This window comes from Euleptes europaea, chromosome 14, assembly GCF_029931775.1.
Source record: "Euleptes europaea isolate rEulEur1 chromosome 14, rEulEur1.hap1, whole genome shotgun sequence".
Taxonomy (NCBI): domain Eukaryota; kingdom Metazoa; phylum Chordata; class Lepidosauria; order Squamata; family Sphaerodactylidae; genus Euleptes; species Euleptes europaea.
Window position 1 is genome coordinate 55369064 of NC_079325.1, and position 121896 is coordinate 55490959.

The 121896-nt window shown below is 46.5% G+C and overlaps 1 protein-coding gene across 1 annotated transcript; it reads left to right on the top strand.

The window, feature by feature from the left end:
* Positions 1-20001: 20001 nt before the first annotated feature.
* NCS1 (neuronal calcium sensor 1) lies at positions 20002-120287 on the top strand. The gene is made up of 8 exons (XM_056860362.1): positions 20002-20104; positions 69777-69801; positions 108016-108154; positions 110388-110466; positions 112846-112934; positions 113772-113849; positions 117422-117540; positions 120168-120287. Exons 1-7 carry the CDS (start codon positions 20041-20043, stop codon positions 117518-117520), a joined length of 573 nt encoding a protein of 190 aa, XP_056716340.1. The 5' UTR covers positions 20002-20040; the 3' UTR covers positions 117521-117540; positions 120168-120287.
* The last annotated feature ends 1609 nt before the right edge of the window (positions 120288-121896 follow it).

Consider the following 121896-nt stretch of genomic DNA (forward strand, 5'->3'; position numbering starts at 1 on the left):
CACTCTGCGCATGTTCCTGCTCTTCATTTTGCCGTCCTCTAAAATGGTGTGGTACAGTTTCTAGCTAAGTAGCTAATGCTTAGAGAAGAAATTGGAAAAAAAATGGTTGAGTAGCACTTTCAAAACTACAGCAAACGAATTGCTGTAGGATTTGGAGATACTTTTGGTTGACAAATAATGATAATTTATTAGATTTTTAGGCTACTTTATCCTGACAAGATATTTTGTGACTTCTTCAAACCTGTGATTTTCCACATTTGCTGAAGTGGATGCTGTTCCAGTTCCTTTTTTAAATTAATTAACGGCCCCAGCAAGCCTGGTAAGCATTCTTTTAAAAATGTCCGCACTCTAAAGAGCTGGTCAAGTAGGTGTGTATTTACAGTTGTTCACCACCTCCTAGGCAACTACAGCTAACGTGAACTGGTTTCAGGCATATCATAGTATTATTGCGCTGTGGCTTACTTTGCATGGTGGTTGTTTGGATAAAAAGCTATAAAATACTTTGGCAAATTTGGAAGCTGCAGGGATGACACCCTACTGATGTGTCCCCTCAATCACAACACTACTTGAACAACCAGGCAAGCCTGTCCCGGCAGGTATTCACACATATTTGCCAAATATAACATCCAATGTGTACAGGCCCAAATATTCAGACTGTGTCCAAGGTTCTTTTTTATTTTATTTGTAGGTACGTTTGTGTTTGTATTATTTCAAACCTTTACCCCCTTCAGGTTCAGGTTAGAAATCTGTGTTTTCTGATGCTACAATTAACATGGCTACCCCTCTCCTATTTTTATACGTAATTTCTCCTTCAGAATCCTGATATTTTCCTTTGAATTTTTTTTCAGTCTACCATTCCATTCAATTTTCCATAGATAGATTTGTAGTTAGAAAGAGGAAAGTCCTTTCTGATGCTGAAGATTCCTCTTGTACATAAAATCTTAGGTGGCATAAGTGTGGGTTTTCTTTGGGGTCATGCCTATGGGCACAGTTCTGAATTGCCTCAAAATGTGCTTGTACTCACTTATAGGATATGAGTTGGAAGTGAGTAGAAGATTGCTGCTACTCTGAACTGTGCACGTTGCTCAGAAATTGAGTGCACAGCAACTGTTTTGTATCCTGCCCTGGCTCAGAGACTTGAACCATGCATTTACCAAATAAAGGCATCTGTGATGCCATAATCTAGAAATTTTCAGTACTAAGTCACCCTTATGAATAAGGCAGAAGCACGGCTCCTGTAAATGCATGTCCAGGAAAACTTTAAAAATGTTCCCCTATAGGATTTTCTGTGTTGCCTTTTTTAGTGTCAAATTTGTGGCTATTAGTTTTGTCCTATGCACATAGTATATATATTTGCAGATCTTCAAGTGCCTATCCTAAAAGTGAATTTCAAAAATGGGACACAGCAGGAAATCGCTGAGATACCACTGGCCAACCTCCACCTTTTCCTAGGTTTGGCCCAGCCCAAGGATATTGTTAGGGAAGTGCACAGCCATCCCCCCTCCAATCTCTGGGGAGACCCTCCCTAAATCCCCCACGGCCCTGCCTCCATAGATTGTGGCAATGGAGGTTCCTCCCTGTGATGGCACTGGCTTCTCCCTCTGATGTAGCAATGCCTTTGGCCCAGCCCCAGCCACCACCACCCCAGAAATTGGAAAGTCTACCTGCCTGCACACACTAACTAGAGAAATCCCAGATGCTTAGCAGTCCTCCTGCTCCTCCAGTGGAAAACCCTTTCCTTGGAAAGATGGCAGCCAATAACATGATGCCCTAACTGACAATTGGCACGCCCACTTTCTGAAAACCTTAGCGGGTGCAAAAGGAAGCACTGGTGGGCACAATGTTGGGGAACCCTGATGTACGTAAATCATAATGGGCAAGAGGAAGAGAGAAAACAATATAGCGGAACATGTTTCGAATCTCTTGAAGAGGGAATGTGGGCAGCCTGGCAAGGAAGGAATCACCTGAGTCCTTCCTTTCCTCTTTTATTGTTCCCAAATATTTCTCGAAGCATGATCAGTTATTTAGACTCTGGGTGAATTATTTATTATGATGGTTCTGGCTGTTATTAATAACTGTGTCTCTCTGTACATTAATGGGAGCGGATGCCATTTGCTTGTCTTGATTATTAACAACAACAAACCATATGTTCCCTGCCTGTGTGCCTTCAGAAATGTAGGCTGAGCCGTCCCCAGGAACCTGCATGTCTCTGGCTTGAGAAATGTTGTTTTATCCCTCACTACAAATGCCGCTACCTGTTTGCTTCTTGATGCGGAGAGTGAATAAATCTAATAATGAGGGAACGAGAAGCCCGTTCCTGGTGACTTTCATCCTACCGCCCATGATCTCGGAGGCAGGCCAGGTTTTAAATAGAAACAGATCCCGTTAGCATCGTGTTCTCCTGGAATCAGTTCTGTTCCTCTATGGGTTGCGAGGGAGGTCAGAAGCAGGTCTTTGTATAATCTTCTCTTTTGAAAAAGTCCAAATTCCGGGCAGGGAAATCTAGTTTCTGCAAGCTATATAAATGACACCAATTAATAGTATTCTCTTTACTGGCTTGTTTGCTCTTCATGAGTCTTTTGGGACCTGACAAACAGCCAAACAAATGCATGTACCAGTTCATTTCTGGTAGCCTCGTGGGGATTCTTGCATGCCATAGGCGACCAGATGAGTTGTTTGTTTAATGTGGTTGGCTTATTAGGGCCAAAATGTGGGAGTTCTATGTGTAGCACACCAGTTTTCCTGATGAAAAAGGCCCCTCCCAGAATGCTTTTCGCACCAGCAGGGAAAACAAACATAATATGGGGTTCTATCTCCCCCGCCCCCAATGGGATTTCAAGCAGCACAGAAATAGCACACCAGGAGGAAAAGTTAAACCCCCTTTCCCTGGGACCCTGATTCACATCTTGGGGCTCCTTTTTAGTGTCAAATTACACATCTGGAGTTCAACTCACCTGGTGTGCTTTTTTTGTGTGTGGTTGCCATACTCTACCATTACAGCTGCTACTTGAAGGGTTTTGAGTTCGTTTGAGTTCATTTTGTTCAGCTGCCCTGGAGTGCAGCTGAACAAAAATGCAGCTCCTTCTGCACTCCAGTGCAGCTGTACCAAACTTGTACAGACTGAGGGGAATGAGGAAGAATTGGCAGGTTGGGGGTAGACAGGCTCATTATGTCTGCTGTGCTGCTAATTATGTGGGGTCCATGTGGATACAGGTTGTTGGTTTTGGAAAAGGTCTCCAACATTTTTCTGTGGATTATACAGATGGAGTGGATCCAGATGGAATTCATAAGCAATGCAGCGCCTATGCAATGCTCTGTTCTGATCCTCTGATAAGCCATGTTACCATAGAATGGTAATGGCCATAAACATATGGGGGAATCACTGAATCAGCATGTTTCATGAAATCCACACGGACAGCTGGTGTGATGTAGTGGTTAGTGTGTTGGACTAGGTTCTGGGAGACCCAGGTTTGGATTCCCACTCTGCTATGGAATCTTGCTGGGTGACATTGGGCCAGTCACACAATCTAACCTCACAGGGTTGTTGTGAGGATAAAACAGAGGAGAGGAGAACAATGGGAACTACCTTGGGTCCCCACTGGGGAGAAAGGTGGGATATAAATGAAGTAAATGATTCTGTATTCTGTTAAGCCTTCTGTGTACTGCGTTACACAGGGTGATGTGCATTCCTCAGTATTACTGATCAAGTGTAGAATTTTCTGCATGGTTCAGAATATAGTATCCTGAGAGTCTCATTTTGAAAATAGTTGAGGCCAGATTTCTTCTTCTAATGGCTGTGAAAATATGCTTGCAAGTGTCAGTGTGTGTGCGTGTGCGCCTGCAATTCCTAGTGAAACATCAAAAGCTGGAAAAGAAGGGTAGGCAGGAATTTCCACATTGTTCTTTGGTCCTCTCTCGGTTAGCAAAGCCATAATAAACTCTGAAAGTTTTAAAGCAAATTTGTACACATTTGCCTAAATCACAGAATTTATACATGGCGCAGAGTGGTAAGCTGCAGTACTGCAGTGCAAGCTCTGCTCATGACGTGAGTTCGAGCCCGATGGAAGTCGGTTTCAGGTAGCCGACTCGAGGTTGGCTCAGCCTTCCATCCTTCCAAGGTTGGTAAAATGAGTACCCAGCTTGCTAGGGGTAAAGGGAAGACAAATGGGGAAGGCACTGGCAAACCACCCCGTAAACAAAGTCTGCCTTGGAAACGTTGGGATGTGACGTCACCCATGGGTCAGTAATGACCCGGTGCTTGCCTTTACCTTATTGTAAAAGTATTTGGAATATTTCAGTGAAAAAATTTAATTCCCCTCCCCCACGGAGAAGAAGACCCCACCTTCGTAACGCACTCTCAAAATGGTCCAGAGTAACCAGTTGCCAATAAAGAACCAAAATCTGGATCTGTTTTGAACAAGACTAAACCTTGGGCAGACGGAGACCTAATCTGAAATTGTTTCTTGAACCCAATCGTTTCTTGAACCCAAAAATCCAGGGTTCAAAAGCCATCTGATGTGGCTGAGAGATCCATCAGGGGCAAGTAGAGGTGATGGCTAAATGAACCCTCCGTGTTCAGAGGCAGTATATCTCAGAATGTCAGGTGCTGGATGGCAACAAAGGAGTGAGTCTTTGACTTCCATGCCCTCTTGCATGCCTGGTTAAAGTGTTGGACAAGGATCTGGGAAAGCCAGGTTTGAATCCTCACTCATGCCATGGAACGGTGCTGGGTGAACTTGGGCCAGTCACACACTCTCAGCCTAACCTATCTCACAGGGTTGTTGTGAGGAGAGAATGGTGTAAGCCGCTTTGGGGTGAGATGAAGGATATAAATAAAGTAAGTAAATAAAAAAATCTATTTGGCCACTGTGGGAAATAGGGTGCTGGTCTAGATCAGGGGTCCCCAACATGTTTTAGGCTGCAAGTCACCTTTAGAATTTTATTGGGGGGAGTGAGCGCCACCCCAAATTGGCTGCCTCAGGAGGTGGAGCCAGGTGGAATACCTCCCTTCTCACACCTCCTGGGAAGTAGGAAATCCCAGGTGCTTACCGGTCCTCATCCTCCAGGGGGAAACTCTTTCATTTGAATGAAGGGAGCCCATAACAAGCCCAGCCTTATTATGTTTCCACCCACTTTCTGAAAACTGAGTGGGTGCCAAGGGAAGTCCTTGCAGGCACCTTGGTGCCCGTGGGCGACATGTTGGAGAACCTCGGCCTGGATGGCTCATTGCTGTGCTCCACCAGGACTCCCCTTACTTTATGTTCTTATCCTGAGTCACAAGCTCAGCTGTCGCATCCTGTTGCAAGTCGCACAGCCTGCACTTATCAGTTAGCATGGAGATGCCACATAAAGGGCACGGCCGTCTCCCGTGGTGCGGGTGCTGCCTCCGCCACCCCAAGAGGAGATTCTTTCTCTCTCTCTCTCTCTCTCTCTCCTTCCCTTGCCTCGACCTATTAAAATCCGTCTTCCGTTTGGTGTTCGTGCTCGAGACGTGTTGACAAATAGAGCCGCTCTGTTTTTGCCGCTTTAATTATCTTGTTTGCAAAAGGCAGGCTAATGGAGGATTCTGTCTTTTTGAAATGGCTGCTTATGGGAATGTGTCCCTGGATGACGGATCGCAAAGCTGCCCTTCCCCAAACGTAAAGCGAGTGTCATCAATCCATACCTTGCCCTCGGTTTCTTTCTTTTCTTTACAAATAGTGTTGCAGAATTTATGGGCCTGTGGTTTCATCCTATCACGTTAAGAGACGACCAGCTCTCAGGAGGTTTCTTTAGTGACTCCACGCACGCCTGCCCTGAGACACCTGCATTTGGCCCTTGGCTGTCAGGCTAGATTTCAATTGAGGCCTATTTAAGAAAACACAACTGATTATTGACTTGTAAGGAAAAGAAACAAGGACAGTCTTTGGTTTTTCTTATCAAAATGCAACCAGAACGAGTGCTGGCATGGTGTAGTGGTTAGCGTGTCAGATTAGGATCTGGAAGACCTGGGTTCGAATCCCCAGTCTCACATGGAAGCTTGCTGGGTGACCTTGGGCCAATCACGCACTCTCAGCTTAACCAACCTCACAGGGCTGTTGTGAGGATAAAATGGAGACGGGGAGAATGTTGTAAACGGCTTTGGGTCCCCGCTGAGGACAAGAGCAGGGTATAAGTGAAGTAAATAAATAGCTTACTTGTTTTTAAATGTAACCCACTCTTGGTGGAACTAGATGTTCAAAAGCTTATGTTGTATTTCCAATCCTTTATTTGCCTCTGATGTGTCAAACAAGGGAGAGCGGGCATGTATGAGGCAGAAAGTTAAGAGGTGAGATATAAATGTTCTAAATGAATCAATAATCCTTTACCAGCTACTTCTCCCCACCTAACAGGGAAATCTGCTCTGGGTCCAATTGTTAGCAGAGGGGAGATGTTTGGGTGTAAATGAGGGGTTGGGTTTAAGCCTCGCCAATGGACTTGCCCTCCCCCTGCTTGGCATGTCAGAAGCGGGTGCTGGATGTCCAGGTCTGTTGTGGTCTGAGCTGGTGCTTCCTTGTTGGAGAAAGAGGATTCCTTGAAAGAGGGAGAGGCAGGGGAAGACTATGGTCATTTTACTTGAGGTTCATTGCTGGCAGGACCCACACTTTCCTGTTGGGAGTCTATGCAACAGCAGTCTCCAAGCTCAAATCAGGAAGTATTTGAATCCCTGCCCCTTGAAATGCTGCTTCGTAAATGGCTGTACTGAGAGCAAAGTTCCCTCCCCCCCAAACCCAATTGCCGCATAAAAAAGCATTTTAAGAACATAAAACGGTGCAATCTGAAAAGAAAGTGTGTGTGTGGGGGGGGCGGGGGCGGGGAAATCCAAGCCTCGGTTTTAAAACGCCTTTCTTCTGCTCAGAAAGAGCTCCCAGGAAGCACAAAGTATTTGAATCCCCTCATCTGGACATGCTGCTTTGTAATTGGCTGTGAGCGAAACTAAGCTTGCATATCCCGCATTTTGCTTTCTGCATGGGGATTTCAGCTGGGGTGAGCTCAGGGAAGTATCAGGTTAACAGAGGAATGGGCAGGTCCAGAATTTGTGAGGGCTGGCAGCAAGGTCATCTCTAATGGAGGGAAAACTCATGCACAACTCCAATGGAGACAGATGGGTGTGTGTGAATGTGAGTGGACTCTGATCTGGAGAACCGGGTTTGATTCCTCTCTCCTCCACATGAGTGGTGGAGGCTAATCTGGTGAACTGGATTTGTTTCCCCACTCCTACACATGAAGCCAGCTGGGTGACCTTGGGTTAGTCACAGCTCTCTCAGCCCCACCTACTTGACAGGGTTGTGGGGCGGGGAAGGGAAAGTGATTGTAAGCCAGTTTGAGTCTCCCTTAAGTGGTAGAGAAAGTCGGCATATAAAAAACTCGTTGTCGTCGTCTCCTCCTCCTCTTCCGTTCAAACAGCAAAAAAAGAGCAAGTTTCAAACCATTACGATGAATTTTCTAACAGAGCGGTTCCTCAGTGGAACAGGCTTCCTCAGGAGGTGGTAAGCTCTTCTTCCATGGAGGTTTTTAAGAAGAGGTTAGATGGCCATCTTTCAGCAATGCTGATTCTGTGACCTTAGGCAGATAATGAGAGGGAGGGCATCTTGGCCATCTTCTGGTCACTATGTGTGTGTGTGGGGGGTGGGGGTGGGGAGGTAGTTGTGAATTTCCTGCATTGTGCAGGGGGTTGGACTTGATGACCCTGGTGGTCCCTTCCAACTCTATGATTCTATGACCAAGGACAGAGATATATGTGTAGAGTTGCCTATCAGGGACCCCACAGTGTGGCTGTAACTGCTGATTCTCTTTGTGGCTGTAACTGCTGATTCTTTTGAGAGCATTAGTGATCTCCTGTTCTCATCGCCTCTCAGCAGTGGACACTTTCCCAATCTGAAGATAAACACAAGCCATTATGTAGCAATCTTTTAAAAATCGTAGTTTTTGATAGCCTATCGAAATGACTCAGCTAAAAATCCTAGACAGGAGCTGTTAGAGTCAAGCGCTGTCTTTTTTTAAAATGAAAAATGAATGATATTGCCTTTTAATATTACAGTGTGGGCGGGGTGGGGGTGGGGATAAGAAACATCCTTGATACCAGAAATTCCCAAACTGAGTGTCAGCACGCCTTATTCCGCTCTGAGAAATTAACATGCACAATAATGAAAAGGATGGTCTGTGAGCTTAAATCATCCAACTACAAAGGAGGCTGCCTGATGCATCTCTGGAAGAGTAACTGCTTTGGCTGCCCTGTGTCTCTTTCCAGCCGGACCCCAAAGTCCTTTCTTTGAGAACTTTTGTAGCTGAAAGTATGTTCGCAACACTGCAGTTGTATCATTGTCTATGTTTACAGCTGGATTGGATCAGGACCTTTGCCTCTGGTGTATCTTCCCTACTTGCAACACACAAATCCATTTGTCATATGTTTTTTTAAAAACTAAAAATGCCTGAAGGTGGGGGCTGCCATAATTTATAAAATTATGCATGGTGTGGAGAAAATGGAGAGAACTTCTTTTCCCTTTCCATGCCCATAATACCAAAACTTGGTGGCATCCAATGAAGTTGATGGGCACAAAGAAAAAAAGTACATCTTCATGCAACACTTAAGGAACATGTGGAACTCCCTGCCACAGGATGGAGCAATGGCCACTAGCTTCGATGGTTTTGAAAGGGGATTGGAGGGATCCACAGAAGGTGGGCCTAACCATGATTGCTTTAGGAGCCTCTAAACTCAGATTTCGTCTTCGGTCTTCTGTGCAGTCCCACATTGGGACTGCACATGTACAGGCCAACCATCGGAAAGATCTCTCATAGCTTCTATATGGTAGATAGGGGGCGCCGCGTCCTCTGCGCATGCGTCAACTTTCCCGCTCAATCGACGCGACGTCAGAGGGCGGCACCCCCTGTCCCTCAGTTCTTTTTATGCCGCCTGTGGAAAAGGTTCTTCTTAACTTCGCTCTTCGTCTACTTCGTGAGTTTTAAGAATAATTTCTCTGGCCGCTGCCGCGGCGATGGTGCAAACCGCCCAGACGGCATTGTTTAAAAAATGCGCGCAATGTGGATTTAAGATGTCCAAGACCGATGATCACAATCTGTGCATCTTGTGTTTGGGGTAGGCCCACAAGGTGGGCTCCTGTAAAATTTGTTTGCAGTTCACTCCTACTGCCCGTTCTAACAGGGCTGCACGATTGCAATCAGCGCTCTACAGGAAAGCCCTTTCATGTTCCGATTTGCCGACCCTGTCTCAATCGGTTGTGCGGGAACACGCCCCCCGATCCGAGTCAGTCGGTTCCATGCGGTCGGATCCGACGTCGAAAGAGGGCTTCCTCGGAGCCGGTCCATAAGAAGGCAAAGGCTAAGACCAAGCATATTGATAGCCACCGTGAAAAGAAAGCTAAGAATAAGCATTCGGTTCTGAAGCCTTCGGATTCGACCCCTATGGAATTGGTGACGGTTGAGAGGCTCTCTACCCCTCCTCCGCCTCGTACTCCATCGCCTATTATTGGCATCGAATCGGAGTCGGAGTTTGACCTTCTGGATCTGTCTCTGGGCGATTGTATCAGCATGAAACCGACCACTGCTCCTGATCCATCGGTTCCGATGCAGTTAACCGCTTCGATTCCGACACAGCAGTTGCAGGCGCCACAACAGTGGTGGGGGCCACAATGGCCATCTCAGTTTCAACAACCACAGTGGCCGAATTATCCCATGTACCCACAATGGTACCCACCTCCTCAGCAACCAACCTCGTGGCCAGCCATGCCTTCTCAGGCTGGGAACCGCTTAAAGAGGCTCATTTCTTGGCTCAGAATACAGATACTGAGTCTGAACGCTGTTCCCAAACATATTACTCTGAGCTGGGTTCGGCGGTCGCTTCGGATCCGTCCCCAGAGGATATGGTCGGGACTTCTGCCTCATCATCCCCATCGGATGATCTACGTTCCTCCTCTGATCAGATGGCTAGGATGGCGAAATCACTGGACATCTCTGTTCAACCTTCCATCCCTAAGCCTAAGGAGAAGATATTTCAGCCCTATATTCAGATTCTCCAACTACAGTGGCTTTACCTGTCTTGACAGATTTTATGGACATGGCAAAGAAGGTTTGGGAAAAGCCTTTGTCTATCCCCTGTACTGCCAGGAAAGTGGAGAATCTTTACAGAGTCCAGCCTACCGACTGTGAGTTCCTCTTTTCGCATCCAGCTCCATCCTCTCTCATCGCCACCAAGGTCCAATCCAAAAATCGCCAAGGTGGCCACTTGGCACCTGTTGACAAAGACAGCCGCAAAATTGATGCTCTGAGTAGGAAGGCCTACTCCGCAGATGCCTTAGGTTTTCGTATAGCAAACTATCAGGCTGTGATGGCTGCCTATCAGCTTTTCTTGTGGAACAGGATGTCTGACTTCATTGAGCTGTTACCCGAGGAGGAGAGGTCGCTAGCTAGGATTGTGGCATCTGAGGGCTCTAAGTTAGCAAAGCATCAGATGAATGCTGGACGCCATGCTGCTGATTGCTCTTCTAGGGGGATGGTGGCCGCCATCTCCTTACGTCGCTTTTCGTGATTGCGGTCAACAAATCTTTACGTGGATACTAAACACAAGATTGAAGACCTACCTTTCGATGGACAGTCGCATTTCTCCGCTTCCACAGATGAGACACTTGAACACCTTCGGAATTAAAAGCAGACCGCGAGAACATGGGTGTCACGCCCCCCCCCATCTGTGCCTTACTATAAGAATCGATTCCCTTACACGGATCGTTACCACCAGCCCCGTTTCCAGAAACAAGGCTCCTCTGCAACCTATGGGCAGCAACAGCAACAACGCCCTTACCAAGGCTTTCAGTCCTCTAATAGGCCTTATAGGAATCGCTCCAATCAGCAACGCTCCCAGTCGCCTCAGAAGCAGGGCACTAAACCGGCCTTCTGACTGGGGGACGGGAGCCTGCAAGGGGATGTTAAGTTTGGGGATAGATTGGTTCCCTTTTTAAAGGCTTGGGAGGAGATCACCACTGACATCTGGGTGCTCTCTGTTATCCAGTATGGCTATCATTTGAGTTCTTTTGTAAGCCCCCTACCGGTCCTCCCCCACCCTGTTCTTCTCCTCCCATCCCTAAGTTGACACAATCGTTAGTTGAATTAGTCCTCAAGGGTGCTGTTTAGAAACTCCCTGAAGGTTCGCCTGGGTCTGGGTTTTATTCTAGGTTGTTTGCAGTGCCCAAGAAAGATGGTGGGCTTACGCCCATACTCGATCTTTGTCAGTTAAACAAATTTTTGTACGTTCAGAAGTTTCAAATGGTTACTTTACAGAATGTTCTAAGTTTATTAAAGGTTGGTTGGTGATACATTGTTATTGATCTCAAGGATTCTTATTTTCATCTATTTACCAAGAGCATCAAAAATTCCTCCGCTTTGAGGCAGGAGGCAGCCTTTATCAGTACAGAGTCCTCCCATTTGGCTTGTCCACAGTCCCTAGGGTATTTACTAAATGCATGGCCGTGGTGGCCTCATACCTGCGGACTCAGGGGTGTACACTGTTCCCCTATCTAGACGATTGGTTGATTACCGCCCCCTCTCAGGATGAACCTTTGGTGCATAGGGACCTCGCCCTGGGGAAGTTGGGCTTGATGGTTAACTTTCAGAAATCGGTACTTATACCTTCACCATCAGTTCAGTTTGTGGGAATGTTATTGGATACCATACAAGGTAAGGCCTTTTTGCCTCCAGACCGCCTCACCCATATTACACAATTAGCTGCTGCCTCTCAAATGATGCACTTTCGATCAGCTTGTTTTATTCAGGTCCTTTTGGGTCAAATGTCCTCTACCACCGCTGTAGTCCCTTTTGCGAGGTTAAATATGAGACCCTTGCAAAATTGGTTTGTCAGAGCTTACAACCCTTTCACTGACCCTCAATCTAAGAAACTGTCCATACCTAAGTCTGTTTTGAAATCCCTCACCTGGTGGAGGACTGATCCTAATCTGACTCTAGGGGTTCCATTTGGAATTTTTTCGCATTCCATCATAGTAACCTCAGATGCTTCCACTCTGGGTTGGGGTGCACATTGTGAAGGTTCCTCTATGCAGGGACTTTGGTCATCCTCTGAGTCTTTTTTTCATATTAATTTGTTGGAGCTATGAGCAATTCGTTATGCTCTTATTTCATTTGCAGATGTGCTACGCAACAAGAAAGTTCTTATTCAAACAGACAGTACAACTGCTATGCACTACTTAAACAAGTAGGGAGGTACCGAGAATCGACCAGGATTTGAAAGTGGGCGATTGCCAACATGGTGTCCCTGTATGCTGTCCATATAGCCGGTGTGAGGAATATGTTGGCCGACAAATTGAGCAGAGTGTTCCTGCCAAGACACGAGTGGTCTCTCAATTGGGATTACCTACTCCCAGTGTTTCATGCTTGGGGTTTTCCTGTGCTGGACTTATTCGCTACATCGAACAACGCCAAAGCCTCCCTCTTTTGCTCCAGGGCAGGGCACGATCCCGCATCAATAGGGGATGCATTTCTAATCCCTTGGGAAGAGGGCCTTCACTATGCATTCCCACCACTACCCCTCATGGTGAAGGTCCTAGACAAAATCCTCAAGTCTCAGAACCATTGCATTTTGGTTGCCCCCTTTTGGCCGAGGCAGGTTTGGTTTTCCCTTCTTCAGAGGACGGCGGGGGACAGGGTCATCTGATTTCCTATGGCTCCAGATTTACTCAAGGTGGGCAAAGTCTACCATCTAGAACCTCACAAGCTACGCCTCTTGGCATGGCTTCTGAACCCTCGCAGTTAGGTTTTTCAGACAGAGTCCTTACTGTAATGCTTAACAGTAGGAAGTTATCTACTAGAACTTCTTATGCAGCTAAATGGCAACGTTTTTCTAAGTGGTCATTGGACAAAGGTCTCTGCCCGCAATCTTGCCCCTTGCCAACCCTTTTGGATTACCTTCTGACACTTCGTGATCAGGGTCTTAGTGTTTCATCTATTAAGGTTCATTTGGCCGCGTTATCGGCCTTTCATGTTTGGGTTGACGGGATTTCTGTCTTTTCACATCACATGTCCAAAATGTTTATAAAAGGTTTGTCTAAGATGTACCCTGCTGTAAGCAGGCCTATCTCCCAATGGTCGTTATCGTTGGTGTTGTCCCAATTAATGTTGCCTCCGTTTGAGCCTTTACATAGGGCTTCCATGGCTCACTTATCTTACAAGGTTTGTTTTTTAGTAGCTGTTACGTCAGCTAAACGGGTGGGGGAACTAGCTGCTTTATGTTCAGTACCCCCATTTTTGCAGTTTTTCCCAAATCGGGTTGTTCTTAAACCAAGTCTTAAATTTCTTCCTAAGGTTGTGTCCAGGTTTCATCTGGCTCAAGCGGTATCATTACCAGTTTTCTTTCCTGACCCCCAGACGGACGCAGAAAGATCCCTTCATTCTTTAGATTTGAAACGGGTTTTGCTTTATTATTTACAACATACTGCAAATATAAGGAAATGTACTGCTTTGTTTGTTTGCTTTGCTGGACCCAAATTGGGTCTAGCAGTGTCATCTCAGTCTATCTCTAGGTGGATTGTCCATACCATCGCACTCTGTTACAAGCAAGCCGGTGTCAGGTGTCCAGAATCGTTGAGGGCTCACTCGACCAGGGCTCATTCCACATCAGCAGCACTATGACATGGCGTTCCTCTGACCGACATCTGTAGAGCAGCTACGTGGTCTTCTCCAGATACCTTCACACATCATTACGCTGTGGATGCTGAGTCTAGACGGGACACAGAAGTTGGGAGAGTGGTCTTTCATTTGTTGTTTGACTAAGAGCTTTATACCCACCTCTGTGGTGAGTAGCTACTTAATCTCCCAAGGTGGGACTGCACAGAAGACCGCAGACGAAAACAGAGTTGCACTTACCAGTAACTGCTGTTCGTCGAGTTGTCTTCTGTGCAGGCACACATCCCTCCCTCCTGCCCCGCTATGAGCTCTTTAGTGTTTTATATTTTTCAGGAGTTCAGGCGGTTGGCAGATTAAAGAACTGAGGGACAGGAGGCACCGCCCTCTGATGTCGCGTCGATTGAGCAGGAAAGTTGATGCATGCGCAGAGGACGCAGCGCCCCCTATCTACCATATAGAAGCTATGAGAGATCTTTCCGATGGTTGGCCTGCGCGTGCGCAGTCCCAATGTGTGCCTGCACAGAAGACAACTCGATGAACAGCAGTTACTGGTAAGTGCAACTCTGTTGTACTTTAACTTTATTTACCAGGGAGAACAGTTGAGGGAAACTATTGGTTTTGTGCTTACGGGCTTCCAGGGAGATCTGGCTAGCACTGGGAAACCAGGATCTTGGAATTGATGGACCTGTGATCTCATTCAGCTGAACTCTTCTTGTGTTCTTATAAACAGTTAGCTAAATGAATTGTCTATCCTCAATTCTTAACCAAGAATGGAACCTCCATTTTCAGAGGCAGTCTACCTCTGAATACCAGTTGCTGAGGAACAAATGAGAAGGAGGGTGATTGGGTATATGGGCTTCCTTGAGGCACATGGTTACGAATTGAGGATCTGGGACTAGAGGGGCTTTTGCTCTGATCTTAAATTGTCTGATGGATTTCTATTTTGTTATTATTAGCTGGAGCTCTCTCACCCGTTTGTATTTGACTGGGAATGGAGAGGGGCCTGAAGAGGAGAGGGGTTATGATAAACCATCTTCAAGTACTTGAAGGGCTGTCATACAGAGGATGGTGCCGAGTTGTTTTCTGTTGCTCCAGAAGGTCAGACCAGAACCAACGGATTGAAATTAAATCAAAAGAGTTTTCATCTAGATGCTAGGAAGAATTTTCTAACAGAGCAGTTTCTCAGTGGAACAGGCTTCCTCGGGAGGTCGTGAGCTCTCTTTCCCTGGAGGTTTTTAAGGCTAGATGGTCATCTGTCAGCAATGCTGATTCTATGAACTTAGGCACATGATGAGAGGGAGGGAATCTTCTGGGCATGGAGTATGGATCACTGTGTGTGTGTGTGGGGAGGTAGTTGTGAATTTCCTGAATTGTGCAGGGAGTTGGACTAGATGACCCTGGTGGTCACTTCCAACTCTATGATTCTATAATTTTAAGAAAATAAAAGGGGGGTGGTAGTAGGAAACTACTGCTTACCTGGAATTCTTTTGCCAAGCCTGGTCTTAGTATTACCACTGGAACAATTTGCCTTCAAGGCACAATTCCCATGCCAAGACCTGGAAGCATTGTGAGCCAGGCTTTTGGTTAGCCCAGTGCAGCATAACAGTAGCCGGTGCCTTCCTCCCTACCTCTGTCATTTATAGAAAGTTAACTGAGGCCTAACAAGGTAGAATCCATCTGAACCAGGGAAACAAGGGGATCTGCTATCTTAGACTTGATTCTCACCAACAGGGAAGAACTGGTCAATAAGGTTAAAGTAGTAGGCACCCTGGGTAGTAGTGACCACGTACTCTTGGAATTTACAATCTTGGGGAAAGGGAAAACTGCACATATAGGTTGGACTTTAGGAGAGCAAATTTTAACAAACTTAAACTGTTGCCGGGTAGAATCCCATGGTCAGAAATACTGAAGGAGAAGGGAGTTCAAGAAGGGTGGGCATTTCTTAAAAATGAAATACTGAAGGCGCAATCACACACCATTCCTATGAGAAGGAAAAATGGGAGGAGCCTAAAGAGGCCAGGGTGGCTCCATAAGCAGCTTTTTAAAGAGTTGAGAAATAAAAAAGACTCTGTCCCGGGACGAGCCCCTCCCGGAGTCGCCCAGGCCGTACCCAGCCCCCACCAGACCCTGAGGGGAGGTCGCCACTCACCGCTGGAAGAGGGGAGGACGGTTGCGGGGTAGCCAACCCTGCCGACGACAAACATGGCGGCGGCCTCTCAGCCCTTTCTCCTTCCCCAGGGCCCCCAGGAGACGACGCCGGCGATCGCCAAACCGCAACGCCGGCCGTGGCAGAGACGGCGCGCGCACCTGCACCCCGCCCCGCTCAACAGCTGAGCTTCGGACAGGCGCGGGCGGGGCGAGAGAGAGTGGGCCGGCCGGCAGCCTCGTAGGCGTCCATGTGACCCGCCCTCTGCCCTTGTTTGGGGATTTCCGGGGCGGGCCTGGGGGAGGAAGGGGCAGGACCTCTCTGGCCTGGAGGGGATATAAGGCCAGAGAGGAGCCTCGGCCGGGGAGGAGTGGCAGCACTAGGTTGTAGAGGCTGAGCTGACTCATAGCAACCTGGCTGCATCCGAGGGGGAGGCAAGCTCCAATTCCCCCTCAGACTGGTCTGAGGCCGAGGAGGCTCTTCCGGTCAGACCTTCCTCCAGGGCAGAGACCCCGAGGGCGACGGCGACACCAGGGAGGCGTGACAGACTCCTTTAGGAAGTGGAAGGAAGGCCTTATAACCAAGGAGGAATATGAACAAATAACTAGTGCTTGTAGGAAGAGTATTAGGAAAGCTAAAGCTCAGTATGAGCTTAGGCTGGCGAGAGATGCTAAACACAACAAAAAAGGGTTCTTTTCCTATGTACAGAATAAGAACAAGGACAAGATAAGCCCATTGCGTGGACCGGAAAGTGAAATTGTAACAGGAGATGAAGAGAGGGCAGAACTGCTCAATTCCTGCTTTTCCTCAGTCTTTTCTTGTGAGGGAAGTGGTGCTCAACATGGCATAAACACATGATGAGGGAAGGGATTTGCATCCTAGGATTGGCACTGGGGTAGTGCACAAACACCTAGTTTCTTTAAATGAAACAAAGTCCTCTAGGCCAGATGAGCTGCATCAAAGGGTACTCTAGGTACCCGCCTCCAATCTTCTGGCACCTCACCTGTTCTCCAAGACTTTCCAAAAATAATGGACAGAGGCTCAGAAATTACATCTGCAAGTTCTTTAACTTGCAGATGTAATTTCTGAGCCTCTGTCCATTATTTTTGGAAAGTCTTGGAGAACAGGTGAGGTGCCAGAAGATTGGAGGCGGGCAAATGTCCCCATCTTCAAGAAGGGGAAAAGGGAAGATCGGGTAACTTCCGACCCATCAGCTTGACTTCTATACCGGGAAACATTTTTAAACAAATCATCAAACAGTCAGTCCTTGAACATTTAGAAAGGATGGATCTGATCACTAAGAGCCAGCACGGGTTTCTCAAGAATACGTCATGTCAGACTAATCTTATCTCCTTTTTTGAGAAAGTTACTACCTTGCTGGATCAGGGAAATGCTGTAGACATAGTTTATCTAGATTTCAGTAAGGCTTTTGATAAGGTTCCCCATAATATTCTTGTTGATAAATTGGGAAAATGTGATTTAGATCCTGTTACTGTTAGTGGATCTGTAACTGGTTGACAGATTGCACCCAAAGAGTGCTAGTTAATGGTTCCTCATCCACTTGAAGAGGAGTGACTAGTGGAGTTCCTCAGGGATCTGTCCTAAGCCCTGTGTTGTTCAACATCTTTACAAGTGATTTGGATGAAGGAATAGAGGGGATGCTTATTAAATTTGCAATGATACTAAATTGGGAGGGGTAGCAAATACGGTAGAAGACAGAGCCAAGATACAGGATGATCTTGACAGGCTGTAGAATTGGGCTAAAACTATTAAAATGCACTGCAACAAAGACAAATGTAAAGTTCTGCATTTAGGTAGGAAAAATCAAATTCATAATTATAGGATGGGGGAGACTTGTCTGAACAGTAGTGTGTGCGAAAAAGATCTTGGGATCTTAGTAGACCAAACACTGAACATGAGTCAGCAGTGTGATGCGGTAGCTAAAAAGGCAAATGCGGTCTTGGGCTGCATCAACAGAAGTATAGTGTCCAGATCACGCAAAGTGATTGTATTGCTTTACTCTGCTCTGGTTAGACCTCACCTAGAGTACTGTGTTCAGTTTTGGGCACTGTAATTTAAGAAAGATGTAGACAAGCTGGAACGTGTCCAGAGGAGGGCAACAAAGAAGGTGAGGGGTCTGGAGACCAAGTCCTATGAGGAAATGTTGAAGGAGCTGGGTATGTTTAGCCTGAAGAGGAGAAGACTGAGGGGAAATGATAACCATCTTCAAGTGTTTAAAGGGCTGTCATAGAGGACGGTGCCAAGATGTTTTCTGTTGCCCCAGAGGGTCGAACCAGAACCAACGGGTTGAAATTAAATCAAAAGAGTTTCCGTCTAGACATTAGAAAGGATTTTCTAACAGAGCTGTTCCTCAGTGGGACAGGCTCCCTCTGGAGGTGGTAAGCTCTCCTTCCCTGGAGGTTTTTAAGAGGAGGTTAGATAGCCATCTGTGAGCAATGCTGATTCTGTGACCTTAGGCAGATGATGAGAGGGAAGGCATCTTGGCCATCTTCTGTTTACTGGGTGTGTGTGGGGGTGAGGTAGTTGTGAGTTTCCTGCATTGTGCAGGGGGTTGGACTAGATGACCCTGGTGGTCTCTTCCAACTCTATGATTCTATGAATCTTTGCTCCATCCCAAACTAGCCTTGGATACTGGACTGAAAACTGAACATCTCTGTGCTCTGATAGCTTGGTTAGATGCTTACATGTGGGAATTCTAACTTTTTTGTCCTTCCTGTGCCAACTAGTACAGAAAATGTTGCTCTTAGCCCAGAGGGACTTCAAATCAGTGTCCAGTGGTAGAGTTGTCAACTCCAGGTTGGGAAATTCCTGGAAATTTTGGGAGTGGAGCCTGGGGAGGGCAGGTTTTGGGAAGGAGAGAAATTTCAGCAGGGAGTAATGCCATACAGTCCACTGTCCAAAGCAGCAATTTCCTCCAGGGGAACTGATCTTCTTAGTCTGGAGGTTGGTTATAATTCAGGGAGATCTTCAGGCTACATCAGACTAGTAATTTGATGTATCAAACTAATCAAACTAGTAGTTTGATGTATGGAGAACGTTCATTGAAAGCAATTATGAAAGTAAGGGTGAAGTTATATTGTTTGTTGAAGGAAGGCATTTGGAAAGTCTCAAGATTTGCCATGCAATATCAGGCTGCATTAGTTCTCAGTCAGCCACGTTTTGGTAAATGTCGACATTTACTAGAAAGTGATGGAAATAGCAAAATAAGCAGTGTAGCAATTCTCTAGTAAATTTCACAATTTGCTAACTTTCTCTCCACCCCACCCCAACTATTAAAAATTACTCTTAAATGTCAACATTTACTCTTAAATGTCAACATAAATGTCATAAATGTCAACATGTTTGACATTTTCTATACATGGTTACTGTTTTCTGTAAAAGGGTTGGTGGGGGGACCACAAATGGATTCGGCTTGAAATCCATACTGATTTGGGGATATCTTCCCTCCCTCTCTTTCCTTCTTTCTTAAAAGGATTGCACGAAAAACGCCAAGCCTAGAGGAGACAAAGGGAAGAGCTGCCGGCTGGCCCGCCCGCCCGTCTGAGTGGCAGGTTCCGGTTAACACCTTATCAGCGCAGTGGCAGAGATCCCTGCTTGCTTAAAGCAGCCAGAGCACAAGAGGCGGAGAGAGGAGGGCGTATTTGTAACCAGGGACGACAGCAGCAACACTCCACAGGGCTACGGGGAGGAGAGGCGGCGAGAACGGCAGCAGACGTCCTCCTCCTGAGCCACCTTCGTCTGTGAGTGGGTGCTGGCGGTGGCTTCTTCGGGGGTCTCTGTGACCCCGCTTCCTTTGGCCTCCCTGCAAGATCACCGAAGCCCTTTCCTCCTGGCAGAATGGCCAGCGCTCTCTTTGCCGTCTGCTGATGCTCAGTTGAAGACCTGGGCTCACGCACCCAGCAAGGACCTCCCCCCCTCCAGCGCCAAACACTGGATTGCAGCTCAGCGCACCAAACACATTTCTGCTCCCCCACCCCATTTTTCTCTCTCCTCCCTGCCCGTCCCCTGCCTTTCACCCTCTCTCCCCTGATCCTTTTGATTTTTTTCCCTTTTTTGCTGCAAGAAGGTGATTCGGTTTGGTTTCAAAACCTGGACGGCCTTTTCACACACCCCCAACTACATCTATATGACTCTTTATCGAGTGAAGAGAAGCCATCTATCATCATTTATGCGCTCTTAAGTCTGGAGGACAAATTTGCCCTGCTGCCATGGGGAAATCAAACAGCAAGTTGAAACCCGAAGTTGTAGAAGAGCTTACCAGAAAGACATACTGTAAGTCCTGTTCCCCCACCCCCGCCCCCGCCCCGTCGCCCTCCAAACGATAATCCTTTGGATTGAGTCATTTTCTCCTTCCCTTGGTGGTGGGGTGTGGGGAGGAGGGAAGCTTTGGACTGCTATGGCAGGAAGTGATCTTTGCTAGTTTTCTCTCTGGGGTGTGTGGGGGAGGGCAAGGGGGCTGCACATGCGCCACCTCAGCAGTAGGAAGGCGTGGGCGCTGGCGGGGATATGCATGCATGCCACAGATCTATCGGTGTGATCTGCTCGACTTATTTTAAAGGAAGAGGGTCCACGAGAACGGGGTGTGTGGGATGGGGAAGGGGGGTGGGATGGAGAAACTAATTGCCAAGAGGGAAAGCTGATTGGTGTGTAATTATTTCTACGGCTGCAAACCGGCAAGAAGGTATTTCTCTTCCTCAGGGAGCTTGCATGTTTGGCGGTGATTCATGCGCCCTGTCATGTTGAGATCGCAAGGAGCACCCGACACCCTCTTGAGCTTCTCCCAGGGTGGGGGTCTGAGGCGGAAGCGAGCGGGAGGCTGGGTGGGGAGAGAAATTGCGTGTCTCCTCATGGCTTATTAGCTGATTCCTTTCTGGGGTGTAGAGTCCCCTTCCCACCCGAAAGGCTAAGAGTGGTTTACGGCCCCAAGAGTCACTTCCCTTCCCACTCCTTCCCCAGAAGAGCCTTGCAATTGAAGAAATTAAGACCCGGAGAAATATTTTAACGATTAGTAGGAGGGAACAGAGAGGAGGTGACATAATTGGGGAACTTACAATGAGAAAAAAATATAGGCAGTGAAGCCCAGGTCCTCTTTCAACCCCCTTGTTTCCTCCACAGCAAGTTCAGCTGGAGAATTTGCCTTGCCTCTTCGAAATTAAGTGGCAGGATCTTGCTCATCCTTCCGGTTGGTCCTCTGTTGCTCCCTCCCTGCCTGGAATTCAGACGGTGTGTGGAGGAGTGTTATCGTGGGGAAACATTAGTTGTCTCTTGAGGGATGGTCTTACACCCTGCTGCATTTTCCTATGAGAAAAGATGGGGGTGGGGTGTGTGACTGTAGCTCATGCTGAAAAGGGGTTGGGAAGAGATTTTATCCCAGAACAAATAGACTCTGGTGGATATTTCGTCCCCCTCCCCTTTTTATGTAGTTTGGCTCACTTTCTTGAATCATCTGGAGAATTTTTTTCTCCACTGAACAATCTTAGGCCGCTCAGACAATCCTAAACTTACTCTGCACAGTTGTCATGAAGATAAAAAGGGAGAGGTGAGAACCATGTGCACCACCCTGAGCTGTCTTGAAGGAAGGAGGGATAGAAATGTGACAGCGTGGGGAGCTGGTCTCTTGTGGATGCTGCCTCAGGGGACAAGATTTGGTGTCAGTTTGGTCTGCTTTGGCACTCAGATGTCTGTCTGTTGCTGTTCGCAACCTGGCATGGGGGTGTTACTGCCATCCAAGCTTTTAGTATGAAGCGGGACCAAGAGAGATTTTTCTCCTGTTGTGCGTGTGCGTGTGTGTGTGTGTTTGTGTGTGTGTGTGTGAGAGATAGAGAGAGAGAGAGAGAGAGAGACCTGATGGAACTGATTGGCAGTAGGTTCAGGGCAAACAAACAATTCAATTGATGGAATTCACGGTCACAATAGGTGGCTGTGGCTACTGGCTTAGATGGTTTTCACATGGGATTCAACAAATTCCCAGAGGGGAAATGTTTATCAACAGTAGCTGGCTAAGATGCCTCAATGAAACCTCCATGTACAGAGGCACCATGCGTATAAATGCCAGGCTCTGGGGACAGATAGCCCTGCATGTGGGTTTCTCAGCACCTGGCAGGGCTGGCCTTCACGGACCACTGGATCTGATCCAATGGGGCTGTTCTTGTGTCGTACACCGCGTGAGGGACCTCTTTTAATGAAGCATTCCTGCTCTCTGCCACTTTTTCTGCCAGCTTGATCTGTTTTTCGAAAGGAGTTTCCTTCCCTCCCTCCTTCCTCCTCCCAGCTTAACATGCCCTGTGGTCTCATTCGATTAGCCCTGCTGAGCAGGTTGGCAGGAAGACCCGTTTTTGCTCTTTGGGGGTGACAGCAAAGAGAAAAGGCAGCTTTCGGAAGTGAGGCTTTGGTGTGTGCTGAGTTCTGTGTCCTTGGAAGCGTGCAGGGGGGCAGTTTCAGCACAGCAAAGCAATTGGAAATAGGACATGTATCCAGACAAAGGTGCGCGCACCCTTTCCATCACTCCCGCCCCTTTCTCTGCTGTCACTGCTGCAGTCCCACAGCCTCGCTTACCCAAAAAGGCAATCAACGAGGACGCTGCAGGTTCATGTGTTAACCACACACTGGTGCAATGCACAATCTGGGAAGCCAGCAGTGCTTTTTCAGGAGGCTGGCAGTGAATAGCATGTTGGAGTGCATTGCGAGTTATTGGCCCTGCATGCAGGCCTATGAGTGCGCAAGGCTGGCTTACAGTGAATCAAACCACTGACCCATTTAGCAACTGGTGGGCCCAGGGGCCTGATCCAACTCCCTTAGAAGGATGCCAGCAGCATGCCCCAGGTTGCAAACTTCACAGTGAAAAAGGGGTGTGGGGAGACTTCCATCTGGGATTCTTGGTGGTGCGTTGCATATATTCGGTTCTCCAGCTGTGGCCCTGGAGTCTCACTCAGCCGGCAGTGAACCAGGAATGTTTCCCTGAGCTCTTTGGAGAAGCGTGGAACAATACACACACACACACACACACACACACGTACACACATACTACTAGTAGTAGTTTATTGTATAAGACCATAGGCCTTTACAATCTAAAACAATATAACAGCAATTTTAAAATGTACGAATCAGTATCATTAAAATACATTAAAACGTGCCTGTTCAATTCTATCCAGCATCCCACTATTTATATTTGCTTCTCTGTGATTTTCTTGGCCAGATAATGATTGTAATACAGATAGAATGTTTGCCAAAAACTTATTTTGGGGTCCAATGTATAAAGGGCAGGCCAAGACGTAATGGGGAAGATCTTCTACAGCCCCACCACATAGGCAGAGATGTTGAGCCAGGTTTTTTTTTGAGAAATGACTGGCAAGGAGTTTCGTAAGCAGAGTTTGGAAGCGCAGCGATGTAAACGCTGCTCTAAGGCTATAGATTGTGATCTTCCAGATAGAAGGTTCTAATGTGGTCTTTTGTTATCATTTTAAACCATGGAGCAAATTTTGTCTGGGAAATTATATATATACTAGGTAGATAGATACATCAACATTTAGGGAGCAGGATATTTGAAGAGCAGCCTCCCCCCCATATGAGTCTGCTCATCAGTTCGGTTTGCTTTGGGGGGCCTGTTTTGTGTTCCCTTGCCAGCTGAAGCAAGGAGATGGGACCACTCTGGTTGTGGTACCCCGTCTGCGAAACACCTTCCCCTCAGCAAGTTTGTCTGGCATTGAGCTTTAGGCGCTGTGTGAGACCATTCTTGTTCTCCTGCTCTGCCTCCCCCAAGCTTTTTGCTAATTCTGATAACCATTTCCCTTTTTGTTTTCAAGTTGGGTTATGATGGATTCAAAAATGGAAGGCTGCTTCTTCACTCAATGAGTAATTAAATTACTTAACGAGTAATTAAATTTTGGGCTTCACTGCCAGTGGACGTAGGGATGCCCACAAGCATGGATGGCTTTAGAAGGAGGTTCATGGTGGAGAGGTCCATCAATATTAGCCATGATGACTAAAGGAAGACACTTCATCACCAGAGACACTGAACCTTTCAATATTAGGAGACACCATCAGGGGAAGACACCTTGGCCTCTGTGTCCTATTTGTTGACCCTTCAGGGAATCTGGTTTGCCACTGTGTGAAATAAGATGATGGACTAGATCAAAGCTTCTTAAACTGTGGGTTGCGACCCCATATGGGGTCACGTAACTGAATGTGGAGGGGTCATGAAAAATTTGGCAACAGTAGGTTTCTTTATGATTTATTATCAGTAAATGTTTGATTTGTATACCTATTTTATATACCTATATACCCTGGGTCGCGTAAAACTTTATTGGGCGAAAAGGGGTCGCGAGTGGAGAAAGTTTAAGAAGCCCTGGACTGATCCCACAGGGCACGTCCCATGTTCTTATTAGGACAGACTTGTGTTCTTGTCCTGAATTATCCAAAGTGCTTTTAACCGTTTTTTTAAAAAAATTATTATTATTCTGGTCCTTTAGTTGTACTCTTGATATTTCTCTTGTATTGCCTTTTGGAGGGTTTTCCCCCTTTTATATTGAGTTTTGGAAGCTATCTCAGGAGGAATGCTAAGAGCGCAAGCTGTGTTAAATAAATAGGATTTTGTGTAACTCCGTTTGCTCAAAGTTATCACTTGTTCTCTCCCGTTACTCTGTTGTGTTCCTCGGTGTGGAAAATAGTAAGTTCCACTGAATATGTTTGCTGCTGTTACTCTATAAAAGGTGTAAAAGTTCAGGTATTAAGTAAGGATAGCATATTAAGATCTTAAGTAAAATAAATCAATCTTTATTCCGCAAATACCTATATAATAAAATTGAAATCAGCACCAAAAGCTCATTCCGTAGTGTGTTTGGCTACATTATGTTGGAAATCAGATTTCACTTTGATTCTTGAGACCAACTGGAAAGCGTTGCACAGGTAATCTGGGGAGGGGATATGGATTTAAAATAGAGGAGTTAGTTGAAGATGAATGTTAAGCCTCAGTTCTAACTTTTTTAATGCTGTAATGTTTCTGCCCAGGAATTAAGATCACAGGGAGAGCCCTCTCATGAGTGTCCCATCAATCAAAGAAGCTCATTGGGTGTGGGGGAGAGAGGGCCTTTTCAGTGGCAGCCCCACAATTATTGAACAACCTCCCCAGGGATGTGCACCTGGTCCCCTCACTTTCGATCTTAGTAGGCAGTAGAAGAGGATTTTATTTAGGGCTGCATTTGGTTAAGTTTACTATCAGTCCTGAGTTGTCATTTTAATTTTTTTAAATGTTTTTAATGTGTTTTAAGTGTTTATCTGTGTTGTAAGCCACCTTGAGCTCCGTAAGGAAGAAAGGCTGCTAATAAATTGTTTAAATAAATATACAGTGAACAAGTATAATTTGGACAGTTAATGCATTAGTTGAACATATTTTTAAGTGTTGGGTTCTCAGTACGTACCATAGAGATGAACTCCATATAAAAATATCAGTTGCAAAGCAGACTGTGCATGTCAGACCCATTCTGTAGATCCTCCATTGGTTACCAATCAGTTACTGGGTTCAATTCAAGGGTCTGGTCATCACCTACAAAGGGCTTAATGGCCTTGGACCTACGTCCCTGCAGGACCACCTCTCCTGCTGTGCTCCACTGTGACAGCTTCACTCATCTGAGCAAAGCTTTTTGAAGGTGCCACCCTGCAAATGGGTAAGATTGGAAACTGCTCATTCACACACATTCTCTGTGGTTGCTCCCAACCTGTGGAGCAGCCTACCAGAGATGTTCAGGAGGGCCACCCCACTTCTGTCATGTTGCCGAATGTGCAAAAAAAGAGTTGCACTTACCTGTAACTGTTGTTCGTCAAGATGTCTTCTGTGCAGTCCCACATTGGGACTGCGCTTGCGCAGGCTTACCACGGAAAGGATTTCAACAGCTTCTTAATTTAGATAGGGGGCGTCGGCTCCCCCGTGCATGCGCCCCGCTCTCCACTCTGACAATGTGGTATCTGGCGCCGACCCCCCCTTCCCTCAGTTCTTTCCTTTTACCCCAACGAAGAACACTCCTGGAACAAGATAAAATAAAACAGCCATGAGAGCTCTCCGCGAGGAAGGAAGGGTGGGATGTGTGCCTGCACAGAAGAAATCTTGACGAACAACAGTTACAGGTAAGTGCAACTCTGGGGCCTAACGCACTCAGTATATACTACGTTTAAAAAAACGTGTTATCCAGGTTAGATCGCACCTCAGACCTCCCATTTCGGCTTGGAAATGCTTTGGAAGCGCCAGACATCTGTTTTTCCCCAAAACATCTATAACACGATGTATTTTGTTATGTTGTTTCAAAACCGGCAATCCAAGGGGTGCGTTCAGTTACATACGCTATTTAGTTCTCCTCCCCTCTTTTTGCAACACCCAATGTTGCAAAAACATCCTGCAAATTGAAGGCCGTGGCTTCCTTTATTGAGTCAATCCATCTCTTGTTGGGTCTTCCTCTTTTTCTGCTGCCCTCAACTTTTCCTAGCATGACTGTCTTTTCCAGTGACTCTTGTCATCTCATGACGTGACCAAAATACGACAGCCTCAGTTTAGTCATTTTAGCTTCTAGGGTCAGTTCAGGCTTGATTTGATCTAGAACCCACTGATTTGTTTTTTTGGCAGTCCACGGAATCCGTAACACTCTCCTCCAACACCACATTTCAAAGGACTCTATTTTCTTCCTATCAGCTTTCTTCACTGTCCAGCTTTCACACCCATACATAGTAATAGGGAATACGATGGCATGAATTAATCTAGTCTTAGTGGCCAGTGACACATCCTTACACTTCAAAATCTTTTCTAGCTCCTTCATGGCTGCCCTTCCCAGTCTCAATCTCCTTCTGATTTCTTGGCTGCAGTCTCCCTTTTGGAGACAGTCTCCCTTTTAGAGGTTTATTGCCTCTGAAATGTGGAAGTTACATTTAGTCGCCATGGTTAGTAACAACTGATAGACCTATACTCAGCTGATAGACGTATGCTCCATGTATGTAGGCAAGTCCACTGTCTCTTCAGTGCTGCTGTTAGGGCTGTCGATTCGGTTCGCCCCAACCGAAAAACAGCCTAATTTCCCCTGATTCGGCAATTTTTAGTTCGGGACGAACTGAACTCAAAAATGGCGGGAAAACAGGGGAGCCAAATTCAGCAAGTTAGGGAGTTCACGAATAAATTCGGCAAATTCGGGGCGCAGCAGCATAACCGTCAGTAAGCAGCATTCTCCTCCCCCGGCCAATTGGTGGCCAAGCTGGGTCTTCTGGCCAATCAGTCAGGATTGAGTACTGGAGGAATCAGCTGCTGCGCGGCCGGGCTGGGGAGAGAGAGAGAGAGAGAAATCCTCGTGTGGGGGGGTGCGTGTTCACATTCGCTCCTTTCTGTGGCTGCAGGGGGCGCATTTTTGGGGGTAGAGACCCCAAACTTTCAGCGGAGCTTCATACGAGCCTTCTTAAGAGCCCCCCCCCCCGAGTTTTGTAAAGATGGGTTCAGTGGGGGCAGAAATATGGGCTCCCCCCTTTTTTCTTTCCGTGGCTGCAGGGGGCGCATTTTTGGGGGTAGAGTCCCCAAACTTTCAGCGGAGCTTCAGACGAGCCTTCTTAAGAGACACCCCAAGTTTTGTAAACATTGGGTCAGGGGGTCCTGAGATATGGGCTCCACCCCTTTTCCCTCCCCCCCTTTCCATTTCCGTGGCTGCAGGGGGTGCTTTTTTTGGGGGTGCAGCCCCCAAACTTTCAGCATAGCTTCAGACAAGCCTTCTTAAGAGACCTCCCAAGTTTTGTAAAGATGGGTTCAGTGGAGGCAGAATTATGGGCTCCCCCCCTTTTCTCTTTCTGTGGCTGCCGGGGCGCATTTTTGGGGGTAGAGACCCCAAACTTTCAGCGGAGCTTCAGACAAGCCTTCTTAAGAGACCCCCCAAGCTTTTAAACATTGGGTCAGGGGGTCCCGAGATATGGGCTCCACCCCTTTTCCCTCCCCCCTTTTCCATTTTTGTGGCTGCAGGGGGTGCTTTTTTGGGGGTGCAGCCCCCGAACTTTCAGCATAGCTTCAGACAATCCTTCTTAAGAGACTCCCCAAGTTTTGTAAACATTGGGTCGGGGGGTCCCGAGATATGGGCTCCACCTCCTTTCCCTCCCCCCTTTCCATTTCCGTGGCTGCAGGGGGCGTATTTTTGGGGGTGCAGCCCCCGAACTTTCAGCATAGCTTCAGACAAGCCTTCTTAAGAGACCCCCCCCAAGTTTTGTAAAGATGGGTTCAGTGGGGGCAGAAATATGGGCTCCCCCCTTTTCTCTTTCCATGGCTGCAGGGGGCGCATTTTTGGGGGTGCAGCCCCCAAACATTCAGCATAGCTTCAGACGAGCCTTCTTAAGAGACCCCCCAAGTTTTGTAAACATTGGGTCAGGGGGTCCCGAGATATGGGCTTTCCCCTTTTCCCTATTGGGATGAATAGATCACCCGATCCTGTATGCATCTCCAGAGCGGCAAATCCAAGGCAAAACCTCCCGTGCTTAAATAGAATCATATTGGATTACCCAGTCCTCCCAGCCCCTCCTGATGGAACAGAAGACAGCCACAGCAGGACCCCTTTGGGGGCTTTAATCTGTAATTTTTCTCCTGTGTGTGTGTGTGGGGGGGGGGAAGCAGAGTCTGTGTGTGTGTGGGGAGGGAGCAGTTTCTGTGGGGGGGGAAGCCAAAGGAGCTTTCACCCGTTTTGCCTGGGATGTGTGTGCCCCCTCGAGTCTCTCTCTCCCTGGTTTGAGGGGGGGCTTCAGTTGTGTGTCCTCAGGTTTTCCCTCATTCATAAGATCAGTTAGGTCTATTTTGATGCTTGCTCAAAACTGGTCTTCAAATGGTGACTTAAAGAATGCATTTTCCTGGTCCCGACTCGGGTCCGATGCAAAAGGGGAAATTCCACCCCCTCCTGCTCATTATGCATAGCTAGCTGCCTCTGTCTCTTTCCATGGTTTGCAAACTCCCAGGTGTCAGGTGTTGCTTTGCATGGTTGCAAACGTGTTGCTTTGCATGGTTGTGTTGCTTTGCAGTTGTGTTGCTTTGCAGTTGTGTTGCTTTGCGAACTTCTTCGCACCTGCCCCGCCCTTGCTCCCTGCAGCTCAGCTGTTTGTCGGGGCTGGGAGCTTTGTCGTGGGCGGCAAGCTTTGCTCAGAGATGCACATTAAGGGTGGGGGGGACCCCTTTCGGGGCCCATATCTCAGCCCCCCCGACCCAATCTTTACAAAACTTGGGGGGTCTTGCAAGAAGGGTCCTTTGAAGCTCCGCTGAAAGTTTGGGACCTCTACCCCCAAAAATGCCCCCCCCAGAGCCTCGGAAAGGCGCGGTTGAGTTTTTAATGGCTTTATTCGGCCGATTTTTTTCTCGAACTTTGAATTCGTGCTGAATACACGGACCCGAAGCGGGGGAGTTCGGACTTCGGCATATCCCGAATCCAGGCGGGCCGAATTCGGCCGAATCCAAACTATACCGAATTTTTTTTTCCAACAGCCCTAGCTGCTGTTGGTTGGGTCTTGGACCAGTGATGGTCTAGGAGGAGGCAATGGGCCAACTTGTGGCAGATGTGGTGACCTCTGCTGGTAGACTCCAAGTCAAGTGGTCTTTGCTCAAGGGCTTGAATCCAGCTGGCAAGGGGTGGGAGAGGGTGAGCTGGTGCCCATTGTCTCTACTGACTGGGCCTATGCTGAGCGGCTTCAGTGGAGGTCAAGGGCTCAGCCTATACCAGGATGTTCTTTATTTCACATATTTTTATTCTGCTTTTCTCCCCCCCACCCCACCAGGGGAGTCCCAAAGCACCTAACAATACACAGAGAAAAAACAAAACAAACAGGAAAGGGAGGGGAGGCTTCTGATGGTGCAGCAGGTCTTCTCTCCCCGCAGGCTGATCTTCAGCTCATATCTCTGGGCACATCCAGGCCTTGTACCTCTGTGCACACAGGAGAACAAACTCACATGAAGCTGCCTTATACTGAAGCAGACCTTTGGTCCATCAGGGGCAGTATTGTCTACTCAGGCTGGCAGCAGCGCTCCACAATCTCAGGCAGAGGTCTTTCTGACTGGTCCTTTTAACTGGAGATGCCGGGGATTGAACCTTGGACCTTCTGCATGCTAAGTGGATGCTCACCTACTGAGCCACAGCCCCTTCCTACAACTCAGCAAGATGTTGTTCAGCTGCTGCTAACTAGGGTCGTTTATGCATGAGTACTTTCACTCACATTTGCCCCCGGTCTGTCTTGGTTGTTCCTTGGAGTTATGTGTGAGTTTTCCGTCCCTTAGAGGTGACCTCGCTGCCAGCCCTCACAAAACTTCCCATTCCTCTGTTAACCTGATTCTTCCCTCTCCCCTGAGCTCAGCCCAGGTGAAATCTCCGTGCATAAGGCAAAGCGCGGGTCACGCAAGCTTGGTTTGTCTCACAGCCAGTTACAAAGCAGAATGGAAAGAGGCAAGGATTCAAATGCTTCCTGCTTCCTTGGAGCTCTTTATGAGCAAAAGAAAGGCTTTTTAAAACCAAGGCTTAGATTTCTCCCCTCCCCCTTTCAGATTGCTCCGTTCTTTGTTTTTTATTTTTAAAATGCTTTTTTATGCAGCAGTTGGGTTAAGGGGGAGGAATTTTCTCTCACAGTAAGCTCTACAAAGTAAGCCAATTACAAAGCAGCATTTCAAGGGGTGGGAACTTGATTTGAGTTTGGAGACTGCTGGTGCACAGATTCCCAATAGGAAAGTGTGGATCCAGCGAACAACAAACCTCAGGTAAAACTCCCATGCATAACCGACCTATCAGGATCTTCCTCAATTCCTCAGGATGGTTGTAACAACCCAGTCTGCCCAAGAGTAACCCCAAAATCTTTTGGGGAGGGTAAGGGAAAGTTCTGCTGCTTCCTAAGTGCCCTTTCCTTTTCTGGATGGTGCATTTAGCTTATCTTTCCTAGCTGTGCGTGTCTATATTGGCCCTGTTTGTCAAAAGCTTATCTTGAGATGATTTTTAATTGTGGGAGCGAATCTGTATCACCTAGGAATGTGGGATCTGAGCAGGGTGTCCCACTGGGAAGCTCGCTCTTTTCCCGTAAGCTCCTCAGCATGACTCCTGAGAGGCTCCTTGCCAGCTTGCTTTCCCAGTCCGGAATTGCCACTTGCACCTACGGAGCTTCTTGCAGGAGACGGACTCAGAGCACCTTCCCCCACAAAAGCTGTTGAGGTTCAGTGCCGTGCCCCTGCTGGCTGTACGATGCACAGAATTCACGTGGGCTGTTTGGATGCTCTCCTTGCATTAGTCAGTTCACCTTCTCTTGTAAATATGAATTTCAGTTGTCAAATGGCCCGGCGGTGATCAAGCAAGAAAAAACAGTCCATTGCATACGTTCCTTGAAGAGGCTCACGAAGAACAAAGGGGTTGTCCATGAAGGGTGAGGTTCAACAGTATAGTGTTCTTGGGAGTCTGTCACTTTGGAATGCAGTTGAGGGATTGACTGTTCCTCAGTATCAGAAATTCCTTGCTGGTCATAAGCTAGCTGATCAGCAAGGAGCCTGAGACTAGTGTTGGCTAGCTAGTTTTTTTATTTCAGGGAATCTTTCTTTGCAGGGGAGCATGCAGTGCTATACATGTAGTGCTACACATGTGGTCTCAAGTGGTATGTGGACCAATACATATGTGGGTCAGCAGGAATCTGTCTCAGGGATTTCTCAGATCCTCAAATGGGCCTGAGGTCAGGTCAAAGGTAGAGCGCTATTTAGACAACTGGAGGAGAAGGAGGAGAATTCATTGGCTACCCCTGCCCCTCCTGGAGGGTCACTTTCCTCAAATGAGGCACCAGAGAGCTCCACCACCTGGCCAACTTCTCCTAAAATTCCTAGTAGAAAAGACAGAAAGGGCACTTGGAGGCCAACCAGCAGCATCCAAGTGCAAGTCCATTTGAATTCTTGCTAGATCTCAGTTATGGAGCAGGATCTGGACTCCTGGCAATCCTGCAGAAATGCAGACCTCTGTCAGAGCAACGCCTGTCTTGCTTTGGAGCTCTCCCAGGTCCTGAAGAGCTTAACTTTTCCCTACTGTATGGATCAAGCACTGTGGAACCTAGTACCTTTCCTGATACCCTAAGAATTAAGCCAGATGCTACGGCCTGGAATACTGGTGCAGAATCAGTGTTCAAGCCTTTGATTTTATTGACATACTTAAGGTGATTAGAAGAGTTGAAAGGGCATTATGGAAATGGGAGAAGATTGTAATCTCTCATGCCAGGCTGAGTCCAGCAGTGCAGTGGGCCTTTTGGAAAAAATCGGAATTGGAAAATGGCCTGATTTCCTAAATCCCTGGGGACCAGATAAGGATCATGAGGCAGCAACCTTTCTGAAATTCAGCAGATCTGGGTCTGGTCAGGGTATGAAGACCTCCTCTCTTGACTTCCATGGTGGAAGGACGTTTGGCTTTAAATGCAGTTACTAAAGTAAATGGACTGGAACCTGATTGTACTATGTTTAATTTGCAGATAGAGTAAGAATTTTAATTTGGCTAATGATTCAACTTGCAAGCAATCGGGTGCATTCATAACATGGTTTTGGATTTGGATTATGTGTGTTGGTTGGTGCCGTCAAGTCACAGCTGACTTATGGCGACCCTGTAGGGTTTTCAAGGCAAGAGACATTTGGAGGTGGTTTGCCATTGCCTGCCTCCACGTGGGCTGAGAGACTTCAGACAGAACTCTGGCTGGCCCAAGGTCACCCAGCAGGCTTCATGTGGAGGAGTGGGAAATCAAACGCAGTTCTACAGATTAGAGTCCACCGTGCTTAACCACTACACCGCACTGGCTCTATGAGACAGCCAGCGTGGTGTAGTGGTTAAGAGCAGCAGACTCTAATCTGGAGAACCTAAAAAATGTGTGTGTGTGTGTGGGTTACTCATTCTTATCTTGATAAATAAATAGGCCTGTTTCTGTATGCCTGTGTTAAACATTTGATGCACACTCTTCTTAAGAGTATGTTAAATTCTTAAATTTTATGAGCATTTTCTGTGGGAAAATATAGTTTTGGAAAATAATTGTACCTCGATTTCTATACATGGCTGGTTGTGTCTGAATCCAGATATGGAGGCTGCCTTCTCTCTGCCCGGCTTCCTGAGTCCAGTAGTTAGGGCAGCAGTTTAGTGGGCATCAGAGAAGCCCCTGCTCCATTCACCATTCAAGGGCCGAAGGCTAGGCTCTTTTCATTTATCCCAGACCTCGCCAATCCCATGACGTCTTGATGCCTGCCGATCACAGGGGCTGTTAATCGCTTCCTTCTCCCCCCCCCCCGCACCTGGTATGCAAAAGTATACTGCCTCTGAACACAAAGTCTCCATTTAACCATAACCATTAATGGGCCTGTCTTTCCTGAACGTTTCTAACCCCCTTTTAAAGCCACCCATGCTAGTGGCCATGGCTACATCCTGTGGCCGTGAGTTCCACAGGTCAGTTATGCATTGTGTAAAGAAGTTCTTTCATCTGTCCTGAATTTGTTGCCCATCCCTTTTACAGGGTGCCCCTCCCCCTGAATTCTAGTAGTTTTGGAGAGCCAGTTCATTTGCCAGAGCCCCTGCCATTATCTTTTGAATTCAAGGTTCACCAGTCAGCCGAGGGGCATGTTGCCTTGAGAATGCCCCAAGATCACCCCCTGAAAATGGAGAGTGGCTGTAGCACTCTTCCTTGGTGGTGGCATACATACATGGCTGTTGTTTCAAGGCTCCTGTCCTAAGATACTAACAACTTCTGAATATTTATGGTGCAAACAAGCCCCAGAGAGCTTTAAAGGCAGCCTTCTTATGAAACATGAGCATTCTGTCTGCATCCGGGAAGTTCCCGGCTAGAGCGTTGTTCCAACCTTTCTTGCCTGCAGATATGAATTGTGCAGATGGGTGTGGCAGGCAGCACTAATGAAAGATGAGACTTGGAAATTATCTAATCTTTCCCGAGAGTGCTGTGTGCATGCTCCTCTGCTTTGATCCTTCTTGACATTCCTGGGCCTTTTATAGATAAAAAGAATCTAAAAATAATAAGAACATGACAGTGTATGCAGAGCGTTTGTCTTATGTGCTTCACCTGGGCTAACTCAGTTGTCTGTCTGAGACCCATGTGATGCAGACCTCCATTTGTTTTACGACAACCTGTCACACTTCAGACGGTTGGGGAAATTGAAAGAAAGGCCTGTGAAAATGATCACCATGTCTGAATAGGTTTATTATTATCATTATTATTTGACTTTTATTCCGCTCTTCCCCACCAAGGGGCTGTGAACGAAGGCCTGGATAGTTGGGATGGGGTGGTCAACGCTTGGTGCTGCTGGAACTACAAAACAAAGCAGAATATACAGAAGTTCCCAAAAATCTTGTCTTTCAAGAGAGCCAGGGTGGTATAGTGGTTAAGAGCGGTGGTTTGGAGCAGTGGACTCTCATCTGGAGAACCGGGGTTCGTTCCCCACTCCTCCGCATGAGCCGCAGTGGCTAATCTGGTGAACTGGATTTGTTTCCCCACTCCTACACATGAAGCCAGCTGGGTGACCTTGGGCTAGTCATGCTCTCTCAGCCCCACCTACCTCACAGGGTGTCTGTTGTGGGGAGGGGAGGGGAGGGGAAGGTGCTTGTAGGCCGGTTTGAGTCTCCCTTCAGTGGTAGAGAAAGTTGACATATAAAAACCAACTCCTCCTTCTCCTCCCCCTTCTCCTCTTCTTTTCAAACAGCAAAAAAAGAGCAAGTTTCAAACCATTATGATGACCAAGGACAGAGATATATGTTTGGAGTTGCCTATCAGAGACCCCACAGTGTGTTTTACTCAGCAGCCGTTTGTAAATAGCATTTCAGAAGAAAATGCTGGTGGAGCCTTCCATTTGCCAAGTGGATCAAATAAATGAGAGTGTGCCGCACCGTAATTAATCAGCACTGTTCTGAAAACTGTCTCTGGCTGAATTGGTGCCACTCAGAGGTGGCTTTGCAAGAGCCTTTAATCTATTTTCAAGTCTCACATGGGGAGAAAGAACTGCAACATTTTGCAAAGAGTAGCAGGACATGGATGGCTGCTGGGGCCTGGGTTGCACGTGGCCCCCTGGACACTACCAGAGGAAGTCTATAAGTTCAAGACAATCCCGTCTGTTAGAATAATGGGACCTCTGCAAGGAGGACCTTGGAGGCAATTTGTTGTTTTCCAAAAAGAGCCTCGGTTAGGGCAGGGAGGCTTCTAAGGCTTGGGTTATGTGGGTACTGCAGTACCTTCAGTTTGGGGCAGGGACAGATTAATCCCTGCCAACCTTCGAGGAGGTATAGTGACATCATGGCCCAGGGAGAGTGACTGTGGTCCCCTGAGCTACTTGGCGGCGGGGGGGGGGTAGCTGGGCCCCCAAGTCTGAAGTAGGAATATTCCAGGTGCTGGTTTTGACTTTCAAAGCCCTATAAGGTTTGGGACCAACATACCTGAAGGACCACCTACTCCTTTGTAAACCTACTCAACCACTTTGGTCATCTTCAGAGACCCTGTTTTGGGTGCCCCCACCTTCTGAGATTAAGCAGGTGGCAACCCAGGAGAGGGCCTTCTTGGTCGTGGCACCAATAATCTAGAACCCACTCCCCAGAGATACCTTCCCTGTCCCCTTCTGTTGCTGTGGCTGAAGAATATTATGTTTGGTTTGGTGTTACCTCAATGATCCTTCCTTCCTAACTAATGTTTTAATTGCTTTTTTATCTTATATATATATATATTAATTTTGTTTTTTAATTGAATGATATTTGTTTTGGGTTGGTTTTAATGGTTTTAAAATGTGATTTTAATATGTATATTTTAAATTGTTAGCTGCCTTGGTGGCTCTTGTAAGGGCAAAAAGGCAGGGTACAAATTTTGTAAATAAATAAATACATAGTAATGTTTGTTACAGTTCTTCCATCGGTCCGTGTAGCCCAGCTCTATCTGCTCTGGACTGGCCAGCTTTCTTTGTTTTTTTGTTAACTTGCAATGCTAGGGATTGGACTTTGGAACTTCTATGTCACCTTCTGTGTGGTGTCGTGGTTAAGAGCGGTGGACTCTAATCTACAGAAGTGGGTTTGATTCCCCACTCCTCCACGTGAGCAGCGGACTCTAATCTAGAGACCTGGGTTGGTTTCCCTGCTCCTCCACATGCTGGGTGACCTTGGACTAGTCACTGTTCTCTTCAAATTCTCTCAGCCCCACCTACTTCTATACGTTAGGGATGATTACACCTGCGAGGAGGTCCAGGACTTAAACACTGGAAGCCAGCTTGAAAGCATCTGGGTAAAAATTAAGGGGGAGAAAAACAGTGATGTCATTGTGGGGGTCTATTATAGATCCCCAAGCCAGACTGAAGAGTTAGATGATGCCTTCCTGGAACAGATGTCCAAGCATTCAAAAAGAGATGTAGTAGTAATGGGAGATTTCAACTATCCTGACATCTGCTGGAAGACAAACTCTGCTTAGACAATAAGGTCCAACAAATTCCTCACTTCTTTTGCAGACAACCTCATTGTCCAAAAAGTGGAAGAAGCATTTTGGATCTGATCTTAACCAATAATGATGACCTGGTTTATGGGGTAGAAGGAGTGGGATCCTTAGGTGGGAGTGACCATATTCTCCTGGAGTTTGTTATACAGCAGAAAGGAGAAGCAAGGAGTAGTCAGACACTCATTCTAGACTTTTAAGTAAGCTGATTTCAATAAATTTAGGGAACTACTAGGTGTGATCCCGTGGGTAAGAATACTGAAAGAGAAGGAAGTGAATGAAGGATGGGAATTTTTTAAAAGTGAATCAGTTCCAATGAGGAGAAAAAATGGTAGAGGTTTGAAGAAACCAGGGTGGATGTCTAAAGAACTTTTGGTTGAGATAGGATTTAAAAAGGGCATGTACAAGAAATGGAAAAGGGGGGAAATCAACAAAGAGTAATTCAAACAAGTAGCCAGCACATGCAGGGAGAAAGTCAGGAAGGCAAAAGCGCAGAATGAGCTCCGGCTTGCCAGGGAAGTTAAAAACAATAAAAAGGGTTTTTTTCCCCGTTACGTATGTCCAGACCAAAAGGAAAATCAAGGTAATGATGGGGTCACTGCGTGGAGAGGACGGTGAATTATTAACAGTGGAGGCAGAAAAGGCAGAATTACTTAACACCTTCTTTGTCTCAGTCTTCTCCCAAAAGGGAAATAGTGCTCAACCTGGGAATAAAGGAGCAGAGGATGCAGTAGAGGGATTACAGAATAGTACAGACACTGGGATGGTACGGGAATACCTGGCTACTCTTAATGCATTCAAGTCTCCTGGGCCGGATGAACTGCATCCAAGGGTGTTAAAAGAACTGGCAGAAGTGATCTCAGAACCATTGGCAATAATCTTTGTGAATTCCTGGAGAACAGGAGAAGTTCCAGTAGACTGGAGGAGGGCAAATGTGGTCCCCATCTTTAAAAAGGGAAAACAAGAAATCCCAAACAATTATCGTCCAGTCAGCCTGACATCAATACCAGGAAAGATACTAGAGCAGATAAATAGACTGTAAGCACTTCGAAAGAAATGCCGTGATCACTGACAGTCAACACGGGTTTCTCAAGAACAGGTCATGCCAAACTAATCTCATATCTTTTTTTGATAGAGTGACAAGTATGGTAGATGAAGGGAATGCTGTAGATGTAGTGTACCTTGATTTCAGTAAAGCCTTTGATAAAGTCCCCCATGATCTTCTTGAAACAAAGCTAGTAAAATGTAAGCTGGACACTGCTACTGTTAGGTGGATTGGTAATTGGTTGACCAACCAAACCCAAAGGGTGCTCATTAATGGCACAACTTCATCCTGGAGAGGAGTGACCAGTGGGGTCACAGACCACAGGGGTCTGTCCTGGGACCGGTACTATTTAATATTTTTATAAATGACTTGGATGATGGAATAGGGGAAATGCTAATCAAATTTGCAGATGACACCAAGTTTGGAGGGGTAGTTAATACCCCAGAGGACAGGGTCAGAGTTCAGAATGACCTTGATAGACTGGAGAGCTGGGCCACAAGCAACAAAATGGATTTCAATAGGGAGAAGTGTAAAATACTTCACCTAGGCAGAAACAATATAAGGCACAGGTACAGGATGGGAGAGAGTTGGCTTGACAACAGTACATGTGAAAGAGATCTGGGAGTCTTAGTGGACCACAAACTGAACATGAGTCAACAGTGTGATATGGCGGCTAAGAAGGCCAATGCAATTCTGGGCTGCATCAATAGGAATGTTGTGTCTTGATCAGGGGAAGTAATACTACCACTGTATTCTGCATTGGTCAGACCTCACTTGGAATACTGTGTCCAGTTTTGGGCTCCACAATTTAAGAAGGATGTTGACAAGTTGGAGCGTGTCCAGAGGAGGGCGACCAGAATGGTCAGAGGTCTGGAATCCATGCTCTATGAGGAGAGACTTAAGGAGCTGGGTTTGTTTAGTCTGGAGAAAAGGTTAAGGGGAGACATGATAGCCATGTTTAAATATTTGAAGGGATGTCATGTTGATGAGGGAACTAGCTTGTTCTCTGTTGCTCCAGAGACTAAGACACGGAGTAATGGATTTAAACTAAGAGAAAAGCGATTCCACCTAAACATTAGGAAGAACTTCCTGACGGTGAGGGCTGTTCGATGGTGGAATGCACTGCCTCGGAGGGTGGTGGAGTCCCCATCTTTGGAGGTCTTTAAGCAGAGGCTAGATGGCCATCTGTCGGGAGTAGTTTGATTGTGGGATCCTGCATGGCGGGGGTTGGAGTGGATGGCCCTTGTGGTCTCTTCCAACCTTGTGAACCTCACAAGGTATCTGTTGTGGGGAAGGAAAGGAGATTGTAAGGCGGTTTGATTCTCTTTAGAGAAAATCAGGGTATAAAAACCAGCTCTTCTTCTTCTAAAGGAGGTGCTCCGTCACTGCATCACCCTCATTGTCTCTGGGCCAGTCTATCCTGGCATAGTGTGCGATGTGGCACACCCAAAGCACATGTTCCACCACAGAGCTGGGGACCCCCACAAATGGAGCAGGGTGGGTTTTGAGCAGAGGTTCTTGGAATGTTGCTCCAGGGTAGCTTTGAAAGCTGCCTTATACTGAGTCAAACCCTCAGCCCACCTGGCTCTGGCTCCCCGGTGGTCTCGAGCAGAGGAGGTCTACCAGGCTGAGATCACTCTGACTAGTGATCTAGTCATTACTCCATTTGGTAGGGTGAAGCAGGCCACCTCCGGAGCAGGTTTTAGGCATCATTTTGAAGAGCAGCAAATTGTTAAATCTTTAATGTATCGTTGTATTTTGACTCAGGGGGATTTTCTTCTTCAGGTGCCAAAATGTCAGGGCTGCACACCTGGCATGTTTCTCCTATAATCTGCAATTCTGTGGCTGGCCTCCGCTTTCTTAGCAATTTGCATTTCTATACTTGGTTCAACTGACTCTATCTGCATTGACTAAGCTCTCTGGCAGAATCATCCATTCATTTTGTATTCCGTGAAGATAGTTTTAGAAGGGTAGCCATGTTGGTCTGCAGTAGAACAGCTAGATTTGAATCCAGTGGTGCCTTAGAGACCAACAAAAATTTCTGGGTATGAGCTTTTGAGAGACAAAGCTCCCTTCGTCATATATGAGTAAGGAAGCTTTGACTCTCGAAAGCTTGTACTCCAAAAATCTTGTTGGTCTCTATAGTGCTACTGGAGTCAAATCTAGCTGTTCATTTTATGTTGTATGGCTAGTTCTGCGCTGTTTGCACTTAATTCCCGTCCTCACGGGTTTTCTCTGAGCACATGTTGCAGCATAGCCACCGGCAGCATAAGACCTCCGGTCATGTCATTTCTGTAATCTCTGGTGCCCCACAGCACCCTGCTGACCCTATGTCTTAAACTGGAGGAGGAAGAAGTTATATCAAGAAGATTTTTCCCCTCCATTCATGCTTCCCACTGAAAGCTCAAAGCCAAACCCATTAAACGGAAACTGTTCAAGATTGTTGTTCTCATTGCCTCATTTGCCGAGATTATCGGCTACGCTTTCTTGCCTCATCCATTTTCCGAAACCTGCTGTTATCTGGGTCCTTAAATATTTAATAGCGAAGTAGTGTAACTTTCTGATACTAACCTCAAGTGAAACGGGGTTGGGGGGGGGGAGCCTGTTATTGTTCTGATCCTGTTGTATAGGAGTGACAGAGCTGGATAGAAATCTGTTTCTCCATGTTAGGGAGCCGTTGCCTGCACTGGCTTGGGAATATGTTTTGAGGACTGGGAAATTGATTAGGATTTGGAAGCGCTTGATTTGATTTGGGAAAAATCCCAGGTCCAGGGGCTGTTCGTGAAGTCACACAAGTAGGGTTGCCAGCTCCAGGTTGGGAAATACCTGGAGATTTTGGGGGTGGAGTCTGAGGAGGGCAAGGTTTAGAGAGGGGAGGGACTTCAATGCCATAGAGTCCAATAGCCAAAGGGGCCATTGTTTCAGGGGAACCGATTTCTATCACCTGGAGATCAGTTGTAATAGTGGGAAATCTCCAGCCACCACCTGAAGGTTGGCAACCCTACACACAAGCCAGCCGATAGTCTAATGCAGAGAGAGAGGAGCTTGGTCAGCAACAAGCTGCCCACACCCAGGGCTGGCATCTGGGGTCGCCCAGGGGAGGCAACTGCCTCGGCCCACACTTGGGTCTATCCCTGCCTATTGGGCTTACCCCTGCCTGCTTCCTCTTTGTTCCTTTGCTTGCGCAGCAGCAGGAGAGGTGGTACCACTGAGGTTCCACCACTGCTTACCGCCACCACATGAGCAAGTCTAGTTTAAGCAGAGGCTAGATGGCCATCTGTCAGCAATGCTGATTCTATGACCTTAGGCAGATCATGAGAGAGAAGGGCATCTTGGCCATCTTCTGGGCATAGAGTAGGAGTCACTGGCGGTGTGGGGGGGAGGTAGTTGTAAATTTCCTGCATTGTGCACGGGGTTGGACTAGATGACCCTGGTGGTCCCTCCCAACTCTGTGATTCTAAGTCAGTGCCAAATGAGCAGTGGCAGCAGGCTGCTCACGGGGCAGGGCTCTGTGGCACCCCCTCTCCTGCTGCCGCTGCATGAAGAATGGGCAAGCAGCCAGGTGCCCGTGTGGGCGACTCATTGGCTGGGCAGTCTGAGTGGCCAGGTGGGATGGGCAGGCTTGTGCACAGTGGGCCACAGCATATTCCTCTGTGTGTTCATAGAAGTAAGGCCTATTGATTTCAGTGGGGTTTACTCCCAAGCAATTGTGCATAGAAGGGCACTGCAAACAAGAGAAGAGGGTTGGCACGGTGTCTCTTTGCATCTCAAAGAAAGTCCTTTGAAAGAAAGTTTGAAAGACGCCACCTTTCTGGATGCCTGTTTCCTTCTTTATGGAGGAGACGATATAGCAGACTATCAAAAAGGAGACAGATTGACAGATATCCCTTTGGCGATTGCTTCAAGCTATATGTGTATGTGTGAGAACGTTTAAGCAGTTACTCACAGGATCATGACCCAGATGGGCAAGGAATATAGGCACATGCAGTGAAAGTGTATAATGGACACAGCATGCCATATGTTCTGACTCATCTTCTCTCTTACTGTGCTAGAGTTCTGCTTGCAGGGGGCTGTGTGAAGCGTGTTCAAATAGACTTAAAATGTGAACTGCCTGGGAGCTGACCCACCTCTCTCTCTGCTGGAAGACCTTGGCCTCCTTGAACCCTAAACCATATTATGAGCTCTTTGCCTGGCTGCGTGTCTCCCTGCTTTGGTTGCAGGGCTTTCTCTGTCTTATGTATACTTTCCCTTAAAGGTAAAGGTAGTCCCCTGTGCAAGCACCAGGTCATTCCTGACCCATGGGGTGACGTCACATCCCGACTTTTACTAGTCAGACTGTGTTTACAGGGTGGTTTGCCATTGCCTTCCCCGGTTGTCTACACTTTACCCCCAGCAAGCTGGGTACTCATTTTACCAATCTTGGAAGGATGGAAGGCTGAGTTAACCTTGAGCCAGCTACCTGAAACCGACTTCCATTGGTGAGAGGGTTATAGTTTTTGAATGCTCACCTCCTCAAACAACTCCCTGCAAGTAGAACCCTAGCATAGTAAGGAGAGAGGATGGTGTTAGAATTTTTCCTCCCTGATCTTCTAGTGTTTTATTTTGTTTTTGTTACTTGCTAGGAGTTTAATTCACATGATATGCTACCATTGTTTTTTTTTTTTAACTGAGTATGAAGAAGAGGAAGAAGAGTTGGTTTTTATATGCTGATTTTCTCTACCTTTTAAGGAGAATCAAACTAACTTACATTCTCCTTCCCTTCCTCTCCCCACAACAGACACCTTGTGAGGTAGGTGGGACTGAGAGATTTTGGAGAGAGCTGTGACTAGCCCAAGGTCACCCCGTGGCTTCATGTGTAGGAGTGGGGAAACCAACCCAGTTCATCAGATTAGAGTCCACCACTCCTAACCACTACACCACGCTGGCTCTATGCCGTTTATTACCTGCTCTCCCCAGGTAAAGAACCCCTTAAGAACATAAAAAAGAGCCCTGCTGGGCCAAACTAGTGTTCCATCTAATCCAGCATCCTTTTTTAAAATTTAAAGACTTTACTATTACAACATATAGGAACAATTACTAAATTTAACATCTATATATAGAACTTATTACATATATTTCTAATGATTTGTTTCTGTAGTAGGTTTCATTACAGTGCTTTTACAACAGCTTTACTTCCATCTACATTCTTCCATCTACATAAAAGAACTTCTTTTAAAACATTTCTTTCTTAAATCTTTCCCTTTTTACTTCAATATACACTACCATTCTGAAATGTGGTATAGATCGCTCTACCACCTCAAGATTCGACCACTTCATTGTGCCGCATAGGTAGACCAGGCCAGTGACTGTGAGCAAAGCATCTGCTGAGTGAAAGCAATAGATTCTGCTCCTTGTCCTAACTTTGCTCACTCCTCCTTAGTCTTCTAAACCTGATTCCCCCTCCCTTTCTGTCCCTGTGAGTCTCCTGTGAATCATTCTCCATCTCTCACTGTCATGACCTTTCTAGATTGACCTAAACGTGTTTCTGACTGGCCTCCCCTGCCATGTGCCTTGGTGCAGCTTTCTCACTAGCACAGGTCCTGTTAATTTCCAGTACATGACAGACTTTTTGGTATTCTGCGATTGTGCCATAGGATCAGTTTGATTTGTGAAGTACATTAGACAAGCTGGGGGCCTGTGGGTGGCAACTCAGGTTGATAAAACAGGCCTGAATTTATTATTGCTGTTTTTCTGATGCTTTTTTAATTTTCATGGGGATTAATTAATTGCCTTATGGAGGTTTTATATTATTGGAGATTTGTGAGCCACCTCTAGAATGGTTGGCGGTAGGTTTGCCAGTCTCCAGGTGGGGCCTGGAGATCTCTGGGAATTACAACTGATCTCCAGATAACAGAGATCAGTTTCCCTGGAGAAAATGGCTACTTTAGAGGCAGAATATGGTATTATATTCCACCGAGGTCCCTCCCCTCTCCAAACCCCACCCTCCCTGGGATCTGCCCCCAAATCTCCAGGAATTTCCCAAGCTGGAGTTGGCAATCATAGTGAAGAGGGTGTGATTTGCATGTTTGAAATAAATAAGTTAGAAGGAATGATGTGCCATGTAATGTGTTACATTGCATTTACGTGTGGTACTTCATTTTAGTATAACTGGGCGGGGTGTTTGACTGCGGGCAAATGGCCCCTTCAGTTTGCAAGCATGGAATCCTGTCCCATCTGGTTTTCCAAATACTGGGAAAGCAGAAAGGATGCTGGTTAGGATTTGCAGGTCCTAGGATCTGTTCCGTGGCCCCCATCCATTCAGGGGTCCTGTGTTTTGATCAGACTTAACCCAGGTGTTGGGACCAGCGTTGAAAATATTTTAAAAAAAATGTGATTTGTGTTCCATCATCAGATCTGCACAAAACAGATTCCATCATGCCTCCCCCGCCTCCCACACACACTTTCCCTCCTGTCGTATATTTCTGGCTGAGTGGCAGATGACAGCCAGAAAGGCACCCGCAGGCAATCCCAGCATCAAATCCTGAGCATGCGAATCTTGACAATATATACTTAAATCTGGGGAATGGCAGGTAGATACTGGAATACTTGGTCCAGTTCTCACAGGAGCTGATGAACCTGTTGTTTGGGCAGTCCTGCTTCTGAATGGACTCTCATAAATCCCTGCACAAAGAAAAATAGGAGGTCAGGGAGAAAACGAGGAGGAATTCTCCATCCTGACATACCTGTTTTCTGTGTTGAGGGTATTTTTTGTCCAGAGAGGAATTCAGTCACATAAGCTCCACCTGAAGTCTACAGGCCCAGACATAAGTTTACCACCTTGGTAAGAAAAGAACGAGGCCTGAGTAAATTATTCTCCCCCCCCCAATTTTAATGTTTAACCAGCAGTGGCTGGGAATTTTATGAGAGAAGAAATCATTAGACCACAACCAAGATAAAAATGAACCTAAGAGTGGCTATTCTGGAATGATCAGCTACTTTCTGCCTCTGAAATCTTAATTTGCAAAGTATTATCTTGGTGAAAAGACCCGGTCAAAATGTTTTGTGGGTTTCAGGTACAAGTCGGGGTGCATGCATCACATAGATCCGTGGCTAAAGGCTCCTAGTTTCTGGGCCGTTAATGTTTGACCTGAGAGTGAGAATCCTGCCTGTCGTTCAAATGTGATGTTTGTTCCCAGGATCCAGATGTCAGCAGAATGTCGACATTAACTTGTTTCATATATGTGCTGCCTTGAGGGAGGTCGGCATGGCATAGCCCAATCTTGACAGATCTCAGAAGCTTAGCAGGGTCGGTATTTGGAAGGGAGACCACCAAGGAAGACTCTGCAGAGGAAGTCAATGGCAAACTGTCTCTGTTTCTCATTTGCCTTGAAAGCCCCTTGCTGGGGTCGCCATAAGTCAGTTGCAACTTAACAGCGCGTATGTATGTCCTGTCTTTCTCCACAATGGTGATCCAAAGCAGCTTACATCATTCTCCCCTCCCTCATTTTATCCTCACAACAACCTGTTGGATAGGTTAGACTGAGAGTGTGTGACTGGCCCAAGACCACCCAGGGAGCTTCCATGGCCGAGTAGGGATTTGAACCCGGGTCTCCCCGATCCGTCTGACACTCCAGCCACTGCCCAACACTGGCCCTTTGGCTTGGAGAACTGTTCACATATTATATTTGTTTTAAATGTACATCTGAAAAGGTAACATGACTGTGCAACATGATTGTTACGTTCCAAGTCTTGTGTGGTATAGTGTATCAGTTAGAGCACTGGACTGTGGCTGGAAAGACCTGGGTTCAAATCACCATGAAGCTCACGGAATGAACGTGGCTCAGTCCTAACCCATTTCACAGGGTTTTTAGTCGAGTGGCAACCATATACACTACCCTGTGTGAAGAGTAGGATAAGAAAGATAAAGAGATTTTGTTCGCTTGTTTGAAAGTTTCTGAGGTGCCTCAGTGCACAACAGCAGGAGCAGTCTATCTGAGCAGCAGGGAGCCAGGATGACAGCATCAATTCCTTTGAAGTGCCACCACTATCCTTATCCTAGTTTTATCAGTTGCTTCCCAGGGATAATATTCCCTCTCCTGTAGTTTTGATTTCTTTACATGTTAAATAGTCCCGCAGGTAATTATTTTATCTTGGAGGATTGAGAGATATGCAACCAGAGGCCTTCTCCAATCATAGAAATGGGGCGGTTACGTCACTGCAGTAATTCTAGCTAATCTGAGCATTTACATCTAATAAAAGTCATTATAAGGGAGTTGGTGTGCTGCAGTGTTGTGGTTAAATGCTGGACTAGGACTGGGTAGACCTAGATTCAAGTGCCCTCTCACCCAGGGATCTCACTGGCCTCAGGTCAGACCCGCTCAGCCTAGCCTACCTCTGGGGTTGCCAACCTCCAGGTGGGGGCTGGAGCTCTCCCGCTGTTACAACTGATTGCCAGGCAACAGAGGTCAGTTTACCTGGAGAAAATGGCCACTTTGGCAATTGGACCCTATGGCATTGAAGTCCCTCCCCTCTCCAAACCCTGCCCTCCTCAGGCTCCGCCCCCAAAATCTCCAGGTATTTCCCAACCAGGAGCTGGCAACCCTTTCTACCTCACAGAGTGATTGTGAGGGTAAAAAGGGAGGAGGGGAGAGCAATGTATACATCACTGAAGAAGAAGAGTAGGTTTTTATATGCCGACTTTCTCTACCACTTAAGGAAGAATCAAACCGGCTTACAGTCACTTTCCCTTCCCCACAAGAGACACCCTGTGAGGTAGATGGGGCTGAGAGAGCTCGAAGAGAACTGTGCCTAGTCCAAGGTCACCCAGCAGGCTGCAAGTGGAAGAGTGGGGAAACCAACCCGGTTCACCAGATTAGCATCCAGCGCTCATGTGGAGGAGTGGAGAATCAAACCCGATTCTCCAATTCAGCGTCCATCGCTCCAAACCACTTCTCTTAACCACTACACCACTCTGGCTCTTTGGAGGAAGGGTAATATCTTGCACAGATGCACATGCCAAAATTGACTGCACCTCCTAAGCCAGTGGCAAAACCCACTTTGTTCTTTGGATATGTGTGAAACGCCTTTTTGCGACAAATCTGTGGCATTTTAAAGACCGCCTGAGGAGACGTTTATATTCAAACTGCTCAATCAAGTGTGAAAACTTTCCCTGGCTTGTATCACTTCAGGCTAATCTATGGAAAGGAAGTGGAATTCTCTTCACATAATGTCGCTAAGAACGCTGTGCAGAATATTGCTCCATGTCCTTCTAATTTTCTGTGAGCTGGGAGGCTTTTCTTTCTGTAAGGGAGAATTAAAATATGTAACCCACCCCAGTGTGAAGTGGTAGAGTCCAGGGAAGGTTTCCCACCTTATGTGAGCTCCAGACTGAGAGCGCAGCTGGAATCAAGGTCAAGTAGCTCAGAGGTTTGTTATGACGGCCTGCGCCCCGGCGTGATAACTGTAACCTATCATGGGAACCAGGCTCAGCCTGGTATCCAACGGTGCCTTTCTGATGTATATGTTTCAACCTGCCCGCTTCCCCGCACTTGAGTCCTCGTACCTTTTCCTGTAAGTTGCTGCTATACACCTTATGCTTCCCAAATAAACTGCTTCTTAGATGACTCTGTCTGGACGTCTGTCGATTGGGATTTGACAGGTGAACTCAGACCTTACACCTTGATTCAATATGAAATAGTTGTCTTCACACTTCCTTGGATGCATGCAATGGCAGGGAGTGTGGCAGAAACACCCATTTGTGTATAGATGTGCAAAGGAGGAAAAAAGCAAGTCCTGCAAGTCAAGATCTAAGATACATCAACGTGTCCTTATTGTAGTTTCCTGAAAGGAGTTCTGGGAATTGTAGTTTTGAGTGAGACCTAAGAATTCGCGGCTACAGCTGCCTCCGTGCCGTCTGATCAGTCTTTGACTCACCCTAACAGTGTCCTTCCTGATGGCACCATTTCTATCATGCAGGGGTCCCCAACCCTTTTTGAGCCTGCAGGCACCTTTGGAATCCTGACCCAGAATGGTGAGCTCAGCTGCAAAATGGCTGCCACAGGAGGCGGAGCCAGCTACAAAATGGCTGCCACAGCATACCTCCAGCCACACAGTGAAGATCCTTGCGCTGTGGGGGCAGCTGCTGCCAACACAACATTTTTTAACCCATCAGCACAGCCAATCAGAAGCCTTGCTGGGCAAAAGCCCCATCTGGCTTCACCCACTTTCTAAAAACACTTGGGCATTAGAAAAGGGCCTCCAAAAGTGACCGTAGTGGTTGGGCACGCTATTATGTGTGTGTGAGTTGTTTTTGAGGGTGAAAAAGTGAAGAAAGATGTGCTCCCTTTGTCCAAAGATTCAATGCGTAGAAACATTGTCAGGACGCTTTAGTTTAATCGTTGGTAAGGTTGCCAACCTCCAGGTGTTGGCTGGAGATCTCCCGCAATTATAACTGATCTCCAGACGATAGAAAACAGTTCCCATGGAGAAAACGGCAATTAGACTCTATGACATTGAAGTCCCTCCCCTCTCCAAACCCTGCACTCCTCAGACTCCACCCCCCAAAAATCTCCAGGTATTTCCCAGCCTGGAGCTGGCAACCCTAATAATTAGTATTCTTCTCTCTCTCCCCCAGAGATGCTTCAGGGGGTGAACTGCCTTGTTGGATCATACCACAGGCCCCGTTGGTCTAGCTTCCTTTTTGTGACAGTGGCCAGTCCAGATGTTGGCTTTGATGGCAACAGCTGTTCCCTGTTATATTTCTCTCAAGAACCTGATATTCAGAGGTACCCTGCCTCTGTACATGGTGTTTCAGTTCAGCTTTCATGCCCAATAGCTGTTGATAGTGATATTTAAGATGCTGTTTAAGCTAATTCTTGTGGCAACAAAAGTCATAAATATGCGCTGGGTGAGGAAGCACGTTCTTTAGCCTGTCTTCAGTCTACTTTCAAATTCTGGTTTATATCAGTTTTTCATTCTGTGTGTGTGGGCAGTCATGGGATCCTAATGTGTGGAGCATACATGGATGGTTACAATTCACGTGTTGAAGCATTCCTCGTAATAACACAAAAACCCAAGAAGAATGTCCTGCATGTAGTAAGCCCGCATGTCAAGGAAGGAAAGGTTCTAGCTTCACTTCCTCCTGCTAGTTTTCAGGAAGGAGGGAAGGAAGGATGGAAGGAAGGAAGGAAGGAGCATTTCATCATGTGGTTCCTGCCCCCCAGCAGGTTGAAGTGGTGTAGTCCAGACACAGGTTGACTGCCTGAATATGAACTAAAGTAGAGACCCCTCCAGCCTCTGACCTTTTATTATTTATGTATTTTGTTTATATTTATGTATTTTGTTTACTTTCTCCCCAGTGCGCCTTACCCAAAGCAGCTTTTGTAGTTCTCCTCACCTCCATTTTATCCTCACAACGCTCCTGTGAGGTAGGTTGGGCTGAGAGGGTGTGACTGGCCCAAGGTCACCCAGCAAGCTTCCAAGGTCACCCAGCAAACTTCCATGGCTGAGTGGGAATTGGAACCTGCATCTCCCAGATCCTAGTCCAGCACCCCAACCACTATTCCACACTTTAGCCCTTTCATCTAAAGCACTGGTTCCCAACCAGGGGTCCGTGGACCCCCAGGGGTCCGCGAGAACTAAATTAAGGTCCGCAAAACAAAGTTATAAACCCATAATAAATTAATATTTTCAATTAAAAGTTCTCTATTATAAATATATATATTCAAATATTATTCTAAGCTTAATGTTTAACTAACAGTTATGATTAAAGTTTATTTTCAAATTCTCAGAATTTTTATTTTGAACCTTGGGGTCCCTGCACTGAACAAAAAAGTCCTATTGGTCCCTGGTCAAAAAAAGGTTGGGAACCACTGATCTAAAGCAAGCATTTCATAGATTGTGTTCTTTTTTTAATAATTTTTTTTATTATTTTCAAAAAAAAGTAAATTTAACATCCATTTAACAACTGTTATAATAAAAGAATATCTCTGTAATGTTGTTAAAAATACATAGTAATGAATTAAACAGTGACTTAAACATAGTAATGAATTAAACAGTGACTTCCCCGTCACCTCCCTCTGCTTCAAAATAGATTAATGTATTTCTTACGTTTATAGTATTGACCCTAATATTAAACAAAAATCTAATAGCTAGTCATCAGAGAAAAACTAACGGGTCATTTCAATGTGTAACCTTCTAATTTCCCTAAATGTAATTTATGTTCACCATAAATTCTCCATACCTCCCATTCTCCCATAAACTGTTCATTGTCTCTTTGGTTTATCAATGTAGTTAATTTTGCCATTTCCACTAATTCTAGCATTTTCAGTATCCAGTCTCTTTTTTCTGGAATGTCCGTCGTTTTCCATTTAGCTGCGTACAGCAATCTTGCAGCTGTGGTTGCATAAATCAAAAAAGTTCTTTAAGTTAAAATAGTGTCTGGTATTATACTAAGTAGCATCAACTCTGGTGATTTCGGTATATTCTTCTGTAATTTCAATCTGATTTCATAGTATATCATGTCCCAAAATTCTTTAGCTTTATCACAAGTCCACCACATTTGATAAAATGAGCCAATCTCTGTATTACATTTCCAACACTTAGGAGACACCGTATTGTAGATCCTCGCCATCTTTTTAGGTGTTAAATACCACCTATACATCATTTTATAGATATTTTCCCTCAACGATTGGGCATAAATACCTTTTAGATCTCGAGTCCATAATCTTTCCCACTTATTCAATGGGATATCATGGCCTAGCGTTTGTGCCCAGTTGATCATAGTTGGTTTAATTCGTTCTTGCTCACAGTAAATTTCTAGTAAGAGTTTATACATCTTAGAGATCAGCCGTTCGTTATTATCCAGCAAGAGTTTATGAAAGAGTGATTTATCTTTAGAAAAACCTGTTTTCAAATCTTGTAAAAATACTGATGTAACTTGTTGGAACTGAAACCAGTTCAAAGTTTCTTGCAACTCCTGATACTCCTTTAAAGTACATTTCTTACCATCCCATTTCAATATATCTTGATAGGTGACAAATCGGTCTGGTCTAAGCGTACGTAATGTTAACATTTCCTGTGATGATATCCACATTGGAGTTTTGGTCTCCAAAATATGTTTATATTTGGACCATATTCTGAATAAAGAGGATCTCACTATATGGTTCCGGAATGATGCTTGTATTTTTATTTTGTCATACCATAAATAACCATGCCATCCACTTGAGCCCAAGTTTGAATGTGTTTACTCAGAAGTAAATCCCACGGAGCTCAATGGAATCTACTCCCAAGTAAGTGCATGCAGGCTTGCGGCAAATGAGAAAGATCATACGGACCAGAACTGCGTGAACTACTTAAGATGTTGCAAGTCATAACCCCTGTGACAAATTTAGTGCGTCTGTTTATGAAACAAAAAAAGTCCTCCTGACGTACTTTTTCCTCATGCTGCACTGATAAAGCTTTTTTTGGGAATGTTCTCCTTTGTGGTCAGAGTTATATTTTTAACCTTGCCTCAAGGCAGGTTCATTTTTGGATTGTTCTCCACGCCCAACAGAACAAAGCTTTACACTGCACCAAGGGAAGCTAAAATGGCACAGATGAGATTGGTCATTGAGTTTTCTTCTGGAAAGCCTCCTTATTCAAACATCCTGATGCCGTTTGAGCACATGATGTAAGTTCTCCGTAGAGGGGGGAAATTGTTCATTTTATTAATGGCTTTCTTGGAATTGTTGGGACCTTTTCTGATTAATGAGCTCTCAACGGGTAATTTTGGTAGATCTACTCAACACGGACTCCTGCAAGCTCTTTGGAGGAAAAGGTGGCATACAAATGAAATAAATAAATAACTGAATAAAGATCATCCTCCTCTGAGACCTCTGCAACTCATGGAGAAGGTAGGGGGAGTCTTCTTATGGACTGAGAGCTAGCTGAAAAATAGGAAGCAGAGACTAGGAATCATTGGTCAGTTCTCCCAATGGAGGGATGTGAGAAGTGGGGTCCCTCAGGGATCTGTGTTGGGACCAGTGCTTTTCAACCTGTTCATCAATGACCTGGAGTTGGAAATGAACAGCGAAGTAGCCAAGTTTGCAGATGACACAAAATTATTTAGGGTGGTTAAAACAAAATTGGACTGTAAAGAGCTCCAAAAGGATCTCTGCAAACTGGAAGAATGGGCATTAAAATGGCAAATGAGATTCAATGTGAGCAAGTGTAAAGTGATGAATATTAGGGCAAAAAATCCCAACTTCACATATACACTGATGGGATCTGTGCTGGCAGCGACATATCAAGAAAGGGATCTTGGGGTGATAGTGGATCTCTCTATGAAGAGGTCTACCAAGTGTGCGGCTGCTGTAAAAAAGGCAAATTCCATGCCGTCCATAATTAGATGAGGAATAGAGAATAAAACTGCTGCTATCATACTGCCCTTGTACAAATCTATGGTGAGACCACACTTGGAATACTGTTCTGGTCAACACATCTAAAAAAGGATATTACAGAGCTTGAGAAGATACAGAAAGGAGCAACCAAAATGATTAGGGTACTAGAGCAATTGCCTTATGAGGAGCTGTTAAAACAGGGTTGTTTAGCTTGGAAAGAAGGTGGCTGAGGGGAGACATGATAGAGGTCTATAAAATTATGCATGGTTTGGAGAGAGTGGACAGGGAGACTTTTTTCTCCCTCTCCCATAATACTAGAACGCGGACTCATCTGCTGAAGCTGGAGGGTGAGAGATTCAAAACAGATAAAAGGAAGTATTTTTTCACACAACGCACAGTTAAATTGTGGAACTCCCTGCCTCAAAATGTGGCGATGGCTGCCAACTTGGAGGGCTTTAAGAGGGGAGTGGACATGTTCATGGAGGAAAGGGGTATTCATGGCTACTAGTTAAAATGGATACTAGTCATGATGCATGCCTATTCTCTCCAGAATCAGAGGAGCAGGCCTATTATCTTAGGTGCTGTGAAACACAGGCAGGATGGTTCTGCTGCACTCGTCTTGTTTGTGGGCTTCCTGGAGGCACCTGGTTGGCCACTGTGTGAACAGACTGCTGGACTTGATGGGCCTTGGTCTGGACCAGCAGGGCTTTCCTTATGTGGTTATGTAGGAAGGGGCTATTCATGGCTACTAGTCAAAATGGATAATAGTCATGACACATACCTAATCTCTCCAGGATCAGATGAGCAGGACTATTATGTTACCGTAGGTGCTGTGGAACACAGGCAGGATAATGCTGCTGCAGTCGTCTTGTTTGGGGGCTTCCTAGAGGCACCATGTTGGCCACTGTGTGAACAGGCTGCTGGACTTGATGGGCCTTGGTCTGATCCAGCAGGGCTTTTCTTATGTTCTTCTGGGGAGGAGAGGGAGACTTTGTACAGGTCGGGGCTGATGTTCAAAGGAGAGAGTTGATGGCAGACCCCAGATTCCTGCCTCCCACCACCTATAAGTGCAGATATTAATGCATGGGGACGTTGCATTGTCAGAAAGGTTCATCCACGGTGGAACAGGCTTCCTCAGGAGGTGGTAAGTGCTCCTTCCCTGGAGGTTTTTAAGCAGAGGCTAGATGGCCATCTGTCAGCAATGCTGATTCTATGACCTTAGGCAGATGATGAGAGGGAGGGCTTCTTGGCCATCTTCTGGGCATGGACTAGGGATCACTGGGGGTGTGTGGGGGAGGTAGTTGTGAATTTCCTGCATTGTGCAGGGGGTTGGACTAGATGACTCTGGTGGTCCCTTCCAACTCTTTGATTCTATGATTCTAAGTGTTGATATAGGGTAGTTATGGCCAGTTGTGAATGGGGCAGTCTATGCGGTAAGATTGTATTGCTTGCTAAGCCGAGAGCTTTGGTTCCTAAAGCCGCAGGTTGGGGGTTCAAATTTACCTGTATGCAGATGCTGGCCTCCGCAGTAGCCCCAGAGTGTATCTGAACAGTTGTGTACCAGTAGGAAAATTCACTTATTTATTTACTGCATCTGTATCCTGCTGTTCTCCTTTACTGGGATCCAAAGAGGGGCTGTAGCTCAGTGCTCAGCTGTCCATATAAAAGCAAGTGCAAAAAAGCAAGATTGACAATTAATTTAAAATATTGATCATGAATTAATAACCATGCCCTCTCATGTTCTAAGAGTCAGTGTTTTTGGGTGTACAAGCGAGGCACGCCTCCAGTTTTGATTCAGAAAAAGGTAGCCATGTGCCTCCCCACGCTCCTCCGCCTGTTAGAGAAGCTAATGAATTGGTTTTCAAAAAAACAGAGAGCAATGCCACCCATTCAAATAATTTGTTCTGTGACTTTCTCCTTCTTTCTCTCACCTTCTGTTATGCTAATCAAGCCAAGCCATTTCTGGCAACTTCTGGGCTCCCTTGAGAAGAGTGTCTTGAGCCTTCTCCGGCTGGGGAGTAACTGCCTTGGGTTGGGTTGGGAGGAGGGACACACGCAGAGGTGTTGCTGATGGGTGGGGGCGATGTGTGAAGCGTAGTGCATTTGTGTGCGAATGCAGACAGAGTGACGGCACAGGGGGGATGGAATCACTTAGATGCATCCTCTCCCCTTCTTAAAGAGCAGCTGTTCCTTTTCCCATACTAGAAATGGTCGGCTCTCTGGGCGGGGAGAGAGCTTAACTGAGGCTGGGTCTCTGTTCTGGGCAGGGCTCAAGCACCACTTTGCTGGTGTAGAGCCAGCGTAGTGTAGTGGTTAAGAGCAGTAGTTTGGAGTGATGGACTCTGATCTGGAGAACCGGGTTTGATTCCCTACTCCTCCACATGAGCTGCGGAGGCTAATCTTGTCAACTGGATTTGTTTCCCCACTCCTCCACACGAAGCCAGCTGGGTGACCTTGGGCTAGTCACAGCTCTCTTAGAGCTCTCTACCCCACCTACCTCACAGGGTGTCTGTTGTGGGGAGGGGGAGGGAAGGTGATTGTAAGCTGGTTTGAGTCTCCCTTAAGTGTCAGAGAAAGTCGGCATACAAAAACCAACTCTTCTTCTTTTGGGATTGGTATGTGTTTATACCAGGCACACACATGAAACATGAAAGAAAAAAGTCTGTTTTATTTATTTTTTAGGTCAGGGGTCCCCAATGTGGTGCCCATGGGCACATGGAGCCCACTGACCCCTTTCCTGGCACCTGCCAAGTGTCTTTAGAAAGTGGGTGGGGGCAGGTGGGGCTTTTACACAGCAAGGCTTCAGATTGCCCATAGTAGCTTATTTTTAAAACATTGCTTTGGCAGCAGCTGCCACCACAGCAGAAGCGTCTTCTCTGTGTGACTGAAGAGATGCTGTGGCAGCCGTTTTGTGGCTGCGCCCACCATGCCATGTCAGAATTCCAAAGGTGCCCACAGGATCAAAAAGGTTGGGGACCCGTACACTACAGAAATGGTGCCATAAGGAAGGACACCACTAGGGAAACAATGGTTTGCCCAAGGGCACCCCATTAACTTTATGGCTGTTTGAGGATTTGAACCCAGGTCTCCCCAATTTCAGTCCTACAGTTTGTGCTGACCTCTCCTGTTGTTTCTTTATATGGTGGCCACTTTCAGTTTCCATCTGTGAGGTGCCTTGGAGAGGATACCAGCATCTCACCTTAAAGAAAGAAAGAGGACGGGAGGAATGAACAAACGGATGGGAGAGAATGAAAGAGAAGCCTTGGGAAGCTGGTGGTTTTGCATATGGCTGGCATCCACTTAAAATATCCTTAATTGATTAATTGTTCACAAGTAATATGGTTAATTAACCAGTCAGTTAGTTGATTAAATCAACATACTCATGTATATGAAGAACACATATGCAAGGAAAAAGCACACTTTCCTTGTTTTAAGATTAGACATGCACACGTTGTAGGCCTCCTCTTAGAAGAGGCATTCCTTCATGCCTGAGAGGGAAGAAGAAGAAAGAGAGTTGGTTTTTTATATGCCGACTTTCTTTACCATTTAATGGAGAATCAAACCGGATTACAATCACCTTCCCTTCCCCTCCCCACAACAGACACCCTATGAGGTAGGTGGGGCTGAGAGAGCTCTAAGAGAGCTGTGACTACCCCAAGGTCACCCAGCTGGCTTCATGTGAAGGAGTGGGGAATCGAACCTGTTCACCAGATGAGTGTCCGCCGCTCATGTGGAGGAGTGGGGAATCAAACCCGGTTCTCCAGATTAGAGTCCACCGCTTCAAACCACTGCTCTTATCCACGACACCATATAATAAAAAAATAATTAACTGGCCAGCCTTTAAGGTTGCCCCCAAAACTGCCTGAGATGGTCTGTGCCTAATGGTAGAGTTGCCCTGCCAATTAACTGTAAAATTCCAGTTCCAGGGTCCTCCATATTTCCCTGCCCCCTCCCAAACCCTGCAGGGTACCCATGGTTGCCCAGATGCTCTGTGACACCAGAGGAGGTAAGTCAGTGGAGCTGAAACTGCTGTGACATCACAGCAGATCAGCCAATGGCAGCAAGTTAGGTCAGAGAACAAATATGATGGCTTCAGTCATTCAGTAGCCCAGGAGAATAAATACGCCCCTTCATACTGATGAGTCCTTTTGTTAGCAGCTGATACATTATCAGCAAAGTTTAAGATTAGTTTGGGAAATTAGTTCAGATTTTGTTGGTATTTTTCAATGGGAAAAGAATTTGAAATTGTGGGAGGCAAAGTCCTGCTTCACAGAGTTGTGCTTCTGTGACCCTTATGATCCTCGCCCCTCCATCGGCCAGGTTGGAAGTGCTTCTTGCTGAAATGTACACTCCTGCTCTTGTGTCTGCTGTCCCCGAGATACAAGTACAGGGATGGGGGGTGATAGCAGCAAAACAAACGGTGCCTCTTTACCCCATTCACTAGCACAAACGTGGCCAGTGCAGCGTGGCTGCCTTCGCTGCAGAAATTTCTCTCCATTGCTTGCCGTGTGTCAATCCATCACTCATCTAAATGCGTCTTTTGTCCTTCCATGCGTAAATGTTGTTCAGTTCCCCCCACTGCCGTGCTTCTGTCTACAAGATTGCAACCTGGATTAAAGCAGCTGCTTGACGCCTCCCCACTCTCCATTAAGTAATAAATAAATATTGATTGATTTGAAGTCAATTAAAATTCCTCCTGGGATAAATATTATCCAGGATCTCAGTTTTTCCATGGTTAGTGCTAAGGAACCATGAGAGAAGGGGGCATGTTTCTCTCTCTGACCCTATCCTGTCCTTCCTGTTTTGTTTTTGGCCAGGCAAGGAAGCTGAAGCAAAGCATGTAAGAGAGGCATCTCTGCGTCGTCTGCCAAAGGGGGTGCTTGTATCCCCTCTGGGATTAATGGTACATTGGGACAGGAAATATATACATATTTAATTCCTGGTGTTAAATATGTGAAATTCTCCTTGCATCTCAGTGAGAAAGGTGGACTATAAATAACGTAAATAAATAACTAAAAAAAATATTGTCGAAGGCTTTCACGGTCAGAGTTCATAGGTTCTTGTAGGTTATCCGGGCTGTGTGACCGTGGTCTTGGTATTTTATTTCCTGACGTTTCACCAGCAGCTGTGGCCGGCATCTTTAAAGGAGTAACACTGAAGGACAGTGTCTCTCAAGTGTCAAGTGTGTTGGATACAATGGTTCCACATTAACATACCACACCCTCATTAGCACATTATCTTGACACTTCCAGGACAATGATTAGCACATTACCTTTAATACTTTTCAGGACAATGACTCAGCTCAAACCCACCCCCTTCTGACTATATTACTCTTCCTACACACTTGACACTGAGAGACACTGTCCTTCAGTGTTACTCCTCTGAAGATGCCGGCCACAGCTGCTGGCGAAACGTCAGGAAAGAAAATACAAAGACCACGGTCACACAGCCCGGATAATCTACAAGAACTAAAAAAATATTCAAGCAGGCTTTGCGTAAAACCAGGAAAATATTTAGAACTTCAGATGCCAGCATCAAAATTTTGCAAGTGCCGGCAAACATGAGCTTGGAATTGTTCCAGCTGAGATCATTTTTAGAAGAATAATGATTGGTTTTTATATGCTGACTTTCTCTACCTTTTTAAAGGAGAATCAGACCGGTGTACAGTCTCCTTCCCTTTGTCTCCCCACAGCAGGCACCTTGTGAGGTAGGTGGGGCTGACAGAGTTCAGAGAGAACTGTGATGAGCCCAAGGTCACCCAGCTGGTTCATGTGGAGGAGTGGGGAAACCAACCCAGTTCACCAGCTTAGAGACTGCTGCTCATGTGGAGGAGTGGGGAATCAAGCCTGGTTCTCCAGATTAGAGTCCACCACTCCCCACAAAATAGACCACGTACTCAAGTTTAAATATTTAGGAGTAGTCTTACAAGCCTCTGGTTCTAGAAAAGCTCACAGCGATTACGCAGCAGAGAAAGGGCAAAAATCTGCCATAAACATCATTAACATTTTAAGAACTAAGGGAGGGCATTACTTTCCAGTCTCTCTTAAGCTTTACCAAGCGAAAACACTGGCACAACTGACATATGGGACCTTACTTGGGCCACCTTCATCTACTTTTGTCTCACTGGAGTGGGTTCAATCTAAATTCTTGAGAGCAGCCCTCCATTTACCTCATTGCGTATCAAATGCTACTGCTAGACTGGAGGCAGGACTGGTGAGGGTGGAGGCAAGGGTCTATGCTGCTTCCATTATTCTTTGGCTCAAATTAAATCTTAACCCTCAAGGACTGCTACCCCTGCTTCTACAGGATAAGTTCCAGTCAACATGGCTAAAGATGGTCCTTAATAAAATGGCCTTCCTGGGCCTTTCTCCAGTGGCCTGGACACTGCTACTGTTAGGTGGATTGGTAATTGGTTGACCAACCGAACCCAAAGGGTGCTCATTAATGGCACAACTTCATCCTGGAGATGAGTGACCAGTGGGGTACCACTGGGTCTGTCCTGGGACCGGTACTATTTAATATTTTTATAAATCACTTGGATGATGGAATAGAGAGCATGCTAATCAAATTTGCAGATGACACCGAGTTAGGAGGGATAGTTAATACCCCGGAGGATAGGGTCAGAGTTCAGAATGACTTCGATAAACTGGAGAGCTGGGCCATAAGTAATAAAATGGATTTCAGTAGGGAGAAGTGTAAGGTACTTCACCTAGGCAGAAACAACATAAGGCACAGGTACAGGATGGGAGAGAGTTGGCTTGACAACAGTACATGTGAAAGAGATCTGGGAGTCTTAGTGGACCACAAGCTGAACATGAGTCAACAGTGTGATATGGCGGCTAAGAAGGCCAATGCAATTCTGGGCTGCATCAATAGGAATATTGTGTCTAGATCAAGGGAAGTAATACTACCACTGTATTCTGCATTGGTCAGACCTCACTTGGAATACTGTGTCCAATTTTGCGCTCCACAATTTAAGAAGGATGTTGACAAGTTGGAGCGTGTCCAGAGGAGGGCGACCAGAATGGTCAAAGGTCTGGAATCCATGCCCTATGAGGAGAGACTTAGGGAGTTGGGTTTGTTTAGTTTGGAGAAGGTTGAGGGGAGACATGATAGCCATGTTTAAATATTTGAAGGGATGTCATGTTGATGAGGGAACTAGCTTGTTCTCTGTTGCTCCAGAGACTAGGACACGGAGTAATGAATTTAAACTAATAGAAAAGCGATTCCACCTAAACATTTGGAAGAACTTCCTGACGGTGAGGGCTGTTCAATGGTGGAATGCACTGCCTCAGAGGGTGGTGGAGTCTCCATCTTTGGAGGTCTTTAAGCAGAGGCTAGATGGCCATCTGTCGGGAGTACTTTGATTGTGGGATCCTGCATTGCGGGACGAGGGTTGGGGTCACTGGGGATGTGGGGGAGAGGTAGCTGTTAATTTCCTGCATTGTTCATGGGGTTGGACTAGATGACCCTTGTGGTACCTTCCAACTCTTTGATTGTATGATTCTGTGATTCTATTCTGTGATACCCTGTTAGCCATGGGCGTAGACCAAGCATCAGGTTTCTTGAAGCAAAGGGTGGAAGACATTGAATGCCAGACAGACCTTGGAAAATCACCATTTTTCCTAGCACATGATAAATCTAGATACTTGGTTTCACCTGCAGTTTATTTTTATCATCTTGACTCTATTAATTAAGGGCTTTACCCTTGCCAGATGCCAGGCCCTACCATCGGCTGTTCTAGAGGGGAAATATAAGAAGATTCCTAGATCAGAGAGGTTATGTTCGTGTGGAACAGGGTACATTGAAACCATCGAACATGCGCTGATATGTTGCCCATTCTACCACGAAGTTAGATCAAAGCTTATTTCCCCCCTACTTGTAAATTCCCTGATGAGTCAGTTGAGCTTTTGTCAAAGAAGTTCCTCTTAGGAGAAGACCCTCAGCTTACATTCCAACATGCCAAGTTCTTCACTGTTGCTATTAAAATACGCAGAGCTTTATTAGAGAATGATTGTTGGAATATTTTACAATTTTATCAATTTTAATATGATAATTTTAACCAGGGGTTGCTTTTATTGACCTTACAACTTTATATGTACGGGCAGTCTGTGATTCTGTGGTGCAAAACTATTGAGTCTGAAAACTTTGATGTGTTGGCACGTGATTGGTCAGTCGACCGTATTAATAAACTTGACTTGACTTGAGTCCACCACTCCTAACCACTACACCACGCTGGCTCTTGTTTACCTCATTTTGACATGATCAAGTGGTGCTTCTGACATTTGTGATGGAAAGTGGAAGGGAATAAGGTGTGGTCTGAACGTAGAATGCTGTCAGGCTGGTGGTCCATTTAGCCTGGTATTGTCAGCTCTGACTGGCAGCTGCTCTTTGGGTATGAGGCAGAGAAAGGTCTTCCTCAGCACCTCCTTCCTAAGGCCCTGGAAAGGGATTGAACCCAGGACCTTGTGCATGCAAAGCTTGCTTCCAGAGCCTACCCACCATTCCTTCCTCTCCCATTTGCCTTAGGCCAGGCCACAGCTGGCTGTACCTGAATCCAGACCTCGTAGGGGTCCAGCTCGGAGTCCCTGTGGTTGTTGGTCTGAACTGGAATTGCAGTAGGCAGAACCTCTGGCTGTGTTGACCAAGGAAAGCTGAAGGCCAAGATCCAGATCCTTATACCAGACCTGGCCAGTCCAGAAGCTTTGACAATACCTGCCAATCTTAGGGGATGATGTTGTGCCTCAATGTTCCCTTTTGAGCCCAGAGAGGCCTGAACCTCACGCAAACAGTAGGGCAAAGTCCAGACTCAGGTTTCGAGCCCTGAAGATCATGATATCCTGTAGAGAGACCCTGATTTTTTTTAGGGCGATGCTAGATCTGCTGAAGCCACAGCCACCTTGAAAAGCAAACGTTTTTAAAAGCCAATGAAACAAGCTAAGAATGTTAAGATTTTATTTCTCCCTCTTCAGCTCAATCATCCTTGTCACCCAGTTCCCCTCCATTTTTTGAGCCAGCAGGTAGATTTTTCAAGTCAACTGTGCCCCAAAAAGGTCCAGAGCTGAACACAAGTTTTAATGGTATTGAATGCAGTTGCTATTTAAAGATCTTGCGGGAAACGGATCATTAAATATTTTATTTGCTTGATTAGTCCTATTAAACTATGCAGCTTACATCTCTAATTTTAAAAAATCGTTTTCATTTTGTGCTGGCAAAAGTCCCATCATCTTTGACAAGCTGCAGTGGAGAATTTTGGTCCTTACCTCACATCCTCTTTTTTCTGTTCTTCATGGATGGTACTGCCTCATGCAGGGCAAGGAACAAAGCAAATCTTGCCCTGCCCCCTGTTTCCCCCTCCAGACAACCCATGGGAAGGGGCTGTGGCTCAGTGGTGAAGCATCTGCTTGGCATTCAGAAGGTCCCAGGTTCAATCCCCACCAATTCCAGTTAAGAGGACCAGGCAATAGGTGACGTGAAAGACCTCCCCCTGAAACGCCACCAGTCTGAGTAGACAATACTGACTCAGACGGTCTGACTCAGTATAAGGCAGCTCCATGTGTTCACAGGCTTCAGATGTCTTGGGACAGAGCCAGGCCTCACCCAATGCCAAGTTGGCTCATCTTACTGTAAAAATATAGGGGTTTTTTTCTTTAAAGAAATAATATGGGATTTACTTTTAGGTAAGTGTTCATAGGTTTGCAATGCACTGATGGTCACTGTGCTTCTGTAAGCTCTAGCCCTGCGGCAAACCCATAAACAGATTCTAGCAGATGGCAAGTCCACGAAAGCAGTTTTATTGGTTAGAATCGACAGGTTATGTTATGTTTATTCTTTTAACTTTTTATTATTGTTGTATTTGTTTAATTTGTTTTATGTTATAAAAATTCAATAAAATTTATAAAATTTAAAAAAAAAAGACTAAACACGGGGCATAGACTGGCCTTGGACAGAATAGCACAACAGCACCTGGAAGCAGCACAATCGCACTACCGCATACCATCCTCATGGCCTGCTCCTGACATTCTGCCCCCCCAAAGACCCCCCTTACCTTCCCACCTTGGGTTTGTGAGGGTAGGCTGCATGGAATTCTTGTACTAAGCAGGGGGTGGAGACATCACAGGCGTGCACCCATTCATCCTGGGCGGGACTAAAATGTTTCCAGCTGACCAGGTACTGAAGGGTACCATAGCGAATGCGAGAATCCAGTATTTTAGCTACTTCAAAATGCTCCCCACCACCACCATTTCAGGCACTTCGGGTTGTGGTTCAGGATGCCATTTTTGAGAAGGAACACACGATTTTAAAAGACTGACATGGAACACAGGATGGATTCTGACCCAGCAGACGGGTTGAAGACTGCTGAATTAAAGGATCTCACGTAGCAGGTGCTGTTTGTGCCAGAGCCATTGCAGATAAGAAAAGACCAGGTTTCCCCAACGTGGTACCAGCTGAGCTTTTCAGAAAGTGGGTGGGGCCATTGTAAGGCAGGGCTTGTTATTGGCTGCCCACATTCAAACGAAAAGGGTTTCCACTGGAGGATAAGGAAGACTGGTAAGCTCTCAGGATTTCCTTCGTCAATGTGTGGCTCCACTCCCTCTTCAAGATTTCCTTCTTCCAGGAGGTGTGTGTGGGGGGAGGTATTCCACTTGGCTCCACCTCCTGAGGCAGCCATATTGCATCTGTCTCCACCTCCTGTGGCAGCCATTTTTGGGTAGTGCTCACCACCTCCTCTCAGAATTCCAGAGGTGCCCGCAGGCTCAAAAAGGTTGGAAACCTCTGGAATAGATCATATTAGGCTAGTTGGGCCAATGGTCTGACTAGGCATGGGGCAGCACGCCCATATGATTATTTAGTCAGTGACATTTAACTGGGGTAGAGCACCTGCCTTGCAAGTAGAAGGCCCAAGATCCAGTCCCTGGCACATCTGGTTAAAAGATCTCAGGGAGCAAGTGTTGCAAAAGACCTTCCATATGCAAAGTCTGGGACTCTGGATAGCTGCTGTCAGTCAGTCCAGATCCCACTGGAATAGATGGACCAATGGTTGTAACCAGCCACATTGGTCTACACAAAGTGCCCCACCACCCAAAAATTCTATACAATACCTTTTACTAGGGCCATCCAAAATGGCCCAAACCGTATGATCTCCAGGACTCCTAATTCAAGCCGTGTGACTGCTGATGCCGTGCATATTTTGTGGGCATCCTCCCATGGGGGATATTCTGCCACCTGCCCACATAGATGGGGCCTACAGCAATCCAGTTCTGCCCTGAGATGGATCAAACAAGCAGACACTGTGAGCCCTGTCAGTCACGTGAATCTGTCCTTCCAGCTATTCAAGGAGAGAGATTTCTCCTTTAATCGCTAACAGGAGGGCGCCTGGCAAGAAAGGAATTAAAAATAGTCATGTACCAAACAGAGAGAGAGTTGGGGAGGGGACATGGGGTGGTGGTGGAGGGAGCGAGAAACTCATGGCACCGTGTGCAGCTTAGGTCTGAAGCTTCAGATTAATATAGAAAGAGGTATGAAAAGCAACTGACATCAAAAGAACTCAAAGCCGTCAGTACCCCCTTTCCTCGGAGGATGCTGAGGCTGTCGGTGGGGTGCCAAAGCGATAGCCTAGATTGTGAGACGGCAGTTGGAGAAGTATGCCGAGGCAGGCGGCTCAGGGAGAAAGCGCGGGCACGGAGGCCAACGGGACTGGCACGAATGCGGCCCTGGCTCCTTGCAAACTGTTCACAAATCACAGATTTGCACAAGAATGTCACGCAAACCCTTGCAAACTGCAAAGAAACTCCTGCGATAACTGTTTAGTTTGCCTATTGAGATATAACTATGGCTAGGGCCCTTTCTGGATTTAGAATAGCGGGTTTAGAAATATGGGGTTGGATCCGTTCCACTAGCAGAGGTGCTTTTCTCTGGGGGAAAGGAGCATTCTGCTGATTGCATCAGGGGAATGACGGTTCCATCAGTGGATCCACAAGATCCAACCCAGGGGGCTATTGTGGGCTTAGAAATAGTGTGCAAGCCTCAATCTTCCCACGCAGGAAGAGAAGAAAGTCAGATTCATAAGAGGGGTTCCCCCCCGAAATGATTATGTCTTTAATGTAATCCACTGCCTACAGCCCACTGTTGATATGATAAAATCCAGACCAGCCCTATCAGTCAATAATAATAATAATAATAATAATAATAATAATAATAATAATAATAATAATAATTTTTATTTATACCCCGTCCTTCCCTGGCGAACCGGGCTCAGGGCAGCTAACATCAAATAGGTATACCTAAATGCAATACAAAAGTTAAACATCTAAGCCATATCTAGATTAATACATTCAAAGAAGATGGCACTTTAAACTACTCCACCAGAGGGAGGGTTTTATAATAAGGTGGCTGTGCATGTGTACCACCATAGAACTGGGAGAAGAACCTTGCTGCCTTGGCATTGTCTCTTGTCACAAACAGATCTACTTGTGGGCAACCGACTCACTATCTGTTGAAATAGGATGGGGTTGAGTGCCCACTCTCCTGGATCTAGCTGGCTTCTGCTTAGCCAGTCCGCTTGGACGTTTAGTGAGCCTTGAATGTGTTCTGCTCTTATCAAGACAACAAGGGCTGCTGTTCTAAGCCTAGACTATTAATATATTGGATATCGGGGATGGGGGACTTCTTTTTTCCTGGATGTTTTGTAATTGTTAAATGTCAAGATCACGAAGTACAGGAATAGGGCCCACACCCCTTTCTGTTTGAACCCCCACAGTAGCTCGCCAGGAGAGTGAACAGCTGGATCGCTCTCTGCTGTTCTCTGGCGCCACCACTACAAATGGCTAGAGAGTGGTACAGCAGTTGCGAGCTCAGCAGATGTCAGGTGACACCGGTCTCAATCCAAATCCTAATTTACCCCAGTGGGCCACGCTGAACCAGTAAGGGACACAGACTCATTAGCTTAACAGCACAAATTAAAATAGTTTATTGAGGCACAGTGACAATCATTACAACGGAGGCGTGACAGTTCGGGACCAATACAATAGGAATAGCAGAGGGAAAGAAAAACACACTGGTAATTAATTAGTTTATGAAAGGTGACAGAAAATGTTTCCGTAACAGAGAATTCAGTGCTCTCTCTTGTGTCCTGCCCTCCTAAGCCATCCTCCCCTCCAGCCCACCTAATTAATAGCGAAACCCTCCGAATTTACTCCTGAATTGGAAAAGCACTTTCCATAGCTACCTTTCCAAGGTCGGTCCAAAGATCCACTCCAGCAGAATCAGGGAAAACAGGAGAAGTACCTGCCCTATGCATTGCTTTCTCCCTTAGTTAGAGAAGCCCCTCCGATCTCAAGAGGTGCAGAGACAGTTTTTCCTCCCTTAGGTTTGCAACTGCGCGGTGTTTCTTCCCTAGGGGACAATATGACTGGTGTTCTTGTAACATCTTCCATGTTCCTGTAAACAAGCACCATCTGCGTGAGATCGTACCACTTGGCTTGACTCTCTGGCTCCATGCCACGGACCCGCTGCCTCCATTTACCATCCAGGTTCCAAATCTTGGCTGCTTCTGCCTCACTTCTGAACAACTATCTGGACTTTTGCCACTGAAAAGGATCCACTTTATCCATCATGGTGTGGCAGGGTCTAGGCCTCATGGCACATTGTATCCCAGCCCCTCGTAATCTTCCCTGAAGCACACTTGTCCCCTATAATAATAATAAATATCTATATCTCGCCCTCCCCTAGCAATGTCGGGCTGTGCGGCTAACCAGTTAAAAAACAATACATAACATAATACATAAATCCACTACCTAAAATACAGTACATAAAATCACCATAACGATGAGTGATTAAACAAATAAGTCTAATCTATGGTGCCTTCTTCTGTTACATCTCCCTGTTTGGGGAAGATTGACCACAGGGCACATTTCCTGTCATTCGACCTGCTGAGGCTGGCCATTCCAGGTGCGGATCGCCTGTGCCTTCTGCCAGCTTTGCACGCATCCTGCCTTTCTCTCAGGGCCCCACTGGAATAGTGGCAAAAGGGTGAGGAACACCCTTCCATGGCAGGCTCCGTGGCTGCTCTTCCATACTGACTAGCCACCACGCAGTGGCTCTCTGCCTGGCCATCTTCTCCACCTGCTCATCATGCATGGCCCATCCTGGCATGGGGCACTCCTGTTCTCCATGCAGTTTTGCGGGTTGGCAAGACCAGATTAATAAGAGGAAGAAGAGTTGGGTTTTTATACGCCGACTTTCTCTACCATTTAAGGAAGAATCAGACCAGCTTACAATCTCCTTCCCTTCCCCTCCCCACAACAGACACCCCGTGAGGCTTTGATGTGTTGGCACGTGATTGGTCAGTCAACCGTATTAATAAACTTGACTTAATAAACTTGACTTGACACCCTGTGAGGTAGGTGGGGCTGAGAGAGCTCTTAATAGCTCTTAGAGCTCTCTCAGCCCCACCTACCTCACAGGGTGTCGGTTGTGGGAAGGGGAAACGAAGGTGATTGTAAGCTGGTTTGATTCTTCCTTAAGTGGTAGGAAAAGTCAGCATATGGAAACCAACTCTTCTTCTGCTAAGAGAGCTGTGACTAGCCCAAGGTCACCCAGCAGGCTTCATGTGGAGGAACGGGGAATCAAGCCCGGTTCTCCAGATCAGAGTCCACCACTCTTAACCATGACACCATGCTGGCTCTCACCTGACCAACCGGCTCCTCAGTCTGAGCAGCTTGTTGCTAAGCAGGCACAGAATGATTTGCTGTGAGATTGCCCAACCCTGTTTACTTGCCCACCTGCCCTGAAGAGAATGGGGACATCACAATTCATTCCTGGGTGTGTATGAAGAACAAATGGACAGCAGCTAAAATGGCAATCTTCAGTTTGTTACTTGAGTTAGAAAGTTTTAGATAGGCTAAGAAGGTGCCTCTTACTTACTGGGCAGCAGTTTTTGTTCTGAATTGTTAATTATTTTTAATTCAAAAACTTAACCAAACTGTAGGTAGTGAACACCACTTTGAAAGAGGCATTCCTTTCTCTCTCCAACACAAGTCTGGACACCTCTTGCAGTAACATCTTAGGAGCAGCGTTCCCCCTTCTCTTTCCCAAGGAGGCATTTTCTTTTCTCTCACATTCAAGAAGCAGTCTTTTGTCTAACATCATTTTAGGGAGGCATTCCCCTCGCTTGCTCACCCTGGAGGGAATGTTTCTTCTAACTGCATTGAAAGAGTCCATAATCTAACAGCAAAAACTGTTTCCTTTGTTAAGTATTGATTTATACATTTTTAAACATTTCTTCAATTTGTGAATCAAAACCCATCTAATTGGTTGATTAGCAGTGCAAGCCTATACTTGTTTGTTTGGAAGAAAGGCCAATGGTATCCAATGAGATTTACTCCCACGTAAGTGTGCCTCGTGGCGCAGAGTGGTAAGCTTCAGTATTGCAGTCAAAATCTCTGCTCACGACCTGAGTTCAATCCCGACGGAAGTCGGTTTCAGGTAGCCGGCTCAAGGTTGACTCATCCTTCCATCCTTCCAAGGTTTGTAAAACGAGTACCCAGCTTGCTGAGGGTAAAGTATAGATGACTGGGGAAGGCAATGGCAAACCATCCCATAAACATAGTCTGCCTAGTAATCGTCAGAATGTGACATTGCCCCATGGGTCAGGAATGACCGGTGCTTGCACAGGGGACTACCTTTACCTTTAAGTGTGCCTTGGGGAGTGAAGGCAGCTTGGTATAGCCTGATCTCAGAAGCTAAGCAGGATCAGTACTTGGATGGGGGACCACCAAGGAAGGCTCTGCAGAGGAAGGCAATGGCAAACTACCTCTGATTCTTACCTTGAAAGCCCCTTGGGGTCGCCATAAGTCAGTTGCGACTTGATGGCACAAATGTACATAAGTATGCCTAGGGCTTGGACATTAGGTGTCTTAACCTGTACCATCATAACAAAAGTGGATCTAGATTCAGTAGCCAGAATCTCATAAACCAGGTGACTGCTAGTTCTAGGAAGCCATTAAGGATTTATGGGAGGGTCTGTGTCTTAGTGGTTAGAAGACCTCCTTTGCATGCCGAAGGTCCCAGTTCCACTCCCCTGCCTCTCAGATTAAAGTATCCCAAAGATCTGATGTTGACTCAGATCTTCTCTGTTCATGAGGCTTTGATGAACTGCAGCCACTCTGAGTAAGCAGTACTGAGCTAGAAGCAGCAAGGGGAGAGGCTGTGGCTCAGTGGTAAGGCATCTGCTTGGCATGCAGAAGGTCCCAGGTTCAATCCCCGGCATCTCCACTTAAAGGGAATATAAGGCCCTGATCCATCTCCCGTCACACAGCTTCGTTGCACATTCCCAGAATTCCTGGATGGAGAGACTCACCTGTGTCCCATTCACCCAGAAGCAGAAGGGGAGGGGCCGTGGCTCAGTGGAAGAGCATCTGCTTGGCATGCAGGAGGACCCTGGTTCAATCCCCAGCATCGCCAGTTAAAGGGACTAGGCTAGTAGGTGATGTGAAAGACCTTTACCTGAGACCCTGGAGAGCCGCTGCCAGTCTGAGTAGACAATACTGACTTTGATGGACCAAGGGTCTGATTCAGTATAAGGCATGTTTTGTATGGTGGATTGTAATGGCCTTCGGTGGCAGACAATAAACTTTATCACTCCAGTATAAGGCAGCTTCATGTATTCAAGGGTCTGAGTAAATGGAAGCCAATGTCTACATAGATTTCTTGTAGTTTTCGAAGTGTGTATGCGCACACTATGCAGCAAGCCACTTTCAAAATTGCTCTCGCAAACTTTTGCATATGCCTCAAGTAGCTTTGTTTGGAGCCTTCTGGCCTCCGTCTTCAAGGCTGAAAAGTGGCAGAGGCTAGATGTAGCTGAAGACAAGTGCAGAGGGGCGCAAGGGTTTTTCCTGGAAATCCAGGCTTAGTCCCACAACCTATGAAGTAAATACAAAGTGGGTGTCTGTGGCCATGGGGTACCCCAAGGAGAGTAGGGCTGTTGAAAAAAAAAATTCAGGAAAAATCAGATTCGGCAAAAATTGGCCCGTTTTGATTGGGGAAATGCCGAAGTTCGAACTCCCCCAATTTGGATCCAGGGAATTCGGCCGAATTCCTGAATCAATTCGGCCGAATAAAGGCGGGCGGGGGTCTTTAAACTGCTTGCAGTTTAAAGGAAGGGGGACGGTGGGGGTTTAGCACTCCCCCCCTTCCTGGTCCAATGCTCAGCTGTTGGGCAGGGGGCAGGGACCCGCCCAACAGCTGAGCTGGGGGGGAAGTACTCTGAGCAGTTTCCCCCCTTCCCGTCCTGATGCTCCCGCCCAACAGCTGAGTCCTGGGAAGGGGGGCGGTGGGTCTTTGAACTGCTCTGTGCTGCCTGCCCAGGCAGCGTGGAGCACTTCCCCCCCCAGTCCGAATCTCAGCTGTTGGGCGGGGACCCGCCCAACAGCTGAGGGGGGGAGTGCTCCGTGCTGCCTGGGCAGGCAGCGCAGAGCACTTTAAAGACCGCCCCGCCCAGTTTCCTGGGACTCCCAGGAAACCGGGCGGGGAGGTCTTTAAAGGAGGGAAAAGGCAGGTTCGGGAACGCCAAACCTGCTGAATTTATTTGGCGTTCACTCGAACTCGCCAAATTCGGCGCCTCCTTTTCCCGCCTTTTTTTTAGTTCGGTTCCATCCGAACTGGAAACCGCCAAATCGGGGGAAATTCGGTAGTTTTTCGGTTCAGGATGAACCGAATCGACAGCCCTAAAGGAGAGTCCCCATGAATGCATCTTAGGATGTTGGTCCACACATGCATGTTTTCATAAATGGAGGACTGCAACATTGAGGGATGACTTGCATGTGTGAATGGCCCATCGCATGTGTGAATGGGCCAAGCAGAGCTGTCAGATTGCCTCAAATAACAGTGCTTTTTGGTGAAGCCGATTCACACATCCGACTGCCAGTAATCAAGTGCAGAGGACTTTTTGTACATGTGAACCAGCCTAGAGTGTTAAAGTGTCCTGGGAAATCAAGTAAGGTGGGTGAGTGGCTGAACTAGCCCTTATTATCTTCTCTCTCTCTCTCTCTCTCTCTCTCTCTCTCTTTCTCTCTCGTTTCTTTTTCAGTTACAGAGAAGGAGGTTCAGCAATGGTGAGTACCCTGCTTTATTTTGGATTCTTGTGAGCTCGCGAGCGTGCACATGCGTGGAAAAATGAGCTGAATGGACCTGTGTATACCTGGTTGGCTTAACTGTCCACATGCGCTGCCCTCCTTGGGAAATGCAGTTTTGCAAAGTAACACAGCTGGGGGAGGTGAGGCTGCTTTTCTTAACGCCATTCAGAAAGTTGTGGTTTACGAAGGAGTGAAATCTGGGTTAGGCAAAGAAACAAATGGTGGGGAGAATTATCTGGAGATTGGGCACCTGAAAATGTGATAGAAGACGAGCAAGGAAGAAAAACAGAAAGAGGTGGGCCAGATGCCAAGAAATGTATGAATCGTCTTCTTTTTATTGAAATGTAGCTTCCGGGAATCTGATGGGAGCAACTGCAGGTGTGTGCCTGTGTCTGGATGAACCTTTTCTGTCAGGCCATTGTTCTGACTCTTCTTCAGTTGCTTTCCCACCCATGGGGGAACCAATACAGGATCTTTCTTATTTCCCTCACCACAAAGGTAGAAACACAGCTCTCTCTCAGTGTGTGTGTGTGACAGCAATTTTAATAAGAAAAAGGGTTGGGCACCCCTGCCAATGCTCCGATAAGATTAGCTATGCTTAGTAAAAAAAGACGGATACCACATCTTTCGAATCTCACCTAGTTCAGCCCTGATATAGGAAAGGTGCTCTCCAAGCATGACACCTAACTATATCTGTGTTCTCAGTAGACAGGGTGAACCCAACTCTGTCGTTGGGGCAAGGACCAATTTACCAAGTAGATGCATCTCTGATGGTGCAGGTGTGATTTAGGTCAGGATTAAGAACTTCTTGAGGATCGAAGCCCAGTTAAAACAGGGGCGTGCATTCTGCTTGTGCAGCCCGAGAAGGTTTTCTTTAAGAGGACAACAGCGAGAACTTGCTGGGGTCTCAGAAGTTTGGGCCTCTGGGAGTATGCTTGGTCCTCCTGAGGCTGGGTTTGGGTCTTTCCCCACTCCCTTTTTTATTTTACAAGTCATATTTTTTTCTGCAAACTTGGGGCATCTTGTGGGCATGTAGAAAGCCCTGATTTGTCTGTGAGTGACCCCTATTTTGCTGCTTTTGAATTCATAACAAGGATTAGCTTCTTGGCTATTAGAAGGAGTGATTACTTGACCTTGGAGGAGCTCACACCCTGCTTTTCTGTGAGAGTCACTGTATAGATCAGCTTAGAAGGATGCAAGCCTGGAGTTGGATGCATTGGGTCTTTCAGAAATCTTAAACTGTTTAATAGATTCATTGCTCACAATCCGCTTGCAGTTCCCTTGTGGCTGATGAAGGGCCACATGTAAAGCAGCTACAAAAGGGGATGATCAGTGCCTGATCCAGAGGAAGCTGGAATGCTGTCACTTGGCTCCTCACAGCCAGTCTGCAAAAGAAGGAAGGGATTTCTAACATCTAAAGTCTCTCTTGGATGGCAGAGTGCAAGGGGTGCCATGTGCAGAGAATAGCAAAGTCCTGATTTTAGCTTCATTAGCCCACATTTAGTTTCTTAGATATTAGTTATAGCATAATAGCCAAAAGACTGAACAATGAATCAAGAAGTCCCTGGTTCTACTCTCACCCATGCCATGAATAATTCAGACAACTCTAGTTAGTAGTAATGTTCGAATACCAGCAGCCTAACCAACTGGGGCCAGGATTTCAAACTAGAGTTTGTAGCTGGTTTGGTAATCATAGGTCACTTATGCATGGGAGTTTTACCTAAGGTTCGTTGCTCGCTGGACCCACAGTTTCTTCTTGCAAATCTATGCACCAGCAGTCTCCAAGCTCAAAACTAGAAGCTTTTGAGTCCCCACATCTTGAAATGCTGCTTTGTAAGCAGCTGTTGTGTTTTCTTTGATAGAAAAGCACACACACCCCCGGAAACCAAAGTGCCGGGTCAAAAAGCATTTCAAAAAACAAAACAGAACGCCCTAAAAGGAATGCGGGGGGGGGGGGGGAACCCAAGCCTCGTTTCTAAATGCCTTTCTTCTGCTCAGAAAAAAACTTGCAGAAAGCATTTGAGTCCCCGGCTGTTGACACCCTGCTTTGTAATTGGCTGTAGTTCTTTCTGTGAGAGAAACATCACTCCCCCAAGCTTCTGTGTCCCGCACTTTGCCTTATGCATGGGGATTTCAAGCGGGCTGAGCTCAGGGGAGATAGAAGTATCGGGTTAATAGAGGGACGGGAAGTCCCAGGATTTGTGAGGGCTGGCAGCAAGTTCATCTCTAATGGAGGGAAAACTCATGCATAACTCCAAGGAACAACCGAGACAGACTGGGGGCAAACGTGAGTGAAAGTACCCATACATAACCGACCATAGTTTGTACTAATGTTTGAATTCACAAAGCAAATTTGTTGAGTATCACTGCCCTTTGTGGCTGCATTACCGTGCAGAATGTCCTCCTAACAAGGAGGCAGAAAAGAAGGAAGAAGCATACATGCCAGAGTTTGCAGACAAATCCTGTTTTATTATTTATCTCTGGTAGACTATGGTCATTTATCCTTTTTTAAAAAAGATTTTTTTTATTTTTAATAATATCAAAACAATATGCGTTATATTGATTTAAAAAGATATAAACATTACTAATTTAATCAATACCAGAAAAAAGAAAAGAAAAAAATTGACTTCCCCACCATCCTCCTCTATCTGTTTATACTCTTAGTACTTCCCTTTGCATATATTTTCTAATTTAAATCATTCTTTATCCTGGGATTATATCATATACTACAACGTTTAAAAACAAATAATAACACGCTTATATAAACCTGTACATTCAAATTAATTCAAAGTTAAATTCATTTCCACAGTACATTCTCCATGCCTGGGAGTTTTATCTGAAGTTCGTTGCTCGCTGGACCCACACTTTCCTGTTGGGAGTCTATGCACCAGCAGTCTCCAAGCTCAGATCAGGAATATTTGAATCCCCACCCCTTGAAATGCTGCTTCGCAATTGAGTGTAGTGAGATAAATGTTCCCTCCCCACAAAACCTAATTGCTGCATAAAAAAGCATTTTAAGAACAAAAAACAGAACAATTTGAAAAGAAGGGGGTAGAAATCCAGGCCTTGGTTTTAAAAAGCTTTTCTCCTGTCAGAAAGAGCTCTGAGGAAGCAGGAAGTATTTGAATCCCTGCCTCTGGACCCACTATTTTGTAATTGGCTGTGAACAAAACTAAGCTTGCGTGCCCACATTTTGCCTTATGCACAATGATTTCACCTGGGCTGAGCTCAGGGGAGTGGGAATAATCAAGTTAACAGAGGAATGGGAAGGTCCAGGATTTGTGAGGTCTGGCAGCGAGGTCATCTCTAATGGATGGAAAACTCATGCAGAACTCCAAGGAACAACTGAGACAGAGCAGGGGTAAACGTGAGTGAAAGTACCCATGCATAAATGACCTATCTGAGTTTGTTGCACAAACTGTACTTTATCGTGGTGTCGGAATGCAGTTTAGATGGCCCTTAGACACCTTACTGTTTCTCAGCTTCAATTGTCAATATGGACGTAATTATACAGCATTGTAGTAAGGACTGTTGCAGAGCGTTAAAACTGGAGGTGCCATATAAATGGAAAGCATTATTGTTACTAGCTGCATGCTTCACTTATGGGCTTTACCTGTGTGAGTAGAGCTTGAGTATATATCACACTTTACAGGTAAGCATTTGGCCTGCTTTTGACAATCCCTGATCAGCAGGGGAGAAAGTTGGAGAGCACAAAAATCCTATATGAGAGGAGGGAAATTAAATGTTGTTAATTTGTTCTGCTACCCATCAGGGTGATAAAAGTCCCAGATTAACAGCTCTAGCTGGAACATTAAGAAGTTTTTGAATATAAAGCTGAACAGTGTTACAGTTATCATCTCTCCACTATGAATACATATTATTTCCTCTGTATTATATATAAATTAGTGTTTTTAAGGGTGTCTGTTACAGTCTTTGCAGATATGATGTAGTTGTTATTATAGTAACTTATATCTGAAAAAAGTTATATAAGAAAAAAGACAAGGGCAACAAGCCCTAATTTGTCATTTCATTTGAACCATAAACTGCGGTGTGGTTCTTGCCCACAAATCAGGACTGCAGTTGGGATGTAGAAGTTCTTAATAGCTGAGCTGTAGAGGGAAGGGGGGCAGTCTGCATGCCTGTGGGTTGCCAGGGCTTATTCTTGGTTTCTCACTACATCTGAATAAAGACAAGAGTCACTCTGTATGGCAGAAACAAGAGTTCACACTGGGCGTTAATGCATGGCTTGTTTGTCTTGCCTTTCTCCCATTAATATAGCAAATCTCCATTTTGTAAACGCATGCCCGCCTCCTGGCTTTGCGTTCAACCCACCTCCCTCCGAAACTAACCCAGGATTAGCAATCACTGCCTTATCGCGATTAAAAAAAATATTCGCTGCAACTCACTGTGCTATATGGTGCATTTCAGCGCTGTGCGGGTCGACTACCCTTCCCTTTTCCCTCCCACCCCTCCTTTGCAGCCCGACTCCAGGACCGCCGCCACGCAGGCCGGGGGAGGAGAAGGAGGCAGAGGCAGTGTATCGGCCACCGCTGCAACAGCAGGTGCTGTGGGAGGAGAAGGAGGGAAGGTGAACCGGGCAAGAAAGGCGGTGGCAGTGTACCGGCCACTGCCACAACAGCAGGGCACTTTAAGTACCCTTGGATGCAATTCATCCGGCCCTGAGGACTTCATTTCATTTAAAGAAACTAGGTGTTTGTGCACTACCCAAGTGCCAATCCTCGGCTGCAAATCCCTTCCCTCATCATGGGTTCTGTTTGTGCCATGTTGAGCACCACTTCCCTCACGAGAAAAGACTGAGGGAAAGTAGGAATTGAGGAGTTCTCTCTCTTCATCTCCCATTACAATTTCACCATTTCACCACAATGGGCTTATCTTGTCTGTGTTCTTATTCTTACTCTGTACATACAAAAAGAACCCTTTTTTGTTGTATTTAGCATCTCTCACCAGCCTAAGCTCATACAGAGCTTTAGCTTTTCTAACACTCCCCCTACAAGCACTAGTTATTTGTTCATATTACTCTTTGGTTATAAGGCTCTGCTTCCACTTCCTAAAGGAGTCTTTTTTATTTCTCAACTCTTTAAAAAGCTGTTTATGGAGCCACCCTGGCCTCTTTAGTCTCCTCCCATTTTTCCTTCTTATAGGAATGGTGTGTGATTGTGCCTTCAGTATTTCATTTTTAAGAAACTCCCACCCTTCTTGAACTCCCTTCTCCTTAAGTATTTCTGACCATGGGATTCTACCCAGCATCCGTTTAAGCTTGTTAAAATTTGGCTTCCTAAAGTCCAACCTGACTACGTACAGGTCTGAGTACATACAGGTTTTTCCTTTCCCCAAGATTGTAAATTCCAAGAGTACGTGGTCACTACTACCCAGGGTGCCTACTACTTTAACCTCATTGACCAGTTCTTCCCTGTTGGTGAGAATCAAGTCTAAGATAGCAGATCCCCTTGTTTCCCTGTCCACTTTCTAGAATAGGAAGTTGTCAGCAAGACAAGTCAGGAATTTATTGGATCTTGCATTTTTAGCAGAGTTGGACTTCCAACAGATAGGGTAATTAAAATCTCCCATGACCATCGTGTCCCGTTTCTTTGAGAACTTTGTAATCTGGTCTAGGAGCATCTCATCCAAGTCCTCTGCCTGGTTGGGTGGTTGATAGCAGACCCCCACCATAATATCACGATTATTTCTTACTCCTTTTATTTTGACCCGTAGACTCTCGACTGGACTTCCATTTTCAGATTCATGTATTTCTTCACAAGTATACACATCTTTGACATATAGTGCTACCCCTTCCTTATCTGTCTATCCCTTTTAAACAAGTTGTACCCCTCAATCTGAATATTCCAGTCATGAGTGACATGTTTCAGTAATGCCTATTAGGTCAAAATCCTCTTCCTGTATTAGGGGTTCGAGTTCTTCCTGCTTGTTTCCCATACTCTGCGCATTAGTGTACAAGCATCGGAATCCTTGGTTTATGTGCCCCGAGGTTTTCGTTTCTGTACTTACCCGTGAGTTTATGTTTCCAGGCATACATGCCACTCCCTGCAAATCTTTATTGTTCTCGTCTGTAGTTATTGTCAGCATACTAGGCGTTAAGGTGTTCCCCCATAGGATTTAGTTTAAAGCCCTCCTGGTGAGGTTTGCGAGGCTCTCACCAAACACATTTTTCCTACCCTCGTGAGGTACAAACCATCTCCCGATAGAAGAGCTTCTTCTCGAAAGCGTAAGCCATGGTCCAGAAATCCAAACCTTTCTTGACAACACCATCTACGCATCCAGTCATTAATTTGTAATATTCTTCTTTCCCTTCCTAAGCCACGACCTTCAACAGGCAGAATCGATGAAAACACAACCTGCGCCCCCAGGTCCTTCACCTTCTTACCCAGAACCGCATAGTCTCTTTTAATACATTCTGGGCTGTGTCGGGCAATATCATTTGTTCCCACATGAATGAGCAAGAAAGGGTAATCTCCGTTTGCATTTTTGCGGGAGTCTTTGTCTTCTCACTTGATTGACTGTGACAATTAGTAGTGTAGTGTGAGCCCTGAAGACCTTGAAGATTGGAAAACACAGTCCTTGTTCGCACTGGAGAGCCAAAGGTTGGATTTGGTGTCAGACCACTCTCCTTGGCTTAATTCTGTGGGGCACGCAAAATCCCAGCAATAAAGTAGAGGAGCAGAATGTGACACCAGGATTTGCAGGTGCTTTGTTAGGCCCACCCGGATGCTGTGGGAAGAAGGATGAGCGTATGGTCACCCCGAAAAAGGCGTTGCTCAGTTTTCCGCACTAATGGAGGACCTCCGCAGATGGTACTTTCTGCCTGCATTTGTGGCCTTCATTGCTGGCAGGAATTCAAGGGTTTAGGCCAAATGCATTAGGAGAAACCAGGTCATCTTTTTTGCTGGGTAAATGACTTTGTAGGTCCTGCCTTAGTTTCAGTATGTCAAGATGGCTTCCTCCAGGCACTACTTTAAGGTTTGAGGTGGCACTTCGGCAAAAGAGACAGACCACTAAGGGGAAGAGAGAGAAGAGCTGAAACTTTGCAGGATTGGGCTTTTTTTGCTTCTTAATGGCAAATATCTGGTTTCAGAAGGCTATGGAAAATGCTGCAGGCACGTGTGTAACTTAAATCAAAACCTGGCAGCCAGCAATCTTTTCTTCATAATATTGTCGAAGGCTTAACAGTCAGAGTTCATTGGTTCTTGTAGGTTATCCGGGCTGTGTAACTGTGGTCTTGGTATTTTCTTTCCTGACATTTCGCCAGCATCTGTGGCAGGCATCTTCAGAGGAGTAACACAGTGTTACTCCTCTGAAGATGCCTGCCACAGATGCTGGCAAAACGTCAGGAAAGAAAATACCAAGACCATGGTCACACAGCCCGAATAACCTACAAGAACCAATCTTTTCTTCCTTTTTAATTTGGACTTTTTTTTTTACAAATAAACATCAAATCTGTTTAATTTTGTAGGGAAATAACTGAGGTAGCTTCTGGTGATGCACCAATTGAGAGAATTTGGGAAGCATCCCAAATCCAGGCCTCCGGCAGCTGCAGCACTCCAAGCTGAATGTGTCCCATGGGGCTTGGATGGGGACCTGCCCAGGGCTCAGAGTTCCTGGCGCTTCGGCCTCTCTGGGGTTGCCAAAACCAGGGGTTTGCCCAGCTCCTGGCAGGTCATTAAAGAGGGCGGGCCGCCTGTGGCTCGAAGAGTCAACAGCTGTGTGAATGCTGATCCCACGGGTGAATTTCTGCGAAATGATGGGTTGGAAATCAAGCAGAACTGGACTCCTAACTCTAGGACATGTTAATAAATAAAAAGTACAAAAGTGATTTTTTAAAAAAATCTGTTAATCCCACCCCATAAACCAAGAAGTTTTAGTTCAAACGTCATTTAAATTTGCTTAATTTGAGAAATGGGAGGGCAGGCAGTGCTAGCCTGCCACAGAGAAGTTCTACCGACCTGGAGGAGCCCCCAGAGTGGAAAGGCTCAGTGCAGAAGCTGATGCCTTCTCCTGTACCCCAGGTGAAGGGGGGGGGGATCTTGGCCTCCACATCCCCAGGGCCTCAGGCATGGATGAAACATAAGAACATCAGAAGAGCCTTGCTGGATCAGACCCAGTGGTCCATCTAGTCCAGCATCCTGTCTTACACAGTAGCCAACCAGTTCCTCTGGAGGTCCAACAACAGGGCAGAGAGGCCGAGGCCTTCCCCTGATGTTGCCTCCTGACACTGGTAATCAGAGATATGTGGTGGTGGAAAGTGCATAGCTGACTTATGGCATCCCAGTAGGGTTTTCAAGGCAAAAGACGTTCGGAGGTAGTTTGCCATTGCCTGCCAGCATGATGTAGTTAAGAGCGGTGGACTCTAATCTGGAGAACCAGGTTTGATTCACTCCTCCACATGAGTAGCAGACTCTAATCTGGTGAACTGGGTTGGTTTCTCTCTCTTACAACTAGCACTGGGCAAGGAGCAGCCCCGTCTACCTCCTCCTCAGCCAGAGGTTTAAATAGGCCCTCACAGCCTTTGTGGGTTGTGGGCCAATCAGCCCCTCGAGGCTGCCCCTGCCCCTTCTTCCACGGGGCTCTGCCCTGGCAGCTCCTCTAAGTGAACTGGTTGCACTGCCAAGGCCTCACCCTTTGGCCTGCTCCAACCTCCGTCCTGCCCTGAGGGTGCCATCCCAAGAGCCAGCGGCTCCAGGGCAGAAACACGGGCATGCACTGTGAGCCTGTCCCCATTGCTAAGTCTGGCTGGGGGGAGTGAGTTGCTGCCACTCTGGGGTGCATCCCTGCCAGTAAGCCGAGCTGTGCAGATGGGGCTGCCGGTTTGGACCTTCTGGCTGGATCCCCCAACAAGGCTCCAGTGGGGGAGGGGAGTCACATGAACACATGAGGCTGCTGTATACTGAATCAGAGCACTGGCCCATCAAGGTCAGTATGGCCTTCTCAAACTAACACCGGCTGTCCAGGGTCTCAGACAGAGGTGTTTCACATCCCCTGCTTCCTGGTCCTTTTAACTGGAGATGCCGGGGATTGAACCCAGGACCTTCTGCATGACAAGCCAAGGCTTTTGCACTGAGCAACAGCCCCCCCCCCCCAAGTCAGGAGAACAGGACCGGCACTGGAGCTGGGCAGGGGCAGCCTGTTGCAGTAGTAATGATACCATTCCTTCTTTCTTGCTGAGTTTGCAAGTAGAACACCTGTTGTTTTGTCTATCATTTCTATTGGACAGTTAGTTAGAACAATTACAGAAAAAGTCCTCATTAATTGCTCTTTAAGAATTATGATTGGCCTTCTTATCTTGGTATCTCAGATGATCCCATAAGCACTTGCTGACTGGCTATTTAGAATAATAGAATCATAGAGCTGGAAGGGACCACCAGGGTCATCTAGTCCAACCCCCTGCACAATCAGGAAATTAACAACTACCTCCCCACACATCCCCAGTAACCCCAACCCTCCCCCCGCCATGCAGGATCCCTCAATCAAAGCACTCCCGACAGATGGCCATCTAGCCTCTGCTTAAAGACCTCCAAAGACAGGGGCCCCACCACCCTCCGAGGCAGCGCATTCCACCATCAAACAGCCTTCACCGTCAAAAAGTTCTTCCTAATGTTTAGGTGGAATCGCTTTTCTATTAGTTTAAATTCATTACTCCGTGTCCTAGTCTCTGGAGCAACAGAGAACAAGCTAGTTCCCTCATCAACATGACATCCCTTCAGATATTTGAACATGGCTATCATGTCTCCCCTCAACCTTCTCTTCTCCAAACTAAACAAACCCAACTCCCTAAGTCTCTCCTCATAGGGCATGGATTCCAGACCTTTGACCATTCTGGTCGCCCTACTCTGGACACGCTCCAACTTGTCAACATTCTTCTTAAATTGTGGAGCCCAAAACTGGACACAGTATTCCAAGTGAGGTCTGACCAATGCTGAATACAGTGGTAGTATTACTTCCCTTGATCTAGACACAATACTCCTATTTATGCAGCCCAGAATTGCATTGGACTTCTTAGCCGCCATATCACACTGTTGACTCATGTTCAGTTTGTGGTCCACTAAGACTCCCAGATCTCTTTCACATGTACTGTTGTCAAGCCAACTCTCTCCCATCCTGTACCTGTGCCTTATGTTGTTTCTGCCTAGGTGAAGTACTTTACACTTCTCCCTATTGAAATCCATTTAATTGCTTATGGCCCAGCTCTCCAGTCTATCGAGGTCATTCTGAACTCTGACCCTACCCTCCGGGGTATTAACTACCCCTCCTAACTTGGTGTCATCTGCAAATTTGATTAGCATGCTCTCTATTCCATCATCCAAGTCATTTATAAAAATCTTAAATAGTACCGGTCCCAGGACAGACCCCTGTGGTACCCTACTGGTCACTTCTCTCCAGAATGAAGTTGTGCTATTAATGAGCACCCTTTGGGTTTGGTTGGTCAACCAATTACCAATCCACCTAACAGTAGCAGTGTCCAGCCCACATTTTACTAGCTTTGTTTCAAGAAGATCATGGGGGACTTTATCAAAGGCTTTACTGAAATCAAGGTACACTACATCTACAGCATTCCCTTCATCTGCCATACTTGTCACTCTTTCAAAAAAAGATATGAGATTAGTTTGGCGTGACCTGTTTTTGAGAAACCCATGTTGACTGTCAGTGAGAAACCCACCTGTTTACACCTGTTTTACACTTGTTTACACCTGTTTTGCTATCTCTTATTTAGAGTTACCAATCAGATATTTAGAAATAGTCACATGATTGTGAGAACCAAATTTAGAGAAATATAAGATTGATAATTTTCTCTATAAATAAGCGCTCCTGTGAGAAGCAAAGAAGATTTCTCTGGCTCAGAAGTCTCAGAATACAGAGGTTAAAGAATAAGTGAAATCTCTTGGTGAGATATTGGGAACTTTGGGTCTTTTTTTGATACTCCCTAAAAGCAGAGACAAAAAGCTAAAAACCTGATTTGTTTTAAACAATTACAATCAGTTATAATATGAATAAACAATGCTAGGAACTCTGATTTAGTTTCATGCATGTCCACAGTTTCTGTGAGGTTAATGATTTTATGTCTTTATTTTTTACTGTTTTGCTTAATAAAAAGAATCTCTTCTTTATTTAATAAAAGATAAAAGATTCTACAGGTTGCCGGTTGCTCAAATGAGAAAAACCAGACTCATGTACAAAAATATTATTTGTGTATTATCAAGAGTTATATTCTCTCTCTGGCATGATGAAACTTAAAGTTTGTGTCTGTCTATTGTTTCAGAAGCCAAGCTTTTGAAAGATTGTTCATGGCAAGTCTCTGTAATGGTTCAGGTTCAGGTTTATTGCATATGGCCAAAGGCCATCACAAGAACTGATAAAAATCAATATAACAGTCATTGATAAAAGTTACATTTTGGTAACATATTAAAACTCAAAAAGTATATCTCTCTAACCCACCAGAGTCTCTCTTAATGTTGTGGGGGATATTTCTCACACCGCAACCCCAGCTGATCTAGGACAAAAAACATCTCCCTTTATCAAGCTTTCTCAGAAATATTTCCCTCTAACTACTAAACCCAAGGCGACTTACAAAAATTAAAATCAATAAAACGCATTGGCTCCACTTCAGAAACAAGCCCAGGTTGTTTGGAAATCAAGAATCCGTGGAGCAATTCAGATTTTTTTTTTCTATTTAGGGTTGCCAACTGTGGGTTGGGAAATTCTTGGAAATTTGGGGGTGGAGCCTGAGAAGGCAGTGGTTGAGGGGTGGGGGGAACAGTTATAATGTCAGTTATAATGCTATAGGGTCAATCCTCCAAAACAGCCATTTTCTCCAGGGGAACTGATCTCTCTTGTCCGGAGATCAGTTATAATTCCAGGAGATTCCAGGCTCCACTTGGTGGTTGGCTACCCTATTCCTAACCACCCCTGCTATCCCTGGTTTCCACATGCGAGTGGTCCTCCTGTCATGCAGAAGTGATTGAAATGTGGTCTGCGTAAGCTCAGATCCTCCCTTGTTACTGATAGGACGACTTAGGTTCCAGGTTGATTTTTCACTTGCCTACCATTCCATTTCCTACTGTCTCCTTGGTGAAACCTTCCAGTTCTTTCCCATTTTGTCTCTAGTGCTATTGTTATTATTTTAATCTTTGCATTATGTCAAGGGTGCAGTACCGCCAGGGCACAATATACCGTCTTGCACAGCCGGCTGGTTCTCCAGACCCCTGTGTCTTTTTGCAAGGAGACCAGCTGCTATCGGGGAGAGAGAGGGAGCCCTTCTGGAGGCATTTGCAATCTGGTGCAGAAACACCACCCAAGAGCTGAGCATTCCTCTGGCACAACACTGAATTGATAACCCAGAATTGCTTCCCTTGGCAGGCCAGGCATATGGAGGGGTGGGGTAAAAACAGAGACGGCGAAGGTGCAGAATTTCACTTACCCTGCATCGAGCATGCTGGGGGGGGGGCATCTGTTCCCATGTGAGAGGGAAGGAGGGGAGGGAGTGGTCAGGCTTGATCGCAGTCATAAACTGGGTAAAATGTGACTGTCTGGTAATCCAGACTTCCTTGCCGTTCCTGCGCAGTGCAGCAGACGTTGCTGGCAAAGGCTGGCCTTCTGATAGACAGACAGGCAGCCCAGCCTCCTGCTCCAGGGTGCTGGATCAGATTGCAAGAGGAGATAGAGATGATCGGGAAGCAGACGGAAAACCCAAGGCCAAGGATGGGGCTAATTTGAATCAGTGGGTCGTTTATGCATGAGAGTTTTACCTGAGGTTTGTTGCTCGCTGGACCCACACTTTCCTGTTGGGAGTCTATGCAGCAGCAGTCTCCAGGCTCAAATCAAGTCCCCGCCCCTTTAAATGCTGCTTTGTAATTGGCTTACTTGTAGTGCTTACTGTGAGAGAAAATTCCTCACCCCAAACCCAATTGCCACATAAAAAAGCACTTTAAGAACAACAACAAAAAAAAGGAGAAATCTGAAAAGGGGGGGGGAGAAATCTAAGCCTCAGTTTTAAAAAGCCTTTCTTGGGCTCAGAAAGAGCTCCAAGGAAGCAGGAAGAATTTGAATCCCCGCCTCTTTACACGCTGCTTTGCAATTGGCTGTGAGAGAAACCAAGCTTGAGTGGCCCACACTTTGCCTTATGCACGGGGTTTCACCCGGGCTGAGCTCAGGGAAGTTGGAAGAATTGGGGGGTTAACAGAGGAATGGGAAGACCCGGACATTGCAAGGGCTGGCAGCAAGGTCATCTCTAATGGATGGAAAATTCATGCATAAGTCCAAGGAATGACCAATGCAGACTGGGGGTGTACGTGCGTGAAAGTACCTGTGCACAAACTACCTGTGTTAGACTTTGCCTTCCTACACCTGCTTGTCTCTTTTCCCACCAACGCACAGTTCCTCCTTCAGTGAAGGGCCCTCCTGACCTCCTCCAAACCTTCTTTCCTTGACTCTGGGCTTTGCCACACTGATCCCATACCTCAGCCTGCCCCTTAGCCTCTTCCATCCGGCCTCGTACTCTTCTTGTGGTTCAGCTCCCCCTGCCTTCTCAGGCCCTCTTTCTCTCCATCCTCTGTGCTTCCATGTGTGGGTTTTCATACAGCCCAACTGAGCGTTGCTTTCACTCACAGCAGTTGCACTGGTGGCAAATGTTCCATGGCTTATCCTTCCCCCTGAACATTCCCTGACGTTACAGCAGCCAAGCCAATGGCTCGGTATAATGTAGGTGGCATGCCAATGAGAGGCAGCATATTCAGTCTATTTCTGTTCAACAGCAACAACACCGCTCCTCTCCTGCATTTGTTCAGAACTAACGGTGTGCTGGGTGCTGTACAGAACTCAGTCTTATGTAGTTTAAGTCTATGACTTACAATTTGAGGCACATTTGACAAGGTTTACCTATAGGTAAGAGTTACCTTCTTTAGGTGTATAAAGATAGGATCAGTGACTCATGCAGAGATGCTACGGACAGGCTCATCGGAGGGCAGATAATTCTGTTGTATGTCTGCATCCAATGTAACTGAATGCCCCAACTGTATGCAATATACAGTATAGGCAGGTTTGACTGTGAAGTGGCAAGGCAGAACACGGGATCATACGGAGAGCGAGTGGATCTTCAGGGCTCACAGGAGACTTTTAATTTATACTGTGGGGAACATGGCTTGGGAATGACTGGCTTAAACATTACACAGAGAGGCTGTGTCACTAGGAAGAGCTGTATCTCTCAAAGGTGACTAATTTGGTTATGGTTCTCTCTTGCCTGTACAAGATATATACATATGAGGCTTCCAGGACAAGCAGTTCATATCCAGGTCTGTGTGTATGCAGTGATTCTTTGGGAGTGCAGGAAAACCCAGAACATGGCACTGTGGGTGTGATTCAGTCTCTTGAGAATCTTAGCATTCATTGAACAAAAGCAAGTGTCTAGCTCTCATGGCTTCAAAGAGATGCTGGAAAGTATGTTGGTATCGCCCACTCATATCTGTGGGCTGGATCCCGTGTGCTCTTTCTGCTGTTGCAAAAAGTCTTCCCCCAGCAGGAGAGGATCCACTGGTGCTGGAAGCAGTAAGGACAATTTGAGCATTTCCTTCCCTTACTGCCTGAGTCCACCAACCCTTGGTATTGCCTTTGCACCGCTCACAGGCATCTGCATCAGACCAAACCCCGAGAATCCAGTGTGGAGGGTGAAATTGTATTTCTCACAGTTGAGATGTAAGGGTTCAATGTCTCACATAATTCTTGGTTGTGCTCTGAGGCTAGCCAGAGTGGGGGGAAATGAGATACATGAAGATAATTTATGCAAATGTGTATACCCTGTTACTGGTCCCAGAATCCTGCTGCAGAATTTGGAATGCTTAAGTGCAGAATTGTTAATTTTATTATTTTATTTTTTAGGTCTCTTCAGTGTGTAGCACAGAGGGTTATTTACACTCTAACCACAACTCTAGTATGTTTAGAGTAGTGGTTAGAGTGTCAAACTATGGAGACCTGGGTTCAAATCCCCATACTGCCTTGAAGTTTACCAGGTCACCCAGGGCCAGAGATTCCCACTTGTCTTTCTCAGCCTAACCTACCTGTCAGGGTGGTTTTGAGCGGAAAATGGAGGAGGGGAAAACCACATATGTTGCCTTGAGCTCATTGGAGAGAGGACGGGATAAAAACGGGCAACACGAGACCGGGTGTTTTCTGTGGTGGCACCTCACGTTTGAAATGCCTTACCCCTTTGAGGCCCACCTGGCCCCTATTTTACTTTCTTTCAGGCGCCAGGCTTTTATACCCCGGCTTTTAATTAGGGGGTTTCATCTTATCAGTTTTTAATGGTCTGATTCTGTGTTATGGATAGTTTTCATGCTGTTTTTGTCTGGTGGCTTGTGGATTTTTTTAATGGTTTGTTTTTGATGGGCATTTTTTAATACTGTGGTTTTTAGTTGTAAGCTGCCTCGAGCAGGATTCTGAAGAGGCAGCATAGAAATGTTCTAAATAAGTAAATCAGGGTTCCCTAACATGGCACCCATGGGTACCATGGTGCCCTCCAGTTCTTCCCTTGGTGCCCCCCAAGCTTTTCAGGAGGTGGGCAGGGCCATTGTAAGGGAGGGCTGCCCTCATTCAGATTAAAGGTTTTTCCACTGGAGGATCAGGAGAACTGGTAAGCACCCGGACTTTCCTTAGTGAACGGGTGGTTCAGTTCCCCCTTCAGGCTTCTTTCCTTCCCAGGAGGTGTAAGGAGGGGGGTATCCCATTCACCTCTGCCTGCAGTAGCAGCAATGTTGGATCTGGCTCCAACTCCTATGGCGGCCAATTTGGGGTGCTCACCACCTCTCCTCAGAATTTCAAAGGGAACCTCCAGGCTCAAAAAAGTTGGGGCCTCCAGAAGTAAATAAACCTAGTTCTGCTGGCTTTTGTCTTTTTCACGGCTCTTTTAGGATTCACTGTGATTATAGCTGCTGCTGGCTATTTATTCTTGTGTTTGTTTGTTTTTTGCATAATCGGTTTTTATTCTGATTTTGTAAGATTCCTTGGCTGCTTGTAGTAAAAAAGACGGAGGTAAAAATATTTCTTTTCTGCAATCCCAGATGATTTTTGCAAAGAATGTCTTTGATTGTGCTGGTGTGCAAAAGATGCAGCTCTTGCAAAGGCAAGAATTGAAAGCTAAAGAGCCGTTCGATGTGCTTGACGTTACTTGCAGCTGCAGAAACCAGCCCAGCCTTCCCCTCCCCTCCGGTCTTTAAAAGAAACCTCTTTGCTGGAGGTCAGTGGAGTCTTGCCAAGCAGCAGATTAGGAAGACTGGTGATTATTCTTGGCTGTCCGTAGGGAACGCTCTCCTTCAAACCAGGGAAGGCAGTACAGTAATGGAGTGCCTCTTCCAACAACTATCTGTCGTCGTCGTCCCCCCCCCCCCACCATATTTTTCTGGATATGTTTCTTTGTGGGCAAACGTTTGCTGACTCTTACCAGAAGAAAAGAGAGGTGATAGGTAAGAGACAGAGAACAGCTAAAGACTCTTGAGTCCAACCTCTTTCCCCCTCTAGGGCTGCCAGCCCCTCCGCCCCCGGTCAGGGCCCTGCCACACACTTTTGTTGCCCGCCATTGAGTGGCAGCGGGGGGGGGGGATTAACCCTCCCATAATGCTGGCTGCAGTGTCATGTCACTTCTTGTGAAAAAAATCCAAAGAACAAAAGGGACATATGGTAGCTCTAGAAATTGCCAGAAACTCTACAGTTTTACAACAGAGTTCCTGGCAATTCCTAGAACTTCCTGTTGTCACTTCTGAGTTGTTTTTTTAACTAGAAGTGATGTGACAGTGCAGACAGCATGGTGCCCTCCCCATATCCCCACCCACCGCCTTCCTGCCAGTTGCTAGGCACTGCTTGGCAATCCTATCCCTCCCCCAGGTAAAATCAAACATTGCTTGTCCATTTCTGTCAGCTAAGGCTTTCTGGCTTTCTGCCTCTGCCCCGTCCCACCCCGGCATCTCCACCTCAATGGAGACCTGCCCGGCAAAATGCATGAGGACTAGAGCCTTCTCTCTCGCCACAGCAAACGAAAGCGGAGGGCACTTGGCAGTGTGTCAAGTTGTTAAGAGCCTGTGTGGCGGTGAAGTAGATTCAGGGTCGATTTTCACTTTTACAGAGACCTTGTAGCTGGCACAAGGAGTTTGGACCGCAGAAGCACTGGGCGTTTTGTGCTCCCCAGGTGTACGTGGGCCTCCTTTGGATCAGGACCGTGTTGTACATGGAGAAGGGGCGTGGAAGGGGCCCGAAAACTGTCCCCCACCTTGTCCCTCTCAGACTTGGTCAGGGAGCAGCCATGCTGCTGACCAAGGAAGGAGCGACGGCACGTCTCCTTTTAGTCCGGCTTCCCCAGTTTATTCCCTTGAGTTTTTCTTTTGAAAAAGAAACATGATATATTAATGTTATAAATAAATAAAGGATACAAAAGGACAGAAAGCATCTAAACCTTAAAAAAAACCCTGTTGTTATTCAGTGCAGACATTTCTGACATTAGTTATTTATTTAGTACAATTTTGCTCCAAGGAGTTCACAGTGCCATACATCCTTCTCTCCTCTGCCATTAAATCCCTATGAGGTAGGTTAGGCTGAAAGAGAATGACTGGTCCAGTGAACTTCATGGATGAGTGTAGATTTGAACCTGGATCTCTCAGATCCTAGACCAACTCTCTAACCACTATACCATTCTGCCACTAACATGCCACAAGCAGTTGCATATGCAAAAGCCATTGGGCTGAGCAAGAAGAGGGTTCTAGAATTTTCTGTCTGTTATGAGGAAATCACAGCTTTTCCTTTCCTTTCTTTGAATTCTCCACTGGAAATGCAATAGTTCTTCCTAGTGAAGAAGACTGGCTTCAGCTCAACATGGCCAAAAGCCTATCTCAAAGGGTGGTTGTGAGGATAAGAGATAGGGGAGCCAAGTAGGCTACTCCTGAGCTCCTGAAAGGACAGGATAGGATACAGGTGTCATAAATAAATGGGGAATCAAATGCAGAAAGGGTGGAGAAGGTTGTGGGTAACTGGGCAGGGTGAAAAGGCAATCAGGTTTACTAGGGGCAGATTTCACAAAGTGGTGGAAGAATACAAGGATAGGATACAAGGGATCTACACATGCACACACACTGGTCAGCCTTGCGTACAAGTCCCTGAACGAGAGGGTCACAGAAAATACAAAGCCATCCACCCAAGTGGACCAATGTGAACTCTTTGCAGGACGTCAGCAGTCTGAAGAAAAAAAATTCTGATCACATTTCAAGAACTCCCCCGCCTGGTTACCTGGAGGCCAGGTCGTTTATGCATGGGAGTTTTACCTGAGGTTCGTTGCTCGCTGGATCCAAACTTTCCTGTTGGGAGCCTATGCACCAGCAGTCTCCAAGCTCTAATCCGGAAGTATTTGAATCCCCGCCCCTTGAAATGTTGCTTTATAATTGGCTGTAGTGAGAGAAAAGTTCCTCCCCCCTGAAACCCAATTGCCGCAAGAAAAAGCATTTTAAGAACAAAAAACAAACAAACCTGAGCTCCCTAAAAGGAATGGGGGGGGGGGACCCAAGCCTCATTTTTAAAAGCCTCCTGCTCAGAAAGAACTGAGGAAGCAGGATGCATTTGATTCCCCGCCCCTTGACATGTTGCTTTGTAATTGGCTGTCTGCTTGCTGTAAGAGAAACCAAGATTCTGTGTCCCATGCTTTGCCTTATGCATGGGGATTTCAAGCAGGCTGAGCTCAGGGGAGAGGGAAGAATCGGGTTAGCAGAGGAACGGGAAGTCCCGGGATTTGTGAGGGCTGGCTGTGAGGTCATCTCTAATGGAGGGAAAACTAATGCATAACTCCAAGGAACAACCAAGACAGACCGGGGGGCGAACGTGAGTGAAAGTACCCATGTATAAACGACCTATCTTTCTTCACCGCATGTAGTCCCCACTACCAAACGCTATAGCTGCTGTCCTTATCTGCACAGGCATCTGCCCTGGGAAGATAAATCCTCCACTGGCTTCCGTGGCTGCTCCAATCCACTTCCATGGAAAGATTTTCTTGATCTTTTTACAAACATGCTTGCTCATGTGCCTGCGTGCGCCCCCCCACAGCAGGCATTCCTTGTTCTAAACCAGGGGTGGGGAACCTCTCCTGCGGAGGCCACCCCCATTGCCATCGCAGGGCCGCGCACATGCCTGTGGACGGGAAGCCGGGAAGTCCGCCTGGGGGTGTGTTCCTGGCTTCCCCTCCCCCATCACTCCCCGCCCGGCCGGGAGCATGCGTGTGTTTATATGTGTGTGTGTGGAGGAGGAGCTGGAAAAGCTCTCCCCTCCATCGCTCCCGGCCGGGAGCATGCATGCCTGTCTATGTGTGTGGGAGGAGCTGGAAAAGCTTCCCCCTGATCGCTCCCTGCCGCTTGCGCATGTGTTTGGGAAGGGGAAGCTGGGAAGGCTTCACCTGTGTGTGTGGGAGTGTGGGGGAGAGCCTCTTCCTCTTTTTCTTTCACTCTCCTTTTCTTTCTCTCCCTTTCTCCCTCTTTTTCTGTCTCCTTCCATCCTTTCTTTCTCTCCTTTCCTCCATTCTTTCTCCCTTTCTCTCTCTCTCTCTCTCTCTCTCTCTCTCTCTCTCTCTCTCTCTCTCTCTCTCTCTCTCTCTCTCTCTCTCTCTGTCTTTCTCTCCTTCCTTCCTTCTTTCCCTCCCTTACGTTCCTTCCTTCTTTCTCTGCTTAGCCTCTCCTAGGGTTGCCAACCTCCAGGTGGTGGCTGGAGACCTGGCAACCCTAGTTCCTTCCTAGCCTTCATTTCCTTCCTTCCCTCCCTCCTCTGCATAGCCTCTCCTAGAGTTGCCAACCTCCAGGTGGTGGCTGGAGACCTGGCAACCCTAACCCCCCCCCCCCGCCGGGAGATCTATGCCTGGTATGGCCCCGAATGATGTTAAAAATATGCAAATGGCCCTTGGCAGGAAAAAGGTTCCCCACCCCTGTTCTAAACTGAAACACAAAGTATGTTATTAGACACTGAAGAATAAACACCCAGTCCATTCTTTTGCTGGAAGGGAAAACATAATATATTTTTTAATCCACCCACAGCTCCTTTTTTTGCGGGTAACCAGCCAGCAAACACGCAGAGCTGAATGGTAAAGTGGGAATGTTCTGTTCCTTCTCAGCAGCCTTCCAGGGAAGGGTCTGGAAAGGGGGATGCGCTAGCATGGGGGGGTGGAGAGAAGAGGCAATGGCTGTAATCAGAAGGCAGGCTTAACGGCACATAAGGAGAATGTGCGTGAACTGGGTTTATTGTCAGTGTGAACTCCCACGACTCATTATGTATGAATGCAGATTAGACGGGCAGTTATCCAGTTTCCCCAGCCACAAAACGGTTTCTAAACCAGTTTAATCCAGGTTTCAAATCCCAGGTACTATTTAGGAATATGCAAAACCCAAAATTAGATGTAGATCAATTGTTTTTCTTTGCACATTTTGAGTTTTGCTTGGCTCTTAGGTAAAAGCAGAAATGTCCACTGTTATACTGTTCGTATAACATGATGCCTCTAGTGTGTGTTTTTAAAAAAAAAAAGCAATTGGGAAGACAGCAATCGGGTGCTGGTCCCTTTCCCGGAGAGTCGCTTTTCTGCTCAAAACTGCCGTCGGCTGCTTTTCTCCCAGAGAGGAAAAGATACAAGTCTCTGTCACTGTTGAGGGGTTTTCAGCAGAAAAATGCTCCAAAGGAAAAAGGTTAAGTAGCCTCCCTCCCTGGATCTCCCCTCAAGATTGTAGCCTCATATGGCTGCATTTTGTTATAAAAAAAGGTTTGAAAGTTACGTTCAATGGCATGCAAGGAGAGCGTCAGGCGTCAGTGTCATTGGGCAGTTGCTGGGGTCCCTGCGTCTTGGGAGGGGTCTTGTGTAGCAGAAGCAATTGCTGCCTCCTCACCTCCGGTGAAGGCATTGCCGGCACTGAGTTCCCTCGGAAGGATCGGGCCTTCCTACCCTTCCTCCCTCCCTCGGGATGTACTTTACTACCGGCAGAGATGGCAGCTCCTCCTGTCCTCCAGAGAGCCTGGGTGGCTGTCACGTCCCGCTCTCCACAGATCACTTAGCTGTGCAGTCAAGCAGCAGAGGCTCACCAGAAGAGGAGAGCCGGTGAGGGGTGGGACACAAGCATGGGGGCAGCACATTATAGAAGGGTGGCAGTCGCTTCTTGGCCCTTGTGTGGAGGGAGAAGCCATGGCGGCCAAAAGCGGTGGCTACCATTTTCTCGCCTGGCCTCTCCATCCTCTGAAGGGGCCCACTAGACGGTGTCTTGACGAGGACCCACAAAACCTGGATTCTGCCTTGGGGGGGTGTATTGGTCCTAAAACACTCTTCCCCCTTCCCTCTAATCGTAGGATGGCATGGAGAAGGGGGGAAGAGAGATAGCAACGGTAAGGAAACTCAGGCCCTGTTCCTTGTGTCCTGCGTGACTAGTCGATAGACTTGGTCGGGGAGTTCTGTGGGTACCCAAAAGGTTGGGTGAAACAAGAACTAAATAAAACAATGAAATATAAAGTGCATGTGCATACATTAAAAACAAGCCCATATGGCAACAGATACAGGGTTGATAGTCTAAAACAGGGATGTCAAACATGCAGCCCGCGGGAGGGCTTTTCTCCGGCCCGCGGAGCCAAGGCAGCTAGTCCCCCTTTCCCCTCTCCCCCGACCTTTTCTAAGCTTCCCAGAGCCTCTGTGGCCCCGCGCGCCAGCCGCAAGCCTTCCCTCTCCCTCCCCAGGTGCACACGGGCTGCCTGCTGAGGCCCCGCACACCAGCCTGAGGCCTTCCTTCCCCACCCACCCCAAGCACACACGGGTCGGAGTAGCCCAGCAAGTGCAGCCAAGATCCTTCCCCCCTCCCTTTCTGGGTTTCCCAAGCCCAGCCAAGATACTTCCCTCCCTCTTTGACTTTCTCTTCCTCTCATTCATTCTCTTTTTCTTTCTCTCAACTCACTTTCTCTCCCTCTTTCTTTCTCTTTATCACTCTTTCACTCTTTTCTCCTGCTTTTTCTGTCCCCCAGTCTCTTTCTTTCTTTCTTTCTTTCTTTCTTTCTTTCTTTCTTTCTTTCTTTCTTTCTTTCTTTCTTTCTTTCTTTCTTTCTTTCTTCCTCCCTCCCTTCCTTCCTTCCTTCATTCCTTTCTTTCTTTCTTCCTTCCTTTCTTCTATTTTTTCTTTCCTTCCTTCTTTCCTTCTTTTTTCTTTCTTTCCTTCCTTCCTTCTTTTCTTCCCTCCCTTTCCTTCCTTCCTTCCTTCTTTCCTTCCCTCTCCCTTTCCTTCTTTCCTTTCTTCTTTCCCTCCCTCTCTTTCCTTCTTTCCTTCCTTTTCTTCCCTCCCTCCCTCCTCCCTCCCTTCTCCCTCTCTCCTCCCTTCCCTCTTTCTTTCTTTCTTTCTTTCTTTCTTTCTTTCTTTCTTTCTTTCTTTCTTTCTTTCTTTCTTTCTTTCTTTCCTTCCTTCCTTCCTTCCTTCCTTCCTTCCTTCCTTCCTTCCTTCCTTCCTTCCTTCCTTCCTTCCTTCTTTTTCTTTCCTTACTTCTTCTATTTTTTCTTTCCTTCCTTCTTTCCTTCTTTTTTCTTTCCTTCCTTCTTTCCTTCTTTTTTCTTTCCTTCCTTCCTTCCTTCCTTCCTTCCTTCCTTCCTTCCTTCCTTCCTTCCTTCCCTCTCCCTTTCCTTCTTTCCTTTCTTCTTTCCCTCCCTCTCTTTCCTTCTTTCCTTCCTTCTTTTCTTCCCTCCCTTCTCCCTCCCTCCTCCCTCCCTTCTCCCTCTCTCCTTCTTTCTTTCTTTCTTTCTTTCTTTCTTTCTTTCTTTCTTTCTTTCTTTCTTTCTTTCTTTCTTTCTTTCTTTCTTTCTTTCTTTCTTTCTTCCTTCCTTCCTTCCTTCCTTCCTTCCTTCCTTCCTTCCTTCCTTCCTTCCCTCCCTCCCTCCCTCCCTCCCTCCCTCCCTCCCTCCCTCTTATTTGTTTCATTCTTTCTGTCTCTCTCTTTCTCCCTCTTTCTTTCTCTTTCTCCTCTCTGTCTTCCCCCCTGTCTTTCTGGACTGGGAGAGAGCTGCAGGCTCACCAGTCTAGGCAGCCAGTCCTCCCCTAGTCCAGATCTGGCCTGGTGATCCTGCTGCGGGCTTGCCAGCCAAGGCAGCCACCCCAGTACAGATATGGGCTGGCGAGCCCACTGCAGGTTCGCCAACCAAGGCAGCCACCCCCCGGTTTAAAGATTTAAACAAAATTAATGGCAGCGACCTGAAATACAAACTTCATAGAAGACACTTTCAAAGGCAATTAATGATTTTTTTTTACTTTATTTTTTACTCCTAATGCAAACATATTTTACAAAAAAAACAATAAAGCCGTTAAATAAAAGAAAATACTGTAAGAATGATATTATTGTAAACTTGTTTGTCTTTGAAGTAAAAAACAATATTATTAATTGACTTTGCCTGTCTTTTGTAAAATTTGTATCTCCAGTATCTGGCATTACATTTTATGGCATGTATGTATGTATGTATGTATGTACGTACGTACGTACACATGGCCTGGCCTGACCAAGTGACATTTATGTCATACCCAGCCCTCCTAACAAATGAATTCGACATCCCTGGACTAAAACCACAAGCCAAACATGTTTCGGCCCTCAGTCCTTCTTTCAGTGGTCTAATACAATATATTTTGCACGCATAAAATTTCAAATACAAATATAATCATTTAGTGTCAGCCCGGGTAATTCAAGCAAGTGTTGCTAAACTATATGTAGAAATGTATAAACACACATCCAAGGAGTGTAGTTTAAATAATTCTTTCTGGACTGAGCTAGCCTTGCATTCAGAGTGCGCACTTCATTATCAACCATTATCTTTTCTCAGAACTTAATTCCCATTAGGGTTGCCAGCTCTAGACGCAACCAGGGGGAGACTCACAGCTGAGACGGGAGCTCACCAGTGACAAAAATGACATAAATGGTGATGTGCAGACATCATTTCCAGCACAACCAGAAGAAACTGACTTCACTGTTAACGCTGTATCATTTGACCAAAGCTGTATGGTTTAACCATAGAGCTTTGAGTGTTGCCATCAACGGATTAAGTCACTTCCATGACCAAACTGGCTTATCCTTTGTCCAAAAAGGATTAGGTTTGGCAGGAGGGCCCAATGTGTACTGGAAATGAATATAAACCCCAAGGGTGCAAGATCCCAGATGCTCTAGGTGGCGTTCTTGAACCCTAGTAAGGTTTTAGGGTTTCTGTCACACACACAAGTGTGAACTGGCCTGAGAATGAGTTGGTGGTAATTTTTTCATAATTTATCTTCAAGAAATGTTCTGAAAATTCTGTGCTGTAAAACTTGTGGATGAGAAAAGACATACAGACATCCATACTGTATAGATCCGACCAACGGTAATTTTTCCAGGGGTGTGCTGTGTGAGTTTCTCCTTCCAAATATATTTTCCTGCCACCCCGGCTGCAAAGCCCCACAAAATCCATTGTTGCCCCACGGATGGTCGCCAAACGCATCACCGCTGGTTTCCCCTCTGCCGTCCTCACTGAGTCACGGCTGCAGTAATCTGAAAAACAATATAACTTGTTTCCCTCCATCATTTCTCGTCGTTTCCTCGGCCTTCCCTCCTACCCAGCTCTGTTTGGCATGAACTGTTCAGTTGTTGCTTGATGGATTTGGGTGGCCCCGTTGCATAACATTCCCCGTAATCTCTTCCCTTCCCCCCCTCCGCCCCCTCTCCTGGATCTCTGCTTGTGTGCCTTGCTTATTCCTTTCCTGTTTTACATTGGCCAGGTTTCCAACAGCACGTGGGAAGGACATATTTCCTGCACCGCTTGTTTTGGAGAAGGTGGAGGGTTAATTCCCAGGGTTGGGATGGGGGATGGGAGAGGGTTAACTCATATTCAACTAACAACAACCAGAAAGGGGGAGAGGAGAGCAGACATCTTTTTTTCACACATTATTTTCCTCTTTGACATTTTGTGTCATAATTGAAATTGGATCTGTTATAGAGCATTTTTAATTTTTAAGGTGCCTTGCTGCTTTTATTTGGCTGGCACTCACAACAACCCTGTAAAGTAGGGCATTTGTACGGCCCATTTTGTAGATGAGAAACCAAAGCAGAAAAAGAAGGGCAAACGTGCTTATCTGTGCAAACAATCATGCAGTACAGACATAACAATTTAATTGTAATTCATGATGATTCTACGCAATCCTATGCATAGTTACTCCAGTCTAAACCCATTGATTTCAACAGACTTCGGGTGGTGTAATGCTGAATAGGATTGCACTGTCAATTATTAGGTGTAGCTAGCTGTTGCTAAGGAAGCTTAATAGCAGATAGGTGTTACAACAAACTAGCTTTATTGTACCAAGGTTAGTGTTAACCAAAGCCTGCCATGGGAGAGGCCTCAAACCAAAACCAAAACAGCACTAACCAGGATACTGTGACTTGACAAAGACCACATAGTGAGAACATGCAGACCCAAATGTATGTTTATTTGGGAGTAAGGACCAGTGGATTCAGTGGACTTGTTCATGGGTAAACATGCATAGGATTGAGATTTTAGCCTTGACTATTTCATTGTATGGAAACCACAAGACACTTAGTGCGATCTGATTCCCAGGCTGTTTCCACCCAGATGTTTTACTCCATGTTGGCGTTGTTCCAGCTGTACTCTTTTCGGGAGCATCCACATGATGTTGTTATCTAATCATCCCACTTCTGTGTTTTCCCCTGCTTTGTTGAGAACTTTCCCAAACCTGGTTGGGTACACTTTTTTTGGAATGCTTGCGGTGAAAGCACCTTTGGATGCTGTGTGGACAGAAAAGTGGTCCTTTTTTAAGATCTCACCCACATCAGCGCCATTTCCCTTTACTTAGCCCCTTGAAGCCACTATTCCCCCACACACACACACACCAGAGGGCTTTTTCTGTTTTATGGTGGCCATAGGATGCTGATGCAAGAAAAACATTGGGGTGGGTGGGTATTCTCTATGGATGCTCTGTTCCCACTGCAAATACATCTATACCAGTGGCATCAACAAGAGCTATACACGGAATCATTTCCATGGGGAAATAGCATTGATGCATAGTTATGCAGAAGTAAATCCTATTCTGTTCATTAGAGTTTACTCCCTAGTAATTACCTTCAGAGTTGCAGCCTTATCTAAAGATTTGATTGCTCCATATAAGCACATAGCACATATACATGAGTAGGATCATGGTTAAGAGTCAGTGGGTTTAGAAGGGTATGGCTCTGCTTAGGATGGCCCTGTAAACTGGATCGCATGTACACGTTTCGCCTTTCACCTTGACAACAAATTCACTAGGTGAATGTGTACACCTAGCCCTACTTGCAGAAGAATCCACCTAAGAAAAACATTACATTGAAATGCCCAGTGCCACACATCAGTGTTTTCTGGTCGAGAATCTGCCCACAGTCCCTGCAATCTGTGTGTGCCTTGTGATGCAATTTTACCCTCGTAGGTTTCTCTCTCCTTCTTCCACAGACCCAAAATATGTTACGCGAGGCACTTCACTAGAGCTTTCCACTCCCTTTTCTGAGGTCCACATGCTTGTTGTGAGGCATTTCTGTTTACCTCCCCTCTGTATGCCCATATGACTGTAAATTATCAACACATCACCCCAGTTATTTTTAACTTCCTCTGTGGATCCCTTCTCTCAAGCTTTCTGTCACCATGCACATTGTCCCTGTCTGTGGATTTTTAAGAAGGTTAACATTAAAATACTCCATCCTTTCCTGCACCACCTGATGGGTACCACGATGGCATCTTCAGTTAACAAAGGATCTCAGGTTTTGAGGAAACCCCTCTGGTTGAGTCTTGGGAGAGCTGGTGCCAGGCAGAATAAGCAATACTGGGCCAACTAGACCAACCGTCTGCAGAAGGTCCCATGTTCTGGTCTGGCTATCTCTAATAGAATCATAGAATCATAGAGTTGGAAGGGACCACCAGGGTCATCTAGTCCAACCCCCTGCACAATGCAGGAAATTAACAACTAGTAGGCCTGCTTCAGAAGATTCCAGGCATCACCTCGTGTCTGCAGAGAGCACCCATCTGGAAACAGCTGCCTCCATCATAGAAGAGGCTTAGCTTGGAACCTGTCAACATTTTGTGACTGTTCCCAGCTCCCGCAGCAGCCATTTTGTGGATGTCCTCACCCCTGACCCACCTTGGCAGCCATTATATGATGGGGACACCTTCCCACTCAGCAAGGTTGAGGAGTAGACAATATGGATTTGCAGAGTCAGTGGTCTGACTTGGTATCCCATAAAGTAAAGGCTTGGGCCATGACTTAGCCAGTAGAACATATGCTTTTTTACGCTGGCTGTCCAGTGAGAAGGTTGGTTCTCAACAGGGCTGGAGAAGACCTTGGAGAACCTTTGCCAGTCAGAATAGGTAATGGTGCTGTCTGACTGGTTTTCAGATGGTGGTCTGGGCTTCTTCTCTGAGGCCCATCTCGGATAACAACAGACATGCCTGTCCCCTACTTCCATTCCCTACAGAGTAGGGTTGCCAGCTTTAAGTTGGGAAATACCTGGAGATGGGGGGAGGAGGGTGGGGTTTGGGGAGGGACTTCAATAGGATATAATGCCATAGAGACCACCTTCCAAAGCAGTCATTTTCTCCAGATTAACTGATCTCTGTCTCCTGGATATCAGTTGTAATAGCAGGAGATCTTCAGCTATCACCAGGAGGTTGACAACCCTCCTGCTGAGGAGTGTTGACTACATCTTCGTAGGGCACATTCTCTGTATTTGGAGGTTATATGAAGGCCCAAGAGTTGTCGCCAAAACTGTATGCCTTGGCTGCAGGTGGAAGCTCACATTGCCCTCTGTACAAAAAAAAAAAAATCCCTTGTGCATAAAAATGTAGCATATCAGGAAGAAGGCTGGGCTAAAACTATCATACCAAGGGAAATTTGACATGCTAGTTCTCCATGCACCAGGATTTTTTTCCCAGGGGGATGTGTGGAGAGAATATTTCTGCATGGATGATCCTCCACTGGCAGTCTGAAGTGAGGCACACCTGGCACAGGTAGACCACCTCAGTATCCATTTTGGGACGTATGCCAGAATCCTTGGCAAAACGGCAGACTAATTGGTGTGGGAAAAGTTCCTGTGAACAGAAACTGTCTGAAAACTCCTGGTGCTGACTCAGGGTACGTGGTGGCTTCACGTGCTCATACGAGTCCTCCTCCTTTCATTTCCTCGCTGAGCCTTACAGGTCTGTGAGTGCCAAAGAGATGTGGGGTGGGAGGTGGGGGAGTTGCCCTTTCTGCTTTGTCTTAGAGATTCAGCCATTTGCTGTCGGAGGTGGAGGAGGTCCTTGTTCTGTTGTAGAGACAATTTCAGGGAATCGATGAAGGCAGAACGCTTGGTTTGAGAGTGAGGTCACCCTCACCTCTCCTTTGCTGGCAAATGGGAGCATGTTCCAGTCTGTCACCTGCCCCTCCTTTTCGTGCATCCGAGAAAAAGCAGCAGATGGAACGGTCTGAGTAAAACAGGCCGAGGTCCACAATTCCCAGATGAAATCACCCCCGATTCTTCTTGGGCCCGGCTTGCCCATTTGATCTCGGACTGTGCCTTGAGATTCAGGGCTGTAGCACGGGAGATTGTTGGATATCTTTTCCTATCCTTCGACCTTCGTGATGAGAAAATTGAACGGATTTAAGCTTTTCCGTTGACCATGTTTCAAGGCGTCTTTGAAACACTGGAATTCAAGCACGGTAGGGGAAATGAGCCCATTATTTTGCCAGGTCCCTCTTCGCCACCAGCCGGAGGGTTTTGGGGTGGAGCCTGAGGAGGGCGAGGTTTGGGGAGGGGAAGGACTTCAGTGCCATAGAGTCCAATTGCCAAAGTGGCCATTTTCTCCAGGTGAACTGATCTCTATCGGCTGGAGATCAGTTGTAATAGCAGGGGATCTCCAGCTAGTACCGGGAGGTTGACAACCCTACTGGGGACTGCTGGGGGTGGGAAACCAGGCTGCACAGCCATTGCCATGAAATATGGTCTCTTGGCATTGTTTCAGAAATAAAAGAAACATTTGTCTTTAATGATTCATAAGACTGTATGTGTAGGATGGAGATGAGTACCTGGAAGGGGCTGTGGTTCACGTTCCTGCCATGCCCAGGTAAATGACGCTCAGGCCTTGCAGGTGCCCTTTTATTTACTTCTTTTGAAGCCCACCTTTCTCACTGAGACTGGAGGCCGTGTTAAAACAGTGCCAAATCCGCCCATATTAAGGCACAGAAAATGTAAGGGGGAAATAGTGGTTTTGCTGGTTTACCTTCTCAGTCAGATAAAGTGGAGGAACGGGGCAAAAACCCCAGAGATAAATGCAAGCAGCAATCTTAAAAACTGTTAGCTATTGGTTACAAGAGCTCTAAGAACATAAGAAAGGCTCTGCTGGATCAGACCAAGGCCCATCAAGTCCAGCCGTCTGTTCACACAGTGGCCAGCCAGGTGCCTCCAGGAAGCCCACAGACAAGATGACTGCAGCAGCATCCTGCCTGTGATCCAAAGCACCTAATATAATAGACATTCTCCTCGGATCCTAGAGAGAATAGGTATGCATCCATTTTTACTAGTAGCCAAGAATACCCCTCTCCTCCATGGCTTCCAGTATGTTGAAAATGAGGCCCCACCTCTCAGCAGCAGCCATTGGCTTAGCTGAGGAAGCATTGTGGAATGTTTAAAAACATTCCAACTCCTCAGCGGTTGAAACAACTGGTCTCAGGACAGATGGAGCAGATTGGTGTCGCTGGGCGTCAGAGTGAAGCACAGAATGTTGTGTGCAGGACTGACAAAAACATGGTCATTTGTTGCACTGTTGGGTATGTTGGGCATGTCTATGTGAAATGGCAAATGTCTATTAGTACCTCTCACTTGACATAATTCATTTATACCCTGCCTGACCTCTGGCCCTGCAGGCAGTTTATGATAAAACTGAACAAAGCAATTAAAATACCAAAACTGAGTGCAACAATAAGCCTGCACTCAAGTCCTGTAAGAAGTCAGCAGCATAAAGAACACCACTAACCACTCAAGTGCTTTTAAAAACATAATGTAAATGCCAGCAGCAAAGGCATTTGGCAGACCTCCCAAGAAAGGGGATTCCAGAAAGGAGGTCCCCAACATGGCACCTGCCAAGTGTTTTTAGAAAGGCAGAGCCTCATGGGGGTTTTGCCCAGCAGGGCTTCTGATTGGCCATTGGAGATCTGATTGGCTGTGCAGGTTTTTAAAAATGTTGCTTCAGCAGCAACTGCCACCATAACGTGCATGACTGAAGATAAGGTGTGTGTATGCAAGAAAATCGTATTAAACAGTATGTTTAGAGCTGTTAAACAGAGTTTCTGCTTGAAATATTGAAGAGTTACTATTAGTTGCGCATGACCTCACTCTGATGTAGTGTAGCTGGCTCCGCCTTCTGTGGCAGCCATTTCATGGCTGGCTCCACCTCCTGAGGGAACGATTTTGTTGTTTCACCCACCACCCTGACTCAGAATTTCAAAAGTGCCTGCAGGCTCAAAAAAATTGGGGACCCTCTTCTAGAAGATGGATGTTGCCATTGAGTAAGCCCTGCTCTTAGGGGTTATAGGCCTAGCTTCTGGTGGCCTTGACACTCAGAGCAGAGGATATGCCCCCACCTCAACTGGTGGCCAGGGTGGACCTGGCAACCCTAATATAAAGGCATTGGGAGGTGGTGGTAATATGGATGTGGGTTGCCTCCTTAAATATCTTGGTCCTTAAAAGTAAGAACTAGCTTCTTGACTTTCATCAGAAAGCTAACTGGTTATGTGAGACCAATGTGAATGCATGGTTATGAAAGGGAGGAAGAGAGACAGTGTGGTGTAGTGGTTGGAGCTTTAGCCTGGGATCTGGGAGACTGAGATTCGAATCCCTGCTCTGTTGTGGAAGCTTGTGGGGTGACCTTGGGCCAGTCACACCACTGTCAGCCTAACCTATTTCACAGGGTGGTTATGAGGAGAAAATGGAGAAGGCCAGAATGGTGTTAGGTCACATTGTGTCCTCACTGGAGTAGAAAAGTGGGGTATAAGTGAAGTAAGTAAATAAATGTGGGAGGCAGAAGGAGGGGATGGAAACCACAAAATCATTATTCTGATTTTTATCCTACCCTTCCTATAAGGAGCTCAGAGCAGGCTTCATGTTTTTCCCATCTTCTGTCCAATCCTTTCAAGAACCATGGGAGGTTGGTTGGGGCAGGCTGACAGAGCGTGATGGGACCAGCAGGATTCCGAGACCAGTGAGAGTTTGAACCCAGTTAAAACACCACACTGGTTGCCCAGCTTCCTTGCTGATTGATTTGTTTGCAGTACAAGTGCACCAGCTTTCAAGTATGGTTGACATTCACAAGAAGCCAACAGATAACAAAACACAACATTAACTAAATCTGCAATCAATTTAATATGACAATCAGCAATTACGCAGCAGCTGAACGGCAAACAGCCGATTCAGAGTTACAGATCCTCATCAGGAAAGCCAACAGGAAAGACACAGCCCAACAGTTATACCTTTGCACACAGTAGAACTGCCCAGCATGACTGGGGAGCGGATGCCAGAGGGAGGGAAGGAGGGAAAACTGTACACATGGGGGTGGATAAAGGTAGGTTGGCTGGTAGGTGGGGAGGAGAGGAGAGGAGGAAGCACGAAGAGGGGAGAGGCTGTGCGGTCTTTCAATACAGGGAAAGAGGAATTAGAGGAGGAAATGTGCTGCACATGCAAGTCGTTGCTGGTCCATTTGCCTACTAATACTGATATATGCACCCAGTATGTTAGAAAGACGTTGCAGGCAAAGCCTTTACAAATTCCTGTGACTCCATATTCTTCAGCGAGGGCTGTTCTTGCTTTGCAGAGACCTGATCGGCAAACATCTCCGTAATATCTTTTGTGTCAAGTCACGAGGGGATCCATCACTGTGGGCTTCTCTGGCAGACGCAGATAACAATGATTTATAAGTGAAGTTATCCCAGCCAGGCTGCCGTGTTCTGAATGCTATAGCGGAGCCGATGATCTGCCACATTTTTTTGCAATGTAGTGATCATCATCGAGTGTTTTTGCACCGCAGCAAGGCCCAACTTGGGGTGGGAGAGGCGTGGTCAAAAGAAAGAATTGCCATACTTGATCTGACTATAGTCCAACATTCTGTTCCCAAGATTGGCTTGACCTCTGCCTCTGGGTAGCACACAAGGGTGCTGGAGCCTTTTCCTATTCATTGTCCCCAGAGGTTCACCATTCTGGCTTCTCCCTCCCACATGTCTGTCCTTCCCATCCAACCCCTTCTCTCAAAGTGAAGCACAAAAGAGGGAGTGAAACCTTCATGAAATGTGCAGAAAGACACCTACCGAAGAGAGGATGTAAGGCAGCTCCTGGAAGGGAGCTGTGGAAGAAAGGAATGGAGGAATACCCAGCTTTGCAAAAGCACACGCACAGACAGGGAGCAGTCCCTTTAAGAGCTGACCTGTCCTCTCCAAGTAAACTGCAACAAGGCTGCGTTCTCAGGGGGAGGGAGTCAAAAGCTCTGTGATTCAATAGGATGCAGAATTAATCACAAGTTACTCCTGGAATTTATTTGGGGGAGGAAGCCCTCATGCATATGATGTTTGAGAATTCGGATCAAAAAACTGTGCAGCAAACTAGGGCTGTTGAAAAAAAAAATTGGTACAGTTCGGCTTCGGCAAAATTTGGCCCTTTAAAATTCGGGCCATGCCGAAGTCTGAACTCCCCCGCTTCGGATCCCCAAAATTCGGGCGAGATCCGGAGTTCAGGGGAAAATTCGCCCCCCCGCGGGCCTTCACGGGGCTTCCATGAAGGCACACGGGGGGCTCTTTAAACAGATCTGTGCCTTCCAGCTGGAAGGCGCAGGTCTCTTTAAAGGCCCCCCCGTGCGCCTTCGGGGAAGCCCCCTGAAGGCGTGCGTGGGGGGTGGGTGGAACAGATCTGTGCCTCCCGGCTGGGAGGCACAAATCTGTTTAAAGGGACCCCTGCGCGCCTTCACGGGGCTTCCATGAAGGCGCACGGGGGGCTCTTTAAACAGATCTGCGCCTCCCAGCTGGCAGGTGCAGATCTGTTTAAAGAGCCCCCTGTGCGCCTTCAGGGAAGCCCCCTGAAGGCGCGCGGGGGGGGGTGTGGAACAGATCTGTGCATCTGTTCCACCCCCCCCACGTGCCTTCAGGGAAGCCCCCTGAAGGCGCGCGGGGATATGTGGAACAGATCTGCGCCTCCCGGCTGGGAGGCACAGATCTGTTTAAAGAGCCCCCCTCGCGCCTTCATGGAAGCCCCGTGAAGGCGCGCGTGGGGGGGGGAACCCCGAATCTGCCAAATGTATTCGCCGAACCCCCGAAGTCGGCGAATTCGGCTCCCCTGTTTCCCGCCTTTTTTTGAGTTCGGTTCGTCCCGAACTAAAAACCGCCGGGGGAAATTCGGCTGTTTTTCGGTTCGGGACGAACCGAATCAACAGCCCTAAAGCAAACCAAACACAAACTTTGCCTGCATAAATGACCACTGAGTCTCGGGGTGGGAGGAGGGAGCTCTCTGCACCTCGGCAGTCTGTCTTAGAGCTGGGGAGAAGGACCTGACCCCCTCTTTTGTGCTGAGTCTCCGTGGAACTCTGAGTGCCTCCCTGGAATTGGACAGTGCAATGTGAAAGCCCAAGACCACACCCCTCTTGGAGGAGGGACAAGCAGAAATTTTGGCTTGCTACCAAGGGCAAGAAAGGTTTGCAAACCCCTTTCCCCACGGGTGGGTCCATGCGCCAACCAAACCACCACTACTTGAGCGATGCTCTTGGAATACTCCAAAGTATTGTGGGTTGCATCTTGCAGGCATTCTGCTGATGGAAGCAGGCCTTGCAGCTAGGATTGCCAACCTCCAGGTGGGGACAGGAGATGTCCCACTTTTACAATTGTTCTCCTGTAGAAAATGGCTGCTTTGGAGGGTGGACTTGAAGCGGGTTGTGCTGTTCAGATGACAGGCTCTTAGAATGTATCACTTACTGAGAAGTGAAGTTATCTTATTCAGCCAATCATCGAGTAAGCAGGACTCAACAACTTTACCTACTTGTAAAAAGCAAGTCTTTTTATTGATATACTTCTAGTAAAATATGTGTAAATGCAGATTATCAAGTCTTTAACACTTCTATAAAAACTCTTGTCAAAGTACAATGTATGTATTTACAATGTATGAAGTAAAAGCAAGCAAGTCTTATAAACTATTCAGTTTCAAAATCCAACTTCTAAAAAATAACAGTCAAATTATTCTGATTCAGTTCAAAGTATCTAATTCATAAAGTCTAGAGTAATGTATTTAAGCCATACATACCAGTCAGCCTTTTCTTGAGAGCCTTTGGAAGGTTCTCCTTCTCTGGGCTTACTGTGGCTGTATTTATACTGTTTCAGACTCATTAAGAGTGTTGATTTTACCATCAGGAGGGATATCTTCCTCCCCACTTTCAGATAACATGAGCAGTGCAATAATGTACAGTTGCAGCTGTTCAGGTTATTAGCTTCTCCCCATGACCAAATATGGGCTTCCTTTCCTTTCAGTGTATTTTGCTTAAAGTATAAACAATCATTTCTGAGCTCCATGATCACTCCATATACTCAATTTTCATACCATTCTCATCTTCAGTACAATACGCATTAAATGAGACTATTTAGAAATCTACAATACAATATGTGTGTGTGTGTGTGTAAAGTGCCGTCAAGTCGCAGCCGACTTATGGCGACCCCTTTTTGGGGGTTTTCATGGCAAGAGACTAACAGAGGTGGTTTGCCAGCGCCTTCCTCTGCACAGCAACCCTGGACTTCCTCGGTGGTCTCCCATCCAAATACTAACCAGGGCTGACCCTGCTTAGCTTCTGAGATCTGACGAGATCAGGCTAGCCTGGGCCATCCAGGTCAGGGCTATATAACAATACAATATATAACTATATAAATCATAAAACACAATTATTGCTCACATTGTAACATGTAACCATCTGGTCAGTAGGAAACATAGCCTTCAGCAAGATTATAGACAGCAAGAAGTTTACTGCACTTATAGCCTTGAGGTTTGAGGATAGCAGGAATTTTCTGCTCTTGAGATATGAGCAGCTGACAGCTGGCAGCTGAATCAGGAAGGTAATTTCAGATACACCTTTCCGGCAGATAGTGAAGAATGACTCTGTTCTTCTCCCTTCAAGGACAAGACCAGGGTAAGTTATTTAGCTCTTGAAAGAATTCAGACCTTGAGAGAATTCAGTCAGCCTGTTCTAAGGACATTTGCATTTTGCAAGCTGTTGCCAGGCTCTTCGTTACACAAACCTCTGCAGCTTGTGGTTCAGTTTGTATGTTGTGTTCAAGCTCTACATGGAATTAATTCTACACATGTACACAAAATACCATAATTATGTCATAGACCGTGACAGATTCTAAGGTATTGTACCATGCTGAGGCCCCTCCCCAAACCCTGCCCTTTCCAGGCTCCACCCCAATGGTATTTCCAGGGGAGGGGCTGTGGTAGAGCATCTGCTTGGCATGCAGAAGGTCCCCGGTTCAATCCCCGGCATCTCCAGTTAAAGGGATTAGGCAAGTAGGTGATGTGAAAGACCTCTGCCTGAGACCCTGGAGAGCCAATGCTGGTCTGAGTAGACAGTACTGACTTTGATGGACCAAGGTCTGGTTCAATATAAGGCAGCTTCATGTGTGTTCAACCCAGAGCTGGAAACTCTACGTGCAGCCCCCTGTAACCTTTGGAAACACATTGTCAGGGATTGGGAGACCCTCACAGACAAAGAGCCACATGGGTCAGGTGAACAGGTAGATTTGAGTCCAGTAGCACCTGAGAGATCAGCAAGATTTTCGGGGTATGAGCTTTCGAGAGTCAGAGCAGAGCTCTGCTCTGACTCTCGAAAGCTCATACCCCAAAAATCTTGTTGGTCTCTCAGGTGCTACTGGACTCAAATTTACCTGTTCTCCTGCAGACCAGCACAGCAGTCTTCTGAAACTATGGGTTTGGGGGTGGCTGTTTGGAGGGTAACTGGGTGAGATTGGTCTTCGGCTGTTTTCCATCAGCAGAACATCTGAAGGATACAACCAAATCCCAGGATCCAAAACATCATATGACCTGAGAAGTAGAACTGCGTTCCATCAGAGGACAGGTGGGCCGGCCAGCCCATTTCCCCCATAAGTGAGCTTATATGGAGAAGAGTAATGCCAGGCTAAAGGAGCCTCCCTAGGAGAAACTGTGCGACAGCACAACTTTTACCAAGAATGCCCTGGGAAAGGTAAGCCAGAGTCCTTCCATGACAGCTGCAGCATCCATCAAGTTTCCTTTTCCTGTAAATATTATTCTAACGGCGGCTGCTGCGTTACCTAAATCAGAAGTAACAGCCAGGAAAAAGGGCGAACTGTAAATATTTTAGCCGCTTGTTCCCGTTGGCCCCGCTGCAGATTCTGGGGGTGTGATTTATTACAACCGTGGTTTGTCTCTGTTTGTACACAGGAGCTGGTGGCTCACAAATGCTGGAGAATACACAGAAGCCGTGTGAACTCCCGCGGGGCTCCTCTTCTTTCTCATTAGCCACGCCCTCTGGAAACAGTCTTGGACAGGAATGGGCTGCAGGCGCAGGGGTTTTGTTTGGTTCAAATATTTCTGCTCCATCTTTGGGGTATCGGATCCAGAAGGCGGCTCAGAACAATTGAATTAAAACAGGCTGTGTCTTCTTTTAAAAGAGGAAAAATGCAATCAGTAAATGCAATCAGTGGACTGACTAATAAAATCTTAATTCAAAGAGGCATTAAACAAGGGTGTGTTTTAGCTCCCCTACTTTTTAATATTTTTCTTTCTGATCTAGTGCAGTCATTGGGTTCAGTTAATGGTCACCCACCTAAATTAGGGTCCCAGTCTTTACCTCTACTTCTTTAAAAGAGGAAAAATGCAATCAGTAACAGAATCCAGGCAGCGTGGAACAGCGGAGCAATAAAATCTAAACTGGAACCCTCCGTGGCTCTCTTAAAACCTGCCGCTTCCACCTGGCCCTTAAACACATGTTACGTAGGAGAGCCCCAGGAAAACTTCTTTTGGAAGGGAAATCTTGGTGTTCCCTTCCAAAGTGAAAGAGAGTTCAACGTGTACCTTTGCTTTGGACTCACTATCTTGTGTCTCATACCTTTTTCATTTTTGCATTCCCCCCCCACAACTTTTGTAATCCTAGGCCTGTTGCATAGTTTGTTGGATGTATTTTGCTGCCTGATTACAATGTTTTAGGTTGTGTGATCTGGTTTGAGTCTTGGCAGGCTATCAATACAGTAAATAAATATAAATGAATAAAATAAGTTGTCCCAAACAGTAGTCCCAGTTGGGAGGTGCGTAGTGTTGCACGAATCCTAGTGGGGCATACAGAAGAGCTGTGCACAGCGGCGTGATCTCATGCAGCTATAAATGCTGATCAATAATAATCCTACTTTTCTGTTGGTCCCTCGGTTATCTCTTGTTGAGGCTTCGACGTGCTTTTCTCTCTTTTTGATGTTTATTGCTCTAAAAAAGGTGGAATATTGACACTTGTAATTATCTTGCTTCTATTTTATTGATTTTTATGCTGCTGGCTCTTATTATTTTCTTCTTGCTTTAATGGATGTTGTGAGTCACCTCAAAAGTGTTTTCACTGAAAGTGCAGCATTGAAGCAGTGTAAATAATTAAAGTTCTGGCCTGTAACTTGCCCCAAATGTCCAGTGGTGCAAGAAACAGTTCTTTGGGGTAATTTCAATTCGGGAAAACAGCTTGGGGGAGGCTTCACCTGCTCCTCCCCTCAAGCCATTGTCCCAGCCAAAATTGGTGACTGGGCAGTGTTTTGTTTAAAAGGAAGAAAAAAGCTTAAATTTCATTCACAGGACTTCAAACATCATGTGTAGTTTGGCCCCGAGCGAGATGGACCGATGGTTTGACCTTGCTAAAGCAGCTCTGTACACAACCGTTCAAGATGTCTGAATGCCTCAAACTAACTAACTTCTTTCTTTCTTTCTTTCTTTCTTTCTTTCTTTCTTTCTTTCTTTCTTTCTTTCTTTCTTTCTTTCTCCCCTCCCCTCCCCTCCCCTCCCCTCCCTTCCCTTCCCTTCCCTTCCCTTCCCTTCCCTTCCCTTCCCTTCCCTTCCCTTCCCTTCCCTTCCCTTTCCCAGGTACAAAGGCTTTATTAAGGACTGTCCTAGCGGGCAGCTAGATGCAGCTGGATTCCAAAAGATCTACAAGCAATTCTTCCCCTTTGGAGACCCAACCAAGTTTGCAACCTTTGTCTTTAATGTATTTGACGAAAACAAAGTAAGTTCTCTTTACAGCGTCCTCTGAAGCCTCAGGACCCTTGCTGATTCAACCCCCCTCCCCAGAAATGAGGACCGGTGCAGTGCCTTCCATATTTCACACCCAGCAAGTACAGCAAATACAAACCTTCCAGTATGATATCGCTGCCTTTCAGACTAGTCTCAGGAGCTGCTTTTTGCTCTCAGGTTATAGACTGAAGGATATTAAGTGAATTACTAAAAACAGGGAGTTGTGGGAAACTGTTTCATAGGACTAACAAAATCCCATTAGCTCAATGCTAATCAGGAACCTGCTCTTTACCAATTCCCCCTTCCCCTCCCGCCACCAGTGGCTTATGCTCTCATCTCCTTTTCAAAAGGGACATAAGAGAGTTAAGTCTGTGTGGACCTAAAATTATTCTCAGAGGCACCATTTGGGGCAAGGGCCAGCACAGAGATAGAGGAAAAGGGGATCTAGTCTAACCCCATGCTGCAAGGCAGTAACAGCCGCGACATTTTGCAAAGGAAAATAGGGGCTTGCACATACTTCTGTCCTCATACCATCACCCCAACATGACTCATTGCAGAAGGCTCTGCTCTACCTGTGGTATCAATTTCCTGTGTCATGACTTGCCCTGCATTCGTTTAAAAGCCAAAAGGATATGGATTCTTCTGGTTAAAGATACTTTAGGAAATCATAATTGTCTATGAGATTTTATCTTGCAACAACTGAAAAAATACCTGTGCATGAAGCGGCACATGGTTCCCTAGCCTTCATGTGCACACAGTAAAAACAAGAAGTGCCTCCTGTCAGCTCAGAGATTTTAAGCTCAGGAGGTGTCTGGGAGAGTGCTGAATTGTATAGAACAATCACAGTAGTAACTTGCGCAAGCAGAATTTTCAGGAGGCAGCCTGAAAAAGTAAAAATACATTCTAAATAAGAACCATGGTTTGCCTGGGACAGGTACCACAAAAGCAGCAGAGTCCCTAGTAAATAGGGGCATTGGAGAATATGCCATTAAGCTCCCCTCCCCAGCTAACCATGTGATTTTTTGTTTTTGCCGTCAAGTCACAGTTAATTTATGGCAACCCCGAAGAGTTTTCAAGGCAAGAGACGTTTGGAAGTGGTTTTCCATTGCCTGCCTCCAGGTCACGGCCCTGGTATTCCGTGGAGGTCTCCCTTCCAAATACTAGCCATGGTTGACCTTGTTTAGGTTCTGAGAGCTGACAAGATCAGGGCCTTTTATGCATGGCTGTTTCCCTCGCAGTAATTGCTTCATGAGTTTATCTGGGGAGTCAGAGGAGTGATTTGGGTAGGGTATATCACATGGAGCCCTGACCTGGATAGCCCAGGCTAGCCTGGGCCTTTTATTTATGGCTGTTTTCCTCGCGGTCACCCCTCCGATGACCTTGGGTCTTTGTGTTGATTATGCATGCTGTTTACGACCATCAGAGATCGCCTTGCTCTCCCCCTGCATTTCCCCGCATTTTGCCTGCGTTTTCAAATTTGAGATAAAACAGGTCTCTGAAAACGCCGATAAAATGTGGGGAAACGCAGGGGGAGAGCGAGGGGACCTCTGACAGTCGGAAACAGCATGCATAATCCAAAGACCTGAGGTCATCGGAGGGGTAATGGCGAGGGAAACATCCATGCATAAAAGGCCCAGGCTAGCCTGGGGCTATCCAGGTCAGGGCTCCATGTGACATACCCTCCCCAAATCACTCCTCTGACTCCCCAGATACTCATGAAGCAATGATGTCACGTCACAGGTAAGCATAACTACCCATTACTGGAAGGCGGTTTGCAGAGGCTGGTTTGTGTCAGCCATCCTGTGTGCTTTGATGCCCAACAGGCAAGAACTGCGGGCAGCGAAGGAGATGATTGTTTCAGTGCCCCCCCAAGCAAATGTCTCCTTGCATATGACAAGCAAGCCCCTCAGGGAGGGAAGATGTGCTAAAGCCCTCTCTCTCTGTGTAGCTTTATTCCTGCTTTCATTTAATTCTTTTTTTTATTGTCTCTGGTATGCCAGGGAAAAAGCCAAAGAAAAAGGTTGTTTTGTGAATCATTCACAGTTACAGAAAGCTTTCCCAATGTTATTAAAGTTATAATAATTAATTATATTAATAATTCTGCTGGCCTCCCTACCCCCTCCTTCCCTTCTAAAAAAGCTAATACTTTAAAGATACATCTGAGTAACTTGTTCGACTGGTCATGTGCTCAGCCTTTGGTTCACCAACTCCATTTTTCTTCTCAGGATGGAAGGATTGAGTTTTCAGAATTCATACAGGCCCTGTCTGTCACTTCTCGAGGAACTCTGGATGAAAAACTGCGGTGTGAGTATAATTTGGAACTTGAGAACTGGCATGGTGATTTTCATCCCCTGCTGTCAATTCCAAGGCCAAATGACAATTTGAACCTTAAACTTTCTCTGGCAAGCAGCAGGGTAGCCGGGTTGGTCTGTTTCAACAGCAGCCCTGGGGAGCACCTTGAAACTGTCAGATTTACGAAGCAAGCCTAAATGGGTCTACTCAGAAGTAAGCCCCATTTTCTTCAGTGGCACTTACTCTCTGGAAAGTGTTCTTAAAATCCCAGCCTTGGTGAGGCAGAAGATTTTCTGTGCTTGCGCCCACAACATCAGATGCAGTCAAGTGACTCCTCAGTTGGCAAGAAATTCATGAACAGAGGCCGCCACCCCCAAACAACCCAAAAATAGTGAACTTTGGGTTGAAAGGCCTGGTTTGTGGCATTTATTTGCAAAACTAAAAAAGATATTGCAGGTAAACACAGGGGTCATTCAAGGTAACTGCAGTTGGTGGTAACATCGATATCTTAGGGTCTCATTGTAGGGGAAATGAAATGCAAGTAGGACATTTCCCCAACCTGGCTCACATTTCACGTCTGACCTGGACTCACCATTAAAATAATTGGGGGGTGGGGGGAGGATCGACTGCAGAGAATGTCCTCTTCCATCCCGCGCCATTTTCGACAGGAAAATATGGCAGCAAGGGGGAGGCAGGCTGCCAGAGATCAGATGTGTGGAACCAGCAGCAGGACAAACAGCCCCAGTGGCAGCCGTTCTACAGTCAATTTTGCCCCCCCCCCCACTATTCTGAAGGTGAGTCCTGGTCAGATGTGAAAAGAGAGGTTGGGGGTTTGACTCGTTTTTCATGGCTCATGTAATGAGAGCATCAGTTACATTACGCTAGTAGTCCTCACTCTGCCACTCGTGGAAAGCCACACTTGCCATTCCCATCCACCAACAAGCCACATGATTCCTCTATGCCACACATGCCTCCCCAGCATGCACAAACAGTAATATGTTACCTAACCCTTTTTAATTACCAGAGTGCCTCTAAGCATCTGGGGTTGTCTTTCCCCACTACTGGGAGTTTTGTTTTATGGGCTAACATTCCATAGTGGTCTGTCCCATTCCACCACCTCCACCTCATTCAGTTACATACGTTGACCTAGCTTCATATACAGAACCCTCACATCTGCACATCCTTGATATAATCATCCCGGGTATCAACCTTGGCTAATCTATGATCGCAGCAAATAAAGTTAAGGTAATCATCATGGGCAATTTGTGTTGCATTTTTAAAACGAGTTTTATCTTGGGGACGATAATAATGATGAAATTATTCCAAGTTCTAAAGAAGTTGCCCACTTTCTTGGAACATGGAGTGGGCGCCATGGGGAATGGTGCTCCAAAGAGCTGCATGTGGCTCCTGAGCCACTGTGTATCACTGTGTTAAGTAATTTAACATCTCTGGAAAAAGTTCCAGAACTATTAAGCCCCTGAACAATATAATGAAACCTGTTTATTAATTTTAAATCTTGTTAGAGTGTCTCTTTCAAGCTTTTTTGTTTGTTGGAGAATGCTGACTTTCAGGTCAGCAGCCAAGCATCTTGGAAGACCAGCATACTCACCCCCAGGTTTTTTTTTTAATTTTGCCCCTCTTTGCATCACACATCCATTTATTCTTTCACGGAGAGACTGGCCTGCTTGTCTTGTGCATACTGCAGAATAACTTTGCTGACACATGATTTCTTAGATTACATTGGAAGAAGAGCTCATTGGCAACATTCAGAAAACCTGGTGGTGTGGTGTGGGGACATTTCGGGGCCATGGCTCAGTGGTAGGGCATCTGCTTGGCATGCAGAAGGTCCCAGGTTCAGCCTTCATCATCTCCAGTTAAGAGGATCACGTAATAGGTGATGTGAAAGGCTCCTGCCTGAGACCCTGGAGAGCCACTGCCAGTCTGAGTAGACAACACTGACCTTGATGGACTGGTGGTCTGATTCCGTATGAGGTTGCTTCCTGTGTTCAGTCTTCCAGCATGTACAATCTGCCCCATGGATATCCTGGGTTATCACTTGGTCTTAGACACTATTCTACACCTGACCGTAGACAGTGGATTTTAAAGCCTGCAACCTCAGCCCTGGAGGTCCTATGCATACATGTGGACTGGTCTCTTACAAGGAGTTGCCAGTTTTGCATCAAAAACACCTGATGCCTGGTTGCATCTAGTTTAACCCTCAGTCTTGCCAGTATCTTTGCACTCTGTAACGTTTGCATCATCATCTTGTGGGTGGCTTGTCTGCAATCACGATCTGCTACTAGCGACATCCACTCACAAACTGCTACTAGCGATGTGCTTCTTCCCTCCCCCAACTGCCATCCAAAAAGCTTCCTTCCCTTGTGCTTTCAGGGGCCTTTAAGCTGTACGACTTGGACAACGATGGGTACATCACGAGGAATGAGATGCTGGACATCGTAGACGCTATTTACCAGATGGTGGTGAGTGTGCCAAGCAGCTGTTCGGGGCAGCGACTCTCCCAGCTTTTTACTTCTGGAAAGAGGGCCAGGTGGAGGGAGGGGCAGATAATTCCCAAGCTCCTCCCTCATATGTTTGAGTGCCTGGAACAAGCCTATAAATAGCCACTCCACTGGTCTCCTGGGATGAGTAAAAATGGCCTCCAGATTACCAGCTAAAGAAGCTTTGTAAATTGGGAACGTTGTTTCATCTTTTAGATATGCTCTGGCAGTTGGGCTAGTAAAACTTCTTAGGGGCAAGTAGCCTTTGTAGATTTAGTTTGCAGGACTGGTAAGAGTTAGTCAAGTTATTGAGGCTCAGTTGGACAGAAACAAGTCCATCTACATGTAATGGGCTTAAGTTACAGGAGAGTAAAGTTTTTGGTGAAACTTCCTCATGGTAAGAGAAATTCAACAATGGGACCAGTTACCAGGGTCAGGGGCTCTCCCACGCTGGAGGTCAGAAGCTGAACAGATATCTGTCTGGCATCGAGCAAAGGGTTGGACTAGATGGCCTCTAAGCCTCCTTCTAACTCTCTGATAACTCCTGCAACCACCGCTTCATTTCTGTTTAGAGCCAGCCAGGAGCTTGGGGCTGTGAAGAAGGTAGGAATGCTTTGGGTTCTGCCCCAGAGAGCTTACAGTGATGTGGGCAAAATGGGATTGTAGGAGAGTCGAGAGACTGATGCAGGAGTGGTAGGGATGGGAATGGTGAAAATCGGGATGGAGAAGGATGGGGAGGATATTCCAGGCCTGAGGAGTAGCGTGCTGGAAAATGGCAGGCTTCCTCTACTGACGGGTTTCCTCTCATGCTCTCAACAGGGCAATACTGTGGAGCTTCCAGAGGAGGAAAATACACCAGAGAAGAGGGTGGACCGGATTTTTGCCATGATGGACAAAGTAAGTTGCTTCAGACATCTTCTAGCTTTGGGGCAGCCTTGGGGTGTCTTGGCCAAACGCGCACAGCCACGGCTGCTACCGCCCATATGTCGATCCGATCCATTTGCACCAGCATTCGGCCAGGCTAAACTTGGCTGGGTAGCTGCTCCACATCACCTTTGTGCCAGTCTCAACAAAGAAGACAACTTGCATGTGTGGAAGTGGATCAAGAGATCCAGGATCCACAGCAGACCAGGATTTATCTTTGTTTTTGGGCATCGGAGATCCATAAAGACTTGACCAGCTGCTAGACGAGAGAGGTTGGTGGTAGTGGTTTGCCCACCTGCCCAAGGCCTGTGGCAAGAGGAGAAGAAGAGGAGGAGGAGTTGGTTTTTATAAGCTGACTTTCTCTACCACCTAAGGAAGAATCAAACCGGTTTACAATCACCTTCCCTTTCCCTCCCCACAACAGACACCCTGTGAGGTAGGTGGGGCTGAGAGAGCTCTAACAGAGCTGTGACTAACCCACGTTCTTGTGGAGGAGTGGGGAATCAAACCCAGTTCAGTGTCCGCTGCTCATGTGGAGGAGTGGGGAATCAAACCCGGTTCTCCAGATCAGAGTCCACCAAACCATTGCTCTTAACCACTACACCACACTGGCTCCATTCATCCACTTTCCCTTCTACCCTTACAAGGGAGGAGGGCCGAGGAGCTGGGTCTGTCCTGGGACCACAAGTAGCTGATCTTTTCCATAAAGGCTACGGATGCAGAAGTGTTCTTCCTCAGGTACAACAGTACAAGGGAATCTCTGCACCACGATGCTTGGGCCTAACTCGTTTTTTGGAGTAAGATGAATGAGGGGGGGTCGTCGATTTGTGTAGTTAAATGTCTAACCCAGGGGTGTCAAACTCATTTGTTATAAGGGCCAGATATGACAAAAATGGTTGGGCTGGGCCATGCCTCGCCAGCCCAGATCGAGAGTGTGTGTTGTTGCCTCGGCTGGCTCGCGGGCCGGATAACAGCTCTCAAGGGGCCAGATCTAGCCCGCAGAACCTTTGACACCCATGGTCTAATCAGCCTTTCCCAGAAATTTAGTGCTGTTTGCAGGAGAATAAAAGAATCTAGAAAATAGGCAGAATGTGAAGAGATATTTTTTAAAAATGCAGGTGATGGCTGTGCACCACATGAAGGTCCTTGGTCCAGTTCCCTGAATCTCCACTTATAGAAGGATGAAGAGCTGGTACCATGACGCTTTGGGCATAATGAACCAAGGCTGGGCTCAGCATGCTTGATATCTTCCATTGTTTAGGTCAGGGGCCCCCAACATTTAATTTCAGGTTGAAATTAATAAAAAGAGTCTCCATCTAGACGTTAGGAAGAACTTTCTAACAGTGAGAGCGGTTCCTCAGTGGAACAGGCTTCCTCAGGAGGTGGTGGGCTCTCCTTCCCTGGAGGTTTTTAAGCAGAGGCTAGATGGCCATCTGGCAGCAATGCTGACTCTATGACCTTGGGCAGATCATGAGAGGGAGGGCATCTTGGCCATCTTCTGGGCATGGAGTAGGAGTCACTGGGTGTGTGTGTGTGGGGGGAGGTAGTTGTGCATTTCTTGCATTGTGCAGGGGGTTGGACTAGATGATCCTGGTGGTCCCTTCCAACTCTATGATTCTATGAACATGGTGCCTATGGGCCCCACAGTGCCCACCAACAACACCTTACTTGATGCCCCCAAAGTGTTTTCAGAGAGTGGATGGGGCCAGGTGGGCACTTGCCCAGCACAGCTTGTGATTGGACACTGAAGATCTGATTGGAGAAGAAGAAGAGTTAGTTTTTATACCCCGCTTTTCTCTACCTTTAAGGAGTCTCAAACCGGCTTACAATCGCCTTCCCTTCCCTTAGGCTAGTCACAGTTCTCTTAGAGCCAAGAGAGCTCTAAGAGAAGTGTGACTAGCCCAAGGTCACCCAGCTGGCTTCATGTGTAGGAGTGGGGAAACAAACCCAGTTCACCAGGTTAGAGTCCGCCGCTCTTAACACTACACCATGCTGGCTGTGCAGATTAAATAACATAGCTTTGGTGGCCCCTGCCACCACTGTGTTGGTTTTATCCCCCTCTCTTATTCCTCTTTCCTTGCGTATTCTTTAAGTTTCCCGTCTTCTTCACTGCACTTGCTCTGGTTTTGTGTGTGGCTAAACCTCCCACAGCACCTGTTCTGTGGCTGTCCTCACCACCCTGTGTCAGAATTCCAAAGGTACCTGCAGGCTCTAAAAAGGTTGGGGACTACCAATTTAGGCAATTTATGTATTTAGGTATTGCTCCTCTTTTCTCCTCAACAGGGACCCAAAGTGGCTTACAGAAACACCTAGGTATAATTTAAGCAAACAACAATGTAAACAAACAAAATACAATTTACAAAGCAACTAAAACACAACTAAACAAAGCAAGAAAACAAGGCAGCATAATGAGCAGGTGTGAATCATGCAGTGGTCTTTGGCTACGAGCCATGAACCCAGGGCCAGCCTCCTTCCTTTTGCCCTTCAGTTGACGCCTCTTGCCACTGCCTGCAGACAGGAAGAAGACAGAAAGTGTGCTAAGAGCTGTACAACTGGCAAGATGTTCCCAAAAAAAACCGCACTCTAATCTGCAATTACAATACACCTAATATCCCTTGTACTGATTGCTGATGTGATGGACTAAGGGTTTTTATCTGTCAGTGACTCTAAGTGAACAGAGCTTAAGGGAAGAGATTCTGAGCTGCTGGAAGAGAAGGGGTCTTTGACTCTGGGTTCCAGTGTGATGAGTTGTTCCTCGTGTGACTGGGGCAAAAAATCTGAAGGGTGACAAAAGAGAGAGTTTGGAGAGAAAGGTCCCTACTTTAGTCTCTGAGGGGAAAAATAGTTTCTGGGGAAGGAGGTATTCCTGGCCCAAGCTTCGTGTGAAAATTACTTTAAGTGCTGTGAAGTAATTCCACAGAGAGATAAAGAAGGGAGAATCTCCACATTTCCTAGTTTTAGGCACCAGAGTATACATGCAGGTTATGGGACTAAGCTACCTTAAAATGTTGGAAACCTAAGTTAGATAAAATATCATCTGGGCTGTATGTGTTGAGCGACTCATTATATGTATAGAAACTTTGTACCTTTTCTTAATACTAGTTTTCCCTCCCATACCTTTCCCTGTGAAATATAATAAAATTCTGTTGTTTTATGGTTGAACTGAGTAAAGCCTCTGGTGTCTCAGTTGTCTGAGGTAAAACGAAGTAGGTGACGTGGGAGAGATCATCCCCCCTTGTCGCAACTGACGTCCGTTCCCATGTCCTGAAGCTCATTAAATGAATCTAGAAGAATGGGGAGGGGAGTCTCTTTAGACCAGCTGGGCCTTGACACTTCAGAAGCAAGCTTTTGAGTCACACAAAGCTCTTCTTCAAGCTTAGGCGAGCAGGGGCACCGGAACTGACAAAAAGGGGCAGCCTTTAGAAATAAAGCAAGTATCACAACCAAGGTAAACACAGCGCTAGAAGAAGTCGTGGGGTGGGCAGCCTTCCTGGGTGTCGGGGCTGCCCACCCCTTGCTGACGCCTTGTTGCTTCTCTGTTCCAGAATGCTGATGGGAAGCTGACTCTGCAGGAGTTCCAGGAGGGATCCAAGGCTGACCCCTCGATTGTACAGGCGCTTTCCCTCTATGACGGACTCGTATAGCTCTACGGCCCTGTGCTTTGGTAAGTGGGCAGCTTCCCCAAAAACAGGTGCCGGGGTTCAAGAAGTCATCTCCCCCTCTAGATTAATTAATTTTATGGCCAGCTTTTCAAGTACTGTTTAAAGCAACTTGCAAAATGTATTGCCTACCAAGCACCTCCGCAAGAGCAGTGGAAAGAGCAGTGGCAGAGCAGTGGAAAGCAATCTATCCCTTCTTCTAAGGAGCTCTGGCAAGCGTGCATAGTTCCTTGGAGTTATGTATGAGTTTTCCCTTAATTAGAGATGACCTCGCAGCCAGCCCTCACAAATCCCGGGACTTCCCGTCCCTCTGTTAACTCGATTCTTCCCTCTCCCCTGAGCTCAGCCCGGCTCAAAACTCTGTGCAGAAGGCAAAGCACAGGACACACAAGTTTGGTTTCTCTTACAGCCAATTACAAAGCAGCATGTGAAGAGGCAGGGATTCAAATGCTTCCTGCTTCCTCAAAACTCTTTCTGAGCAGAAGAAAGGCTTTTTAAAACCGAGGCTTGGATTTCTCCCCCCCCCCTTTCAGATTGCTCCATTTTTTGTTTTTTGTTCTTAAAATGCTTTTTTATGCCGCAATTGGGTTTCGGGGTGCGGGGGAGGGTTTTTCTCTCACAGTAAGCTCTATAAAGTAAGCCAATTACAAAGCAGCATTTAAAGGGGTGGGGACTTGATTTGAGCTTGGAGACTGCTGGTGCAGAGATTCCAACAGGAAAGTGTGGGTCGAGCAAGTAACGAACCTCAGATAAAACTCCCATGCATAAACGACCATACTCTACATTCTCAGTTTGCTTGTAGGCAACTAAGGCTTTACTTCTAAATTCCTTGAATCTGCATGTGCTACTTGTATATACTAAGTGACGAATTATGCTGTGAAGGAAGGGACTTGTAGGCCCTGTTCCTTTGGATTTGCAGAAGGTTCAAAGACCCTGCCACTGTCCCAAGTCTTTGCTTGGTGCTACCGCCGCTTTCCCTTACTCCCAGGGGGTACCTAAAACAAACTGGGTCATAACTGCTGCCACCAGAAAGCCAAAGAATATCTCCTGCTGGACAGATTTGCACATTCAGCGCTCTATGCCTGCGTTGCTGCTCAGAGGCTCCACACAGTTGCCAGATCTCCCTCTTCACTCCTCCAGGCAAGCGGGGGGGGGGGATCTGTTGCACCCCCACCATTCCTTGAGATCCATAACTCAAAATTGTGAGCTGCCCCTCCCCGTTATCATGCTTCAGGTAGCCAGCAATCCCAGTACTTGTCTTCTCTGCCAGCAGATGGATTTTCAGGTCCCCCCTCTTCACCGGCGGCAGGTTTTTAGGGGAGGGCTGGGGTGGCGGCACAATCACGTCACTTCCGGCGGCACAATTACGTGGGCATGACACGATTATGTCACTTCCGGGTTTACCCTGGAAGCACCACATCACGACGGGACGCTTTAGCAGTTTTGAAGACGGGCTCCTGTGACAAGGATACAGTGTAACCCATAAGTTGAATTATTGGGGTGAATTCTAGGTTGGTGGGCATTTCTCCACATATTCATTTTAAACTATTCAAGCAGTAAAATAAGTTTCAATTGGATAAGAAAGCATTACATTTGTTTTCCATTTTCTGTAATATTTCAGTTTCCCTCCCCCCGCAAAAAAAATATTTTCCCTCCCATGGTTTCAAAGCTTCCAGACGTTTTACCTCTCTAAGCTTTTCCTGCATCACAGGGCAAGCTTTGGTTTAATGATTTTTGCTGGTGCGGTAGGATTGCCAGGTTGCTGGGATTGGCAGACAATTGCCCGTTATCATGGCTGCACGCCGTCACCACACTGAGGAGCCTGGTAGATTGGTGGGCAGTTGACCGCCAATCCACCGGGCTCCTCAGTGTGGTGACTGTGCACAGCCGTGATTACGTCACTTCTGGGTTTACCCCTGGAAGCGCCACATCACGAAGGGGCACTTTAGCTATGTGTTGTTGTTTTTTTGGAGGGGAGGGTTTGAGTGCTAAAGCGTCCCATTGCGATGCAGTGCTTCTGGGGTAAACCCGGAAGTGACATAATCACGTCACTTGCAGCTGCAAGTGCGGGCTCACCGCCCCAGCCCTGCCCTAAAAACCACCCGCCGGTGAAGAGTGGGGACCTGGCAACCCTATGGTGCAGGCACAGCGATGCGTGATCTCTTCTAGCCGAGTCATTTCAACATTTCCCTTGTCCAGTCAGCCTGTGGAGTTGCCTTGAGCCTGCAGACTGACTCAGCTCCCAGCACCCAAAGAATTGTGGGAGTTGTACTTCATCGAGGTGCTAAGAAATCTCCATTACAGATTCCAAGCCCCTTCCTAACAGGACTCCACTTCTCCAGGGAAAGGAAGTCTTGTGAAAGGAGACCCACCTATGCACTGAGTTCCCTGGCTCAGTGTAGAGCATCTGCTTGGCACGCAGAAGGTCCAGGTTCAATTTCCAGCATCTCCAATTAAAGGGACTAGGCAAATAGGTGATGTGAAAGACCTCAGCCCGAGACCCTGGAGAGCCGCTGTCGGTCTAAGTAGACAGTACTGACTTTGATGGACCAAGGGTCTGATTCAGTAGAAGGCAGCTTCATGTGTTCATATGTTTAACTTCCTGGCCTCGTCTGCACCTCTTCTCTTCCAGACACGCCTGAGGGGACCCTCTTCCAGTGCCATCAGACCACCTCCAAAGCGACGCTCGCCTGACCGTGCCAGCCCTCCTTTGTGTGAATGCGAACAAGGGATGCGCTTGAAGTGTGGCATCAACCCACCCACTTTGCTCTCGAAATCAACTGTCTCTCCATTTGCCAATTTCTGCATTTAATTATAAATGGGAAAAGAAAAGGGGGGAGGGGAGAAGAAATGGCAGCATCTTTCCCTCAGGGCTGCAAACGTCATTGTGTGGAGAATCCTCTCACGCACATAATAACTCTGTTTTTGTTTGTTTTGAATGAACTAAGAACAAGCGATATTTTACATTTTTCACGGGGGTGGGATGCAGATTGGAGATTTAGGTACTGTGAATGCATCGATGTTTTTGGCTGCCGCCGGATTGGATAAGGACTGGCAGGGTGGATCGCTTAATCGACGCTGGCTTTTATGTTCCAAAAGAGGGTGGCGTAAGGGGGGGTAGGAGAAATATCCATTTGAAATTGATGTTGCATATCGCCATCTGGGTTGGCAGCAAACTGCATTGCTAGGAAATATGTATACCTATAATTTTTTTTTGGGGGGGGGGTGACACAGTATTGTATTCTGTCTCTCTTTTAATATATATATTTTTTGTGCGCATAGGAAAAAGTGAGGCGCTTTTTTTTTTTTTAAGGAAAGGAAATTACCTCTAAATCGGCACCTATTTATTTGCTGTTTAAATGTTGCTGCTGTATTTTGTGTCTCGGGGAAAAACGAAAGGCGATAAGGTTTACACGGATTTCTGCTGCTCGGGTGACGTCTCCCACAGTAGACACGAAGCCAAAAAAGATTTCCTCCCCCCCCCCCCCGACTTACCAAGGTATGCTGTGCTGCTTGGCTGCGACTGAAGGGGGTGGATGTGGCCCCTTCCGCCTTCTGCGTCTCCTGCTCTTCATTCCTTCATCCGTCCTGTGCAAAAGGCTGCTCTGGGCCCTGCGAACCTGCGAAGCCCACCGCGCCTCAGAGGATTCTCGGCTGCTGTCTCCTTTCTCCTGTGTGCGCGCGCGTGTGTTTGCATTTCTGTTGCCCTCCTGTGTTAATTTTGCCATCTTGCCTATGTTGTAAAGACAAACGACAAAACAATACAGTACCCAGAGTTCTCTCTGCATGGAAAAAAAAGTGTTCACGCGGCCAATGTTGTCAAAGCTTTTGAAACTTCTTCTTTCTGAAAGAAACAAGAAATGGGAGGTGGGGAGGACCCAGAAATGTTGCACAGGGTGTTTATCTTTGTGGGCTTTTCAAGCCTGAAATGTACCACTGAGCATGTGAACGGAAGCAAGTCTGACTACGCCCTGACCCAGAACACGAGGACTGTGTCAAACTCTGGCAAACATAGTTAGTCTTCGGGCTTTGTTCAGAATTCCTCCAAAGTTTTGCTGCGAGAGGGATTCCCTGCCAGTTTTGGAATGCAGAGAAAAGCGGACGTGTGAATTTTCACTCCCCACCCCAAGAAATGTCTTTGACGTCCCTCAACATTTATCAGGTTTGAGGGAAAAGGCTTCTCCCAAAATTGATCTCTTTGACTGTTAGTAGAGGTGAAATTTTGGTGGTAGCCTTAGGACTAAGACTGTGACAACAGGAGCTGGGAATGATTTTACTTATTCATGCATTCATTTACTTCATTTATAACCTGCCTTTCTCCCCAGTGGGGACCCAAAGTGGCTTACATCATTCTTCTCTCC

Coding starts and splice junctions, on each gene's coding strand:
- NCS1 (XM_056860362.1), top strand. CDS start 20,041: ATGGGGAAATCAAACAGCAAGTTGAAACCCGAAGTTGTAGAAGAGCTT. Junction 110,467..112,845: donor TCTGGATGAAAAACTGCGGT/GTGAGTATAATT, acceptor TTGTGCTTTCAG/GGGCCTTTAAGCTGTACGAC. Junction 113,850..117,421: donor TTTTTGCCATGATGGACAAA/GTAAGTTGCTTC, acceptor TCTCTGTTCCAG/AATGCTGATGGGAAGCTGAC.